Raw genomic sequence first — 144179 nt, 5'->3', positions numbered from 1 at the left:
CTGGAGACTGGCTAGGCCACTCCAGGACCTTGAAATGCTTCTTACGAAGCCACTCCTTCATTGCCCTGGCGGTGTGCTTTGGATCATTGTCATGTTGAAAGACCCAGCCACGTTTCATCTTCAATGCCCTTGCTGATGGAAGGAGGTTTGCACTCAAAATCTCACGATACATGGCCCCATTCATTCTTTCATGTACCCGGATCAGTCGTCCTGGCCCCTTTGCAGAGAAACAACCCGAAAGCATGATGTTTCCACCACCATGCTTTACAGTAGGTATGGTGTTTGATGGATGCAACTCAGTATTCTTTTTCCTCCAAACACGACAAGTTGTGTTTCTACCAAACAGTTCCAGTTTGGTTTCATCAGACCATAGGACATTCTCCCAAAACTCCTCTGGATCATCCAAATGCTCTCTAGCAAACTTCAGACGGGCCCGGACATGTACAGGCTTAAGCAGTGGGACACGTCTGGCACTGCAGGATCTGAGTCCATGGTGGCGTAGTGTGTTACTTATGGTAGGCCTTGTTACATTGGTCCCAGCTCTCTGCAGTTCATTCACTAGGTCCCCCCGCGTGGTTCTGGGATTTTTGCTCACCGTTCTTGTGATCATTCTGACCCCACGGGGTGGGATTTTGCGTGGAGCACCAGATCGAGGGAGATTATCAGTGGTCTTGTATGTCTTCCATTTTCTAATTATTGCTCCCACAGTTGATTTCTTCACTCCAAGCTGGCTGGCTATTGCAGATTCAGTCTTCCCAGCCTGGTGCAGGGCTACAATTTTGTTTCTGGTGTCCTTTGACAGCTCTTTGGTCTTCACCATAGTGGAGTTTGGAGTCAGACTGTTTGAGGGTGTGCACAGGTGTCTTTTTATACTGATAACAAGTTTAAACAGGTGCCATTACTACAGGTAATGAGTGGAGGAAAGAGGAGACTCTTAAAGAAGAAGTTACAGGTCTGTGAGAGCCAGAAATCTTGATTGCTTGTTTCTGACCAAATACTTATTTTCCACCATAATATGCAAATAAAATGAAAAAAAAAACAGACAATGTGATTTTCTGGATTTTTTTTTCTCAGTTTGTCTCCCATAGTTGAGGTCTACCTATGATGTAAATTACAGACGCCTCTCATCTTTTTAAGTGGTGGAACTTGCACTATTGCTGACTGACTAAATACTTTTTTTCCCCACTGTATAGTGATATGTAGCCATAATGTCACCCCAGATTTCTGTGCATTTCTCCATATGGGTGTGAATACTTATTGTCAAGCATTTGGTAAGTGACTGTGTCTATTGTGATTTATCCTCCAATTATGCCGCGACATCTCTGCCGGCAACAGCGAGGTGAGAATCTTCAAAATTGCATCTATTGTTCCCGTCTGCTGTTAAACATAAGCTGCCCCCACTGCGACTGATTTGGGATTTTAACAAGAGCTGTATTTTTTTTCAAGCTCCATTAATGTTTTAATATGTAAAATGGGGTCAGGGTAACGGAGAGATTCAGGAGCGGTGATTATCGACTTGCCCATATACCATTACTTAGCTGTTTTGTTATTATTTTGACCCTTTTTCAGAATCTCCATTCGGCTGTGAAGTGTGACTTCAGCAGTTTGACAAGATGCAGTTTATTCCGGGCCTGAATCAGCCAATCTTTTCCTTACGTAAATTTACAGGCGCTGATTCATAGGATGTCTCCCATTGACTTATGGGGGGGGGGAAGCTGCAAGGTGCAAGATAAGGAGCCTGACCTCGGCTTAAGGATATTGGATATTGTATATTTGCACTTACAGTGAGTTTTGGTTCTTCAGCTAATTAAAGGCACAGAGTCCAAAATACACAGATCCAAAGAAAGTAAGAGCCCAGGGGTTACTAAATTACAGCTTTTATGTGATCAGTGATTGCAAAAGGGAATGTGTCTGCTAAATGTAGCCTAAGGCTGTGTGCACACGCTGCGGATTAGGTGCGGATTCATCCGCGCGGATTTTGTAAAATCCGCAGGTGAAACCGCAGGTCAAAAGACCTGCAGTTTTACCTGCGGATTGCTCTGCGGTTTTGCCCTGCGGTTTATCATCTCCTCAATAGAGGAGATGGCAAACCGCAGGAGAATCCGCAGAAAGAATTGATATGTCAATTCTTTCTGCGGATTGAAAACCGCAGATAATCCGCGCAGAAAATTCCGCACCGTCTGCACTGCGGTTTTTGATTCCCATAGGGAATCATGGTACTGTACACCGCAGCAGAAACTGCTGCGGGTCCGCAGCGGCCAAAACCGCTGCGGAACCGCAGCAAAATCCGCAGCGTGTGCACACAGCCTTATAGGGGTATCGCCCTAATATAAATTGTATCTTTAGTGATCTGAGTACTGCCTCTCTTTTGCAAAACTGAAGTTTAATCAGAGGCCAGGAGGCCCGGTGCGGGCGGCCTTAGGCCAGGAGGCTCAGTGCGGGATGCCTAAGACCAGGAGGCTCAGTGCGGGCGGGGTCTGGCCAGTAGGCTCGGTGACGGTGGGCTGTGGCTAGGAGGCTTGTTGCGGGAGGCCTGTGGCCAGGAGTCTCAGTGCGGGTGGGGTGTAGCTAGGAGGTTCTGTGAGAGAGAGTTGAGGCTCGGTGCAGGCGGGCTGTGGTCAGGAGGCTTGGAGCAGGCAGGCTGTGGCCAGGAGGTTCGGTGGGTAGGGACTGAGGCCAGAAGACTCAGTGCACCATTCCACTGTCATGGGGCAGTAGGGGGAAAACAGGAGATGTGAAACTTGGGCCCCAGAACAGCCCCTCTGGCTAAGTGGGTGCCCTGACTCTCCTTAACTTGGGGGTACACTTGATGATAGTGAGGCCCAAGTCCCCGACCTGTCCCTATCTCCTGTTTAGCCCTGAGGAGGTGAGACAGGGAAAAGATGTATTGCACCAATAACACAAAGGAAAGATACAACAGATACCATGGGGTTAAAGCAACAGAACAGCAAAACTTATCTTCCTCTGCAGTCATGCACCCGACAGCAGAGTTAGGCACCAGAAAGGGAAATAGCTGGAGCTCCACTGTAATACAGCTTGCTCCTGACTCCAGCTTGGTTGACGAATAATATCACCAACAGTGAGTGCAGCACCTGATGACCCTTTATAGGAAGGACGGAGTGGCCACACCTGCTCACTGATTAAACATGTGGTAACACCAGCGGACACTGGTGGGAGGGGGGGAAACCCAGCAGCAGACTCACTAAACTTGTAGTAACACCAGCGGCCACAGGGGGCAATAATCCATATTAACCCCCGAGGGCCAGAAAGGAAAAAGGTTTATGTAAGAGAGTCCAGACCCTGACACAGATCCAAAAATGGATTGTGACATCCACCCACTGACTTGTCTGAACGTACTCTGCATACATTGCTCGCTACAAATAAGTCAGTGCTGTCAATCACCAGAGAGGGAGGAGGAGCAAGAAAAACTAGTGGGCAGAGCGGTGCACTGAGCCTCCTCGTCACATCCAGGCTGCACCGAGCATCCTAATTACACACGTATAATAAAACTTCAGTTTCTGTAAAACAGAGGCAGAGATTAGATCACAAAAGGTGCAATTTTTTGGGGGGGATTTATATTTATAAAGAGATAACATGCAAGGCTATGGGCTTAGTTTATACTGACACTCCCTATAATAAGTAGGGAATTAATATTTGTAATTAACACACTGGCGCTAGTCCACTTGGAGAAGGAAAGGTCCGGATAATCCCAGATGCGGCTGGTGATAAACAGACTCTGTGCCGGTGCCTGTTAAAAAAGGGTTAAGCTGATAAATAAAGAAAATCACCATGCTATACTGAGATATAAAGGAATCCGTTTACCGGATACTCACTTAATGGCGTGAGACGGATCTCGTTGACAGAGATATTTCTCGATGTCAGAGATTTTTCACACTGTTTGGAAATCCGTTTGCATAAAAAAGCTGCTGAATAAATAATTAAGGATTAGGTTTGAATTAAAACGAATTCCCAAACAGCGTGAAAAATCTCTGCCATCAAGAAATATCTCTGACAACGAGATCCTTCTCACACCACTAAGTGAGTATCCGGTAACTGGATTCCTATATATATCTCAGTATAGCACGGGAATTCATATTTGTTGTACATGGTGACAATAGTTTCTAACCATCGGACCCTTTCCTGGACACACGAAGGTGTATATATAAATTAACTGTTCGCAAACTTCAGTTTCTGGCAACGCGACTGATCATCCATGAGACTCTGCTGGATTACAGAAATTTATGTACCAACCCAAATATTCTGACCCTGACCAATGAGATTCACATCCAGGCTCACACAAACTACGGTAACATTGAGAAATTGACCTCCAATCCACATGCTGTGAAGTGAAGATAGTTAGTAATGCAGACATGTAGTATATAAGTTATATTCTTGTACATACGGAGCAGTATTATAGTAGTTATATTCTTGTACATACGGAGCAGTATTATAGTAGTTATATTCTTGTACATAGGAGCAGTATTATAGTAGTTATATTCTTGTACATAGGAGCAGTATTATAGTAGTTATATTCTTGTACATAGTGGCAGTATTATAGTAGTTATATTCTTGTACATAGGAGCAGTATTATAGTAGTTATATTCTTGTACATAGGGAGCAGTATTATAGTAATTATATTCTTGTACATAGGGGCTGTATTATAGTAGTTATATTCTTGTACATAGTGGCAGTATTATAGTAGTTATATTCTTGTACATGAGGCAGTATTATAGTGGTTATATTCTTGTACATAGGGGCAGTATTATAGTAGTTATATTCTTGTACATAGGGGCAGTATTATAGTAGTTATATTCTTGTACATACGGAGCAGTATTATAGTAGTTATATTCTTGTACATAGGAGCAGTATTATAGTAGTTATATTCTTGTACATAGTGGCAGTATTATAGTAGTTATATTCTTGTACATAGGAGCAGTATCATAGTAGTTATATTCTTGTACATAGGAGCAGTATTATAGTAGTTATATTCTTGTACATAGGGAGCAGTATTATAGTAATTATATTCTTGTACATAGGGGCTGTATTATAGTAGTTATATTCTTGTACATAGTGGCAGTATTATAGTAGTTATATTCTTGTACATGAGGCAGTATTATAGTGGTTATATTCTTGTACATAGGGGCAGTATTATAGTAGTTATATTCTTGTACATAGGGGCAGTAGTATAGTAGTTATATTCTTGTACATAGGGGCAGTATTATAGTAGTTATATTCTTGTACATAGTGGCAGTATTATAGTAGTTATATTCTTGTACATAGGGGCAGTATTATAGTAGTTATATTCTTGTACATAGGGGGCAGTATTATAGTAGTTATATTCTTGTACATAGGAGCAGTATTATAGTAGTTATATTCTTGTACATACGGAGCAGTATTATAGTAGTTATATTCTTGTACATAGGAGGTAGTATTATAGTAGTTATATTCTTGTACATAGGATCAGTATTATAGTAGCTATATTCCTGTAAATAGGAGCAGTATTATGGTAATGTTCTTGTACATAGGAGCAGTATTATAGTAGTTATATTCTTGTACATAGGGGCAGTATTATAGTAGTTATATTCTGGTACATAGGGGCAGTATTATAGTAGTTATATTCTTGTATATAGGAGCAGTATTATAGTAGTTTTATTCTTGTACATAGGGGGCAGTATTATAGTAGTTATATTCTTGTACATAGGGGGCAGTATTATAGTAGTTATATTCTTGTACATAGGGGCAATATAATACTAGATAAATTGTTGTACATAGTAGCAGTTTTATAGTAGTTATATTCTTGTACATAGGAGCAGTATTATAGTAGATAAATTCTTGTACATAGTAGCAGTATTATAGTAGTTATATTCTTGCATCTAGGAGCAGTATTATAGTAGATATATTGTACATAGGAGCAGTATTATAGTAGTTATATTCTTATATATAGGAGCAGTATTATAGTAGTTATATTGTTGTACATAGGAGCAGTATTATAGTAGTTATATTCTTGTACATATTATATTCCAATGAACTTTGACCTCTGCCGGCAGAGTTTTCAGATGGGAATTTTTTTAATCCGCAACAAGGGCCCTCTGGTACTGCACCATTTTAGTACACATGTCTGCCTCTGCAATAAGAGATAGAAAGCTTTCCTTGTAGCGTGGGTCTAGAAGTATCACCGACCAGTAATGACTGTCACCCAAAATTTTGAGAATGCAAGGGTCACGAGAAAGGCAGCGTAACATGCGTGCCAGACTGCTAACAGGAAAGACTTCCGTGACCTCACCAAGAGGATGACTGTCTATGGTCTCCTCCTCCTCCCTGTTCTTAGACCGTGCACGCTGAACAGATGGTATGACAGTTGTGCAGGTAGTGCGTCTATACCGCGTGAAACTAGCTCCTCTTTTTTCCTTCTCCTCATCTTCCTCATTGTCACCCAATCCACATTGGGATGAGATGAGGCTGGGCTGTGCATAATCACCCTGTATGGTTCCTTGCTCCATCTCATCGTGCTCCGCCTGCAATGCATCCTCTTTGATTGTGAGCAGAGAGCGTTTCAGTACACAGAGAAGCGGGATGGTGACGCTAATTATGCCGCTCACCATCTTGGTGGAGTCCTCAAAGTTTTGGAGGATGGTACATATGGCTGACATCCATGTCCACTCCTGAGGTCTTACAGTTGTGGCCAAAAGTATTGACACCCCTGCAATTCTGTCAGATAATACTCAGTTTCTTCCTGAAAATGATTGCAAACACAAATTCTTTGGTATTATTATCTTCATTTAATTTGTCTTAACTGAAAAAACACAAAAAGAATTGTCCTAAAGCCAAATTGGATATAATTCCACACCAAACATTAAAAAAGTGGCTAACCTCCCTAGATGTGGACGGAAAAGAAAAAAATAGTTAATTGTTACAGGCCAGCTATTTTAAACTCAGCCATTTGTAGTGACCGTGCAAAATATTGTCCTCCATTTAAAATGGGCAAGGGACGGGGAACTGGAAGTGATGGTGATGGTGCATGCAGAGGACGAGGCCATGGGCAAGCTGAAATTGTGCCACAACAAACTCCCATATCTTCTCGCCCGATCTTCCTGTCTCAATGACTAGGGGACTGCAGCAGCACACCACTATTGAACCCAGAGCAGTGTCAAAAGGTTGGTTGGATAGTGGATAATGCTTCCAGTCACTTTGCCGCCACCACCACCACCCGATCTTCCACACGGTCAAGTCTCAGTAGCCGTGAGTCTGGACCGCATATTCCTCACCCTGATCCTCCTTCCTTCCACCAGGCCGAGTGCCCGGATACAACTGATCCCACACTTGGACACTCCAAAGAGCTGTTCACTTTTCCATTTATAGACTCGGGACTCTCGCCTGGTCCACTTGAAGTAGGGCAGGAGGAGATGTCATGTAGCGATGCACAAATATTTGAGCAGCCACGGTCACACAAAGGCGACGGTGGGAACGTGTCACAAGAGGTGGACGGTGATGAGACACAATTGCCAGGAAGTCAATAGGAGGACCAGGTTCCGGAAGTGGAAGATGAGGTGGTAGATGATATAGTAACTGACCCAAGCTGGCAGGAGGACATGCAGAGCGAGGACAGCACACAGGGGGAGGGAGGCGTAGCACCTCAACAGGCAGGAAGAAGCAGTGTGGTGGCCGCAGACAGAAGGCAAGCAACCGTTCCTCGTAACACCAACATGACGGAAGTTGCCAGCACTACTGTTAGGTCTTCCCGAGTCTGGTTGTTTTTTAAAGACTCTGCCGATAATGCCATAATGATCACATCAGTCACAAGCTGGAAGCACCGCAGCACTGCCTCAGCCAAGCGGCAACAGGCTGTACTTAAGCTTATATGCTTAGGTGACAAACCGCACAATGCGGAAGAGTTGTGGACAGCTCTGAAAGAGCATGCAGATCTGTGGCTGACACCGCAGAACCTACAGCCAGGCATGGTCGTGTGTGACAATGGCTGAAAACTGGTGGTGGCTTTGAGGCGAAGCGAGCTCACACACATACCATGCCTGGCCCATGTGCTTATACTTGTTGTTTAACGGTTTCTCAAAACCTACCCAAAGCTGCCGGATCTGCTTGTCAAAGTAAGCTGCCTTTGTACCCATTTTAGAAAGTCAGCTACAGCTTCCACTGCCCTTGCTGTGCTTCAGCAGCGTTTGCAGCCTCTGTCTCACCGACTGTTGTGTGATGTCCCCACGTGTTGGAAATCTAGACTGTATATGTTGGAAATGATTTGTGAGCAGAAGAGGGCAGTTGTTGACTAACAGCATCAACAAGGCCATCGGTATTCAGGTCAGACTTCACATATACAGTTGTGGCCAAAAGTATTGACACCCCTGCAATTCTGTCAGATAATACTCAGTTTCTTCCTGAAAATGATTGCAAGCACAAATTCTTTGCTATTATTATCTTCATTTAATTTGTCTTAAATGAAAAACACAAAAAGAATTGTCCTAAAGCCAAATTGGATATAATTCCACACCAAACATAAAAAAGAGGGTGGACAAAAGTATTGACAAAAGTATGTGTTCGAAAAATCATGTGATGCTTCTCTAATTTGTGTAATTAACAGCACCTGTAACTTACCTGTGGCACCTAACAGGTGATGGCAATAACTAAATCACACTTGCAGCCAGTTGACATGGATTAAAGTTGACTCAACCTCTGTCCTGTGTCCTTGTGTGTACCACATTGAGCATGGAGAAAAGAAAGAAGACCAAAAAACTGTCTGAGGACTTGAGAAACCAAATTGTGAGGAAGCATGAGCAATCTCAAGGCTACAAGTCCATCTCCAAAGACCTGAATGTTCCTGTGTCTACCGTGCGCAGTGTCATCAAGAAGTTTAAAGCCCATGGCACTGTGGCTAACCTCCCTAGATGTGGACGGAAAAGAAAAATTGACTAGAGATTTCAATGCAAGATTGTGCGGATGTTGGATAAAGAACCTCGACTAACATCCAAACAAGTTCAAGCTGCCCTGCAGTCCGAGGGTACAACAGTGTCAACCCGTACTATCCGTCGGCATCTGAATGAAAAGGGACTGTATGGTAGGAGACCCAGGAAGACCCCACTTCTTACCCCGAGACATAAAAAAGCCAGGCTGGAGTTTGCCAAACTTACCTGAAAAAGCCTAAAACATTTTGGAAGAATGTTCTCTGGTCAGATGAGACAAAAGTAGAGCTTTTTGGGCAAAGGCATCAACATAGAGTTTACAGGAGAAAAAAAGAGGCATTCAAAGAAAAGAACACGGTCCCTACAGTCAAACATGGCAGAGGTTCACTGATGTTTTGGGGTTGTTTTGCTGCCTCTGGCACTGGACTGCTTGACCGTGTGCATGGCATTATGAAGTCTGAAGACTACCAACAAATTTTGCAGCATAATGTAGGGCCCAGTGTGAGAAAGCTGGGTCTCCCTCAGAGGTCATGGGTCTTCCCTCAGGACAATGACCCAAAACACACTTCAAAAAGCACCAGAAAATGGTTTGAGAGAAAGCACTGGAAACTTCTAAGGTGGCCAGCAATGAGTCCAGACGTGAATCCCATAGAACACCTGTGGAGAGATCTAAAAATGGCAGTTTGGAGAAGGCACCCTTCAAATATCAGGGACCTGGAGCAGTTTGCCAAAGAAGAATGGTCTAAGGGTATGTGCACACACTGCAGATTCACCTGCGGGGTTTTTCCCGCGGAACCGCAGGTAAAACAGCAGGTAAAGTGACCTGCGGTTTTGCTGCGGTTTGGCCTGCGGTTTTGCCCTGCAGTTTGACACCTGGACAATGGAATAGGTGGCAAACCGCAGCAGAATCCGCAGAAACAATTGACATGAGCATGAGCACTGTGGTTTTGAAAACCCATAGGCTAACATGGTAAAGTACCATGTCTGCGGAACTGCTGCAGTTCTGCAGGGCCAAAACCGCAGCAAAACCGCAGCATGTGCACATACCCTAAAATTCCAGCAGAGCATTGTAAGAAACTCATTGATGGTTACCGGAAGCGGTTGGTATCAGTTATTTGGCTAAAGGTTGTGCAACCAAGTATTAGGCTGAGGGTGCCAATACTTTTGTCTGGCCCATTTTTGGAGTTTTGTGTGAAATGATCAATGTTTTGCTTTTTGATTCATTCTCTTTTGTGTTTTTTCATTTAAGACAAATTAAATGAAGATAATCATACCAAAGAATTTGTGATTGCATTCATTTTCAGGAAGAAACTGAGTATTATCTGACAGAATTTCAGGGGTGTCAATACTTTTGGCCACAACTGTATGTAGTGCTGTGTTTATGTGAACTGGACATTAACTATGTACTTGTGTGAACTAAACATGAATTTTATGCACCTGTGTGAAATGGACATTTAATGTTGTGAAGTAACACATTAAAGAGACTTTTGTGTTTGAATTTTATGTGTCACTGCCTCCTCACTGCATAAGTGTGCTATTGCTGGACTACAGTGTGTTCTTTAGCAGTTTTTAACCTTTTGAATGCCATTTTAGTTTCCTGTTAGTGGCAATGAAGCAATATGATCTTTATGTTGCATATGGTCTGGCACCCATTGACTCCCCCACTATGCCGTTTTTGCATGTCCTTTGGTTGCATTGACAGCCAGGTGCATACTGAAGACCCCTTCATTGCCATCTTTATACCTCTATAAAGCCCTTCATATGGCTGTGATTCATAGGAGTGGGTTAATTTCCCTTCTGAAGCATGGCAGTATATAGTACACGCCTTCACAGGTTGAAGTTTCTTTAGAGACTAAGAAAAAAAAACAACAAATAAATGAAAAGTACGGTGGTTTTATCAAGTTTTCAAATATATTAAACTACTAAAAGTTATGTATCAGAAAAGAAGATAGAGAAAAAATGAGAGCGCAAAAATGAAAATTGTCTCAACTGTGAAAGGACTAAATGAGTTCTGATCCTGCAGGTGATGAGGATATTTCTCACTGTGTTAATGATGCTGAGGTGAATCATATGAGGCCAGGGAGCGATTGTCTGCAGCAGTCATGTGTGGACAGATTGTGACCACTACCATGAAGTAAAGTGAGACCAGTTGAAGACTTTGTAACTGAAATAATCTTTTCTTCATATCGTCCTTGTTCTCTCTTCATCTTCCATTGCTGTTTTATTTTAGATGAGACGTACATGATGAGGGTGGTAGTTTCAGAAGATCTTGCATTCGCTGCCTGAGGAAACACAAGTCAATCGTCTGAGGATGAAATTTTCATCTTCCACATGAAAGTCTTTATATTCCCGAGTAGCTAATTGAAATAAAGTGCCGCCGTTTATTGGGCGCCGCTGCCAAGAAAACATTTCATCTCCATCGCCATCATCATGGACCACTACTCAACGCACTTCGAGATGCCATTAATTTTTATGTGGTAAACACCATTAGATTAGTAGCGGGATGGCGCTGTGCATGTGAGTCATCCGTAAACTCCAGTAAAGAGGTGTGAGTCTACTGGAGGCGTTGCTTCTCATGGACAGATAAGCCCGGAGGAGCGGAGCCTCCACTGAGCATGTCCAATCACATGGAGGCCGGAGGCTGCGATGTGACTGGAAAGAAGCTAATGACTTGAGCATGCGAAGACGGCGCCACATTCTGCCGATAATTAAATCCTTACTTCTACCTGGATGTCACCGTTGGCTGTAAGGAGAAGAGGGAGGGAAGCTGGAGACAGCAGCGTCTTGTGAAGAAAGTGGGAGCTCGTTCCTGCATTATATTCACCAACAATGTCACAATCTATATTGTTACTTGTATCACTGGGAAAGCTGAGTGACAGTGACAACCACAATGCCCCTCATAATACACATAACAGGGACATTATTACTGGGAGGGGCTCAGGATGGGGCATTATAGCAGGATGGTGGGTAATATATTAAAGTAAGGGACCCATGGGGGACATTGTACCAGGAAGGGATCCAGGATGGAGAACATTATACCAGTAGGGGCCCAGGATGGGGGCATTATACCAGTAGGGGCCCAGGATGGAGGCATCATAGCAGGATGTTGGGCTATTTATTACAGTAAGAGGCCCATGGGGGGCATTATACCAGGATGGGGGCATCATAGCAGGATGGTGGGCTGTATATTACTGTAAAAGGCTTGTGGGGGGCATTATACTAGGGTAGGGAGACATTATACGAGGAAAGGGCCTAGGATGGGGGCATCATAGCAGGATGATCGGCTATTTATTACAGTTAGAGGCCCATGGGGGGCATTATACCAGGATGAGGGCATCATAGCAGGATGGTGGGCTATATATTACTGTAAGAGACCTATGGGGGACATTATACCAGGAGGGGCCCAGGATGGGGGCATCATAGCAGGATGGTGGGCTATATATTACTGTAAGAGACCTATGCGGGACTCTATACCAGGATGGGGGCATAATAGCAGGCTGGTTTGCTATATATTACTGTAAGAGGCCCATGGGGACATTATAGCAGGATGGGGGCATAATAGCAGGTTCGTTTGCTATATATTACTGTAAGAGGCCCATGGGGGACATTATACCAGAAAGGGGCTCAGGATGGGGCATTATAGCTGGATGGTGGGCAATATATTATTGTGAGAAGCCCATGGGGGACATTATGCCAGGAATTGGCCTAGGATGGGGGGCTATATATTACTGTAAGAGACCCATGAGGGTCATTATACCAGGAAGGGGCCCAGGATGGAGGACATTATACCAGGGAAGGGAGTCAAAACCAAAGGAATGAGCCAAAGCATAAGCTGCTATACCTGCAATGCGTGAGACCATGTTTACACAGTGGCCATTTCACAGACAAACCCCCCCAAAAAAACAACCAACCTATGCTACGGCTCATTTCTTTGGTTTTGCTGTAATCGCTTATACTCTGTACAAATAGGGGCAGGTCCCTTTCTAAGTAGGGAATGTCATCTACACAGATTCCCATGGACGGGTGTCTGAACAATCAGGCACCTCTCCTGTTCGGCCCTTACTCACACTGAGGTCCGCTGACACAAGCTGAGGCTTGTTAGCAACAGGTTAGGACCAACCCGATTGGGTACACCTTGGATGGATGGGATGGAGTTTACTCTTTTCTTTTTTTATCAAAATCGTCCCCAAATTTATTACATGTACTATTACTATTTACTTTCCATAGGGATATGGTCATTTTGTTTTTGTGGGTTTTTTTTAGCAGAAAGCAAGACATTATACCAGAAGGGGTCCAGGATGAGGGCATAATAGGAGGCTGGTGGGCTATTTATTACTGTAAGAGACCCATGGGTGACATTATACCAGGAAGGGGCCCAGGATGGGGGCATTATAGCAGGATGGTGGGCTTTATATTATTGTAAGAGACCCATTGGGGACATTATACTAGGAGGGGCCCAGGATGGGGGCACCATAGCAGAATAGTGGTCTATATATTACTATAAGAGACCCATGGGTGACATTATACCTAAAAGGGGCCCAGGATGGGGGCATCATAGCAGGATGGTGGGATATTAATTACTGTAAGAGACCCATGGATGACCTTATACCAGGATGGTGGCATAATAGCAGGCTGGTGGGCTATATATTACTGTATAAAATCCATGGAGGACTTTACACCAGGAGGGGCCCAGGATTGGGACATTATAGCAGGGAGAGGAGACATTATACGAGGATGGGGGTATCATATCAGGATGGTGGGCTATATGTTACTGTAAGAGACCGATGGGGGACTTTATACCACGAGGGGCCCAGGATGGGGGTATTTATAGCAGGATGGAGGGTTATATATTACTGTAAGAGACCCATGGGGGACTTTATACCAGGAAGGTCCCAGGATGGGGGCATCATAGAAGGATAGTGGCCTATGTATTACTGTAAGAGCCCCATGGAGGATATTATACCAGGAAGGGGCCCAGGATGAAGGACATACCAGGGTACCAGGGAGGGGAGACATTACACCAGGAAGGGGACCAGGAGAGAACATTATGCCAGGGAGGGAAGATATTATACCAGGAAGGAGCCCAGGATGGAGGACATTATACCAGGGAGGGAAGACATTATACCTGGAAAGGGGCAAAGATGGAGAACAGTATACCAGGGAGAGAAGACATTATACCAGGAAGAGGCCCAATATGGAGGACATTATTCCAGGGAGGGGAGACATTATACCAGGAAAGGGCCAAGGATGGAGAACATTATACCAGGGAGGGAAGATATTACACCAGGAAGGGGCCCAGGTTGGAGGACATTATACCAGAGAGGGAAGACATTACACCAGGAAGAGGCCAAGGATGGAGAACACTATACCAAGGAGAGGAGACATTATACCAGGAAGGAGCCCAGGATGGAGGACATTATACCAGGGAGGGAAGACATTATACCAGGAAGGGTCCCAGGATGGAGAACATTATACCAGGGACGGAAGATATTATAAAAGGAAGGGGCCCAGGATGGATGACATTATACCAGAGAGGGAAGGCATTACACCAGGAAGGGACCCAGGATGGAGTACATTATACAAAGGGAGGGAAGATATTATACCAGGAAAGGGCCCAGGATAGAGAACATTATACCAGGAAGTTGCCAAGGATGTAGAGCATTATACCAAGGAGGAATGATATTATACCAGGAAGGGACCCAGGATGGAGTACATTATACCAGGGAGGGAAAACTGTTGTGAATTCTCTCTCTGGCTTCCCTCGGGTGATTACTGAGGATAGTGGAGCTGGTCAGATTGAGCGTTCTCTTTCTGGGCTCCCTCTGGTGGTTACTGGAGGTAGTGGAGCTGATCTGATTGACAGAGGCTTGCCACCTGATAATGAGGAAGACGATTGGAGATCTGGGGTTTCTGATTTGGATTTAAGACAGCTGACTCCCTCTATCCCTGCTGGTGATTTTCTTCCTGTGCCTCCTGAGGTCTGATGTCTCCTGCTCTGTCCCTGCTCTGTCCCTGCATTTTCAGCTAAGTGATTTATTTGCTGCTCTGTTTGCATTTGATCTGGTTTTGTCTACCTCTGCTTTGTGCGGGTCAGTCAGCTCCGGCTAGGGCTGTGCTGAATCACCGCCCATATGTTACTGCTTGTGCCAGTTTGTTTTGTCCCCTGTTATATACAGTCATGGCCAAAAGTATTGACACCCCTGCAATTCTGTCAGATAATACTCAGTTTCTTCCTGAAAATGATTGCAAACACAAATTCTTTGGTATTATTATCTTCATTTAATTTGTCTTAAATGAAAAAACACAAAAAGAATTGTCCTAAAGCCAAATTGGATATAATTCCACACCGAACATAACAAAGAGGGTGGACAAAAGTATTGGCACTGTTTGAAAAATCATGTGATGCTTCTCTAATTTATGTAATTAACAGCACTTGTAACTTACCTGTGGCACCTAACAGGTGTTGGCAATAACTAAATCACACTTGCAGCCAGTTAACATGGATTAAAGTTGACTCAACCTCTGTCCTGTGTCCTTGTGTGTACCACATTGAGCATGGAGAAAAGAAAGAAGACCAAAGAACTGTCTGAGGACTTGAGAAACCAAATTGTGAGGAAGCATGAGCAATTTCAAGGCTACAAGTCCATCTCCAAAGACCTGAATGTTCCTGTGTCTACCGTGCACAGTGTCATCAAGAAGTTTAAAGCCCATGGCACTGTGGCTAACCTCCCTAGATGTGGCCGGAAAAGAAAAATTGACAAGAGATTTCAACGCAAGATTGTGCGGATGTTGGATAAAGAACCTCCACTAACATCCAAACAAGTTCAAGCTGCTCTGCAGTCCGAGGGTACAACGGTGTCAACCCGTACAATCCGTTGGCGTCTGAATGAAAAGGGACTGTATGGTAGGAGACCCAGGAAGACTCCACTTCTTACCCCGAGACATAAAAAAGCCAGGCTGGAGTTTGCCAAAACTTACCTGAAAAAGCCTAAAACATTTTGGAAGAATGTTCTCTGGTCAGATGAGACAAAAGTAGAGCTTTTAGGGCAAAAGCATCAACATAGAGTTTACAGGAGAAAAAAGAGGCATTCAAAGAAAAGTACACGGTCCCTACAGTCAAACATGGCGGAGGTTCCCTGATGTTTTGGGGTTCCTTTGCTGCCTCTGGCACTGGACTGCTTGACCGTGTGCATGGCATTATGAAGTCTGAAGACTACCAACAAATTTTGCAGCATAATGTAGGGTCCAGTGTGAGAAAGCTGGGTCTCCCTCAGAGGTCATGGGTCTTCCAGCAGGACAATGACCCAAAACACACTTCAAAAAGCACTAGAAAATGGTTTGAGAGAAAGCACTGGAGACATCTAAGGTGGCCAGCAATGAGTCCAGACCTGAATTCCATAGAACACCTGTGGAGAGATCTAAAAATGGCAGTTTGGAGAAGGCACCCTTCAAATATCAGGGACCTGGAGTAGTTTGCCAAAGAAGAATGGTCTAAAATTCCAGCAGAGCATTGTAAGAAACTCATTGATGGTTACCAGAAGCGGTTGGTCGCAGTTATTTTGGCTAAAGGTTGTGCAACCAAGTATTAGGCTGAGGGTGCCAATACTTTTGTCCGGCCCATTTTTGGAGTTTTGTGTGAAATGATCAATGTTTTGCTTTTTGCTTCATTCTCTTTTGTGTTTTTTCATTTAAGACAAATTAAATGAAGATAATAATACCAAAGAATTTGTGTTTGCAATCATTTTCAGGAAGAAACTGAATATTATCTGACAGAATTGCAGGGGTGTCAATACTTTTGGCCATGACTGTAGGTTCTTTTTGCTTTGCTTTCAGTATATACCAGAGTGCTGATATAGTGGGGGCAAAGTCGTGCGACTTCAGTGTTTTTTGTGCATCAGACATGTTGGACTTTTGCAGGGTTTTTTGCGTGATTGCAGACAGTGTCTTTCCTTTCCTGTCCTGTCTAGTCAGTGTGGGCCCGATCGTTTGCTCAGTCTATTTTTCTGCCTGCGTTTGTGTTTTCATCTTGTCTCACCGACAGTATATGTTTGGGGGCTATCTATTCCTTTGGGGTCTGCTTCGAGGCAGTTTAGATTTCCCCTTTCTTGCTTTAGGCTTAGTTAGTTCTCCGGCTGTGCCGAGGCATCTAGGGCATCGTAGGTACGCTCAACGGCTACTGCTAGTTGTGTGGACAGGATCAGGGGTCTGCAATCCGCTTAGTTACCAACCTCTCTGGTTTTCTGTGGCTTAGCCTGGGTCGGCTATCCTCCTCGGTGACCCATTCATAACAGAATCACCAACCTAACTGTAGACTCTAGGGTACTCTAAAGAAGGAAAGAATTTAAAAAAAAAAAAAGTGTCAGAATTTTTTTTATATATTTTTTCCTCTTTTTTTCCTCTGGGGCTGTAGGAGGATATTTTTTTGTCTAAATGGAGACAAAACAATTGTCTGATCGTGTTGAGCAGCTCGCTGCTGAAGTGTGGGGAATTTCTGCCTATCTCGCACAATCATCTGCTGTTGAACCAAAAATCCCTTCTCCTGATGTGTTTTTTGGGGATCAGTCTAAATTTTTGAATTTTAAGAATAATTGTAAACTATTTTTTGCTTTGAAACCTAACTCATCTGGGAGCTCTGTGCAGCAGGTTAAAATTGTCATCTCCTTGCTGTGCGGTGATCCCCAGGATTGGGCCTTTTCTTTAACACCCGGAGATCCTATTCTGGCTAATGTGGATGTATTTTTTCAAGCCTTGGGGTTGTTGGATGATGAACCTAATGCTATTGATCAAGCAGAGAAAACTTTATTGGCATTGAACCAGGATCAGGATTCTGCAGAGTTAGGCTAGCTTCACACTAGCGTTTTGGGCCGCAGCGCACGGCCATCGCTAAGCCCCGCCTTCTGCCCACCCCCTCCGGTCATCTCTGCCTATTATCGCACCCGGATGCTAAAGATAGGGTGTGCAGATCGCATGCAGCCGTGTGCGATACTAGGCGGAGATGACCGGAGGGGGCGGGCAGGGGGCAGGGCTTAGCGGCGGCAGTACGCTGCGGCCCAAAACGCTAGTGTGAAGCTAGCCTTATATTGTCAAAAATTCCGAAAGTGGGCGGTCCTTACTAAATGGAATGACGATGCCCTAGCAGCTCTCTTTCGGAAGGGTTTGGCAGAAACCGTAAAAGATGTTATGGTGGGATTTTCTGTCCCCTCTGGTCTTGATGATGTCATTGGTGTTGCACAATTTGCATGATACTATTGTTCTGGGTTTCCCTTGGTTGCAAACTCATAATCCTGTTTTGGATCGGAAATCTGTGTCTGTGGTGAGATGGGGTTGTCAATGTGTTCTTAGTGACACTCCTGTTTTCTCCACCTCTCCCCAGTCTCATGATATTCCTGACTATTTGGCTGATTTTTCTGATGTATTCAGTGAGAGTAAGTCTGCGTCTTTGCCTCCTCATAGGAGTTATGACTGTGCAATTGAGTTAATGCCCGGGTGTAAATTTCCCAAGGGTCGGCTTTTCAACTTATCTGTACCTGAACATGATGCTATGTGATCTTATATCAAGGTGTCATTGGAGAAGGGTCATATTAGACCATCCTCTTCACCTTTAGGTGCTGGGTTTTTTTTTGTGGCCAAAAAAGATGGCTCATTAAGGCTGGTTTCACATTTGCGTTTTTTAGCGCTGGAAAAAAACGCACACCTGCGCATGCGTTTTTTCCCCTATATTTAACATGGGTGCGCATACCTGCGCGCTGGTAAGCGCATGTATGCGATTTTCATGCGCTGCGTTTTTTTGGGGTGTGCGTTGGGATTTTCCAGACGCAGCATGTTGCATTTTTTGGCCCTGCAAAAAAGCGCATGCGCACATATGCGCACGTTTTGCGCTAAAAATGGCCATTATAGCCTATGGATGCGCATATGTGCGCACTGGCATGCTCATGTATGCGTTTTTTTGCATATGCGTTTTTTTTTTTAAACCATGGAATTTAGGGGTTTGGGTTAGAGTTAGGGTTAGTTAAGGGGGTTTAGGGTTAGGGTTATGGTCAGGGTCAGGGTTAGGGTTGGGGTTTGGGTCAGGGTTAGGGTTAAGTATGGTTTTGTTAAGGATTAGGGTCATGGTTAGGGTCAGGATTAGGGTTAAGTATGGTTTTGTTAAGGGTTAGGGTCAGGGTTAGGGTTAGGGTTAGGGTTAGGGTCAGGGTTAGGGTTAGGGTTAGGGTTAGGGTCAGGGTTAGGGTCAGGATTAGGGTTAAGTATGGTTTTGTTAAGGATTAGGGTCATGGTTAGGGTCAGGATTAGGGTTAAGTATGGTTTTGTTAAGGATTAGGGTCATGGTTAGGGTCAGGATTAGGGTTAAGTATGGTTTTGTTAAGGGTTAGGGTCAGGGTTAGGGTTAGGGTTAGGGTTAGGGTCAGGGTTAGGGTTAGGGTTAGGGTTAGGGTCAGGGTTAGGGTCAGGATTAGGGTTAAGTATGGTTTTGTTAAGGATTAGGGTCAGGGTTAGGGTCAGGATTAGGGTTAAGTATGGTTTTGTTAAGGGTTAGGGTCAGGGTTAGGGTTAGGGTTAGGGTTAGGGTTAGGGTCAGGGTTAGGGTCAGGATTAGGGTTAAGTATGGTTTGGTTAAGGGTTAGGGTCAGGGTTAGGGTTAGGGTTAGGGTTAGGGTCAGGGTTAGGGTTAAGTATGGTTTTGTTAAGGGTTAGGGTCAGGGTTAGGGTTAGGGTTAGGGTCAGGGTTAGGGTTAGGGTCAGGGTTAGGGTTAGGGTTAGGGTCAGGGTTAGGGTTAGGGTTAGGGTTAGTTAGGGTTTAGGGTTTGGGTTATGGTTAAGTATGATTTGGTTAAGGGTTAGGGTCAGGGTTAGGGTTAGGGTTAGGGTCAGGGTTAGGGTTAGGGTTAGGGTCAGGGTTAGGGTTAAAGTCATGGTTTGGGTAGTGTGAGGGGCCACCTAAAAATGTTGGAAAAAAACGCAAACGCGGTAAAAACGCGCTAAAAACGCATACAAACGCATAAAAACGCTGCGTTTTTTTCATGCATGCTCATAAAAATGCTTGAAAAAAACGCAGCAGTTGTATGCTTATGTATGCGTTTTTTCAATGCGTTTTTTTGCGGGAAAAACGCGCTGCAAAAAAAAGCAAGTGTGAAACTAGCCTAAGGCCATGTATTGACTATCGTTCCCTTAAAAAAATCACTGTTAAATATCAGTACCCGTTAACCCTGATTTCTGATTTATTTTCCAGAGTTAAAAGTGCCTGTTGGTTTACCAAACTTGACCTCAGGGGGCGTATAATCTTTTTCGCATCAAGCACGGGGATGAATGGAAGACGGCGGTTAATACCCCGGAGGGACATTTTGAGTACCCGGTGATGCCTTTTGGGCTCACTAATGCCCCTTCTGTCTTTCAGTCTTTTATGAACGATATTTTCCGGGACTTTGTGGATAAGTTTGTGATAATTTATCTGGATGATATTTTGATCTTTTCCAGTGATTGGGATTCTCATGTGGAACATGTCCGGACTGTGTTCCGGATTTTGAGGGAAAATTCTCTGTATGTTAAGGGATCGAAGTGCCTCTTTGGTGTACAGAGGATTTCATTTTTGGGATTCATTTTGTCCCCGTCGGCTATTGAAATGGACCCGGCCAAGATACAGGCCATTTATGATTGGGTTCAGCCCACTTCTTTGAAGGCTCTCCAGAAGTTTTTGGGTTTTGCTAATTTCTACCGTAAATTTATTAGTAATTTTTCTGGTATTGTTAAACCACTGACTGATTTGACCAAAAAGGGCGCTGATGTGGTGAGTTGGTCTCCAGAGGCAGTTTCGGAATTTCAGGAGCTTAAGCGAAGATTCACTTCTGCTACGATTCTACGGCAACCTGATGCCTCTCTTCCATTTCAGGTGGAGGTGGATGCTTCTGAGATTGCTGCAGGAGCCGTTTTGTCCCAAAGAGATCTGGTGACTACTAAGATGAATCCCTGTGCCTTCTTTTCTCGAAAATTCTCCCCATCTGAACGTAACTATGACGTGGGGAATCGGAAATTGTTGGCCATGAAATGGGCATTTGAAGAGTGGAGACATTGGTTGGAGGGAGCTATACATCAAGTAGTGGTCCTCACCGACCACAAGAATTTGATTTATCTTGAATCAGCCAAAAGCTTGAATCCTAGACAGGCTAGGTGGGCCTTGTTTTTCACGCGTTTTAGTTTTGTGCTCTCTTTTCTTCCGTGCACTAAGAATGTTAAGGCGGACGCCCTTTCTAGGAATTTCTTTGCGGATTCTCTTGATGTGACCGAGCCTACTACCATTCTAAATGAGGGTGTAGTTCTTTCCGCCATCTCACCCGATTTGAGACGTGCCCTGGAGGAATTTCAGGAGGACAAACCTGAATGTTGCCCTATGGGAAAATTGTATGTCCCTGACCAGTGGAGGAAAAGAGTAATGTCTGAAATTCATTGCTCCGCATTGGCTGGTCATCCAGGTATTTTTGGTACCAGAGATTTGGTGAGTCAGTCTTTTTGGTGGCCTGCCTTGTCCAAGCCCTGTTCTCGTTCTAGTGGGTTGTTGATGCCCCTGCCGGTGCCCAAGAGGTCATGGACCCATATCTCAATAGATTTTATTTCTGATCTTCCTGTCTCTCAGAGAATGACTGTTATCTGGGTGATCTGTGATAGATTTTCTAAGATGGTCCATCCTGTACCACTCCCAAAGTTGCCATCTTCTTCTGAGTTGGTGCCCTTATTTTTACAACAGGTGGTTCGGTTGCACGGGATTCCTGAGAACATTGTGTCGGACAGAGGAGTCCAGTTTTTTTCCAGATTTTGGAGAGCTTTTTGTTCCAAACTGGGAACTCAGTTATCTTTCTCCTCTGCATTTCATCCTCAGACCAATGGGCAGACTGAGAGAACAAACCAGACTTTGGAATCCTATTTGAGATGTTTCATACCTGTTGATCAGGATGACTGGGTCTCATTTTTGCCCTTGGCCGAATTTGCGCTAAACAATAGGGCTAGTTCTGCCACTTTGATGTCGCCCTTTTTCTGTAATTTTGGGTTTCATCTTCGATTTTCTTCAGGGCAGGTGGAATCTTCGGCCTGCCCAAATGTGGATTCTGTGGTAGAGAGAATGCAGCAGATTTGGGACCAAGTGGTGGATAAGTTGTCCCACTCTCAGGAAAAAGCCCAGCGGTTTTCCAACCAGCATAGGACCAATGGTCCCCGGTTTAAAGTGGGTGATATGGTTTGGTTGTCTTCCAAGAATATTTGTATGAAGGTTGCGTCTCCAAAATTCAAGCCAAGATTCATTAGACCTTATAAGATTTTGGAAATCCTTAATCCCGTTTCTTTCCGTTTGGCTCTTCCAGTTATGTTTAAGATTCATAATGTGTTCCATAAATCCTTGTTGAAGAGGTTTGTAGAGCCAGTAGTTCCCATGGCAATATACAAAATATAATGACACGTCACTCCTCAAATTATGGTGGTGCCCGGATAAGGGTAACCAATCCTTAATCAATGTAAAAAATTAATCCGGCACTCAAAAGATCAATGCTAATAATGATTATTTTATTTTATTTCAGAGGGCATAATCCAAAAAACATGATGTTTCTGTCTATGAAATCGGCTCCCACCCGTTACTGCACAGCGCTTCTGCATCAGATTGTCTCCTATGACCTATTCATGATTCTCCCGTGATTTCTCTCTTCTAATGGGCTTCAATCTTAAACCGTCTGATGAAGGTCAATGAATAGACCGAAACGTCATGCTTTTTGGATTATGCCCTCTGAAATAAAGTAAAATATTCATTATTAGCATTGATCTTTTGAGTGCCGGATTAATTTTTTACAGTAGTTCCCATGGCGGCGCCTCCTGACCCTGTATTGGTTAAAGGTAATTTGGAGCATGAGGTAGAGAAAATATTGGATTCTCGTTTGGCTAGACAGAGACTCCAGTACTTGGTCAAATGGAAAGGTTATGACCAGGAGGATAATTCTTGGGTCTCTGCTTCTGACATTCATGCCGAAAGATTGGTTCATGCTTTTCACCGGGCCCATCTTGACCGGCCTGGTGGCATGGATGAGGGTTTGGTGACCCCTCCTCAAGGGGGGTACTGTTGTGAATTCTCTCTCTGACTTCCCTCTGGTGATTACTGAAGATAGTGGAGCTGGTCAGATTGAGAGTTCTCTTTCTGGGCTCCCTCTGGTGGTTACTGGAGGTAGTGGAGCTGATCTGACAGAGGCTTGCCAGCTGATAATGAGGAAGACGATTGGAGATCTGGGGTTTCTGGGATTTAAGGCTAGTTTCACACTTGCTTTTTTTTGCAGCGCGTTTTTCCCGCAAAAAAACGCATTGAAAAAACGCATACAAAAGCATACAACTGCTGTGTTTTTTTCAAGCATTTTTATGAGCATGCATGAAAAAAACGCAGCGTTTTTATGCGTTTGTATGCGTTTTTAGTGCGTTTTTACCGCGTTTGCATTTTTTTCCAACATTAGGTGGCCCCTCACACTAACCCAAACCATGACTTTACTAACCCTAACCCTGACCCTAACCCTAACCCTAACCCTAACCCTGACCCTAACCCTAACCCTGACCCTAACCCTTAACCAAATCATACTTAACCCTAACCCAAACCCTAAACCCTAACTAACCCTAACCCTAACCCTAACCCTGACCCTAACCCTAACCCTGACCCTAACCCTAACCCTAACCCTAACCCTGACCCTGACCCTAACCCTAACCCTAACCCTGACCCTAACCCTTAACAAAACCATACTTAACCCTAACCCTGAACCTAACCCTAACCCTGACCCTAACCCTAACCCTAACCCTGACCCTAACCCTAACCCTAACCCTGACCCTAACCCTTAACCAAACCATACTTAACCCTAACCCTGACCCTAACCCTGACCCTAACCCTTAACCAAACCATACTTAACCCTAACCCTGACCCTAACCCTAACCCTGACCCTAACCCTAACCCTAACCCTGACCCTAACCCTAACCCTAACCCTAACCCTGACCCTAACCCTTAACCAAACCATACTTAACCCTAATCCTGACCCTAACCCTGACCCTAACCCTTAACAAAACCATACTTAACCCTTACCCTGACCCTAACCCTAACCCTGACCCTAACCCTAACCCTAACCCTGACCCTAACCCTAACCTTAACCCTAACCCTGACCCTAACCCTTAACCAAACCATACTTAACCCTAACCCTGACCCTAACCCTGACCCTAACCCTTAACCAAACCATACTTAACCCTAACCCTGACCCAAACCCCAACCCTAACCCTGACCCTGACCCTAACCCTAACCCTAAACCCCCTTAACTAACCCTAACTCTAACCCAAACCCCTAAATTCCATGGTTAAAAAAAAAAACGCATATGCAAAAAACGCATACATGAGCATGCCAGTGCGCACATATGCGCATCCATAGGCTATAATGGACATTTTTAGCGCAAAACGTGCGCATATGTGCGCATGCGCTTTTTTGCAGGGCCAAAAAATGCAACATGCTGCGTCTGGAAAATACAAACGCACACCCCAAAAAAACGCAGCGCATGAAAATCGCATACATGCGCTTACAAGCGCGCAGGTATGCGCACCCATGTTAAATATAGGGGAAAAAACGCATGCGCACATATGCGTTTTTTTCCAGCGCTAAAAAACGCAAATGTGAAACCAGCCTAAGACAGCTGACTCCCTCTATCCCCGCTGGTGATTTTCTTCCTGTGCCTCCTGAGGTCTGATATCTTCTGCTCTGTCCCTGCATGTTCAGCTAAGTGATTCATTTGCTACTCTCTTTGCATTTGATCTGGTTTTGACTTTCTCTGCTTGGTGCGGGTCAGCCAACTCCGGCTGGGGCTGTGCTGAATCACCGCCCATATGTTACTGCTTGTGCCAGTTTGTTTTGTCCCCTGTTACATTGGTCTCTTTTTGCTTTGCTTTCAGAATATACCAGAGTGCTGATATAGTGGGGGCAAAGTCTGTGACTTCAGTGTTTTTTGTGCATCGGACGTGCTGGACTTTTGCAGGGTTTTTTGTGTGATTGCGGACAGTGTCTTTCCTTTCCTATCCTGTCTAGTCAGTGTGGGCCCCATCATTTGCTCAGTCTATCTTTCTGCCTGCGTTTGTGTTTTCATCTTGTCTCACCGACAATATATGTTTGGGGGCTATCTATTCCTTTGGGGTCTGCTCCGGGGCAGTTTAGATTTCCCCTTTCTTGCTTTAGGTTTAGTTAGCTCTCCGGCTGTGCCGTGGCGTCTAGGGCATCATAGGTACGCTCCACGGCTACTGCTAGTTGTGTGGACAGGATCAGGGGTCTGCAATCCGCTTAGTTACCAACCTCTCTGGTTTTCTGTAGCTTAGCCTAGGCCTGCTATTCTCCTCAGTGACCCATTCATAACAGAAGACATTAAGCCATGAAAGGGCCCAGGATGGAGGACATTCTACCAAGGAGGTTAGACATTATACCAGGAATGGGCCCAGGATGGAGGACATTATACCAGGGTGGGCAGACATTATCCCAGGAAGGGGCCCCGAATGGAGACATTTATACATTTGACTTTTTTCTATTATGCTACTGAAATCCTGTGTTTAGGGGTGTAGCGATTGCTGTGACACCCTCTGCCTGTACCCATTCTGGAGGGGGATCCACTGATGCCAGAGCCAATTTCAGCTGGATGTGTGTCCAAGGATGCACATTCTTCTAAAATACATTAGAAGGACGTAGATCTGGGGATTTATTCTGATGGAATGTTGGCTAAACTGGATGGACAAATGTCTTTTATTGGCCTTGCTAGCTATGTTACGATGTTACATTGCAGTACAGAGACCTGTCTGGTTCCTGCACTCATTACATGCTGTCAGCCAATTAGAGATCAGCAGCTGGCATCATTGTGCCAATCACAGGACAGTGACGTCCAGTCACCTATTGGCCGCTGCGCCGGCGATACAAGAAGACTCTACATGTCAGGGGAGCCGAGGAAGGTTGGGAGAATTTTTTTTTAAATGTGTTAGAGGACAGCTGCATATGGAGAAGCATTGCAATATGTACCAAGGAAGTGAGACATTATACCAGGTAGGGACCCTGGATGGGGGACATATTTCTGGAAGGGGCACAGGAAAGGGGACATTATACCTGAATGGAAGACATTATTACTGAAAGTGGCTAGGATGGGGACATTACACCAGGAAGGGGCCCAGAATGGGGGACATTTTTACTAGAAAGGGCCCATGAAGGGTCACATTATGAAAGGAAGGAGCCAGGATGTTGTCTATTTAAATTGAAAGGGGCCCAAGATGGAGAACATTCTTACAGGAAGGAGCACAGGAGGTTGGACATTATTACATCAAGGCAATCAGATGGAGGACATTATATCAGGTAAGGGCCCAGGATGGAGGACATTATACCAGGAAGAGGCCCAGGATGGTTGACATGGGGGAAATTATTACATTATGGGGTGGACACGTATATCTTCAGAGGACTTAGAATGGCTAATACATCTGACCAACATGTAGGTGGGATCATAGATCCTGATTTTACATTAGGAGTACATCGGACTCTAGTTATGCCACTGCTAATAGAGGTTGTAAATGACTTTTCCAGACTCCTGAATGAAGGAGTTGTAATAGTAGAGGAGTGGAGGAATCACAGGGAAACTGGGTAAATTTACCCTTCAGGACACCAGTGGGTGTTGAATTGGCGTCCATATTGGTTGCCTCCAAGTGTCCAGAAGCTGAAGAATCCATATGTCTGAAGTGGCTTCATTCAGCAAGAGGCAGTGGAAAAGCTGGATGACACTAGCGCTCATAATGACCAGTCTGACAGCTTTCATAGGGAAGCATACAAAAACTTTTGGAGATACACGCTAAAGCGTTTCCCTTTTTCAAGCCATACACCCACAAAGTTGCATTTCACACTCCACTGATAGCACTATTGGATGTCGGGGTATCTGGTCATCAAGCAGTGGAAACCTTCCAGATGCGCTGGTTTCCGGGAGCTTTGTGGGGTGTAATCTGGAGTTCTGAGGTTTCCCTTTATCTTCCAGAAGCGGCCTTATTCCAGCAGAGGTATCACAGATGTGTGCAGGCTATCACTCACCTTTCTCACATTACTGAACATAAAATCTGCAGTTTTACACTTCAAGATTTTTTTTTGCTACAGAAAGAAGTAAGGACTCATTGCATCGCCAGGAAACGCACCATTCTGGGCTCTCGGAGAGCTGGGAGAGCTCTTACAGCAGCCGTATTGGTCGCCAGCCTTGCTGCAAACATTTAATAGACCTGACAAATTTGATCTTCTGCAATTTTCTTGAATTGCGCAGCTCATTACACGCAGCACTAACTTCTCCTCCATTTGCAGTGAAAGCAAAGGTGATGCAGAAGCAGAGATTAGTGATGAGCGAGTATGCTCATTACTTGAGATTTCCTGAGCATGCTCGGGTGTTCTCCAAGTAGTTTGGGTGTGCTCGGAGATTTAGTTTGTGTCGCTGCAGCTGCATGATTTGCGGCTGGTAGACAGCCTGAACACATGTGGGGATTTCCTAACAAACAGGCAATCTCCACATTTATTCAGGCTGTCTAGCAGCCGCAAATCATGCAGCTGCGGCAACACAAAGTATATCTCCGGGCACACCCAAGTTACTCGGAGAACACCCGAGCATGCTCGTAAATATCGAGTAACGAACATACTCGCTCATCACTAGCAGCAATAATTGGTAATTTGTTCTCCTGTGATTCAGACCAGTGATTCATCAATGCAAAGTGCAGATCAGATGCCATCATAAACATCTACTTGATCGAGGATCACAGCCTTGTAAGGAGGTTGACCGGACCGTGAGTACCAGCATGGATGGACGGCTATGGGAGGCGGGGCCCAGACACTACAGAGACATGATTGACGAAAGGGAGGCGGCTGCTTCAGGGGGACACACCATACCTATGGGACGCATTGCAGGTATGAAGTCATATTTATAAAAGTTAATATTTTGGCGTTACTGGGGGTCAGAAACAGAAGAGCCACCTTCACAGACTGCAGCCAAAGTGCTGCTGAAGGTAGCTCTTTTAGTTAAAAACGCCCAGGGGGGGGAGTGACAGGATCCATTTATTGTTTTAAGTAGGTGACATTGGGTGACTAGAAGAAATGGTGAAGGTGTTCCAGCTCCTTAAAGTCAGAAATTTTATTCATCCATTAAAAATATTAAAAAGATAAAAAATCGACTGATAGCATGGACATGTGCCAGGGGGAGTGTGTTCAGCGACGCTTTTTGATCTATAAAAAGATCTTTATCACAGCTCATGGTTACAATAGTGTGGCGCCCCTGAGGGTCAGTCGCCACAGAGGTACAGCACCTTCTCCTAAGGTGTAGTGCCCCACCATCCAGGTAGGGTGGGAACTCCCTGCCACACTCCAACACCTGCATCCCACACACAGGATAGTTCAGCAGGGAAACCAAGCAGCTTCAGGCTGGGGGTAGCAGAGCACCCTTCGTGGAACCCTGCTTCGTAACACGAGATATGCTGGGAGGTGGGTGGAGTTAGTATAAAAAGACTGGGAAAGATAGAATTACAAGTCAGTCTGACCGGAGGTCAGTCCCTGAGGAGGACAGGCTGACAGAAGGTCGGTCGGGACGGAAGCCACTCAGACAGGAGTGAGGGTCCCTGGAAGAAAGAAGGAGAGAGAGAGAGAGACGTAGAACTGTAACCTGCATTTCCATAAGAGAGAGAAAGACAAGTACGGAACGAAGTGGAAGGAGAACAGAGAGGAGGAGTGGGTTGGATAGGAACCCTGCCTATAGGTTCTCAGCGCACGGCCAGGGCCCGGTCCTCGAGGTGGTATGGACACTTATGGTTCTGCAGCAGACACCGGTGGAGTAGTTGGCTGTAAATGCACTACTGCCATCCAAGACTTGGGACACAACAGCGAAATGGATAGAGAGCCGGGATTCAGGAGAAGGGAGTCCCCGAAGCAGGCTACAGCTGTCTGTCATACAAGTGAGAGAGTTGTTAGGAACATCTGACAGGAGGAACTTCAGAGAACCACGGTGCTGGAGCTCTTCACACCAATAGGCGCTATAGAGGAGTCGTTCAGCAAAGGCACATGTTGGAGGGGTGCTGGCGGGGAGAGCCCTATCTTGCCTGGAGGTTGACTGGGCCTCTGTCCCGGAGGACACGGTACCGAAGCAGGCACTTGTGTGCACTACGAACTGTGAGTAAAGCTTTGAAACTGCAAGCCCTGGTGTCCTCCATTCATTCCCGCATCAGCACCGCTACATTGGGGGTATCAACATCTACACCATTCTGTGCCCCTACTCCTCCATCGCACCTATACACTGCCCTGGGACTACAGCTACACCTGTGGGGAGCTACATCATCTTAGCTGCATCACACCATCAGTCCCAGTGGATCTGCAACCAGCGTTGGCTTACCATCTTACTTGCCAAATACCATGGGTGGCGTCACGAACTTTACATTACAACCAAACACCACCGCCATTGATATTGGGGCCCAGGGCCACGGACTGGGTCACCGCTGCTGTGACACATCATCCCCCTGACACCGGCCCGGTACCAAGTACCCCACAGCCCTGGGTGAAGCCAGCGACGGGGCGACCCAATTTTGGCGTCACGAACAGGATAACGAAACCCGACACCATTGGGTCCTGTGTGCCTGAAATTTATTGAACTTTGACTTTTTGAAAATGTGTAGAAGACCTGATTTGATAGACTGTGAAATGGACATTAGAAATGGCCGATGGCACGGAGAAGAAGGGTGTGAAGAGATAGGAGGTCCTAAGAAAAGACCGCGAAGAGTATTGGGCCTGCCCTGCCTGAATTACTATGTGACAGATACATGGCCCACCCCCCGAGGGGTTCGCGTACTGGCTTGGTATGGAGGCGCTGGAAGAAGACGCCGCCCCCGGAAGGAGGGGTAGAAGAAGCCAGTGGTGGGAAAGGGGGCGAGGCAGGAAGAGAAACGCCAGAGCGCCATCTTGGAGAGCAAGGGAAGGAGGCCTGCGGAGCATGGGGAAGTGCATATCCCCGGCGCCATGGCTGACGGCTCCAACCCTGATTTTAGAATGGACTGCTGGCAGTTAGCTGAAGAAATCGTTGAACTGACCACCTGTCTGCAGCTGAGACAGGAGGCCTTAGAGAAGCTAGGATGACAGCGCGCCCCGGATGGGCCTACACCCGCGGTACCCGCTCCACCGGTACCCGCCGCTGTGGCACCGGACCTTTCCTGGACAGACCTTGCGGAGCTTGGAGCAGCTACCATGCCATCAGCGGCGTACTCCGTTACGTCGTTGCCGCTAATACGGGAGGAGTTGTACGCAGCCCAGGGAGCTGAAGCGGGAGGAGAGGAGCCCCCGCCCAAACCTGGCACGGCTGCGCAGGTCCCGCCAGCGACCCCTGCGGAACCGCAACCGCCGTTGGCTCCGCCACCGTCCCCGGTGTCTCACCGGGCAACGCCTTTTATCACCAATCCTGCACCGGAGCAGAGACCACCCCGCCGGGAACTCCCAGATGAGTATCCCAGCCTTCCTAATGGGCTGATGATGGGGAGGAGGAGGACCCTGCTGCTGGGGGTACGGTTGGAGCCAGCACGCCCGATCCGACATCTACAGGTCAGAGGGGGATCTGGATCGTTTTGGGACGGTGACTTTGGGATTCCCTCACCGCTTAGTCCCCAGGAAGTTGCCATCAAAGCCGACAAGCTGTAGAGGTCCTAGGAGCTAAGCCGCGCACCAGAGCAACAGAACCATCCATCACTGAGGAACAGTTGATGGGAATAGACATGCACCATGGGTTCCCTTTGCCACAGTTTCGAGGTTCCTTAGCAAGAAACCAGAATCAGGATGAAGACAGTTCGGTTTCCAGAACCCCAGGAGGGGACCACCATTAAAAGATTCTGCATTATTTTCCAAATCTCGTTACCCAGGAGGGTTTGTTGCACCAGTTGTGCCTTTTTGCTATTTTTCATTTTGTTGCCCAGTTTTGATTGGCAGCGTTATTTTTGAAATGGAACTAAGGAGATCATAGACGCTGATTGATCCGAACTCATATTGTAAATAGTTTGCACCTCTTTAGGTGCCCTTTCTTGGTTTTACATAAAGGAACACTTTGTGGAGATAGTGTTTTACAGATATAGACACTTTGTGAAGATGATGTTTTTGAATGGACACTTTTCGAAGAATGATGTCTACCTCAAAGGACACTGCAAGAGATCCCAGCTGGGAGCAGTGTCCAGCACTTACAAGAATGTTTATAATGTTTTATTGAAAAAGTATTTGATAATGTGTTTTATAAGAAAGTTGATATTTGAGAAATGGCTTTTATGTAGCTAGAATTAGGAATGTCTGATGTAGAGATGAGCAATGTAGATGAAGAATTGATAGAGACAGGTGACAGGCCAAGTATGTGAGGTCAGTGTCTTGCGTCTAGTAGAATGAGAAAGAAGAGAAAAAATGAAAATAAAGTGACGGAAAAGAGAGAAAAGTAATAAAGAAATGTGTTACAGAGAATAGCACTTTGAGAGTAAGAATTGCACTTAGATATTTGCACTGTTTAACATAGAACTTTTGATAGGAAGCTTAGTGTAAAAAAAGTTTATTATGCAATATAACATTTTTGTATGTTTCTCTGCTGTATGCTTTGTTTCCTTGCTGCCCGTGGATGTGCTGTGCTTAACGGGGGAGAGTGTGGCGCCCCGAGGCTCAGTCACCACAGAGGTACTGCACCTTCTTCTAAGGTGTAGTGCCCCACCATCCAGGTAGGGTGGGAACTCCCTGCCACACTCCAACACCTGCATCCCACAAACAGGATAGTTCAGCAGGGACACCTAGCAGCTTCAGGCTGGGGGTAGCAGAGCACCCTTTGTGGAACCCTGCTTCATAACACGAGATGTGCTGGGAGGTGGGTGGAGTTAGTATAAAAAGACTGGGAAAGATAGAATTACAAGTCAGTCTGACCGCAGGTCAGTCCCTGAGGAGGACAAGCTGACAGAAGGTCGGTCGGGACGGAAGCCACTCAGACAGGAGTGAGTGCATTTCCATAAGAGAGAGAAAGACAAGTACGGAACAAAGTGGAAGGAGAGCAGAGAGGAGGAGTGGGTTGGATAGGAACCCTGCCTATAGGTTCTCAGCGCACAGCCGGGGCCCGGTCCCCGAGGTGGTATGGACACTTATGGTTCTGCAGCAGACACCGGTGGAGTAGATGGCTGTAAATGCACTACTCCCATCCAAGACTTGGGACACAACAGCGAAAAGGATAGAGAGCCGGGATTCAGGAGAAGGGAGTCCACAAAGCAGGCTACAGCTGTCTGTCATACAAGTGAGAGAGTTGTTAGGAACATCTGACAGGAGGAACTTAAGAGAACCATGGTGCTGGAGCTCTTCACACCAAGAGGCGCTATAGAGGAGTCGCTCAGCAAAGGCACATGTTGGAGGGGTGCTGGCGGGGAGAGCCCTATCTTGCCTGAAGGTTGGCTGGGCCTCTGTCCCGGAGGACACGGTACCGAACCTGGCACTTGTGTGCACTACGAACTGTGAGTAAAGCTTTGAAACTGCAAGCCCTGGTGTCCTCCATTCATTCCCGCATCAGCACCGCTACATTGGGGGTATCAACATCTACACCATTCTGTGCCCCTACTCCTCCATTGCACCTATACACTGCCCTGGGACTACAGCTCCACCTGTGGGGATCTACACCAACTTAGCTGCATCACACCATCAGTCCCAGTGGATCTGCAAGCAGCGTTGGCTTACCATCTTACTTGCCAAATACCACAGGTGGCGTCACAAACTTTACATTACAACCAAACACCACCGCCATTGATATTGGGGCCCAGGGCCACGGACCGGGGCACCGCATCTACCCCTGTTTCCTCTGTGTCCACAGGTAAGCTGGTAACCACAAATCAGGTCTCCCATAGACATGCTGAAGTATAGTGGCACCGAAGTACAACCTCAAAGCTGTAACCACAAACACTATATCACAATATAAATGTAGGACTAATCTGCATGAAAGTTGCATCACAGTATAAATACATTACATTACTGATCCTGTACTGATCCTGAGTTACATCCTGTATTATACTCCAGAGCTGCACTCACTATTCTGCTGGTGCAGTCACTGTGTACATACATTACATTACTGATCCTGAGTTACATCCTGTATTATACCCCAGAGCTGCACTCACTATTCTGCTGGTGCAGTCACTGTGTACATACATTACTGATCCTGAGTTACATCCTGTATTATACTCCAGAGCTGCACTCACTATTCTGCTGGTGCAGTCACTGTGTACATACATTACATTACTGATCCTAAGCTACCTTCTGTATTATACCCCAGAGCTGCACTCAGTATTCTGCTGGTGCAGTCACTGTGTACATACATTACATTACTGATCCTGAGTTACATCCTGTATTATACCTCAGAGCTGCACTCACTATTCTGCTGGTGCAGTCACTGTGTACATATATTACATTACTGATCCTGAGTTACATCCTGTATTATACCTCAGAGCTGCACTCACTATTCTGCTAGTGCAGTCACTGTGTACATACATTACATTACTGATCCTGAGTTACATCCTGTATTATACTCCAGAGCTGCACTCACTATTCTGCTGGTGCAGTCACTGTATACATACATTACATTACTGATCCTGAGTTACATCCTGTATTATACCTCAGAGCTGCTCTCACTATTCTGCTGGTGCAGTCACTGTGTACATACATTACATTACTGATCCTGAGTTACCTCCTGCATTATACTCCAGAGCTGCTCTCACTATTCTGCTGGTGCAGTCACTGTGTACATACATTACATTACTGATCCTGAGTTACATTCTGTATTATACTCCAGCGCTGCTCTCACTATTCTGCTGGTGCAGTCACTGTGTACATACATTACATTACTGATCCTGAGTTACCTCCTGCATTATACTCCAGAGCTGCTCTCACTATTCTGCTGGTGCGGTCACTGTGTACATACCGGGTGAGTCATAAAGGACGGATGTATTTGAAGTGGCTATAACTCACCACCAGGTGGAGGTAGAGATGTGCGGGAGGCGGGGTTATGTTTGTGAGGTGAAAGCATTGTTTTTATTTTAGTTTCAGTTTAAGCTATGGTGCCGTGGACGATAGAACATCGCGTTTTTGCGTACGACAGTTTTGTCAAGAATAATGAGTGTATCACAGCCGTTCAGCGTGAGTTTCGGCGTCATTTCAATATTCACAGAAATCAAGCTGTTCCCGCTCGTAACACTATCCTACGTTGGGTTGAAGCACTCCGTACACGAGGTACACTAATGAACAAACGACCACCGGGGGCTCCACGAACGGCACGTACCCCTGAAAATGTGGAACGCGTCAGGCAAGCCATGCTGCGTAGTCCGAGTCGATCTGCTCGGAAACATTCTTTAGAACTTGCCCTCAGTAATCGTACAGTAAGGCGTATTTTGCATTTAGACCTGCATTTCCACCCCTATAAATTGGCCATTGTGCAACAGTTGGAGCGCGGGGATTACGCAGCGCGACTGAAGTTCGCACATGAGATGGAAGCAATTATTGAGCAAAACGACAACCTTATTTTATTCATGAGTGATGAAGCTCATTTCCATGTCAATGGCATGGTTAATCAGCAGAACTGCCGTTATTGGGCCTATGAAAATCCGAAAGAATTACATGAACGACCGCTGCACAGCCCTAAGGTAACGGTGTGGTGCGCTATGGGCAAATATGGCGTGATCGGTCCGTACTTTTTCGAAGGCGATAATGGCAATACTGTTACCGTGAACTCACAACGTTATATCGCCATGATAAATAACTTCTTTGTTCCTGAGTTACGACGGCAACATATCCCCATCTCTAGTGTGTGGTTTCAACAAGATGGGGCAACGGCCCACACAGCCGGAGCAACAATGAACGTTCTTCGCCCTCTCTTCCCTGGTCGCATCATTTCCAGGTTTGGCGATATTAATTGGCCTCCTAGGTCCCCAGACCTGTCCATGTGCGATTATTACTTATGGGGTCACCTCAAATCACGTGTATACAAGCTTAAGCCTCGATCATTACAAGAACTGAAGGAAGCTATTCGAGTGGAAGTTGCCCAAATCGACAGAGTTGTGTTGGAACGTGTTGATGCCAACTTCCAAGAACGCCTTTGGAAATGCATCACTGATAATGGCCACCACATGGCAGATGTTGTTTTCCACACTTGAATTTGTCAAATATTTGTCAGTATACGTAACCAAATCTGTGAATACATTTATATTTAATAAATATTTAACGATTTTATGATTAGTTTAAAAACGTCCGTCCTTTATGACTCACCCGGTACATTACATTACTGATCCTGAGTTACATCCTGTATTATACTCCAGAGCTGCACTCACTATTCTGCTGGTGCAGTCACTGTGTACATACATTACATTACTGATCCTGAGTTACATCCTGTATTATACTCCAGCGCTGCTCTCACTATTCTGCTGGTGCAGTCACTGTGTACATACATTACATTACTGATCCTGAGTTACATCCTGTATTATACTCCAGAGCTGCACTCACTATTCTGCTGATGCAGTCACTGTGTACATACATTACATTTACTGATCCTGAGTTACATCCTGTATTATACTCCAGAGCTGCACTCACTATTCTGCTGGTGCAGTCACTGTGTACATACATTACATTACTGATCCTGAGTTACATCCTGTATTATACTCCAGCGCTGCTCTCACTATTCTGCTGGTGCAGTCACTGTGTACATACATTACATTACTGATCCTGAGTTACCTCCTGCATTATACTCCAGAGCTGCACTCACTATTCTGCTGGTGCAGTCACTGTGTACATACATTACATTACTGATCCTGAGTTACATCCTGTATTATACTCCAGAGCTGCACTCACTATTCTGTTGGTGCAGTCACTGTGTACAAGGAGTTTGTAAAGAATCAGTAATGTAATGTACGTTATGTACATTACATTACTGATTCTTTACAAACTCCTTGAATTCTGCTCATTTTCTCCATCTCGGCACAGACTTTGCTTCCTTCATATTCCGGTCACTGGATTTTTGGGAGTTTGCACCTTTTTACCGTCTTATAGATGATTCCTGCCTCCTTCAAAGCTTAGAAAAAATAACAATCTCGATCTCTGCTTCTTCTGATTTATGCTGAGTTATGGAAACTCTGACTAGACACAACCTTCTCAATCTTGGGCACCAGTAAATCAGTCGCAGGATTTTATGCATCCTCTGTATTCCGCAAACTCGGGTTCTTTCATTTTTAACTTTGACATTGAAGAAAAGAAAGAGCCATAAATTTCTATTTAATGTCGATGACGACTTGTGTGATTTACAGACCGCACCACGACAAGGATTCCGGACACTCAGACGCTTCTAGAAAAACACCACGAGGAATATTGATTTATTGACGATACAAAAATAACAGCGTGATGTCTCCTGGGTAAAATTCAGAAAAGAAAAATGTCAAATGTATCGAGTGGTTACTGGCAATACACAATATAGGAATATTAGGTGACAACTTACAAAATCACATGTACAAGAATAAGAAAGATCAACTGTACGTCTTGTGTCCTCAGCACAGCACCATGGGCGTCCTTAAAGGGGAGCTCAAAAATGTTATCTCTGCAGTAAGACCCCTGAATATTGCAAAGGCGTAGTTTCCCCTACATTTAATGTTACAGTATAGTTACGACAGTGACTGTTCACTCTATGACAATTTTTTTCCAACTATAATTAGTTGCCAGAGTATAGTTTCCTATTTGGTCCATTTCTATATACAGTATCTTGAAAAAGTATTCATACCCAGTGAACTTTTTGCACTCTTTAATGTTACATCCACAAATGTAAATTTTAATGGGATTTTATTTGATACCAACAAAACGATTTGTGAAGTGTAAAGCAAATGATACATAGTTTTCTAAATAATCTAAAAATCTTACTCTGAAAATTGTGATGTGCATTTGTATTTAGCCCCCATGCTCACTGTGTCACTTACGTGGGATCTGAATGAAGGGGCTCTGGTCAGATGAGACTGAAGGAGAACTTTTTTGGTTAAATGCATAACATTATGTATGGTGGAAAACTAACACTACGGATCAGCCTGAAAACAGCAACCCACCGTCACATATAGGGGTGGTAGCATCCTGCTGGGGAGAGGCTTTTCTTCAGCAGGGGCAGGGAAGCTGGTCAGAGTTGACAGGAAGATGGATGGAGCTAAATACAGGACAATTCTGGAGGAAAACCTGTTAATAGCTGCAGAAAACATAAGACTGGGGTGTAGACTCACCCTCCAGTATGACAACGACCCTAAATTTTCTGCCAGAGCTACAATCAAGGGTTTAGATCAGAACATATTTATGTGTGTGAACAGCCCAGTCACCATCCAGACCCAAATCCCAGAGAATCTGTGACAAGACTTGAAAATTGCTGATCACAGATGTCGCCATCCAATGTCACTGAGTGAGAACGAGGGGGCAAAGAGGAAGGGGCAAAATGTCACCTAGATGTGCAAAGCTGGAGAGACAGACCCCCAAGACTGCAGCAGAGAAAGGTGGGAGAGACAGACCCCAAAAGACTGCAGCAGAGAAAGATGGGAGAGACAGACCCCAAAAGACTGCAGCAGAGAAAGATGGGAGAGACAGACCCCAAAAGACTGCAGCAGAGAAAGGTGGGAGAGACAGCAAAAGACTGCAGCAGAGAAAGGTGGAGAGATAAACCCCAAAAGACTGCAGAGAAAGGTGGGAGAGACAGACCCCAAAAGACTGCAGAAAAAGCTGGAGAGACAGACCCCAAAAAGACTTCAGCATTACTGATAGGTAAAGGTGGTCCTACAAAGTACTGACTCAGGAGGGTGGAATACAATTGCACCTCACAATTGTCAGATATATACACACGTGGTCAAAATTGTTGGTACCCGTCTTTTAATGACAGAAAAACCCACAATGGTCACAGAAATAACTTGAATCTGACAAAAGTAATAATAAATCAAAAATCTATGAAAATGCACAAATGAAAGTCAGACATTGCTTTTCAACCATGCTTCCACAGAATTTTTAAAAAACTAAAACTCTTGAAATAGGCCTGTACAGAAATTGTGGGTTTTTCTGTCATTAAACAAGGGGGTACCAACAATTTTGACCATGTGTGTATTTTCAAAAGAAATTAGAAAACCTTGTAACATTTCCTTAAGGGTATGTTCCCACGGTCAGTAAACGCTGCGGGTTGGACGCTGCATACATCGGCAGCGTTGAACCAGCAGCGGCCAGATGTTACAGCATAGTGGATGGGATGTCAAGAAATCCCATCTCCACTATGCGCTCAGAGACGCCCGTGACATCCCTGCATAAACGGACATGCGATGCGTCTTTCCAGACAGCAGCATGTCTATTTATGTTGTGGAGATGCTCAGTCTCCGCAGCATAAAATAGACTATCATTAGATGTGGTAAAACTGCATTAACTTCCTAATCACATGCGTATTAAGTGCGGGAATGCAGCTTACTATGCATGTGATTGAATTTAAATAATGTTTTACCTTGCGCCACAGTCGGAATTTCGCGTCCACTGCAGTTCTCACGATCAGCTGAGCTGATCGCGAAAACTGCCGTGCACGTGACCACCGGGGACGGGGTTATCTCCGGTCACTTACCAATTTCCCATGGTCAGCTGATCAGCTGATCATGAGAACTGCATTGCAGGCGACCTCCGGGGACCGAGTTATCTGGGTTTGTCATCTACAAGCTCCGCTGTGCCTGGATGTCAGGCGGGATGGTGGCATAATTCCATTGTTCAGCCAAAGGCATCCAGATGTAGCAGAGCTGGACTCGTCGTGGGACAGTATGTATATCTTCTTGGCAGACAGGTATGATATATTGCTTTTTTATTTTATTTCTCTTACCGGAGATTGAGGGCTTCGGTGGAATAGGCGATGCAGGTGTAGGGAAGGTGACCTGACGGACGGATGGACTAGTCAGAGTGAAGAAGGAAAGGTTTGCACAGTGTAGGTAGGTGTACAGTGGGGAAACAGCTAGGAAAGTGTAGTGGACGTGCAGTACCTTGGGTTGACCATTAGATGGCAGGGAGGAGTGTGAGCAAAGGACTTGACAACAGCTTAGGGCTGTAGAAACTGTTGGTCATGGGGGGCGGGGTTACAGTGACAGGGGACCGGGAGAGCTATAAATACTGAGGGAGGGTTCCAGAAGGTTCCAGTTCCCAGGGGGAGCTCCAGTGACAGGAGGACTGCGACAGTCTGTGTGCTGTGAGGAGAATCTAAACCAGGGGGACTGAGGAGAGAGAACATCAGGGGGGTGGTCCTGACAGGAAGAACCGCAGAAGGGACGAGGCACTGGGTGTTAGACACCGTATTTGACACGACGACTGATCAGTGGAAGCGCTGTTGGTTTACGGGCCTAAGGCGGCCACAGTGACGGACCTGTCAGGAGCGTCGACGAGTGAGGAGGGGACGGTGTGTGCAGACACGTCCCTAGTATAAAGTACGGTGTGAGAAGCGGCTCTGGAAACGGAGGGCCGACAAGGGAAGCGAAGTAAAGTTTATTGCTTTGAAGTGCGGTATACTGTGGAGGCTGTCAAGTGGACGGCCAGAGAATAAAGCTTGGACCTGTTGCACCCTGAACTTACCTCCATCTTGTCTCTGTTTCGTCTCTGCACGGTAAGAAGAGGGACCACCCCCCAGCTCGGCCCACCAACCCTACATTTGGCGTAGTCGGCAGGATCGCCGCCGCTAATACATCATCTTCTGCGGCAGGCCTGCCTTAAAGGATGGAGAAGGACTTGGACTGTGCTGCTTGGATTATAAATACCTGTGGATTACAACTGGCTTACCTGTGGATTACAAATTGGGAGCGCTGTGGTGACTCAGTGGTGCTGACAGAAGATCTGGGGCGGCATCAGGTGCTGCGCAAGATGGCGGCATTACTACAGCGCAGGGGAGAGGTCCGGGTGTTTGCAGTCGTGTTGAATGGACTGGGACCCCCTCCAACGTACCACCGTGGACAGCAGAATGTGCCCGGAGGCCGACGCTCCCATGTACTGGACCCTGGCAGATGGGTGGAAAGGCCTGCCGACGCCCCACCCCACAGAGGGAGTGACCCCAAGGGAAAGCTGGGGTGCGGCTGCTTGGCGCCATTTGATTGCTGCCCACCGGACGGTATGAGACGCTGCGGGTGTCGGGGCTTTGGCCGCCTGGAGTGGCGATGTCATCGGGTCCCTGGACAAGAAGCGGAGCTGGTGCGGAGCCCGTGCGGAGCCAGAAGGAGCGGCCGCCATTGATACCGGCGGAGAACTACCCCATGGAGCTCCTGAGCCTGGAGGCTAGGCCCGCTGAACACCGAGTTGGAGAGCGGAGACTGCGGGAGGAGCCGCGTGGTGACGTGATGCAGACCGCGGCGCCGGGGAAGGTGAGAATTCCCCCAGCTCTGCCGGAGGCTTCACAAGCGGCCCCTATCATTCTGCCACAGCAAGCAGTCTCCAGCGTACCGGAAGGTCTGGCTGCAGAGGGCCCTATGGTATATGCGGAGTTGAGCAAGGGCCCTGCCCCCGTCCCTGGGCCATGCCGCCCGGAGTCATCAGGCCGGAGCTCGTTTGCGGAAGACACGGCTGTGCTCCCTCGGCCGGAAAAAGTTCCATCACCAGAACTGGCCGTCACTCCGGCTCTGCTGGAAGATTTGGATGCGGCCTACCCTGTGGCCGTGGTTATGCCAGCGTTAGAACCGGCTGTGGCCTGTTTGACAGGCCCTGTAACTCCAGCCCTCAAGGACCCGGCTGTCCCCATCCGCCGGCTGTCCCCATCCGCCACCCGACCCCAGCGGCTGCTGGGCCGCAGATATCATCGGCCGCCTCTGCCCCACGCGCTTTTACAGCGAAGTCCCGCCCACCGGACTCTGGGACTGGCACGGCACCATCCGTTTGGGTCACGGAGGTGATCAAACAAAAGAAAGTTCGGGAGCAGGAGGTATGGAGCCTGCTCCACTCAAAGGGGGAGGCTGGCATGGCGGTGCAAAGATCACGGGGACGGCTGGTATACACTAACGTCGACAGGGGGTACGGCTTCATCCGTGACACGACCGGCCAGAAGGTATATGTGAATGTGGCCTCCATACGGCATGGTCGGGTGCTTAAGGAAGGGGACTTGGTTTCCTACTATAAAGAATACTGCCCCCGCGGGTATTATGCGGTGGCAGTGCTAGCGGAGCCCGAAGGAAGCGAACCCCCGTTAAGAGGACTTGAATGGACACCCTCAGTATTCCCAAAACTCTACGGCTGTGGGGTCCCTCACTACTGACCGCTAGAAGGCGGATTGAACTGTCAGGAGTTTGCAGCAGCGTTGTGCAGGTTATAAGGACAGTTGCGTTTGAAAAAAAAATGTTTTGTTGATGTTTATCTGATGCAACTATTTTTCTCTCTTTCTTTCTTCTTTCTATGTTCCTTGTATGGAAAGTATACGTAAATATGTTTGCCTGACAGAACGGGAATACGGAAAAGCGGAGGAGTGTCCTGGTCCAAGGAAGGGGGGAGGACGAAAGGGGATCTGCAATGTTATGTTGTATTATGTTGGTTTTAAAATGAGCAAAAGAAAACGAAAAAAAAATATAAAAATGGGTACTTGTGCTATTATAAAGTTGTTTAATGTATAATATGCCAAGGTAAAATGCAACAGGTCCGGGTAAGGGAAGGTCTGCGGTACCAAAGGAAAGTGTGAGATCCGGTAGGGATCTAAGAGTTGAGGAGGTCTGGGAGATCGGGACGCCGACCATGACATGAAATTGAAAGAAGGGAAAATGAGTTGGAAGACGTGAGAGAGACAGCCGTCCTAGGTCAGGTCCCCAACACCATGGACACCCCTGAAGGAGGAAGGCGGGCGCTGGTAATGATCTGGAAGGTATGAGACCTCGATCATGGCATACCGAATAGTGGAAGGTGGCAGTAGGGGAGCGTAGGGGAAGGTACACGCCATAGAGAGAATATGGGTGTACCTAGCCCAATTTGAAAGACGTTGTCATGTGGCATGCGCGCTGGTGAGTAGCAGTAGGCTGCTCAGAGCATGGTGCTCCCAGTATGGTTCGGCCCCCCCACAAGTAGTGGGTTTGGCCCTACAGCTGGTCCGACAACAGAGTGTAGGTGTAGCTGCAGAACGACGAAGGCAGGGATGACGATTGTCGAGGACGACAATGGACAAAGGAAGGGAGAGTGTAGGGAAGGTGACCTGACGGACGGACGGACTAGTCAGAGTGAAGAAGGAAAGGTTTGCACAGTGTAGGGAGGTGTACAGTGGGGAAACAGCTAGGAAAGTGTAGTGGACGTGCAGTACCTTGGGTTGACCATTAGATGGCAGGGAGGAGTGTGAGCAAAGGACTTGACAACAGCTTAGGGCTTTAGAAACCGTTGGTAATGGGGGGCGGGGTTACAGTGACAGGGGAATGGGAGAGCTATAAATACTGAGGGAGGGTTCCAGAAGATTCCAGTCCCCAGGGGGAGCTCCAGTGACAGGAGGACTGCGACAGTCTGTGCGCTGTGAGGAGAATCTAAACCAGGGGGACTGAGGAGAGAGAACGTCCAGGGGGGTGGTCCTGACAGGAAGAACCGCAGAAGGGACTAGGCACTGGGTGTTAGACACCGTATGTGACACGACGACTGATCAGTGGAAGCGCTGTTGGTTTACGGGCCTAAGGCGGCCACAGTGACGGGCCTGTCAGGAGCGTCGACGAGTGAGGAGGGGACGGTGTGTGCAGACACGTCCCTAGTATAAAGTACGGTGTGAGAAGCGGCTCTGGAAACGGAGGGCCGACAAGGGAAGCGAAGTAAAGTGTATTGCTTTGAAGTGCAGTATACTGTGGAGGCTGTCAAGTGGACGGCCAGAGGATAAAGCTTGGACCTGTTGCACCCTGAACTTGCCTCCATCTTGTCTCTGTTTCGTCTCTGTGTGGTAAGAAGAGGGACCACCCCCCAGCTCGGCCCACCGACCCTACACAGTAAGTATGGTTTAATTAAGATTATTAAAGGAGTCTGTGTCTTTATTTCAATTAAAGGGCTTTATTCTGGCTGCGTGTTTATTACAATATATACAACTATAGGATTAGTAATGGATAGGTTCTTATAGACGCTCCTCCATTACTAAGCCATGGGCTTGATGTCACCGGACAATACAAAGGTGATATCAACCCCACAAATATTACCCCACTTACCACCGCTACAGGGCAAGTGGGAAGAGCTGGGTAAAGTGCCACAATTGGCGCATCTTTGGATGTGCTAATTGTGGGGCGGCTGCGGGCTGCTATTTTTAGGCTGGTGAGGGCCAAATACATGGGCCTCACAAGCCTGAGAATACCAGGTCGCAGCTGTCTGCTTTTTCCTTGGCTGGTTGCCAAATATAGGGGGATCCCACAACATTTTCTTTCGAGGGAATCCCACTAATTTTGTTAACATCCAAGGTAAGCGAGACTGCAGCCACCTGGTATTATCAGGCTGGTAAGGTTCATGGATATTGGTTCCTTACCAGCCTGAAATACCAGTCCCCGTAGTCTGCTTTATTCAAGCAGGTTAACATATATAGGGGGATCCCATGCCATTTTTTAAAAATCATTATTTATTTATTAAAAAGGAGGGGACCTGTATATGTGCTTTCCTCCACTTCCTGTGTTGTGTATTTCTGGCTGTGTCATAAGACTCACCATTATGTAAATTAGTACACATGCGTAGTAAGCTGTGTTCCTGCACTTAATAGGCATGTGACTAGTGAAATAATGCGGTCTTACCGCATCTAAAGAAAGTCTATGGGTAATTCATGCATCGGAGACTGAGCGTCTCCACTACATATATTGACATGCTGTAGTCCGGAGAGATGCGCCGCATGTCTGTCTCTGCGGGTGAGCCAAGGGCATCGGTGCACGCATAGTGGGCATGGGATTTCTTGAAATCCCATCCACTATGCTGTACCAGCTAGACGCTGTGGGTTTGATGCTGCGGATGTACGGAGCGTCTAACCCCCAGCGTTTACTGACTGTGGGAAGATACCCCAATAAATCTGCAAAGAGGAAATCCCTTTTTTTCCTTCCCAGAAGCCAACTTTCAGGCTATGTGCCCACGTTAGCGTTTTTAAACGCTCAGAAAACCGGACTCCTTCCCATAAACCGCACGTTTTATTTCTGCGTGTTTTTTGCGTGATTTTTCCACAAAAAACATGCGTTTTTGATGCGTTTTTTCTGCATGGTTTCTGGGAACATTGGAAATGGCTAAAAACGCGGAGCTATGCGGAAATTAATGAGCATGCTGCGTTTTTAGCCGCTAAGCGTTTTCTGAGCGTTTAAAAACGCATGCATTGGCACAAAAAGCCAAAAATGCATTACATATCATTGGAAGCTTCTTTTAAGCATTTCTGCAGCATCTGATCCGGCTCAAACACTGCAGAAACGCTTACAAAAACGCAACGTGGGCACACTGCCTCAATAAGCTTTATTTCAAGTGACAAAACCCCCCGCATGCAATGAAAAAAAACGCACCAAAACGCATGTAAAAAATGCATCAAAAACGCAGGTGACCTGACAGTGTCCTCAGATGCAGATTTGGTGCCGATATCACCAGCGTCAAATCCTGAGCAAATACTAAGCCATTCCTGACCGTGCAAACATACCACGTCACAAATACTTGTTACTTTGTGTTGGTTTCACATAAAATCCTAATAAAGTATATGTAAGTTCCTGAGTATAGAGTGACAAAATGTGGAAAAACTCATGGGGTATCAAGACTTTTTGAAGGCACTGTATCCACACCGGATTATAAATAATACAGTTACGCATACTGAGAAAATATTGCAGTGTACACACACTACAAAGTGTTACACACTGTAACTGATAGGAGTAGTTCTGAGGCATAGCAAGAGTACAGAATGAGAGTTCTTACTTCACATCAAATGAATACATAGAATATAGAGCTCATGCCTTGTACTTTATACCCTGCCCAGCATACGGGCAACCCACCAATTACAGGGCATGATTATCCTGCAGATCACTCGCCCTGAGCCGTAACAGTAGGGATAGGGGTAGTAGCCCAGCAGGGGCTCACACACTCGCCGACAATATCTCTGTCCGCGGCGGCAGTGATGACAGCAGAAGCCTCGATGATCCCACATCGGATGGAACTCAAGACCAACTTCTCTCTAACAAAGGAAAAACAGAAAATCAAATTGTTTATTTCTGCCAACTTCTAAACCAGCCTCAAGAATAAACCTTCACCAAATTCTTGTACATAGGAGCAGTATTATAGGAGTTATATGATTGTACAGAGGAGTAGGATTATAGTAGTTATATTCTTGTACATAGGGGTCAGTATTATAGTAGTTATATTCTTGTACATAGGATCAGTATTATAGTAGTTATATTCTTGTACATAGGTGCTTTATTATAGTAGTTATATTCTTGTACATAGGGGCAGTATTATAGTAGTTATATTCTTGTACATAGGAGGTAGTATTATAGTAGTTATATTCTTGTACATAGGAGTAGTATTATAGTAGTTATATTCTTGTACATAGGAGCAGTATTATAGTAGTTATATTCTTATACATAGGGAGCAGTATTATAGTAGTTATATTCTTGTACATAGGGGGCAGTATTATAGTAGTTATATTCTTGTACATAGGGGCAGTATTATAGTAGTTATATTCTTGTACATAGGAGGTAGTATTATAGTAGTTATATTCTTGCACATAGGGGACAGTATTATAGTAGTTATATTCTTGTACATAGGAGCAGTATTATAGTAGTTATATTCTTGTACATAGGGGACAGTATTATAGTAGTTATATTCTTGTATATAGGAGCAGTATTATAGTAGTTATATTCTTGTACATAGGGGGTAGTATTATAGTAGTTATATTCTTATACATAGGGGCAGTATTATAGTAGTTATATTCTTGTCCATAGGATCAGTATTATAGTAGTTATATTCTTGTACATAGGGGCAGTATTATAGTAGTTATATTCTTGTCCATAGGAGCAGTATTATAGTAGTTATATTCCTGTACATAGGAGCAGTATTATAGTAGTTATATTCCTGTACATAGGAGCAGTATTATAGTAGTTATATTCTTGTACATAGGAGCAGTATTATAGTAGTTATATTCTTGTACATAGGGGACAGAATTATAGTAGTTATATTCTTGCATATAGGAGCAGTATTATAGTAGTTATATTCTTTATATAGGAGCAGTATTATAGTAGTTATATTCTTATACATAGGGGCAGTATTATAGTAGTTATATTCTTGTATATAGGGGCAGTATTATAGGAGTTATACTCTTGCACATAGGGGGCAGTATTATAGTAGTTATACTCTTGTACATAGGGGCAGTATTATAGTAGTTATATTCTTGTACATAGGAGCAGTATTATAGTAGTTATATTCTTGTACATAGGAGCAGTATTAAAGTAGATACAGTGGGGAAAAAAAGTATTTAGTCAGTCAGCAATAGTGCAAGTTCCACCACTTAAAAAGATGAGAGGCGTCTGTAATTTACATCATAGGTAGACCTCAACTATGGGAGACAAACTGAGAAAAAAAAATCCAGAAAATCACATTGTCTGTTTTTTTTTTCATTTTATTTGCATATTATGGTGGAAAATAAGTATTTGGTCAGAAACAAAATTTCATCTCAATACTTTGTGATACAGTATATCTTTGTTGGCAATGACAGAGGTCAAACGTTTTCTGTAAGTCTTCACAAGGTTGCCACACACTGTTGTTGGTATGTTGGCCCATTCCTCCATGCAGATCTCCTCTAGAGCAGTGATGTTTTTGGCTTTTCGCTTGGCAACACGGACTTTCAACTCCCTCCAAAGGTTTTCTATAGGGTTGAGATCTGGAGACTGGCTAGGCCACTCCAGGACCTTGAAATGCTTCTTACGAAGCCACTCCTTCGTTGCCCTGGCGGTGTGCTTTGGATCATTGTCATGTTGAAAGACCCAGCCACGTTTCATCTTCAATGCCCTTGCTGATGGAAGGAGGTTTGCACTCAAAATCTCACGATACATGGCCCCATTCATTCTTTCATGTACCCGGATCAGTCGTCCTGGCCCCTTTGCAGAGAAACAGCCCCAAAGCATGATGTTTCCACCACCATGCTTTACAGTAGGTATGGTGTTTGATGGATGCAACTCAGTATTCTTTTTCCTCCAAACACGACAAGTTGTGTTTCTACCAAACAGTTCCAGTTTGGTTTCATCAGACCATAGGACATTCTCCCAAAACTCCTCTGGATCATCCAAATGCTCTCTAGCAAACTTCAGACGGGCCCGGACATGTACAGGCTTAAGCAGTGGGACACGTCTGGCACTGCAGGATCTGAGTCCATGGTGGCGTAGTGTGTTACTTATGGTAGGCCTTGTTACATTGGTCCCAGCTCTCTGCAGTTCATTCACTAGGTCCCCCCGCGTGGTTCTGGGATTTTTGCTCACCGTTCTTGTGATCATTCTGACCCCACGGGGTGGGATTTTGCGTGGAGCACCAGATCGAGGGAGATTATATCAGTGGTCTTGTATGTCTTCCATTTTCTAATTATTGCTCCCACAGTTGATTTCTTCACTCCAAGCTGGTTGGCTATTGCAGATTCAGTCTTCCCAGCCTGGTGCAGGGCTACAATTTTGTTTCTGGTGTCCTTTGACAGCTCTATGGTCTTCACCATAGTGGAGTTTGGAGTCAGACTGTTTGAGGGTGTGCACAGGTGTCTTTTTATACTGATAACAAGTTTAAACAGGTGCCATTACTACAGGTAATGAGTGGAGGAAAGAGGAGACTCTTAAAGAAGAAGTTACAGGTCTGTGAGAGCCAGAAATCTTGATTGCTTGTGTCTGACCAAATACTTATTTTCCACCATAATATGCAAATAAAATGAAAAAAAAAACAATGTGATTTTCTATAACCCTATAGAAAACCTTTGGAGGGAGTTGAAAGTCCGTGTTGCCAAGCGAAAAGCCAAAAACATCACTGCTCTAGAGGAGATCTGCATGGAGGAATGGGCCAACATACCAACAACAGTGTGTGGCAACCTTGTGAAGACTTACAGAAAACGTTTGACCTCTGTCATTGCCAACAAAGGATATATCACAAAGTATTGAGATGAAATTTTGTTTCTGACCAAATACTTATTTTCCACCATAATATGCAAATAAAATGAAGAAAAAAACAGACAATGTGATTTTCTGGATTTCTTTTTCTCAGTTTGTCTCCCATAGTTGAGGTCTACCTATGATGTAAATTACAGACGCCTCTCATCTTTTTAAGTGGTGGAACTTGCACTATTGCTGACTGACTAAATACTTTTTTCCCCACTGTATATTCTTGTACATAGGGGCAGTATTATAGTAGTTATATTTTTGTACATAGGGGCAGTATTATAGTAGATATATTCTTGTACTTAGGGGCAGTACTAAAGTAGATATATTCTTGTCCATAGGGTCAGTATTAAAGTAGATATATTCTTGTACATAGGGGCAGTATTATTGCAGTTATATTTTTGTACATAGGGGCAGTATTATAGTAGTTATATTCTTGTACATAGGGGCAGTATTATAGTAGTTATATTCTTGTACATAGGGGCAGTATTATTGTAGTTATATTTTTGTACATAGGGGCAGTATTATAGGAGTTATAATCTTGTACATAAGGGGCAGTATTATAGTAGTTATATTCTTGTACATAGGAGCAGTATTATATTAGTTATATTCTTGTACATAGGGTCAGTCTTACAGCAGTTATTTAGGGGCAGTATTATTGTATTTCCATTCTTAGGGGCAGTATTTTGGTGCAGTTAATTGCTGGAGTAATATATTACTTAATTACAGTGTGGTATTACATTCTTTATTAGATTAGTCCCTATATATTATCACAAGGTATCCATAAAGTGGAGTTATTATAAGGTCTCTTTCTGGATTTGTACAGTCTTGTGTTTTCACAGTGGCAACTTTTTTCTTATCAAATTGTCTGTAATTAATTCCCGTTGAGTCTACAATGAAGTGTCGGTGATAGCGCTGCTCCTATTTGGTGTGTGGATAGGACTATAATGTGGGTCAGGACCATTGTGGGAATTCTCTTCCTTCTAGCGGGTCCTGAGATCATTAACCTTCCCGTCCGTATAGTAGGCGCCATCTGTGGTGGTCAGAGGCTCAGCCCATTTATCATAACCAACATAATATATGTAATGTATCCGAGCCCGTAATGAATTGTCTGGGAATAATCATTCCCCACCGAAGCTTTCAGTTTTATCGGAATTTGTTTTCTCGCATGAAATATCGGGATCTCTGATTGCTGTGAACGGCAGTGACAATTATTTAGATAGAAATGATTTATACTGGAAGTTGTTAATGTGGCGTTTTATGCCTTCAGGTACAATTGCAATCGTCTCAATAAAATCTCTCATTTGCATGTATAATTGGCAGCTCATTAATGCCTCATTAGAAACGCAGAGAGCGAGCGCCAAGAACAGAAGACTGGACAGCGGGACGGCGGAATGTGTGCAGAGACGGCAGAGTGTCAGACATTGTGCTGCGGCTTATAAACGTTGAATAAAGCAACAGCACGTGGCTATCGCCCCATAAATAAGCATCAGCCTATAACACATGGTCCTCCAAAACCCCCTGTGTCCCACATTGTCACCAACCACGGGGGTATGCCACTTACATCCATGGGGTGCACAAGCAGAGCGAAAAATACACTGTTATCTCTGTAGAGAAGTACAACGAAACTGAAGGTGGCCGCGCTTATACCGCTGTGTAATGAATGTATCACCCAAACTGAAAGTAGCAGTCAAACTAAAAACAGGCACTACTCACTGTTGCGAAGACTAGTTATAGCTGATCATGTCGATCTTGTATTCACAATGATTGGAAAGGAAAAATTCCTGAACTGAAGCAAAAACAGGGAGCGTCCTCCCGTTTGCTCTGTAGAGAAGTGTCTAAGCTTATCATGTGTGATACTGTCTGCTGGACCATGTACCTAAGCCTTTCATGTGGCTCCACCTCCAATTCTGCCTCTACCCCAGATCTGTCTCCACCCCTTGAACCTTCCACAGTCTCACCTTGGACTCTTGGAAAAACTCTACTTCTGCACCATGTCCTCACCAATCACATAACACCATATCACATACATAGCCATCAGCTTTTATTTTGACCAAAAGATTTTTAAGCCTGCCACCACGACAAGGTAGACTCTTTTGGCAGGTCTCTACTTTACTCTACGTGATCCTGCAGCGACCAGCATGGAGCTCCAGGATCACAGGGAGTAAATCACTGCTGAATGAGCCTTAAAGGGGTTGTCAGGTCTAAATTCACAAGCCTGCAGTCACTCTATGGGTCACTATGCAACTTAAGACCTGCAGATCCTCGCATCATACACACTGCGCCCTGTGAAGAGTTGCCAGTCTAAGAGCTAGGAACGGCAGTCACATGGCTGCAAGGGTGTGAAATGCGGACTCCCAGCCAGAATCTGACTAGGGGAACTGTTAGTGAATACCGGTCTGCAGTTGGACCGGGGTGCAGGGACTGGCCACTGGTCTCCTGACATGAACTCAGTAGCCTCACAGCATGTATGAGGATGCGGGTCAGATGATGGACGCCCAGTCCGTGCACTGCTGTGCAAGCGCAGACCGATTTCTCCTTTCAAAAATTACACTGCCATAATAATAAAGATGTTTCCCAATCATATATACCCCCTCTTTCAACCCCCAACCAAAACTTATAAGCTACTGGATGATCCTGAGCACTGCTGCCTGATATTATAATTGGGCAATTGTTTTTGCAGCAGGTCGGGATCATCCAGTAGCTTATACATTGTTGTTGGGGAGTGGAAGGGGGACGGAATGATTGTATCATACAATTACATACTGAAATGGTGAACAAACAAATACATGGACTTGTTAGTTACTCACACAGCCAGTGTTGCCGCTGCACCCACTACCCAGTCAAGAATCTAATGGTTGTCTTAACCTGCTCACCACCAATGCCACCTCAGCCTGCCCACCAAATAAATGGAAACAGTGTATATTATCTAATATATACTTACCTTGTAATTAGTGATGGGCGAGTCCTAAATTACTCGGAATCGCTTGACTCTAGCGAGTCCGAGCCTGGGACTCGCTACTCGTTGCGAGTCTAGCGAGTCCAATGTTAATGAATGGGGAAGCGAGTCTTAGCGAGTAATGTGCGATTTACAAATTACAAAGGAACATAACAGATTCTATATTTGCGAGTCCCGAATCCAGTATACAGGACTCGGGATTCGTAGACTCGCTCAGACTCGCTCACAATCGCTGTGTGTTGACATAGGCTGTCTTGGAAACTTGTAGGAACATAACAGATTCTGTATAAGCGAGTCCCGAATCCAGTATACAGGACTCGGAATCGTAGACTCGCTCAGACTCGCTGTTGACAGCGATGTGATATAGCGAGTCTAGCGAGTGAGAAAAAAAAACTCTGACAAAACTAGGATTGCCATTAACTTGCATTGGACTCGTTACTGTGCGAGTAATCACTGGGAGACTCGCCGAGTAACGAGTCCAGCGAGTCCCTTACTATTCGCCGAGTAACGAGTCCTAGCGAGTAGACTCGCCCATCCCTACTTGTAATGTCTTCACATCCTGTTCCGTCCAGATGTGTTTGTATCCCAGAATTCCAAATGGCGGAAGTTCACCGACCGCCATATTGGGACACCCAAGTGATGGGTGTCTCAATATGGAAACTGCTGGTAGTACCAGCCTCTTGCGCGGTACCACCAGCGGAACACCGTCGCACCACACACACACACGCACACTGTATACACCGTACACACCACACACACACACTGTATATGCCGTACGCACCATACACATACGCTGTATACGCTGTATGCAGCCTCTTGCATGGTGCCACCAGCGGAACACTGTCGCGAGCATGCCGCGGCCGCGATCAGTTGAATGATTCACTGACCATCGCCATCTTTGTACAGGAGGAGCACCTGCACCATTTTAATGTGACCGCCGCTATCTGTCTGCACAAAGATGGCAGCGGTCTGATTTACTGCGCCTGCGCAAATTCCGCACAGGCACAGTGAATCATTCTGCTGATCTTGGTGGCAGATGCGCGACATGTCAACAGGCAGAGGAAGCCGGTCACATTAAAGGGGTTTTCCCAAGAGCAAAAGTTCATTTTAAAAATTGACTGTGTCTGACCGTGTACGGAGCATATCACGTCTCCTCGGCAAGGGAGGAAGCCAAAGACAATACTGACATTACAGTAGGGGATAATAGAGGATTCATTTTGTGAGGTAAAATATTTCACTGACTGTTTTTAATCAATATTTTACCTCACAAAATGTATCCTCTGTGATCTCCTGCTGTACGGTCAGTATTGTCTTTTGCTTCCTCCCCTTCCCAGGAGCTGTGATATGTTCTGTACACGGTCAGACACAGAAAAATGAACTTTCGTTCTTGGGAAAACCCCTTTAAAAAGTAAATATCATCGCCAACATGGCTCCTCCTAAAATGTACGCGAATGGCAATGAAAGAAAAGCAGCAAAGGCACAACGTCGAAGACAACAACGGGCAAATGAGACTCTTAAAGAGCAACAGCATCGCTGGTACAAAAACAATGCATATAAGTGTAGGTGTCAAGCACGAGTCCCATGATGCAAAAGTCATTAGATTATCACAGGATGCCATTAGGCAACAACAGCGCCGCAAACAGAAATCTGCAGTCTTAACAGAAATACCATGCTCATAAGATGACCCATTGGAACCAGCACACCATACTGCCGAGTCTACAACTTCAAAGTGTATGAGGTTAACTAAGAAGGCATTTTCCCAATGCAAGCCACTTCAGGAACAATGTCCATTGGCCACAGCAAGAAGACTGTCACACGATGCAGAAGCACACCATCTACAGCAACAAGCTGAAACGCAAAGCCAGAGGGAAGTGCGACTACAACAGCTACGACAAATCAACATCCGCGGGCAAATAAGTCACATACAAAAAGAAAGACATGAACTTCAACTACAAGCAAAAAAAATGTAGCCCATGATGAAAACACAATTCAGGAACACAGCTGCGATCCCATGAACCATTTATGTCAAAGTTGTCAATCTTTGAATTTTGGAGCTGAGATGCCTTCCGATGGAAAGTTTACTCAGTTCTGTCAGAAGGGGAAAGTCCATCTACTCCAGTATCCAGTAGAATTCAAAAAGTTTTCAAAAAGTTGATGACAAGAGAAAGTGAATTCAGCAAAAATTTCATGAACAATACTCACAGTATCAACAGTTCTTTTGCTTTTGCCTCCATGGGAGAAAGTATTTCACCACCACCTGGATATGGCCCATACTGTTTTCACATACATGGACAGATCTATCATCGAACAGGTACACTATATCCAACAGACGAAGACCAACCAAAATTTGCTCAACTTTATATACTGGATACCGCCGATGCAAATGAACTCAGAATCAAATAAATGAAAATGAAAAATGTCATCCTACATAGATGAACATTATCGCTGTGCAACTGAATGCTATCAATCCATTCACTGCTGCCCATCAAATGCTACGTGACGTTGAACAACAAGAACAGATCAAAGCTCATCAAAATGGAACTGTCATGCCAACCATCATAATGGCTATTAAGCAAGATATACAGCAACCCAACAGTGAGTGAAGTTGCAGTTGTCTTTCACAATGAAGATAGTGAGCCTCCCTTCAATAGAGTCATATTAGTTCATTTAAAACCTGATCCACGCAACCCTCTGCCTCCAAAAACACAACACATCCACATTCTCCATAGCAATTTGGATGCTCTGCTGTATCCACATTGTAGAAGGATCAACTTTATTCTCATTTGCACAAGGAAAGACTAGAAGCAATGGGATGAAGCTGAATGGGAGGAGACACAGATTAGATATTAGAAAAAACTTTTTGACAGTTAGAGTGATCAATGAGTGGAACAGGCTGCCACGAGAAGTGGTGAGCTCTCCTTCAATGGAAGTCTTCAAACAGAGGCTGGACAGACATCTAACTGGGATGATTTAGCGAATCCTGCTTTGAGCAGGGGGTTGGACCAGATGGCCCAGGAGGTCCCTTCCAACTCTACCATTCTATGATTCTATGATTCTATGATTCTATGATTCTATGATCCTGTATTTTCCACTTATGGAGACCAAGGTTGGCATGACGGTCTAAAACAACAGGGAAATAGTGCTTGAAGAATAACTCAACTTCACTACTACTGTATAGCATAGATAGATAGACTTAGATTATAGAATAAAATGTGTTTTTCTGTCCTTATGTGGATACAATGTAAATTAAAGTACCTTTGTCATAAATGTTTCCATGTTAATAAAATGTTAATGTAAATGTTTACCTACTTTGCTTTCATTTTAACACAGGGAGAGGGGTGAGTGCACATAGGAAAGAGGACACACAGGGGGGTGACAGCTCAAATGAGAGAACACATGAGGGAAGAAGACAGCACAGTGGTGGAAAGAGAGCAGACAAGGTGAAGAGCACATGGGGTACACAGGTCAAAGAAGAGATGACATGAGAGGAGAAGACAGCAGATGGGGAGAGAAAGCGCACAGGGGTGAGAGCGAGAGCACAAGTGGGAGACAGCTCAAATGGGACAGCACATGAGGGGAGAACACAGCACAGGAAGGAGAGAGACAGCAGACAAGGGGGATAGTACATGGGGTAGACAGGTCAAAGAAGAGATGACATGAGAGGAGAAGAGAGCAGATGGGGAGAGAGAAAGCGCACAGGGGTGAGAGAGAGCACAAGGGGGAGACAGCTCATATGGGACATGAGATGAGAACACAGCACAGGAAGAAGAGAGACAGCAGACAAGAGGGGTAGCGCATGGGGTAGACAGGTCAAAGAACAGAGCACAGACGGGAGAAGTCAGCACAAGGGGAAAGAGAGAGAGGATAGGTGGGTGAGCACATGGGGGGAGAGATTCTCAATGCTGCAAAGCCTGCCCCCACCGCGACATTACCGCGCTCCCGATGTGATCTTATTCGGCCTCCATCTAGCTGCATATATAATCACCAATTATGCACCACTAAAAATCTTTATTGTTATTTATTAACCCCTTCACCCCCAAGGGTGGTTTGCACGTTCATGACCGGGCCAATTTTTACAATTCTGACCACTGTACTTTTATGAGGTCATAACTCTGGAACGCTTCCATGGATCCCGGTGATTCTGACATTGTTTTCTCGTGACATATTGTACTTCATGTTAGTGGTAAAATTTCATTCAAATAACTTGCGTTTATTTGTGAGAAAAACGGATATTTGGCGAAAATTTTGAAAATTTCGCAATTTTCCAACTTTGAATTTTTATGCCCTTAAATCACAGAGATATAGCACACAAAAAACTTGATAACTAACATTTCCCACATGTTTACTTTACATCAGCACAATTTTGGAACCAAAATTTTTTTTTGTTAGGAAGTTATAAGGGTTAAAAGTTGATCAGCGATTTCTCATTTTTACAACACCATTTTATTTTTAGGACCACATCACATTTGAGGTCACTTTGAGAGGTCTATATGATAGAAAATACCCAAAAGTGACACCATTCTAAAAACTGCACCCCTTAAGGTGCTCAAAACCACATTCTAGAAGTTTATTCACCCTTTAGGTGCGTCACAGGAATTTTTTTGAATATTTAAAAAAAATGAACATCTAACTTTTTTTCACAAAAAAAATACTTCAGGTTCAATTTTTTTTATTTTACCAAGGGTAACAGGAGAAATTGGACTGCAAAAGTTATTCTGCAATTTGTCCTGAGTACGCTGATACCTGATATGTGGGGGGGAACGACTGTTTCGGCGCATGGCAGAGCTCAGAATGGAAGGAGCGTCGTTTGACTTTTTCAATGCAAAATTGGCTGGAATTCAGATCGGACGCCATGTCACGTTTGGAGAGTCCCTGATGTACCTAAACAGTGGAAACCCCCTACAAGTGACCCCAATTTTGGAAACTAGACCCCCCAAGGAACTTATCTAGATATGTGGTGAGAACTTTGAACCCACAAGGGCTTTACAGAAGTTTATAACGTACAGCGGTACAATTAAAAAAATCATATTTTTTCCACAAAAATGATTTTTTCACCCCAATTTTTATTTTCCCAAGGGTAACAGGACCCTAAAAGTTATTGTGCAATTTGTCCTGAGTACGCTGATACCCCACATGTGGGGGTAAACCACTATTTGGGCGCATGGCAGAGCTCGGAAGGGAAGCAGCGCCATTTGACGTTTTTGGCTGGAATTGAGATCGGACATCATGTCGCGATTGGAAAACCCCTGATGTACCAAAACAGTGGAAACCCCCCACAAATGACACCATTTTGGAAACTAGACCCCCTAAGGAACTTATCTAGATGTGTGGTGAGAACTTTGAACCTCCAAGGGCTTCACAGAAGTTTATAACATACAGCCGTACAATTAAAAAATCATATTTTTTCCACAAAAATGATCTTTTCACCCTCAATTCTTATTTTTCCAAGGGTAACAGGTCCCTAAAAGTTATTGTGCAATTTGTCCTGAGAACGCTGATACCCCACATGTGGGGGTAAACCACTATTTGGGCGCATGGCAGAGCTCGGAAGGGAAGCAGCGCCATTTGACGTTTTTAGCTGGAATTGAGATCGGACACCATGTCGCGATTGGAAAACCCCTGATGTACCTAAACAGTGGAAACCCCCACAAATGACACCATTTTGTAAACTAGACCCCCCAAGGAACTTATCTAGATGTGTGGTGAGCACTTTGAACCCCCCAGTGCTTCATAGAAATTTATAACGCCCGGGCGTGAAAATAAAAAATTCGTATTTTTTCCACAAACATGATATTTTAGTCACCATTTTTTTATTTTCCCAAGGGTACCAGGAGAAATTGGACCCCAAAAGTTGTTGTCCAATTTGTCCTGAGTATGCTAATACCCCATATGTGGGGGAAAACTACTGTATGGGCACACGTCGGGGCTCGGAAGGGAAGTAGTGACGTTTTGGAATGCAGACTTTGATGGAATGGTCTGCGGGTGTCATGTTGCCTTTGGAGAGCCCCTAATGTACCTAAACAGTGGAAACCCCCCACAAATGACCCCATTTTGAAAACAAGACCCCCTAAGGAACTTATCCAGATGTGAGGTGAGCACTTTGAACCCCCAAAGGCTTCACAGAAGTTTATAATGCCAGGGCATGAAAATAAAAAAATCTTATTTTTTCCACGAACATGGTCAATTAGTCCCCAATTTTTTTATTTTCCCAAGGGTAACAGGAGAAATTGAACCCCAAAAGTTGTTGTCCAATTTGTCCTGAGTACGCTGACACCCCATATGTGGGAGAAAACTACTGTATGGACACACGTCAGGGCTCGGAAGGGAAGTAGTGACGTTTTGGAATGCAGACTTTGATGGAATGGTCTGCGGGTGTCATGTTGTCTTTGGAGAGCCCCTAATGTACCTAAACAGTGGAAACCCCCACAAATGACCCCATTTTGGAAACGAGACCCCCTAAGGAACTTATCTAGATGTGTGGTGAGCACTTTGAACCCCCAAGGGCTTCACAGAAGTTTATAATGCCCGGGCATGAAAATAAAAAAATCGTATTTTTTCCACAAACATGATCAATTAGTCCACAATTTTTTTATTTTCCCAAGGGTAACAGGAGAAATTGGACCCCAAAAGTTGTTGTCCAATTTGTCATGAGTACGCTGACACCCCATATGTGGGAGAAAACTACTGTATGGACACACGTCGGGGCTCGGAAGGGAAGCAGTGACATTTTTTGAATGCAGACTTTGATGGAATGGTCTGCGGGTGTCATGTGCGTTTGGAGAGCCCCTGATGTACCTAAACTATTGAAACTCCCCACAAGTGACCCCATTTTGGACACTAGACCCCCCACGGAACTTATCTAGATGTGTGGTAAGCACTTTGAACCCCCAAGTGCTTCACAGAAGTTTATAACACTCGGACGTGAAAATAAAAAAATCATTTTTTTCCACAAAAATGATATTTTTGCCCCCAATTTTTTATTTTCCTAAGGGTAACAGGAGAAATTGGACCCTCAAAAATTGTTTTGCAATTTGACCTGAGTAGGCTGATGCCCTACATGTGGGGGTAAAACACTGTTTGGGCGCATGGCAGAGCTTGGAAGGGAAGGAGCACCATTTGACTTTTTCAACTCAGAATTGGCTGGAATTGAGATCAGACGCCATGTTGCATTTGGAGAGCCCCTGATGTGCCCAAACAGTGGAAACCCCCAATTCTAACTCCAACCCGAACCCCAACACACCCCTAACCCTAATCTCAGCCCTAACCCTAACCCTAACCCTAGCCCTAGCCCTAACCCTAACCCTAGCCCTAACCCTAGCCCTAACCCTAATGGAAAAATATCAGAAAGGCAGAGAAGAAGAATGGTGAGAACAGTCAAGGACAATCCACAGACCACCTCCAAAGACCTGCAGCATCATCTTGCTGCAGATGGTGTCACTGTGCATCGGTCAACAATACAACGCACTTTGCACAAGGAGAAGCTGTGTGGGAGAGTGATGCGAAAGAAGCCATTTCTGCAAGCACGCCACAAACAGAGTCGCCTGAGGTATGCAAAAGCACATTTGGACAAGCCAGTTATATTTTGGAAGAAGGTCCTGTGGACTGATGAAACAAAGATTGAGTTGTTTGGTCATACAAAAAGGCGTTATGCATGCGCTGTATTGTTGACCGATGCACAGTGACACCATCTGCAGCAAGATGATGCTGCAGGTCTTTGGAGGTGGTCTGTGGATTGTCCTTGACTGTTCTCACCATTCTTCTTCTCTGCCTTTCTGATAGTTTTCTTGGCCTGCCACTTCTGAGCTTAACAAGAACTGTACCTGTGTTCTTCCATTTCCTTACTATGTTCCTCACAGTGGAAACTGACAGGTTAAATCTCTGAGACAACTTTTTGTATCCTTCCCCTGAAAAGCTATGCTGAATAATCTTTGTTTTCAGATCATTTGAGAGTTGTTTTGAGGAGCCCATGATGCCACTCTTCATAGGAGAATCAAATAGGAGAACTACTTGCAAGTGGCCACCTTAAATACCTTTTCTCATGATTTGATACACCTGGCTATGAAGTTCAAAGCTCAATGAGGTTACAAAACCAATTTAGTGCTTCAGGAAGTCAGTAAAAAGTAGTTAGGAGTGTTCAAATCAAGAAAATGATAAGGGTGCCCATACTTTTGCACTGGTCAAATTTTGTTTAAATGCAGATTGCACATTTTCTGTTAGTACAATAAACCTCATTTGAATCCAGAAATATAACTGAGTCCATCAGTTATTAGATATATGAAACTGAAATAGCTGTTGCAAAAACCAAAACTGTTATAAAGAAAAAAGGTTAACATTAATAGGGGTGCCCAAACTTTTACATATGACTGTATATATATATAGTAGTCAATAGTAAAGGGTGATCACCCCATTTACTTATTTTACCCAAATTTATAGCGCCATTAATTCCACAACTCTTTACATATGCCAACTATTCTTGTTCCTACCTGTTGGCACCCTCTTGAAATGCATCAACTAGCCCTGGTTGTCCTCGCCACCTCCTCAGCCTCCCCGCAGCAGATTCCTGCTGCAGGACGCAGACTCACTCTAGCAGCCTCCACCTGCTGGATGCAGACTCCACCCCCCACAGCACCCTTCCTCTCACTAGCCTCCCCTCACTACACTAAGCAGCTTCCCCTCACTCCACTCAGCACCCCCCTCACTCCACTCAGCAGCCTCCTCTCACTAGCCTTCCCTCACTCCACTCAGCAGCCTCCCCTCACTCCACTCAGCAGCCTCCCTTCACTGGCCTCAGCAGCCTCCTCTCACTTTTCTCAGCAGTTTCCCCTCACTCACATCAGCAGCTTACCCTCTCCCAGTTGGATGCAGCCCCCCAATCCCCACTAGCCTCCCCTTGGGCCCTGTTGCACATAGCCCCCCCAGTCCCCACTACCCTCCCCCTGGGCCCTGTTGGACGCAGCCTCCTAGTCCCCACTAGCCTCCCTCTGGGTCCTGTTGCACACAGCCCCACAGTCCCCACTAACCTCCCCCTGAGCCCTGTTGGACGCAACCCCCCAGTCCCCACTAGCTTTCCCCTGGGCCTTGTTGGACGTAGCCCCCCAGTCCCAATTAGCCTCCCCCTGGGCCCTGTTTTACGCAGCTCTCCAGTCCCCACTAGCCTCCCCCTGGGTCCTGTTGGATGCAGCCCCACAGTCCCCACGAGCCTCCCCCTTGGCCCTGTTTGACACAGCCCCCCCAGTCCCCACTAGTCTCCCCGTGGGCCCTCTTGGATGCAGCCCCCTAGTCCCCACTAGTCTCCCACTGGGCCCTGTTGGAGGTGCAGCCCCCCAGCCCCCACTAGCCTTCCTTCATCAGCCATACGCTGCCATAAGCTGCCACCCAAAGCCTCTTTTCACCGGATGCAGTCTCCTCACTATCTGCTGCCCGCAGCCTCAGCCTGCTAGCCCAACCACTGCCTCAGTCAGCCTGAGCCTCCGATCTATTCAGTTCAGCACTGAAGCGTCTACATTGGAGTGGCTATGGTGAGATCCTCAAAATATCACTTCCGATCTAGTCAATTTACTAGTGAGCCATCTAAGAAGGAGGCTACAGCTGTCTGCCATACGAGGGGGTTCTAAAAGAGAGCAAGCAAGGGGAACTTCAGTGTAACTCAGTACTGCATGTACCTCAGATAAGCGCTAGAAAGGAGACTACACAACCCATCTGCATAGAGAGATTCCTGAGTTGCTTCCAGGCTGGCCAACTCCTGTTCCATCTGGATCCTGGACTGCACTTACAAAGCAAAGTAAAGGTAAAGGAAACTGCACCCTGTTGTATCATTGCCTTCTTCCTGCAACCCCTTCAGCACTGCTACATCTCTGTGCCTAACACTGCACCCTCTTCCTCAACACCTATTCCCACTACCCTGGGACTACAGCTCTACCTGTGGGGAGATATTACATCTTGCTGCCTTATACCATCTGTCCCAGAGGATCTGCCTGCAGCGTCGGCTTAACCCCTTCATTGCCAAGCATCACAGGTGGCGTCACGTATCATCCATCTATAAACTTTATTCAGCCATGTTTTTCCCCTTTTGCATGGACGCCCAGGGCCACGGACCGGGTCACCGCTACTGTGACACATCCCTCTGAGATACCGGCCTGGTACCGAGTAACCCCACTGCCCTGGCGGGCGATCCACAAGCATCATGTCATATGACGTTAGGACCAAGATGCTCCTGGGTTGGCTGCAACTTAAAGTTACAGTGCCCATTTCCATCCACCGGATGCATTAACAACACTGTAGGTGTATCTTTAAATCACCACAGTGTTGTTATGCATCTGGCGTGCGGTAACAAACAAAATGTCCCTTGGGCCCCGTGATCACAAATAAAGAGAGGGGGGGCCCGCCCGGAGTGGGCTGCCAGCGTGATCGTGCCCCCTTTTTTGCTTCTGATCACCGGGCCCCATACAGTAGTAAGGGCAATAATGCCCTGATGGCGGCCCTGCACCTGGACGAGCAAGCATGGACAGGGGAGTTACAGCTAGATGACTGGGCACTGGCTGACTCTGGTGGCTGTAGGGGCAATTGTGGAAGGGTCTGCTCCACAAGTCTTGCAATCCCCAAGGTAGGGCGCTTGGGGATGGAGAAATATTCCACTACACACCATAAGATGGATAACTAAACTAGTAGACAACAGGAGTCGGAGAACTAAACTACTAAACAGCTATGATTGCAGAACTAAACAAATACACACCAGAAAATGGAGAACTAAATTACTAGACAACAGGGGTTAGAAAACTAAATTACTAAACAGCTTGACTTGAAGAGCAAAACTAAAACACACCAGGGGATGGAGACTTTAAGCACTAGACAGCAAGGTGTTACTAAACAGCAAGTATTTTAATCCCCAGTTCTTGTGGACTTGAAGAGCAAAACTAAAACACACCAGGGGATGGAGACTTTAAGCACTAGACAGCAAGGTGTCACTAAACACCAAGTATTTTAATCCCCAGTTCTTGTGGACTTGAAGAGCAAAACTAAAACACACCAGGGGATGGAGACTTTAAGCACTAGACAGCAAGGTGTTACTAAACACCAAGAATTTTAATCCCCAGTTCTTGTGGAACAAACCTCTGTATGTAATGCTTACTCCAGTGCTTCTGGCGCCATCACATCCTGTATGGCCTCCACCTGTGCCTTCAACTTCTGCCTTAATGAAACCAACGTTACAACACTGCAGAAGGAATCCCCCACCTCCGAACTGCGCAGCCACAGCTCACCGCAATCAGGCAGCTTTTAAATTAATATGCCTTGGAGATCACAGTCATACAGATCAACAGTTGTGGATAGCTATCCATGCTGAGTTTGACCAATGGCTGCCTACACTCAACCTGTTGCCAGAGAAGGTCATGTGCGATAATGGTGCAGCAAACCTGGTGGCAGCCCTACACAGGGCCAACCTTACACACATGCTTTTTATGGCTCGCACCCTTAACCTGATGGTACAGCAATTCCTACACCACTGTCAGAGCATGGATGCGCTGCTGTAGAAAACACTGTCGTGTGTTCAATTTCACCCTTCCACTTAAGTGGGTATAGAGATCTTGCAGACTACCGGTTAACCGATTGATATGCGAAGTGATGACACAGTGGAATTCAACTCTGCACATGTTGCAGCGACTGTGGCAGCAGCACAGAGACCTGATGCAGTATGACATTTTGCATAGCCAGGGACATCGCAGTACGGATGTGGTGCAATTCACACTTGCGTAAAAGACACAGATGAAGGACCTCTGCACCCTTCTGCATGTTTTTGAAATGGCTGATAAGATGTTTAGCGGTAACGATGCCATAATCAGCATCACTATTACTGTCATCTAAACGCTTGACCACACTTTAAGTAGTCTGGGTGACAAGGTTCTGGTGGTCCCTGGGAATACAAGGAAACAGAGAATGCCTTTAGGGTTAACAAGTTCCGGTCTGTCATCTCACAGGCAGTTGCCATGGGAGGAACAAGTGGAGGAGGAACAAATGGAGAAGGACAATGAGAAGGACGAGAAGGAAGAGGTGATGGACACGAGCCAGTTAGGGGATGAACAGGATAATGATTCCCTCTCTGTTGTCCATGGTTGCCACAAGGGGATGGATGAAGAAAGCTTGAGTGTTATCCTACCACCAACACACTGTGGAGTTGGACCTCAAGAAAGAGACCGACCCATGTGCACCTTCTTGCAGTACTATCTGCAGCATAATTGTTACCCGTATTTGATTTGAAATAGTGCTGACTTCTGGGTGCCAGTGTGTTCTACCCATGATACAAAAGTACATTTTGACAGTTGCCTCCCCACCTGAAAAAGGGACGCCCCCATTCTGGAGTATCAAAATATGCTTGAATTCAATCTTGACAGTGGTTTTCCCAGTCAGCAGTGATGCACACAGTTTGCATCACAGTGATGGGCTTCCAAACACAGAAACGTTGAGTCGTCAATGCAAAAACATTAGCAGCCTTGCAGCGCTGGAATCCTGTGTTCCAACCCCACCAAGGACAGCATCTACAAAAAGTATGCATGTTCTCACCATGTATGCAAGGGTTTCCTGCCAGTACTTATTTTTTTACCCACACTCCAAAGACATACAGATATTAACTTTTGATTGTGAGTCCCAATGGTGACAGTAGTAGCAATTTCTGTGAAGCAAATATTGAATTATTGCCGCTATATAAGTGATAAAAAAATTTGAATTTGATGCTCAGTCACACTCAGATGGCACAAATATCAGTTTCGTTGATTACTATTGTCATAAAATTGTAAGAATAGTAACACGGGTAGTTGACTTAATGGGACTGGAGAACTGCCGGTCTCGATGGCCAACTGCTACAGGCAACACACATGAAGGAGACTCAACCAGGAGTCTACACATTTCCAAAAATGTATTGGCAGACACCAACAAAGTGACATCAATTCTACCAAAGGATAAATAGCATAATAGGGACTGACAAATCTTCCACTACAGCCAACCCAGCAAATGGACACCCAACTAAGAATGTTCACATTTCCAAAATTTAATGGCAGACACCAACAAAGTGGCATCAATTTCACCACAGTATAAATAGTATAATAGGGACTGACAGGTCTTCCACTACACTCAACTCAGCAGTTGGACACCCAACCAGGACTGCTCACATTTCAAACAATTAGTGGCTGCCACTACCAAAGTGGCATCAATATCACAAGAGTAAAAATAGTAAAATGGGGAGCGACATCTCTTCCACTACAGCCAACCAAGCAGATGTACACCCAACTACGAGTGCACACATTTCCAAAAATTTGTTGGCGTTAACAACAAAGTGGTATCAATTTCAAGAGCGTAGAAATAGTATAATAGGGAATGGTGCATCACTACAGCTAACCCAGCAAATGGACACCCAACAAAGAATGTGCACATTTCCAAAAATTAGTGCCAGACACCAATAAAGTGGCATCAATTTCACCACCTATCTCATTTAGACCTACACTGAGCCTAATCCCCCCCTCCACCACGACCTCGCTTTTTCCCATTCATGTTGCTCAGATAATGTGCTATGAGTATTAGCAAATACAAATAAGATTTTTTCATTCTGCACCACCTTGGCACAGCTGAATTTCACTGGCACTAAATGATAAAGTGAAATATGGCATTCTGAATCATGTTAGCCACAGGAAAAATAATTTTTTTCAGTGTAGATGAGGCTGGTATGACAAAGAACAGGTACTCCAAATAATTTAAAAGTGACATGTTCCCTACTGTATGATGTTAGTAACAAACAAATTTATATGGGCCTGTCGAAAAGGCCTGTATAAGATTCAGTGGATGCTCAAAACAGTTTAAAAGTGACTACAATTATTCCTCTTCTACCCAACACCAGTTACCAGAGACCGTTTGATGCTCGTCAGAAGATAGGTGTAACAGATGCGTGTCTCAAGCTCTAGGTATAAAAGATGCCCATGAGAAATTGGATGCCAAAGAACAACATAATCTAGAAGGTAGACACAAAACAATTTCAAACTCAGATCTCACCTGATGTATCATATTTGTAAAAAAACAAACAAAAAAATTTTTACGTGCATCAACTCTGCATACGGAAGAATTTCAACAGCACTAAATGAAAAGGTTGGATATAGCAGGCTGTATCACATTTATCCAATTATCAACATAAAAAATTATACATTTTTTTAATGCGCGTTGTGTCTGCAGACAGGTTCATATCACCGCCACAACATGACAATGGGTGATATGGCGGGCTGTTTCACATTCCGCAAGAGAAAAAGTTAGATTTTTTTTCTAATGGGCGTTAGGTCTGCAGACAGGTTTATATCACCACCACAACATGGTAATGAGGGATATGGGGGGCTGTATCACATTCAGCAACAGAAAAAAATATTTTTTGTAATGTGCCTTAGGTCTGAAGACATTTTCATATCACAACAATAAAAGACAAGGTGGGACACAGCAGGCTTTATCATATTTAGCTAAAGAATATTATTTAGAATGGTATGCTCATGCATGGAGCACAATAGAAGCAGTGCACAACAGACTTGTAGGACATGTGCCCTGCTGGCTTTGTCTGTGGACCTCAGTAACGGCCAAAAAAAAGTGCTGGAAGCTAAATGTTACAGCCACACTGGACACTACCTAGCTACACTATCTGACTGATATACAACCGCCTAAGGGTACCGTCACATTTAGCGCTGCACCAGCGATCCCGACAACGATACGACCCGGTCAGGATCGCTGGTGCATCGCTAAATGGTCACTAGTGAGCTGCCAAACAGGCAGATCTCACCAGCGATGCAGCACCGGTCGGCGGTCGTTACTTACCTGTCAGACGCGGCGATGAAGACGTCCATGCGTCGCTCATTGGCGCCAGCAGGAAACCCAGCAGGAAGTGGCCGACGAGAAACGGCCCAGGATGATCAGCGATAACCAGCGGGGGAGCCGGTCGGAGGTAAGTATGACACTTAGCGATATCGCTAGCAATATCGCTGCTGCGTCACAAAATCGGTGACGCTTAAGCGATATCGCTAGCGATCTCGCTTAGTGTGACGGGGCCTTTACTAACTAGCTAAAATCTTACTAGCAACAGTGGCAGCGTCAGGAGCAGCCTCACTGCACTGTTACAGTGTCAAAATGGCGCTAAAACAAGATGTCCGCTATTTATATGCAGAGAGGCATGTGATTTCAGCAGCTAATGACACAAGCCGTTGAGTCAGGACATTGTGGGTGTTTCCTGCACCCTGATTGGCTAGCCGCAATGTGCATGTAGATAACAGCAGGTTCGCAGGATGCAGTGACGAGACGCGAGACTCGTTGAACTTTGAAAAGCAAACTTTAATAATTTGAAGCCGCTAGGGCTATACTAAGCAACTAAAAAGGGGTACCAACAGTTGTCCTCGCAGGGACTCAGTACAACCAAACACTACTTGAAAAGAACACGACTAACCTGGCCGAGGCCGGTTACTATGGGGCCACGGTATGGCCGTCTACGGGTCCTTATACTCTGTAATGTCACTTATCCATCCTGACGTCCCTTGGCGGCTCTGTGGAAGCTTTGTTGCTGATGAAGCTGCTTTGGTGTCTTAGTTAAGGCTGCTCTGGCGTCTTTGATAAGGCTGCTGTGTCATCTTTGATGAGGCTGCCTTGGCGTCGCAGCCACTGGGCCCAGCTGCTGAAGGTTTGGAATAGTCTTCGGGTGTTCCAGCGCCCAGGAGGAGTTGGGGCACAACAGGCCCTGATGGAGTCCTGAGATGAAGTTACCCCCTTGTTAGCGAGTTCAATGGGACTCCTGTCCCCAAGCAGGGTTGTGTCGCAGTGCTCAAGAGTGGCGGTTTACTGGCCATGCTCACAGCCTGAGGCTGTGTGCAGAGTGTCTCTGTTGACGAGGAACAGGCCCCAACTGCCGACTGCAGCGGGGTGAACGTGGCTGTGTGCGGTGATAGACAGGCCGCAACCACGGGCTGAAGCGAAACAGCAGCATCCACGGGAGGCAGCGGGCAGGCCGAAACCGCGGGCTGAAGGGGGATGGCAGCATCCGGGAGAGGGAGCGGACAGGCCGCGGAGAGCTCGAACTCAGCGGTAACGGCCGAGGATGACTGGGGGCAGATCGTAACCCGGGATTGGGGTGAAGAGGCAGTCCCCTGTCGGTAAGCTTGGCGCCTCTTTCCTGAGGGCCACTGCGTATCTACCCTCTGCTGCTGGTCTCTTCTCTCAACTGTCAGTGTCCTTCCCGTTCTCTCACGCCCCTCCGTCTCCTGCTCTGTGTCTGACGTATCACCAACTGACTCCTCTGCGCGCTCCCTGTCCCTTTTATACTCGCCCCTCCCCTTGCTGTCCTATCACTCTCGACAGTCTACTCTCCTCCTCTGCTCCCCGGGTACTGTTTTCTTAGGAACTCAGATGGCGGTCCCCTTGGTTCCGGCCCGGACACTCTGTGGGGTCCTCCTCCCTACATGCACACATAAAGTTAGGGAAAAAAATTGACTGCTGTACTTACAAGAACGCCGCAAATCTGAGCTCTGCAAACCACCTCCCCTCATCAAACACGTGCCAAACGCCCATTATCATTGCTAAAGTGCTGAAAATATTTTTCTGGCAACGCAAATATTGTCCCGCACTTTTACCGAATGTTACCAATTTTTATCTGTTTTATAAAATTTTGCTCGGATTTCCAACCATGAATCCGAATGTGCCATATTCATGCCGAATTTATGTTTGGCCATCGTTTTGAGATTTCCGCTATGGGACAGAGCTCTGCATACATATAAATATAATATAAGGCCAGTTATATTGTGACAACTGCTGGAATAAAAAAGGACCCTAATTATATGTACAGATTCTGCCTCTGCTGGAGACATTGATGGAGTAAATGAACTCCCAGCAGCTAATGTAATAAATTAATTATCGGAAAAATGCAGCAATGCTCTTAGCTCTGAAGTTAATTTCAGGCCAATTTCCCCCAGTAGATGTTTATTAGATTAAAATCAACTGTCAGAAAAAATAGAGAAACCCGAAATAATCTCTGCACCCACGACAGCGGCATCATGACTGGGCCGATCATACTGTATCTCATGGAGTGCGAGGAGTTTTATTATTATACTTTCAATCATTATTGTAATCAACATCTGACTTATTAAATGTAAATTATGCTTTCAGAAATATCCCAGAACCTGACAATTAGACAGAGATGAGAGGTGCTGATATCTCCCTCTGCAGTCACTGGGGCAGCCGACACTCAATCTCAGGGAGAGCAATGCGATCTACAGTCTGAAGTAGTGGGGCTAGTAGTGGGCCTAATGGTGCTACTAGCCCCTCAACTAAGTCCACAACTAGGTCCACTATTAGGCTTACTACTAGCCCCACTACTAACCCCATTACTAGGCCCAGTACTAGCCTAGTAATGGGCCTAGTAGTGGGGCTAGTAGTGGAGCTGGTAGTGGGGCTACTAATGAGCATAGTAGTGGACCTAGTAGTGAGCCTAGTAGTGGGTATAGTAATGGGGCTAGTAGTGAGCCTAATAGGGAGCCTAGTAGTGGGGCTAGTAGTGAGCCTAGTAGTGGACCTAGTAATGAGGATAGTAGTGATCATAGAAGTGGACCTAGTAGTGGAGCTAGTAGTGAGCCTAGTAGTGGGGCTAGTAGTGGACCTAGTAGTGGGCCTAGTTGTGGGGCTACTAGTGAGCATAGTAGTGGGCCTAGTAGTTGGCCTAGTAGTGGGGCTAGTAGTGGGCCTAATGGTGCTACTAGCCCCTCAACTAAGTCCACAACTAGGTCCACTATTAGGCTTACTACTAGCCCCACTACTAACCCCATTACTAGGCCCAGTACTAGCCTAGTAATGGGCCTAGTAGTGGGGCTAGTAGTGGAGCTGGTAGTGGGGCTACTAATGAGCATAGTAGTGGACCTAGTAGTGAGCCTAGTAGTGGGTATAGTAATGGGGCTAGTAGTGAGCCTAATAGGGAGCCTAGTAGTGGGGCTAGTAGTGAGCCTAGTAGTGGACCTAGTAATGAGGATAGTAGTGATCATAGAAGTGGACCTAGTAGTGGAGCTAGTAGTGAGCCTAGTAGTGGGGCTAGTAGTGGACCTAGTAGTGGGCCTAGTTGTGGGGCTACTAGTGAGCATAGTAGTGGGCCTAGTAGTTGGCCTAGTAGTGGGGATAGTAGTGGGCCTAGTAGTGGGGCTAGTAGGGGGACTAGTAGTGAGCCTAGTAGTGGGGCTAGTAATTGGCCTAGTACTGGACCTAGTAGTGGAGTTAGTAGTGAGCCTAGTAATGGGGCTAGTAGTGGGGCTAGTAGTGAGCATAGTAGTGGGTCTAGTAGTGGGTCTAGTAGTGGGACTAGTAGTGGGGCTAGTAGGGGGACTAGTAGTGAGCCTAGTAGTGGGGCTAGTAATTGGCCTAGTACTGGACCTAGTAGTGGAGCTAGTAGTGAGCCTAGTAATGGGGCTAGTAGTGAGCCTAGTAGTGGGGCTAGTAGTGGGCCTAGTAGTGGGGATAGTAGTGAGCCTAGTGGTGAGGCTAGTAGTGAGCATAGTAGTGGGGCTAGTAGTGGCCTAGTAGTTGGCCTAGTTGTGGGGATAGTAGTGGGCCTAGTAGTGGGACTAGTAGTGGGGCTAGTAGGGGGACTAGTAGTGGGGCTAGTAATTGGCCTAGTACTGGACCTAGTAGTGGAGCTAGTAGTGGGGCTAGTAGTGGGTCTAGTAGTGAGAATAGTAGTGAGCCTAGTAGTGGGGCTAATTGTGGAGCTAGTAGTGAGCCTAGTAGTGGGCCAAGTAGTGGGGCTAGTAGTGGGCCTAGTAGTGGACCTACTAGTGGGGCTAGTAGGGGGCCTAGTAGTGGGGCTAGTAGTGGGGCTAGTAGTGGGCCTAGTAGTGGGGCTAGTACTGTGGCTAGTAGTGGGCCTAGTATTGGGGCTAGTAGTGGCCTAGTAGTGGGCCTAGTAGTGGGTCTAGCTGCCGCTGTGTGCAATCAGAAGTGCTGCTGTGAATGAAAGTACTGTGAAAAGGCCAAAGGGTACTTTCAGTGGTACAATGCCTATCTTTACAGGATCAATGATGGGCCCCAGAGATTGGATACTGTTTGCCATCTATTTAGCAGATGGAAATAGCACTTTTAGGCCACGTTCACACTTTCAGTATTTGGTCAGTATTTTACATCAGTATTTGTAACCAGGAGGGTGATAATACAGAAGTGGGGACGTGTTTCTATTAGACTTTCCTCTGATTGTTCCACTCCTGGTTTTGGCTACAAATACTGATGGAAAATACTGACCCCATACTTATAGTGTGAAAGTGGCCTAAATATATATTTTTTTTACATATAAGCAACAACATTCAGTAAACAGGTGAAGTGGAATTGTTTTTATGTTGTGGCAATGTTCCAGGGTCACTGTCACTGAACATGATTTCTGCAGTGAAGGACGAGGTCGCTGCTCAGCTCTTCACTTGTTCACTGTAGTCCAGCAATCGTCAGTGCAGAGGACTTCCCCCAGACTCCGAGCATTGCATTGGACGTCCCCCGAACTCTGAGCATTGCAGAGGACTTCCCCTGGACTCCGAACACTGCAACAGATATCCCTCAGACTCCGAGCATTGCAATAGACGTCCCCCGGACTCCGAGAATTGCAACAGACTTCCCCTGGACTCCTTTTATTGCAACGGACGTCCATCAGACTCCAAGCATTGCAATGGACTTCCCCTGGACTCCGAACATTGCAACGACATCCCTCAGACTCCGAGCATTGCAATAGACATCCCCCGGACTCCGAGCATTGCAACGGACTTCCCCTGGACTCTTTTTATTGCAACAGACGTCCATCAGACTCCAAGCATTGCAATGGACTTCCCCTGGACTCCGAACATTGCAACAACATCCCTCAGACTCCGAGCATTGCAATAGACGTCCCCCGGACTCCGAGCATTGCAACAGACTTCCCCTGGACTCCTTTTATTGCAACGGACGTCCATCAGACTCCAAGCATTGCAATGAACTTCTCTCGGACTCCGAGCATTACAGTAGACTTCCCCCAGACTCCGGGCATTGCAATGGACTTCTCTCGAACTCCGAGCATTGCAATGGACTTACAGGGACTTCTGCGGTATATGATTCACTACAGACCACACTGAATCTCTTTTAACAACACTTACTAAATGTGTATCTGTTAAGATGTTGCCTCATGTTCACACCCAGAAGGATCGGTCGGAGCATCATTTGGCTTTTTCTCAGATTCTGCCCATACAGGCGGCTGCAAGGTCTCAATGATGGCAATGCTCTGTGAGCTAAACACAGCAGCACAGAGAAGGAAAGCATATTAGTGAGAAGGTCTCAGAGCCAGGACTGAGCACAGCTCCTCTCCACCTGGAGCTGCTGAGCCGCTGCTTGATTGCTCCCATGTGATCTCTGGGATTTCTCAGCACCCTTCGCTGTAGGACCTGTAGAGAGGGCTTTCCAAGCTTTGCATGGGCCCAATACAGAATACATGGCACATCCTTCCTCTGGGCTGACACACTGTAACAAATCCATCTGCTGTCAGCAAAACTAGATGTGTACCGGATGAAAACAAGAATTGTTATATCTACTGCCAGCAAGCAGAGATCTTGTAAATTGTGAGACAATAATGACTGTATATAAATTAGGAAGTTCCAGGTCTATTTGTGACGCAATCAAAATTTGGGGACCACCAAAAGCACGTTGTGAAAAAGTTAGTGCACCTTGTGTGTGCTGCGAAGCGACTCCATCACATACTGACAGCGGCTTATTTTTCTGCGGGTTTGTGTTAATTGCACTGATACATCCTATTATTTTCTTCCCTAGATTATCTGAAAATATCATCAGAGTGGCGGTGGCAGCTTTGTTGTGTGATAACGGCGTTTTAATTAGATTAACACTTTCTGCGATAAACTGAAATGAACAAACGAGGCTCGTCTCATCTGCTTTTTTGTGGTTCTGGAGGCTGAGATGTAAAAGCAGATGCATCAAAGTCATAAAGTATTGAAGTCCTAAAGTACTGAAGTCTCAAAGTCCTAAAGTCCCAAAGTCTTAGGCTATGTGCACACGCTGCGGATTCACCCGCAGATTTGTATCTGCGGATCCGCAGGTAAAACTGCAGGTAAAATGACCTGCGGTTTTACCTGCGGATTGACCTGCGGTTTTCCCCTGCAGTTTGCCACCTGGACAATGGAACAGGTGGCAAACCACAGTGGAATCCACAGAAAGAATTGACATGTCAATTCTTTCTGTGGATTCAAAACTGCAGCATGTGCACAGCGGATTGTAAGTCACATAGACTTACATTGTACTGTACACTGCAGAACTGCTGCGGATCCGCAGAGGCCAAATCCACAGCGGATTTGCAGCAGAATCCGCAGCGTGTGCACATATCCTTAATGTCCTATCTGTCACAGCCATAAAGGTGGCAGAGGTTGCACAGAAATGACAGGCTCTGCCTCCGAGCAAGACAAAAGCCAACGGAGGCGCTGGTGTCATCACACATGACGAAAATCAGAACATGACATAACCCGCGCACCGCAGTCATCCTGTTACAGTATAACCTGGGTTCTGTCTAACACATAGTAATATGGAGCAAGCTTCTATAACCTGGGCACTGTCTAACATATAATACAACCCCTGGCACAAATTATGGAATCACCGGCCTTGAAGGATGTTCATTCAGTTGTTTAATTTTGTAGAAAAAAAGCAGATCACAGACATGGCACAAAACTAAAGTCATTTCAAATGCCAACTTTCTGGCTTTAAGAAACACTAAAAGAAATCAAGAACAAAAAATGTGGTAGTCAGTAATGGTTACTTTTTTAAACCAAGCACAGGGGGAAAATTATGGAATCACTCAATTCTGAGGAAAAAATTATGGAATCACCCTGTAAATTTTCATTCCCATAACTAACACCTGCATCAAATTAGATCTGCCCGTTAGTCTGCATCTAAAAAGGAGTGATCACACCCTGGAGAGCTGTTGCACCAAGTGGACTGACATGAATCATGGCTCCAACATGAGAGATGTCAATTAAAACAAAGGAGAGTATTATCAAACTCTTAAAAGAGGGTAAATCATCACGCAATGTTGCAAAAGATGTTGGTTGTTCACAGTCAGCTGTGTCTAAAATCTGGACCAAATACAAACAACATGGGAAGGTTGTTAAAGGCAAACATATTGGTAGACCATGGAAGACATCAAAGCGTCAAGACCGGAAACTTAAAGCAATATGTCTCCAAAACAGGAAACGCACAACAAAACAAATGAACGAATGGGAGGAAACTGGAGACAACGTCTGTGACCGAACTGTAAGAAACTGCCTAAAGGAAAAGGGATTTACATACAGAAAAGCTAAAGGAAAGCCATCATTAACACCTAAACAGAAAAAAACAAGGTTACAATGGGCTAAGGAAAAGCAATTGTGGACTGTGGATGACTGGATGAAAGTCATATTCAGTGATGAATCGCGAATCTGCATTGGGCAAGGTGATGATGCTGGAACTTTCGTTTGGTGCCATTACAATGAGATTTATAAAGATGACTGCCTGAAGAGAACATGCAAATTTTCACAGTCATTGATGATATGGGGCTGCATGTCAGGTAAAGGCACTGGGGCTGGGGCTGTCATTACATCTTCAATAAATGCACAAGTTTATGTTGATATTTTGGACACTTTTCTTACCCCATCAATTGAAAGGATGTTTGGGGATGATGAAATCATTTTCCAAGATGATAATGCATCCTGCCATAGAGCAAAAACTGTGAAAACATTCCTTGAAAAAAGACACATAAGGTCAATGTCATGGCCTGCAAATAGTCCGGATCTCAATCCAACTGAAAATCTTTGGTGGAAGTTGAAGAAAATGGTCCATGACAAGGCTCCAACCTGCAAAGCTGATCAGGCAACAGCAATCAGAGAAAGTTGGAGCCAGATTGATGAAGAGTACTGTCTGACACTCCTTAATTCCATGCCTCAGAGACTGCAAGCTGTTATAAAAGCCAGAGATGGTACAACAAAATACTAGTGATGTGTTGGAGTGTTTTTTTGTGTTAGGCGTCGGGTTCCTGCAGCGGTTCAACAGGAATCCAGAGCCTCACATTCTGCAGTCTCCCATTGTCTTTAGACCACAGAGGAGATTGCTCAGCAATCCCAGCTTCCCAGACACTGTGCCCAGACCTGCTCTGTGGGGCTGGCTATTGCTGCCACCTTTGGGTCAGCAATGGCAATGCAGGCTGCTCAGCAGCAAATCGCTCCAGAGACTGTCCTTCTGTCGGTCAACTGAGCATGCTCACGAGGCGATCTCCCATTGGAGATCGGGAGCCACATGTCCAGGTCCTTCTCCAGATCTGATTGGTCTATCTCAGGGATCTGGAAGCTTCCGGAAGGTCCTGGCTATAAAAGGTTCGCATGGCCGCACTAGCATCCGACAGTGCACCTGCTTCCGGGCATTTTCGACTAGCGGCAGTGTCTGTCACCGCGCTGCAGTCTGCAGCTCCTCTTCGTGTCTGCAGTTGCGATGCCGCACGCACGGTAGGTCTAGACGGACGCAGACCCTCTGCCTAGGGCCCAGCTCCTGTGATCATATACCGTGTGTGCACTTCTCTGAGACCTGTGAAGCTAACAGGCTCAGCCTTTTTGTGTTTTTCACTTAAGGCATCTCTGTGAGTAAACAGAGATCGCTCAGTGCACCTGGGTGACGTTCAACCCGCGTGTGTAATAAAGCCATATTGTACGTCCGCCATTAGCTAGCAGCAGTGTTAACACCTTCTGCACGGTGGACCCGGGCGGCGAACGCACTTTACATTATTTTATATTTAGTGCGTTCTGCTGTCCCTAACAGTTTGTTTATCATGATTCCATATTTTTTTCCCTCAGAATTGAGTGACTCCATAATTTTTCCCCTATGCTTGGTTTAAAAAAGTAACCATTACTTACTACCACATTTTTTGTTCTTGATTTCTTTTAGTGTTTCTTAAAGCCAGAAAGTTGCCATTTGAAATTACTTTAGTTTTGTGCCATGTCTGTGATCTGCTTTTTTACTACGAAATTAAACAACTGAATGAACATCCTACAATTATGATTCCATAATTTTTGCCAAGGGTTGTAATATGGGAGCTCCTATAACCTGGGCACTGTCTAAAATAGTAGTAATGTGGAGCGAGCCGCTATATCCTGAGCACTGTCTAACGTATAGTACTATCGAGCGAGCTGCTATAATTTTGGCACTGTCTAACATATATTAATATACAATGAGCTCCTATAACCTGGGCACTGTCTAACATATAATAATATGGAGCAAGCTGCTATAACCTGGGCACTGTCTAACATATATTAATATCGAGTGAGCTGCTATAACTTGGGCACTGTCTAACATATATTAATATCGAGTGAGCTGCTATAACTTGGGCACTGTCTAACATATATTAATATCGAGTGAGCTGCTATAACTTGGGCACTGTCTAACATATATTAATATCGAGTGAGCTGCTATAACTTGGGCACTGTCTAACATATATTAATATCGAGTGAGCTGCTATAACTTGGGCACTGTCTAACATATATTAATATCGAGTGAGCTGCTATAACTTGGGCACTGTCTAACATATATTAATATCGAGTGAGCTGCTATAACTTGGGCACTGCCTAACATATAGTAATATTGAGTGAATTGCTATAACCTGGGCACTGTCTAGCATATAGTAATATCAAGCGAAATGCTATAACTTGGGCACTGTCTAACATATATTAATATCCAGTGAACTGCTCTAAGCTGGGCACTGTCTAACATACATGTACAGCTGGTATAATCTGGCTATCTAATGTATATAATTGCTGCAATCACCTGGGTTCATTTTCCTTAATCAGGCTTCTACTTAAGCATGCTAGTTCCTCCCCCCAGTGTCAATCGTACACTTGCTGTTGCCTGTGGAAAATTGATGTCTCTGTGCCTGACCCTGCTTGACTTGATTCTCTTTCCGCACTCAGAAACTTTGCTTGTGACTTGACGTTGCCTGTGCCTGCTCCCTGTAAACTGTTTTGTCTCTCTGGCTTTCCTGACCTCGGCTCCTGTATTGGACTTTGTCTCTGACTTCCCTTTGTCGTACTGCGCCATTTCCTGGACCTGACCTCGACCTCCCTTTAATTACTGTAAGTAGTGTATATATTAACTGCCGTGACTCTGTAAGAGGGTGAAGCACCGAAGGAGCCAAGGGGGAGTTGCCTTCCCAGCTCCGTGCCCGAAACCATTGAGCAGGGCATTAGGTTCCCTGGGGGACGCTTTAGAGGACTGGACTGAAGCCAGGAACAGGAAGAGGGCGGACTGGGAGCGGGAAAACTGCGTGTGCTTTCTGGAGAGCAGTCCCTATGACTGTGCAATTAATCTCAATCCTAATGCCAAATTACCCAAGGCTCGCTTCTATAGTTTGTCTGGCCCTGAGCGGTCAGCCATGAAAGTGTATATTAGTGAGAGTTTACGAAAAGGTCATATTCGTCCTTCCTCAGCTGCCGGATTCTTTTTTGTTAAAAAGAAAGATGGAGGTCTTCGTCCCTGCCTCGATTTCCGAGAATTAAACTAAATAACGGTTAAAAATACTTATTCACTTCCACTTATTCCCAATCTATATAATCAACTTTCTGGGGTCAAATGGTTTTCCAAACTGGATCTTAGAGGTGCATATAATCTTATACAGATTTGTGAGGTTGATGAGTGGAAGACAGCATTTTTAACGTCTGAAGGTCTCTTTGAAAATCTTATCATGCTTTTGGTCTAACAAATGCACCTGTAGTTTTTCAAAATTTTATGAATTATATTTTTTCTGATTTATATTGGGAGATTTATTGTGGTTTATTTGGATGACATTCTGATTTTCTCACCTGACCTGGATTCACATCATAAACACGTCCATTTGGTTTTGCAAAGGTTGAGGGATAATTGGCTGTTCGCTGAAATTGAAAAATGTACCTTTTCTGTTCAAGAAATGCCATTTTGGGTTTCATTGTGTCAGCCTCCAAGTTTAAGATGGATCCTGGGAAAGTTCAGGCCATCATTGATTGGGTTCAACCCACTGACCTTAAGCCTCTGCAGCACTTTTTGGGGTTCGCAAATTATTACAGAAAATTTATAAGAGGATTTTCTCAGATCGTCAAGCCTCTTACGGACCTCACTCGTAAAGGGGCAGAGCTAAAGGTTTGGTCGCCGGAAGCAGTTGGGGCTTTTGAAAATTTGAAGAAATGTTTTATGTCTGCTCCTGTTATTGTGCAACCAGACATCCAGAGGCCTTTATTGTGGAGGTAGATGCTTCTGAGGTCGGGGTGGGGGCTGTATTGTCTCAAGGTCTTGAGACTTTAACTAACCTGTGACCATGTGCCTTCTTCTCTAAAAAATTTTCTGAGAGAAACTATGATGTGGGTAATTGAGAGTTGCTTGTGGTCAAGTTGGCCCTTGAAGAGTGGAGGCATTTTTTGTAGGGATCGGTTCATCCAGTCACCATGGTGACGGATCACAAAAATCTTGCTTATATTGAATCTGCCATTGACAAGCGATTGACACCTAGACAGGCCCGATGGTCTTTGTTTTTTTCACGGTTCAATTTTTCTATTACGTTCAGACCAGGGTCTAAGAAAATGAAGGCGGATGCCATGTCTCGTAGTCTTGATTCTGTGTCTCCTCCAGAACTTCCTTCCTCCATTCTTCCTCAGGGTGTTGTTGTGGCCATGGTTTACTCTGAGCTGGAAGCTGGGATCCATACTGCTCAGTCCTTAGCTCCTTCCAATACCCTTGAATGCAAGCTGTTTGTCCCTGTGTATCTCAGATTATGCCTCTTGCAGGAATTCCATGATTTTGTGCTGAGTGGTCATCTTGGGGTCACTGTCACCCAGAAGGCAGTTGCTAGACTCTTTTGGTTGTCCGCTATGCATAAGGATATTAGAGATTTTGTGTCTGCTTGTGAAACTTGTGCACGCGCCAAAGTACAGCATTGCCGGCCGGCTGAGGAATTGGATCCTTTGCCAATTCCAGAAAGACCATGGACTCATTTGTCCATGGATTTCAATTCAGATTTACCATGGTCTGGGGGGATGACTGCTAATTGGGTGGTAGTCGATTGCTTCAGCAAACAAGCTCACTTTGTCCCATTATCTGGATTACCCAATGCTGAAACTCTCTCCAACCTGTTTATTATTCATGTGGTATGATTGCATGATTCTTCTAAATATTATATCTGATAGGGGTGTACAATTTGTCTCTCGATTTTAGAATGCTTTCTGCATAAAACTGGGGATTGATATGTCCTTTTCCTCTGCTTATCATCCTGAGACTAACGGTCAGACAGAGAGGACAAATCAGTCTTTGGAGCAAATTTTAAGATGTTTTGCCATCGATCAACAGGAGAATTGGTCATCGTTTCTTCCGCTGGCTGAGTTTGTCTTTAACAGTCGGGTTAATCAGTCCACGGGGACCGCGCCTTTTTTCTGTAATTACGGGTTTCATCCTCATTTTGGTGAGTTTTCCAGGATAAGTTCTGGGTGTCCTTGGGTGGATGTCACCAAAAATCATATAAAAAAAACCCTAAAACTTTAATACTTTATTGTTAAAAGAACCCAAAAAACGGTCACACCACAAGGTAAACACAACAAAAACAGCAAAAAAGTGCCCAAAAAAATATATAAAAATGAGATGAGGATTTCCTAGGAGTCCCTGATGCAATCTAGTACTCACACCTTCCTTGCCGCGGAGGTTGGCACCCTAGGGGGGACGTTGTGGCGCCCCCGCTCAAGGATGACTCTCCCTAGGGACCCTATTCCACCCTGCAGCCACTAGGCAATCCCTTTCCCAACGCTAAAGGGACCCCTATCACTATACAGAGGTGATCCTGTGATAAGGAGGACCCTATACCCCAAAGAGATTTAAAAACATATAGGAACACATCGGCAGTATTATGGCGTATAGTGGTGAGAAATCGATACAGGGATGCCAAACCCTCCTTTCAAAAAGATACACAGAGGGTATGGTGTCAGTTAAATCACCACTAAAAATGTAGATAAATGAAGAGAAATATGACATTTCAATTCTAGATTTAAAGTTGTTACCATATGCATCAGCTCAGATAGTTTAGGCACAAAAAACAGACAGTGTGGGGGATCACCCTCAGACATACAATATATTTTGTCCCATCAAGGGTCAATACCTCTGATTAGATAGTTTTTGGCACAAACTAGACAGCATAGGGAGTTACCCACAGATATATAGTGCATTTCGTCCCATCAGGGACCGATATCCACTGAGCCTGTGCCCACTGTATTAGACACTGGACCCCACCGGAGGTCAGACATAGATGTAAAGATACAACCAGTGGACTGTTGAAATATGTATGTTTCAAATACTCATCGTATCACCCGCTGTCTGCCACATAGCTTATAGCGCCTCAAGACGTTTCGCCCCGTCTGGGCTCATCAGGAAGCCCGATGTCAACATGACTTGTGTCCTGATGGGGTACATGTCACCATTCAAGAGCTGGGGGATGTTTGGAGCAACGTTAAAAAGAACATTGGGGTGGCTCAGCATTGGCAGAATTGGAAGGCCACTAGGAGGTGCTCTTCAGCGATCGCCTTCAAAGTGGGAGATAAGGTATGGCTTTCCTCTAAGAATATTAAGTTGAAGGTGCCCTCGCTAAAGTTGGGTCCTAGATTCATTGGTCCATATGAAATTCTGGAGGTGGTCAATCCAATTGCCTTCCGGTTAAAGCTTCCTCGGTCTTTCGATATTTCTAATGTGTTCCACAAGTCGTTGTGGAAGGAATTTATTCCCCCTGTTCTGTATTCATCTCCCCCGCCTCCTCTGGTTTCTATTGAGGGAAGCGTGGAATATGAGGTACAAAGGTTCATTGATTCCCAAATGGTCCAGAATTCCCTTCAATACCTGGTACATTGATAGGGGTATGGACCTGAGGAACGATCCTGGGTTCCAGCTTATTCTGTAAGGGCTGATCGGTTGGTCCAGGCCTTTCATCCGAGGTTTCCTGGGAAACCTGGGGGTCTGGTGGCCCCCTCCTTGAAGAGGGGGTATTGTCAAGATTTCCACTCTGTTTCTGTCTTTTTGTTACTTTGTGTTGGGGCTGTCAGTCTGTGCTGGGTTGGTGCATCAATCACCTGGGTTAATTTTCCTTGATCAGGCTTCTACTTAAGCATGCTAATTCCTCCCCCCCCCAGTGTCAATCGTACGCTTGCTGTGGCCTGTGGAACATTGATCTCTCTGTGCCTGACCCTGCTTGACTTGATTCTCTTCCAAGACTCAGACCCTTTGCTTGTGACCTGACTTAGCTTGCGCCTGCTCCCAGTAAACTGTTTTGTCTCTCTGGCTTTCCTGACCTCAGCTTGTGTATTGGACTTCGTCTCTGACTTCCTTTTGTCGTACTGCGTCATTTCCTGGACCTGACCTCGGATTGTTTGACCTCCCTTTACTTACAGTAAGTAGTGTATATATTTACTGCTGTGACTCGCGTCACAGGCATCTTCTATACATAATTATATATGTACAGCTGCTATAACCTGGGTATCTCCTGTATATAATTATATATGTACAGCCGATATAACCTGGGCATCTCCTGTATATATTTATATATGTACAGCTGGTATAATCAGGGCATCTCCTTTATATAATTATATATGTACAGCAGGTATAACCTGGGCATCTCTTGTATATAATTATATATGAACAGCAGGTATAACCTGGGCATCTCCTGTGTCTATATACAGCTGGTATAACCTGGGTATCTCCTGTATATAATAATACATGTACAGCTGGTCTAACCTGGGCATCTACTGAATATAGTTATACAGTTGTGGCCAAAAGTATTGACACCCCTGCAATTCTGTCAGATAATACTCAGTTTCTTCCTGAAAATGATTGCAAACACAAATTCTTTGGTATTATTATCTTCATTTAATTTGTCTTAAATGAAAAAACACAAAAGAGAATGAAGCAAAAAGCAAAACATTGATCACTTTACACAAAACTCCAAAAATGGGCCAAACAAAAGTATTGGCACCTTCAGCCTAATACTTGGTTGCACAACCTTTAGCCAAAATAACTGCGACCAACCACTTCCGGTAACCATCAATGAGTTTCTTACAATGCTCTGCTGGAATTTTAGACCATTCTTCTTTGGCAAACTGCTCCAGGTCCCTGATATTTGAAGGGTGCCTTCTCCAAACTGCCATTTTTAGATCTCTCCACAGATGTTCTATGGGATTCAGGTCTGGACTCATTGCTGGCCACTTTAGAAGTCTCCAGTGCTTTCTCTCAAACCATTTTCTAGTGCTTTTTGAAGTGTGTTTTGGGTCATTGTCCTGCTGGAAGACCCATGACCTCTGAGGGAGACCCAGCTTTCTCACACTGGGCCCTACATTATGCTGCAAAATTTGTTGGTAGTCTTCAGACTTCATAAGCCATGCACACGGTCAAGCAGTCCAGTGCCAGAGGCAGCAAAGCAACCCCAAAACATCAGGGAACCTCCACCATGTTTGACTGTAGGGACCGTGTTCTTTTCTTTCAATGCCTCTTTTTTTCTCCTGTAAACTCTATGTTGATGCCTTTGCCCCAAAAGCTCTAATTTTGTCTCATCTGACCAGAGAACATTCTTCCAAAACGTTTTAGGCTTTTTCAGGTAAGTTTTGGTAAACTCCAGCCTGGCTTTTTTATGTCTCGGGGTAAGAAGTGGGGTCTTCCTGGGTCTCCTACCATACAGTCCCTTTTCATTCAGATGCCGACGGATAGTACGGGTTGACACTGTTGTACCCTCGGACTGCAAGGCAGCTTGAACTTGTTTGGATGTTAGTCGAGGTTCTTTATCCAAAATCGCACAATCTTGCGTTGAAATCCCTTGTAAATTTTTCTTTTCCGTCCACATCTAGGGAGGTTAGCCACAGTGCCATGGGCTTTAAACTTCTTGATGACACTGCGCACGGTAGACACAGTAACATTCAGGTCTTTGGAGATGGACTTGTAGCCTTGAGATTGCTCATGCTTCCTCACAATTTGGTTTCTCAAGTACTCAGACAGTTCTTTGGTCTTCTTTCTTTTCTCCATGCTTAATGTGGTACACACAAGGACACAGGACAGAGGTTGAGTCAACTTTAATCCATGTCAACTGGCTGCAAGTGTGATTTAGTTATTGTCAACACCTGTTAGGTGCCACAGGTAAGTTACAGGTGCTGGTAATTACACAAATTAGAGAAGCATCACATGATTTTTCGAACAGTGCCAATACTTTTGTCCACCCTCTTTTTTATGTTTGGTGTGGAATTATATCCAATTTGGCTTTAGGACAATTCTTTTTGTGTTTTTTCATTTAAGGCAAATTAAATGAAGATAATAATACCAAAGAATTTGTGTTTGCAATCATTTTCAGGAAGAAACTGAGTATTATCTGACAGAATTACAGGGGTGTCAATACTTTTGGCCACAACTGTATATGTACAGCTGGTATAACCTGGGTATCTAATGTATATAATCATATATGTATAGGGGGTATAACCTGGCCATGTCTTGTATAAATTTATATATATACACCTGACATAACCTGGGCATCCTCTATATATAATTGTATATGTACAGCTGGTATAACCTGGGCATCTCCTGTATATAATTATATTTGTACAGTTGGTATAACCTGGGCATCTCCTGTATATAAATATATGTGTACATCAGGTATTACCTGGGCATCTCCTGTATATAATTAAATATTTACCGCTGGTATAACCTGAGGAGAAAAACAAGATTCCACATCTGGGCACGAAAAAAGAAGATTACATCTATAGATTAGGAGGAATAGAACTAAGCAACAGCACGTGTGAAAAAGCCTTGGGTATACTAATAGATAACAGACTGCACATGAGTCAACAGTGTGATGCAGCAGCAAAAAAAGCAAACACAGTTCTAGGATGTATTAAGAGAAGCATAGAGTCTAGATCACGTGAAGTAATTATCCCCCTCTACTCCTCCTTGGTCAGGCCTCATCTGGATACTGTGTCCAGTTCTTGGCACATTGTAAAAAAGACATTGAAAAACTAGAGAAAGTTCAGAGAATAGCGAACAGGATGGTGAGGAATGGTTAAAGGATCTGGAAATATTTAGCTGAAAAAAAAGCCTAAGAGGAGGCTTAATAGCTGTCTACAAATATCTCAAGGGCTGTCACAGTGTAGCCGGATAGTCATTATTCTCATTTACACATGGAAACATGAGATGCAATGGAATGAATATGAAAGGGATAAGATACACATTAGATATTAGAAAAAACTTTTTAACAGTGAGGGTGATCAATGAGTGGAACAGGCGGCCACGAGAGGTAGTGAGTTCTCCTTCAATGGAAGTCTTCACACAGAGGCCGGACAGACATCTGTCTGAGATGGTTTAGATGACTTCTGAATTGAGCAGGGGGTTGGACATGATGACCCTGGAGGTCCCGATGACCCTGGAGGTCCCTTCCGATCTAACAGTCTAGGATTCTATGACTCTATATACAGTGAGTGAAATAAGGATTGAACACGTCACCAATTTTCTAAGTAAATTCTCCCAGATGACGGTACGACCCACCCAATCTGCACAGGCAGAGAATTCATCCATAGATATCTGTAAATGATGTGTAATAAAAAAAGTGCCACGTTCCTCATGCCATAACCGGGGGGGGCTTGCAGATTGAGGCCGGTGAATATTGGAAAGTTGATGAAGTCATTGGATGTTTCCAGCTCTTTGTCCCGCATGTGTCATAGAAGATGTATCTTCTGATGACGTCACCTTGTGAGTTCACGTGATGTTGGTCAGCTCTTTCATACATGGGGCGACATCTCTCCATTCGACTATCTGAGACTTCTTCCAGGATCAGTAAAGTGGAGCCAAGATGGATATGATGGCAGTGACACATATATGATGAATATTGATGACCCATCTGTCGCGCTGTTGGCGCTTGATGTACGGCGCCGAGCGGAGAATGAAAGCCGAGCGCGGGACTTTATCATCAGCGTTCGCGTTTTATCTCTAACTTTCCCTTTTAACACCTTGTGGTTTATCAAGTAAAGACATGAAGGGCTGATGAAAGCGCAGAGCTGACGATTACTTATCGCCACATTAAAGGCTCGGTCCTTTGTCACGGATCTGTAACAGTCTGGATACATCAGTTCATTATTCTCCTTCTCCCTTTTTAATCCATTTACCAGCCGCTACTGTTGCCTAATTATCCAGGTTGTAAATCAGTCCTGTTTGCATTTTTCCTAGATGTTCTGACTCCAAAGGCCTCAGATCTCCTCAATAAAACTATTAGAGGAGACCCGCATTCATTATTTACATTGATGTTCAGAGGAACGTCTGCTGCACACATCTGTGCGTGGCTCCGCGGAGCTCTGTGTGCAGAACAGCGCAGAGCCCGGACAGGCACGCCGCACTGCATAGGTGACATTTACATTCTATACCTGCGTTGTCAGGACCACAGCCGGAGTAGCAATGGACCAGACAGTATGCGGCGAGGTGCTTGGTTAAAGGGGGTTTCCACTTTCAGAAAAGTGGTCTCCAAATGCTCTAAAATACCTAAAATAACAAACAGACAACACTCGCCCTCCCGGATCCATCTCTAGCTCCCTCCACTGCTCAGGTCTTGGTGTTTTGACGGCAGCAGTGACGTCACATCGACAACATACATGCAAGGCTACATCCAATCACTGCAGCGTCCAATCAGTGCAGCCATCCAGTCTCTGCAGCCGTCCAATCACTGCAGCTGTCCAATCACTGCAGCCATCCGTCCAGTCACTGCAGCCGTCCAATCACTGCAGCTGTCCAATCACTGCAGCCATCCAGTCACTGCAGCTGTCCAATCTCTGCAGCCAGGCTCCGCATAATTCACATGATTTACTCTGTACAGAAAAAAGCTGCATCTCATCATTCATTAACCAAATTATCTAGTTTATTATTATATAGAGATATAGGTAAATTTGGGAACAAGGGTATTGTAATATATGTATACAGGTGAAAAGTGGCCCCCCAACATTAATGTTACCGGTGGGTCTTTGGCAACCCAGTCCGACAGTGACTGTAGCCACTGCAGCCGTCCAGTCAGTAAAATTGGCATTTTGCCTTGAATTTAGGGAAACTATTTTCTATGATAGTTGTGCTTATCTATATATTATATAACTATCTATCTATCTATCTTATGTGATGTAGTGATCACTGTGTCCGCTAGGGGGCGCTGTGTGGATGTCCTAGGAGGGAGGATGAATGGCAGAGTCATGAATGACCATTATGTATCTCAAGGTGGGTGGCCTTGAGATGGAGACTTATGTGTGTTGATCAGCAGTGATACTGCTGGCGTGTTGTTTCAATGTGTCAGAGAGAAGTCTCCAGGTAGCTGGGGAGACGGGCGAGCCCAGTTACCTACAAACCCACCCAGGTGGTGTGTTTAAGAACGCTATTGCAAAGTGTGTGTGAAGGGTTCAAGGACCTGTGATGAGGTCATAGCCATGTGACCCGGTGGGCGTGGCTACGGACCATGTAAGGTGGCCAGGGTAGGTCACATGGAGTGAATGCAGGGACCCGGTTGGTCCGTTGTGGAAGGTCCCGCTGGAAGATGTGTCTCCTTTCCTAACAGCATGTGAAGTGACTGTCTTGAATGGCTGCACGTGCCTGATGATTCCCTGGAGGGAATGGACGTCTGCAGCATGATAAAGGAACGATGAGGAAACCCTGCCGTGGGTGCCGAATCTGGTTTTGTGGCTGCCGAATCTGGATTTGTGGCTGCTAAGCGAGTATCACCTACTTGAATAACAGTGCTATCTTACACTATCTATCTATCTATTATCTATCTATCATCTATCTATTATCTTTCTATTATCTGTCTATTATCTATCTATCCATCGATCTGTATCTATCTATCAACTATTATCTATCTATTATCGATCTCTTATTTATCTGTCTATTGTAAGACTGTGACCAGCATTGTGGTGAATAGCCGGTATGTGTCGCAGAGGAGGAGGTCCTCTGCGCAGTAAGCATGAAATGTTGCTCTGGGACCTGTAGTTCTACGAGCTTTGTTTAGCTTATAAGGGGCTGGGCTTACAGGGTTGGCTGGAGAGCTGGGCGGGTCTGGCCAACCATCTACCTCCCATCAAGGGGGTGTGTCTCATACATTATAATGAGACTGTGGTTTGGTCACATGGTCTCTGTGTGTTGGAAGGTCCTGTAAGAGGACAGGTTTCCTGAATAGCACATGGTGAGGCCACGTACGTGCAGCGACTATGACGGCTGCTGCATTGGGGGAAGCTATCATCCTTCTGAGGGTCTGAAACTGTCGGGGTTTGACCTGTTGAGCAAGTCATCGGCCGGGAGAGTGATCCCAGTAAGGCAGGCAGCTTCCCTCAAGGCCAGGACTGACAAGAAGTCAGCATGTGGAGCGGAGCTTCTGGAAGGTAGCCTCAGAAAAGGGGGTTGCAAGAAGGCAGTGGTCTATCTGCTACATGAACAGACTGGTGTTTTATTATGTTCTTGGATGTAACGGTACGGACTGTACTCTCTCCGGTTTATGCTGCGTTTAAATAAACCGGATGGTCTGTTTAAGTGAGAAATCATTCCTGTGTGTTTATTCCCGTTGTCAAGCGAGTGACTCCAACACATACAGTGAGTGCTATCTTACACTATCTATTATCTATCTTTCATCTATGTATCTATTATCTATCTATCTTCTATCTATTATATATCTATCATCTATTTATCCATTATTTATCTGCTATCTATTTATCTGTCTCTTATTTCTCTATTATCTATCATCCATCTATTATCTATGTATTATCCATCTTTCTATTATCTATCTATATATTCTAAATCTTTCTATCTATCTATCTATCTATCTATCTATCTATCTATCTATTTTCTGTCTCTTATTTATCTATTATCTATCTATATATTATCAATCTATTTATCTATTATATATATCTATCTATTATCTATTTCTTATTTATCTATTATCTATCTATTATCTATCTATCTATTTATCTATTTATCTATCTATCTATCCATACATGCATCCTATATTCTTCCGGTAGGTTGTGGACACTTAGATGTATGGAGGTGGCAGATAACAGAGGTGTCCTTAGCAGTATACAGCGTTGCATGCTGTATCCCTGGTGGAATATGCAGCCTCCCCTCCCCCGCCACATCATTATGTGCATTATGCACATTACTTGCACTCACGTAGTCATTGACGGGTTGATCTTCCTCGGTCAGAGATCTGGACTGACGTTTGCCGCTCCGCTTGTCTACTCTTTGATCTTTAGGTACAAGCGTTTGTTCTGCTGCCGACTCCTCATCTTCCCCATCATCAAAATCTTCAAATTCAGAAGCTTTAAAGAAAAAAATGGTCAATTACAGAGAATGAAAAATTATTCATAAAAATTAAAAATGTCCAGATTTAAAAAAAAAGCCTGGGAAATCTGAGTGACAGCTGGAATGATTTCTGGACAAGTGACGCCTCCACTCAGGGTGTAAGTCCCAAAAAGTGGAAGCAGGCAGCTGTTCAGGGGCCCGTGCAGAAGGGCCCAAGCTATTTTCTGGGGCTTTGGCATATGGGTCTTGCCATGTACATCACCTGTGTGGAGGTCTCTGATCATTTCCCTAATTGCACCTCCTGTGATGTGATAATTATGAAATTAATCGCCGCTTCTAATAAACAATAGTTTGTATTTTCTATAAAGGAGACGTGAGTGGATTGTCGACATCAGCAGAACGTGCGGTTTGAGGATTGTAATAATTATCTGTAATTACTAATCCGGTGGAGAGTCGCTTCTTGTAGATGATTATTCTGTAACGTCGCAGCTCGGATCAACGTTTCCATTCATTATATCCAGTCCGTACAAAGGACACAATCAACATTTATATCAAAACAAGAAGAAACGAGAGAATAAAAAGTCACCCCCTTCTTCCAGGTCAGGGGGGTTCAGCTTTAATCTGGAGACAATGTCAATTATCATTTATCATTATCATTTAAGGGTTTGATTTATTGCTGCATTTGCTCCTGTTTTATGTGTAGTTTTTTGTGTTTCTTGCCTGGTTTTTATTTGCACCAATTTCTTGTTTTTATTTCTGCCTTTTTTTGGACTGTACTTTATGTGTTTGCCTCTTTTTTTCCACAATTCGCCATTGTGGGTATGCTTTTTGCAGCAAATGTTTGCAGTCAGTTTATCAATTGAGACATTTAAAAAGTCACTAAGTGTTTCAGCAAATGTATTCTAGTTCCCTCCGAAGTGATTTCTTCGCACAGCAGTAATTCTTGTACAAATATTACAGCTGCTTGCAACACATTTTAATGGAACTTACAACTTTTTGCTATAAAAAGGCACAAAAAAGTTAATGACAATCGTAAAAATTTTTTCATTTTACACAAAATTCATGAAGGACGTCTGCAATTTTGAAGAATTTGGAGCAATAAACATCAACAAATAGCACAAGATAAAAATAAAGGGTCTTAATAATAAAATACAATTGATGAATTGGGATTTTATGTTTTAATAAAGCAGCTACCAAAGGGGATGTACAATCCACTTACCCCACCCTATAAAATATCACATCAGACTAGTACTATAGGAGCAATGGCTGAGTGGTGACATAAATGGAAGTGAAAGATTTGCTGTATTGACCGGTAAATTGGATGACACCTCCTGTAAGTGTCATGGCGGCCATAGTGGTAATGACCCAGCCTTCCACAATCATGGGTCTGCTGTTCTGCGCTACATACATAATGTTATTGTGCCCACACTGCAGATTTCATACTAATCCTGGGTAACATATAGACAGCAAAACAAAGGAAAATGTTCAGCATTCCCGATTTGCCTTCATTCATTCATTTCTCCTCAAAAGCCTACCAGTTTGGCATCTTACAAAGACTCGGATAGCAAACATTTCCGTGACAGGTTTTTTTTTTTGCTCCTGAATGTTGGCGCGGTCTGGCCCACATTGTCATATATTCAGCCTGTTTTCAGACAAATCATATTTTGCCAATGTTGAAGTCCACACACTTATGTAAATCTGGCCACAACATCTTCTAAAATGACCCCTTCTGTTACCTGCTGGAGAAGCAGGAAAGATCCAGTGCACGGACTTATTGTGACAAAGCTCCAGGATTCTGGAATTCTTCAGGAAATCTTTGTCCCCTATGGGATTCTCGGAGGGGATCCAGAACATGAACTGTTCATAGATTGTGGTGATGTCCCCATCCTAACGTGGGGGAGAGAAAAGAGAAAGAAGAGGAGAAAACTATTCAAAACACTGTTTTACAGCAAGGTACTGTATATCTTTCCTTCCATCTTTTATCCCTGCCTCCTTCATTTAATGCCTTCCTTTCTTTTTTCTTCCTTCCTGCCTTTATTTCTTCCTTCCTCCCTTTCCCTTGCTTCCTTCCTTTTTCCTCGCTTCTTTCATACCATTCTTTCCTTCCTTTGTTTGTTCCATTCTCCATCCATCCATCCATCCATCCATCCATCCATCCATCCATCCATCGATCATTCCTTCCTTTCTCCTCCCCTCTTTCCTTCCTTCCGTCATCCCAATCCTTCTTGTTTTCCCCATTTATTCCTCCTTCCTTCCTTCATCCTATTCATCCTGATCAGATTCCCATATCTTCCTGAAGAGGATTTCCAAAATTTGACAACTGTGAAGGAAGCGAAAGGATTGTGACTGCACAGAAGCTTCTCATCTCTATACAATGTATCTTCTCATTTCCTTTATTTGTTCTTCAAATGCTACGCTGTAATGGAAACGACAATACAGCTGTTTCCGCAACTGTTTTGCTTGTGAACGTTTCATCTGGGAAATTTGTACAGAAACAAAATGTTTCACAATAAAATATAATCAAAAAATGGAAAGTTTCTCATAAATCCAGAGGAGGAAATGTAATTATCCCCACATGTGCGAGGATCCCGCGCTGACGTCCAATGATGGATTGTTCTCAAGCTTTTGTTCTGTTTATTGTTAGTTGGTGAAAGTTTGTGAATTATTGTCTTTGTGTATGGAAGATATAATGTACAATAATGGATTTTCTGATAACTATTGAGCATGGGACACATCTGTAGATGGGAGACCCCCGTATAGAGTCCATTCAATTTTCTGCAATTCTTTTTCTAATAATGCAAAACTATTATGTCTTTTTGTCAGTCTCTCTCAACTATCATCAAAAGAACTGATCCCAGCACAGAGGCTTAGTGGTTACCCCTATACAGTGGCTCAGTGGTTACATGAATACAGACACTCAATGGCTACTCCAGCACAGTGCACAAGTTGTGTGACATCTGCACAGTGGCTTAGTGGCTATTACAATGGCTCAGGGGTTACTCCAGCACAGTGGTCCAGTGGTGACCTCAGAACAATGAAAAGGTGGAACCTCAGCAGGGTGGCTAAGTGGATTTTCCATAACATTGTACAGTTGTAAGGGAGGGACAGGACTGTAGTCGTGACCTGAATAACTGCAATATCTATGTCCAGTCCTTCCCCTACAGAAAACTGTACTCTTCTGTCCAGCATACCTGTATCTCCAGATTCATCTTCCTCTGGGCATTTCCCAGGCGACACCGGTCCCTCTTTCAGGTGACCCCCAGCAACGGAGACACAGTCCAAGTTAACTTCAAATCTTTCTTTACTGAGTACTTCACACTTACATCCACAGTTGGGACATCGTGACATTTACTGGTTTCCACATCCAGGCGATAAGTCTCCACATCTCTTCTTTCCTGCACTGGCCCACTGCTATGACACACAGTGGCTGTGGGTAACGTGGGCTCCAGCACTTGAACGTTGCGTGGCTGCCAAGCTGTCCAGGCCTAGAGCCCATGTGGACCCTAGGGCTCCCTGGTCACGCCTCACCTAACTTCCCAACAAGCTTCCCTCTTACTACCTGGCAGCCACTCCTACAATTAAACCCTAAAGAACATCCTATCAGTAATACCTATAGGACAGTTGTTACATCGTGACATTTACTTGTTTCCTCATCTTTCCCTTTCTGGCTGTCGCTTCTGTGCAGTACATGCCCGAACTCGACCGTCCTAGACTGCTCCCAGTTTCTTCCTGGCCTGACCTCGCCATGATGACAATTCCTTCTGCCAGTTTCGCCCCAGACTCGAAATCATCAGTCACCCGGTTTGGTTGCCTCTGGTAAAGCATCTAGCCCGTCTGTACCGATCTCGTCGAAGTTCCAACTTCCTTCATCTCATCAGTCCTACTGATTCCTGCCCTAAAAGCATTGGTCCAGGCAATAAGTCTCCACTTATCTTCTTTCCTGTACTGGCCCACTGCTATGACACACAGTGGCCGTGGGTAACGTGGGCTGCAGCAATTGAACGCTGCGTGGCTGCCAAGCTGTCCAGGCCTACAGCCCATGTGGACCCTAGGGCACCCTGGCCCCGTCTGACTTAACTTCCCAACAAGCTTCCCTCTTACCTGGCAGCCACTCTTACAATTAACCCTCTAAAAAACATCCTATCAGCTATACCAGTAATGCCCACTAGTATGCCCCCATCTAGTGGCCCACAACAGAACTACACTTACCCGTATCTATAACTATATGCTAAAGTGCCCTCCTCTAATGTCCCCAGAGAACGATGCACTAACTTACCCTAACTGCACATGAACATTAGTCACATATATTATGCAGTACTATATTAAAGGAACACAAGACAGTAGAATACAGTTCTCAACAGAATGGTAACATATGGTAACATATATGTACCGCTGACATTTATCAAAGACATGATCAATTAACAATCGAAGGGCAATCTGAAGGAAGGGAAGCAAGAAATACATTATATCTCACCCCCTTACACAGTATCAATCTCAACACCAAGATGCAGTGGCTTCTCCAGCCCAGTGGCCCAGTGGTTACCTTAGAATAGTGGCACAGTTATGATTACAGCACAGTGGTTCAAAAGTTACTCCAGCAGAGCAACTCACTGATTACCCTAGCAATTTGGCTCTGTGAGCACGCTAGCCAAGTGCTGAGTTCAGCATGGTGACTGAGTGGTTACTCTACCATGGTGGCTTAATAACTAAGAGTACCACAGTGACCACACGGATATCCCAGCATAGTGACTCAGTGGTTATCCTAAAAGGGTGGCTTAATAAGTAAGGCTAGCATAGTGTCCCCCATGGATATCCCAGCATAACTCAGCAGTTACCACAGCATAGTGACACAGTGGTTACACCATAAGTGACTAGGTGGCCACTGCAGTACAATGGCACAGCGGTTACCTTAGTACATTATTTTCTGCAAAACAATGTGTCACTGGTTACACTAGCAGACTGGCTCAGTGGTTAACCCAGCAAAGTGGCTCATTGGTTATCCTACCAAGGTGGATAATAACTAATACTACCACACTGAATCCATGGATATCTCAGTATAGTGACTCAGTGGTTGCACCATAAAAATGACAAAATGACTAGGTGGCTACTGCAGCACAAGGGCATAGTGGTTATCAGTACATTACTTACTGCAAATAATGTGTCATTGGTTACAACAGGAGAGTGGCTCAGTGGTTATCCTACCATGGTGGCTTAATAGCTAAGACTACCACATTGACCCCATGGATATCCCAGCATGACACAGTGGCTATTCCAGCATAGTGAATCAGTGGTTACACCATAACAGTGACTAGGTGGCTACTGCAGCACAAGGGCATTACTTATTGCAAAACAATGTGTCACTGGTAACCCCAGCATAGTGACTCAGTGGTTACACCAGCAGAGTGGCTCAGTGGTTACACCAGCAGAGTGGCTCAGTGGTTACCCCAGCAGAGTAGCTTAGTGGTTACCCTGCTGTAGTGGCTATATTATCACGGTGACTCAGTGGTTATCCTGCCATGGTGGCTTAATAACTAAGACTACCACAGTGACCACATGGATATCTCAGTATAGTGACTCAGTGGTTACACCAGCAGAGTGGCTCAGTGGTTACCCTGCTGTAGAGGCTATATCACCATAGTGACTTAGTAACTTAGTAGTTCTCAGGATATCCTCAGCTGTTACTCCAGCTTAGTGGCTCAGTAGCTAATCTTGTGGAATTGCTCAGTGATTAGTACTTTTGCCTTGCAGCACTGTATCAAGTGCATGGAGTTTGCATGTTCTTCTGTTCTCTTGTGCAATGCCTCCAGCTTCTCCCATTTCTCAGCATATTATAGGGAAACTGTCTCTCTGTGAAACTGTCCCTTGTGTATGAGAAACATAATGGAAAGGCCTAAAGGAAAAGGTAAATGCCGTTCCTCCACCATGTCTAGTACCCGGGCAGCAGCAGATTCTTTCCATGTCATCGGTCTACTCCATTACATAAAACACTCGGGGCGCAATGTTAATGGGATATGGAGAAAAGACGTTCATGGCGATTTGCAGGCGAATAAAGGAATATTGCTCTTCTGAATATTCCGTGAGGGCAATGTTCTCCCTCCTGTCAGCCTGGCAGGTCACTACTGGCACATTGCTGGTGAGAAGTGACCTACAAGATCATTTCTAGACATAAAGAACCCTCACATTGCTGGTTCCACCTGTGGCCATAAGAAAACAATCTGTATAGGGGAAAAAGACATAGATCGTACCTCAAATTGCAACTCTGATTCTTCAACTACTGGGATTTCTTTGCTCTGAGTCTTGATGAAACATTTTTCAAGTCCAGCAAAGTAGATGGCAGTAATTCCCTAAAAATAAACCCAAGGCATTAAGGTGTGAAGCTGATGTGATTCAACCACTGTGCAAGAATTCAGATCTGTCCCTCACATCTCCAGGACAAAGTGATGTGAGTAATGTGAGAACAGAGGGCAAAACATTGTGTCTACAGTATACAAGCTATCAAAGGAGAATATCAGAAGTCACCAAAGAATTCGACTCAATCTATGATGCAAAACTTCTAGACATAAGCAAATAGATTAGATGAAAATTTGATGTGTTTCATTTATTTGAAAATCTGCTGGACCCAAATAATTGGAACAATTTGTGTGTCATCTTGTGTAAATCAGCAAAGAGCATGATCGTCGCCATTTTTCACATAGCAGAAGGTTGCACAGGCAACCACAGGGGAATGATCATAGCCAGTATAAAAGCAGAAGCATGGAAAGCAGCAGCAATTTATGGTGAATCTGGAAAGTGAAAGGAAGTCAGAGCTCAGCAACAGAGATAGGAAGAGAAAGCCATAAAACACTGAAGAGACTGTACAGATAGTGTGTGACAGCAAAGCAGTGATAGCGCTGCCATCTATAACCAGATATACTAAGGCTTGTCCAGTAATGATCTGTTAGAAATAGACGACCGACAGTTATTAACACATTAACGGATCCTTTGCCTATTATCTACAATGTTAAAAAACAGACCTGGCAGAGATCAATTAGTGAATAACAGACTAAAAAGTTACTTCAGCAATACATTTTACCAACAAGATTCCTACTGGATCCATTATAAAGATCATTACTGGACATGTGAGCAAAGCCTTAGGAGTCATCTCTATATATAAAACTGAATGTGTGTATGTGTGTGTGTATCACCAACCAATCACGAAGCATCATTCATTTCACCGGAGCTGTTCAAAAGAAGCTGAGCTGTGATTGGATGTTATGAGCAACAGTTTTCCTTTCAACCAATCACTAAGCATCTCTCATTTCACCAGAGCTGGTTAAAAGAAGCTGAGCTGTGATTGGTTGCTATGAGCAAGTTTTCCCACTTGCCAACACTTCAGCAGACACTGACATGGTGGGAGAAATCTAGCATCCCTGGGAACATAAGCTTCCAGCCATTGTCTGCCCCGCAAAAAGGAGCAGAGAGCACATGACAGAAATGAATCCCCCCTCCCGTGCCCATATACCCATCACACATATTTTTTATAGGCACATCTTCCCTCTTAAAGGGATCATTGGTATGGAACTCAGAGCAAATCCATCCAGCACTTTGGTTTTGACCCCAGGCCTCTCTTAAAGAGATCCTCGGTATGGAAGTTAAGGCAAATCCACTCTGCGCATTGATACTGATCCCAGGCCTTTCTTAAAGGGATCCCCGATATGGAAGTCAGGGCAATTGCCTTCAAATGCTCTGGTACTGACTCCTGGCTCTCTTAAAGGGATCTCCTGTATGGATGTTAGGGAAAATCCCTCAGCACTCTGATTCTGACCCCAGGGTTCTATTAAAAGGAATCATTGGTATGGAAGTCAGGGCAAATCCACTCAGCGCACTGGTTCTGATCCCAGGCTCTCTTAAAGGAATCCCTGGTATGGAAGTGAGGGCAAATCCACTCTGTGCTTTGGTACTGACCCCAGGTCTCTCTTAAAGGGATGCCCGGTATGGAAGTTAGGGTAAATCCCTCAGCTCTCTGGTTCTCACCCCAGGCTTCTATTAAAGGGATCTCTGGTATAGAAGTCAGGGCAAATCCACTCAGCGCTCTGATTCTGACGCCAGGCCTCTCTTAAAGGGATCCCTGGTATGGAAGTGAGGGCAAATCCACTCTGTGCTTTGGTACTGACCCCAGGCCTCTCTTAAAGGGATGCCCGGTATGGAAGTTAGGGTAAATCCCTCAGCACTCTGGTTCTCACCCCAGGCTTCTATTAAAGGGATCCCTGGTATGGAAGTTACGACCGTTCCACTCAGCGTTCTGGTTCGGACCCCAGGCTGATGGGACGATGTGGAATATTAGGAGTAGTTGTCTTGTGGCTCTGGCTGACGGGATGATGTGGAATATTAGAGGTAGTAGTCTGGTGGCTATGGCTGACAGGATGATGTGGGATATTAGGGGTTGTAGTCCGGCGACTGTGACGGGATGATGTGGGATATTAGTGGTAGTTGTCCAGTAGCTCTGGCTGATGGGATGATGTGGGATATTAGGGGTAATAGTCTGGTGGCTCTGGTTGACGGGATGATGTGGAATATTAGGGGTAGTAGTCCGGTGGCTCTGGCTGATGGGATGATGTGGGATATTAGGAGTAGTAGTCCGGTAGCTCTGGCTGACGGGATGATGTGGGATATTATAGTGAATGTAGCTATGCTTAGTGGGCAGGGCTATACACTCAGCTTTATATATATATATATATATATATATATATGTATATAATCATCATAATTTGTTATAAATAACCACAGTTAGTTACTATGCCCGGGCAGCACCGGGCTCTTCAGCTAGTTTACATTATAAAGCTTTAAAATATTTTAATACTCAGAAAAACAAGTATAATACACATGTTATTAGTGCAGTTAGAGACTTTGTCACACTTAAGATTTTTTGGGAAAAATATTAAGCAGCTAGTCAACTTAAATTCATAAACATTCCCTCATCTCCAATACCTTCTCTAAGATCTACTATGAAATGTGATATACAGTGGGTATGAAAAGTATTCAGACCCCTTTTAAATTTTTCACTCTTTTTTTCATTGCAACCATTTGGTAAATTCAAAAAAGTTAATTTTTTTCTCATTAATGTACACTCTGCATCCCATCTTGACTGAAAAAAAAACAGAAATGTAGAAATTTTTGCAAATTTATTAAAAAATAAAAACCAAAATATCACATGGTCATAAGTTTTCAGACCCTTTCCTCAGTATTGAGTAGAAGCACCCTTTTGAGCTAGTACAGTCATGAGTCTTCTTGCGAGTGATGCAACAAGTATTTCACACCTGGATTTGGGGATCCTCTGCCATTCTTCCTTGCAGATCCTCTCCAGTTCCATCAGGTTGGATGGTGAACATTGGTGGACCGCCATTTTAAGGTCTCTCCAGAGATGCTCAATTGGGTTTAGGTCAGGGCTCTGGCTGGGCCAGTCAAGAATGGTCAACAGAGTTGTTCTGAAGCCACTCCTTTGTAATTTTAGCTGTGTGCTTAGGGTCAATATCTTGCTGGAAGGTGAACCTTTGGATCAAGTCTGAGGATCAGAGCACTCTGGAAGAGGTTTTCATCCAGAATATCTCTCCACTTGGCCGCATTCATGTTTCCTTCAATTGCAACCAGTCGTCCTGTCCCTGCAGCTGAAAAACCACCCCTATAGCATGATGCTGCCACCACCATGTTTCACTGTTGGGATTGTATTAGGGAGGTGATGAGCAGTGCCTGGTTTTCTCCATACATACTGCTTAGAATTATCACCAAAAAGTTCTATCTTCATCTCATCTGACCAGAGAATCTTATTTCTCATAGTCTTGGAGTCCTTCATGTGTTTTTTTAGGAAACTCTATGTGGGATTTCATATGTCTTGCACTGATGAGAGTCTTCTGTCAGGCCACTGTGCCATAAAGGCCCGACTGGTGGAGGGCTGCAATGATAGTTGACTTTGTGGAACTTTCTCCCATCTCCCTACTGCATCTGTGGAGATCAGCCACAGTGATCTTGCGGTTTTTCTTTACCTCTCTCACCAAGGATCTTCTCCCACGATTGCTCAGTTTGGCTGGACGGCGAGGTCTATGAAGACTTCTGGTGGTCCTAAACTTCTTCCATTTTAAGGATTATGGCGGCCACTGTGCTTTTAGGTATCTTGTGTACTGCAGAAATTCTTTTGTAACTTTGACCAGATCTGTGCATTGCCACAATTCTATCTCTGAGCTCATTGGCCAGTTTCTTTGACCTCATGATTCTCATTTGGTCTGATATGCACTGTGAGCTGTGAGATCTTATATAGACTGGTGTGTGCCTTTACAAATCAAGTCCAATCAGTTTAATTAAACACAGCTGGACTCCAATGAAGGAGTAGAACCATCTCAAGGAGGATCACAAGGAAATGGACAACATGCAAGTGACTTAAATGTGAATGTCTAAGCAAAGGGTTTGAATACTTATGACTGTGATATTTCAATTTTTCTTTTTTAATAAATTTGCTAAACTTTCTACATTTCTGGTTTTTGTCAGTCAAGCTGGGGTGCAGAGTGTATATTAATGAGAAAAAAATGAGCTTTATTGAATTTACCAAATGGCTGCAATGAAACAAAGAGTGAAAATTTTAGAGGGGTCTGTATACTTTCTGAACCCACTGTAATACTGTCCTCTATGTGGAAGAATAAAACTAATATAACACTGCCCCCTATGTACAAGAATATAACTATTATAATACTGCCCCCTATGTATAAGAATATAACTACTACAATACTCCTTCCACGTACTAGAATATAACTACTATAATACTGCCCCCTATGTACAAGCATATAACTGCTATAATACTACTCCTATGTACAAGAATATAACTACTATAATCCTGCCTCCTAAGTACAAGAATATAACTACTATAATACTGCCCCTATGTACAAGAATATAACTACTTTAATACTGCCTCCTAAGTACAAGAATATGACTACTATAATACTGCCCCTATGTACAAGAATATAACTACTATAATACTGCCACCTAAGTACAGGAATATAACTACTATAATACTGCCCCTCTGTACAAGAATATAACTACTATAATACTGCCTCCTAAGTACAAGAATATAACTACTATAATACTGCCTCCTAAATACAAGAATATAACTACTATAATACTGCTCCTATATACAAGAATATAACTACTATAATACCGCCTCCTAAGTACAAGAATATAACTATTATAATACTGCTCCTATGTACAAGAATATAACTACTATAATACTGCTCCTATGTACAAGAATATAACTACTATAATACTGCCCCCTATGTACAAGAATATAACTACTATAATACTGCCCCCTATGTACAAGAATATAACTACTATAATACTGCCCCCTATGTACAAGAATACAACTACTATAATACTGCTCCTATATGCAAGAATATAACTACTATAATACTGCTTTTATGTGCAAGAATATAACTACTATAATACTGCTCCTATGTACAAGAATATAACTTCTATAATACTGCTCCTATGTACAAGAATATAACTACTATAATACTGCCCCCTATGTACAAGAATATAACTACTATAATACTGCTCCTATATACAAGAATATAACTACTATAATACTGCCACCTATGTATAAGAATATAACTACTATAATACTGCTCCTATGTACAAGAATATAGCTACTATAATACAGCCCCTATGTACAAGAATATAACTATTATAATACTGCTCCTATGTACAAGAATATAACTACTATAATACTGCCACCTATGTATAAGAATATAACTACTATAATACTGCTCCTATGTACAAGAATATAACTACTATAATACAGCCCCTATGTACAAGAATATAACTTCTATAATACTGCTCCTATGTACAAGAATATAACTACTATAATACTGCTCCTATGTACAAGAATATAACTACTATAATACTGCCCCCTTTGTACAAGAATATAACTACTATAATACCGCGGATAAACAGTAGTCTTGGAATATGAGCAAGCAATTGATTGCTCCTGTGTTATTTAAACTGGTCTTTAATTGGCCAGTTACAGGTAATTTTGTCTCCTGTCCTATCATAAAAGGTAATGCCCTTATTATCTGGTTTACATGTCTAAACAATCCTTTTTTAATTTGAGAATGAAGATCTGCCTGCGTTTATGGGGTAGGTTTAGGCTATGATTGTAGTGAACAGATGGTGCAGAGACCGCGTCCGGGGGTCAGAGCCGGCTATAACATTTGGATATTAAACAAAATGAAGAGTGTAATGAGCCGCTGAATGAGAGCAAATATGGCCTGACCTGAAATTAGTCTGAAGACAGCGGGAGACCAGGACTACACTGAATGAAAAGTCTGGGAGTTTGTTGCAATGTATCATACTAGCTAAGAGCTGTCACCCTGGAAAATTATACAGAAGGGATATTTATGCTGCTGTCAAGGTCTTTGAAGATTGATACAGTATTGTGTATGTTTATGGCATCAATGTATGTTTATTTTCTTTGCAGTGTCCTTTATCTGACTGTGATTTCTGATTAGTCTGTCTCCTGCCGCCTCTAGGGGCGCTACCGGTTTATGAGTGCTTCACTTTACATAAATGTGTGTAATTAGCTTCCACCAATAATGACTTTAGTTAAAAATAATCTTATTCTGTGCCCCTTCTCACCTTGGTCACCTCAGACCCTGAAGCTAATTAATAGACTATATGGCAGGTACATCCCTACCTCTCGGCACATGCAAAAGGGTAAAACTCCTGCAACCATTCCAGCAATGGCTGTAAAGAGTTTATTTCTAGATGTATCAAAAGCACATTTCACAGCGATTATCATCCGCCGGGCTTATTATTCTGCAGATCTTTATGTTGTTATGTGAAATATTTGCTCTTGGGAGATTTTACACTGCATCAATGTCTTCATCATCAATAAAACAGGGAAATTGGAATGAGAAATTCAATCATAACTAATCGTTAACTTGTCGGCAAAAGTCGACTTTTAAACCATTTCAAATTGTCGGTGCATTTTTCTAAACAAGTCCATTATTTTTGCTTTGCCTTTTTACAATAATTTTAGTGTTTTTTATAGGTTAGAAAAATCTATGCAAAGAAGATGAGCAGAAGTTTTGTCAGGACGCACATGTTTAAAGTCATGAATCTCCACCGCGTTTTCTGTGCCGTTCTCTGTCCGAAAAGTTTCCATCTGTTTTACGGGATCGATCTCCATCAGGACCGTCGTCTGCTCGCCGTCAATGAAGAATTTGTATTCTACATCATAGACCTGTGGGGAGACAAAAGGGGAGAAAGACGGGAATAATAATGGAGGACAATATTGTTTTATGGAGCCATTTTGAAATGCAATTTCAGCCGCGGTAATAAAAGCTGTGAGGACTTTTATATTGCAAATCAAATGTTTTCTGCTGCTTCAGTGGCTCATCAGAAGCAAGAGATATTCATGAGCGCTCCTATAGCTGGTAATGGCCCCAGAAAGCAGGAGCCTTGTGGAAACAGGGGACCCGTTAGGATGGGACCGAGCCTGATCAGGACCATCACCTTCACAACTGCAAATGTCACATGCAAGACAGACTGCCGAAAACTCCAATATAATATTCTGTGGAAATGTTTTTGGAAGCTGAGACATGTGGAGCTGCTTGGAGGAGGCCTCACCTTGTAGAAAAGATGTCATTGTGGACTTTTTATCTAAGATTTACAGTTTTCCTGCTCTGCTGGGTTAAGCAATCTTAAGAGCAATGTATACCTGTGGTAATTTCCTGAGGAAGAAGTAATTACATACTATGAAATGCATATTTTGAATATGGTATCTTTGTATAAAGAGCACTATACTCTTTTCATCAAAATCTCTTCTTGCACCCATACATTTGTACATCCCTTTCATGTAGATCACATTTGTCACATACTTCACTTTCAGCTTTTCTTATCATTTTCTGTTTCCTTTTCTTTGTTTATACTTACCCCATTTGAAATCCTCAGTACACTGAAGCCTAGCATTTTCCATGCTCCGATACTTAGCCCAGAGCGCATGCGCGGTCTGCATCTCATCGGCGTTCGGGTGAATGGCCCACAGGAGCTCTAGCGCACACTCCATCTCCATGACGGTGCTCTGTGCTTGCGTTTGAGGGGCCGCGAACCGGAACACTATCACAGATGGGAAAGATCAACAGCGCATGCGCCACATGAAGGGACACGTCTTTTCCAAGTCACACAGCTTTCCGATATTAGTAGCGCGCACGTGAAATTTATAGTGATTCTGACTGGCTGACACGCCCTAAATAATATGATCACTCCTACCCCAACACAAGCCTCCTGAAGAAGCTGCCACAAAACGTGCCTTGGGGCGGCAGGGATCATTACACTAATATACTAGTAAGTTTATCTTCTTACTCTACTTCCCATAAAATGCCAGTACAGATTAATTTTAGGAGTAGTTCAGCACCCTGTAATTGTTAATTGAGGCACTTTCTACTACGTGTAGTATTACTTTTCTTTGATCTCTGCACCATTGGTATACCTATGACTAAGGGTGCTTTTAGCACACCAGAAACGCTTCAGGCTGATTCTACATTTTAACATGGCTTAAATAGCCAAATAAAATTTTGTATTTTTTTATGGGTTGGAGTGCCGATTTTTTCTTTTCTTTTCTTTGGATCCATGCTGTGCTCACCAGCGAAACGTGCACCCACCTGTGCTAGATTGGACCCAGCCCAAAGTGGTTTTCATGCAGATACGATGCAAGCTCCCAGTCCTCTCTCTCCTCTACTGTTAATATAGTATTGTGAAGTTTAATATGTATAGTGCATGGTAGTGATATAAGACATATGATAAGATACAATTAATGCGTGGGACTAGCCCACAGTGGGGTGAGTGATATAGTTATTATTATTTATTTATATAGCACCATTGATTTCATGGTGCTATACATGAGAAGGGGTTACATATAAATTACAGATATCACTTACAGTAAACAAGCTAACAATGACAGACTGATACAGAGGGGAGAGGACCCTGCCCTTTTGGGCTTACATGCTACAGGATGGTGGGGAAGGAGACAGTAGGTTGGTGGGTTGTAGCAGTTCCAGTGTTGGTTGAGGTGATATCTCTGGTAGTGGTGAGAGAGAAGGAGGTAGCGGGGTCATTGCAGGCTGTAGGCTTTCTTGAAGAGGTGGTTTTCAGGTTCCATCTGAAGGATCCAAATGTGGTTGATAGTCGGACTTGTTGGGGCAAAGAATTCCAGAGGTAGGGGCAATTCGGGAGAAGTCTTGGAGGAGGTTGGATGAGGAGCGAGTAAGTGTGGAGGAGAGAAGGAGGTCTTCGGAGGACCGGAGATTACGTGAGGGAAGGTATCAGGAGATTAGTTCAGAGACATATGGGGGAGACAGGTTACAGATGGCCTTGTAGGTCAGTATTAGTAAATTGAACTGGATACGCTGAGGGAATGGGAGCCAGTGAAGAGATTTGCAGAGGGGAGAAGCAGAGGAGTAACGAGGAGAGTGATGAATTAGTCGGGCACCAGAGTTAAGGCTGGACTGGAGAGGTGTGAGGTTGTAAGCAGGGAAACCACAGAAAAGGATGTTGCAGTAGTCGAGGTGGGAGATGATGAGGGCATGCACAAGCATTTTAGCAGATTGAGGGTTGAGGAAAGGACGGTTCTGGAAATATTTTTGAGCTGGAGGCGACAGGAGGTAGAAAGAGCTTGGATGTGTGGTTTGAAAGACAGGGCAGAGTCAAAGGTTACTCTGAGGCAGCGGACTTCCAGTACTGTGGAAAGCGTGATGTCATTAATTGTTATAGCTAGGTTGGGTAAGGAAGATCTGTGAGATGGAGGAAAGTATAGTTAGAAAAAGGACTCACTTTCTGATGGTTGGGTCAAGTTCAAGTGCAGTGGGTTGCTGAGGCTGGCATGTACCTATCGATCAAGGCATTGGCAGGCAGTACTAGAAAACTGTGAGGACAATACGGCAATGTCAGGAGCTTAAGACCCAACATAGGGGCCAAAGGACACATCATGTACTCTGACGAACAGGGAAAGAGGGACGTGGTACAGTGTGAACAGAAGGTGATGGATTCTGGGTGCACTGCGAGACTGGACAGGAAATCCCCAGGGCTGATGGAGTCAGTGGGCATAGGGATAGTCCAGGAGGAACAGATGGTAGGACTGAAGATGCGTTGTGCTAAGGAAGTAAGGAACAAGAAGTGTTGTGCTTGTTCCCACATGTTACAATCTGATGAACTTTTACTCTCCAGTAAACTTGTTTGTTGAAATGAACTTTGTGTCCCCTGAGTTGAGGCGCCTGAAGACGGAGGCCTGGAGACAGCGGGGGGCCTGGAGGCAGCATAGGCAGCGGAAGCAGCAGAGGCCTGCAGACAGCGGACACCCGCAGCCTGCAATTGAGTGTGCTGCAACCCATACCCGAAAGCACACTGGACAGCAGCTTGGTCATGGCTTCTGAGTACAGTACACAGTATATTAGTGCGGCCACTCTGGTGACTTGTGTGGAGGAAAACTATGTTCTTGTCACTGCCTTTTTAACTTCATCCCACTATATTCTTAGCCTTGGCAGCAGCTGCCTGACGTTGCTCACTATAGTTGAGTTTGTCGTTCAACATACACCCAAGTCTGTTTCAGTGACAGATATACCCAGTGTTTTACTATTTTGTACATAATTATACATTTTGCTTCTTTACTGTGGCACAAGTCCTGTTATTGCACCGACCTGGTGGACACGTAGACTTATCTGTAGTATCGTATCATATTATCTCGTATCAGAGTATCGCAGCTTACATGTGGCTGTCATACAGCTGCGTGTGAACCCAACATATAAAAGAAGCACTGGTGACTGGACCAGCTCTGCAGCGTGCATATGTTGTGGGGTGCACCCATGATTTGGCTTATATTAATATCTCAGATCTTGTATCTACACAGATATTTGGGGTCAGTAGCTTGGAATGTATGAACCATGGTCCAAGGCAAACTCGACATTGTCAAAGTAGAAATGGACAGAACAGGACTCGAAATTAGCTCAGTAAGACTCAATCTGGACATTTCCAGTAAAATGAATATTGGGTCTACTATTCTGCCAATGATAACCAATGAAGAAACTGTGTTGCTTAAACTCTCAACTGAAGCTTAGCCAGCACTGTCCTAAAATACAATGCAGTCAGTCATAGTCATCTCGATACAACGACAAGGAGCACAATTCATGTCACAGTTATTCCAGCCTGCTCATCAACAACAAATGCCGAGGAGGAGGACGTTGAACAATTCTATGAGCAAGTTCAAGAAGAAAGTGGTAAACACGGAACCGTTGTTGGAAACTTTGGACTTCGTGAACAAAATGAGGCTGAAGGAAGATTCATTGACTTTTGTTCAACAAATCAACTGTTCATCATGAACACCTTCTTCAAAAATCATAAATGGAGACTTTACACATGGACATCACCGATTAGGCCTATAAAAATCAGATTGACTACATATGTGCCAAGGAAGGATGTCGTCAATTATTACCACGAAAACAAAGCCTGGAGCTGACTGTGGAACCGATCATGAACATTTGACAGAAAAGATTAGAATCAAACTCCAACAACAGATGGGACACCAGGTCACTTACAACTTCAATTTGACCAACATACCTGAAGTTTTTTGGAATAGTTTGCACAGTCGATTTATATCACTGGACACGGATGTAAGAAAGCCTGAGGAATTATGGACATATATAAAGACTATTTTTACTGAAAAAGACAGAAAGACAATAAGCAAGAGGCAGAAGAGACCTCTGCGACCAGGGTTAACAGAAGAGACCCTAGAAATCATCAAAGAAAGACGAATGGCAAAAGATAACAAGCAAAAGTAAAAGTAAAAGACTAAAGACAGCCATTCAAGCAGACAAAGAACTTTATTACCAGAGCACGCTAGGGTTGTAAATCCAAAAGTTAGGAAAGAAAAATTAAAAGAGGTAGGAAGTAACCGACTTTAACGACCTTCTGACAAAAGATGAAAAACAAAAGCAATATGTCCTGCAAGTTGTAAGCAAATGCAGAGCATTATATTCTGACGTTTCAAAAACTACTTTAACAAAAGCTCTAGAATAGATTAGATAACTATGTAAAATTATCAACTCATGTAGGTTAGCGTGCTCTGATGGTTCATCTGTGCTACTGAGCAATTTATTAGCCATTAACAACTTTTCATTGTCTGTAATGGTGGGATCAAAAAACGATAATCCCACCAACTCTGCATTCAAATATCACAAATGGTTCAAAAATTTGGTCAGGGCTATTTCTGCAATGTTGTTGTCACATTCTTTATAGTCTAACAGACTATGCAAAATACCTAAATCTTAAAATACCTCAATTTGGATTTCTTCAAACTTTGAGCGACGAGCGGCACGGGTTAACGTCGTTTGATCGAGCTCAAATTTTGGCTCTCTCAATATCTGGAAAGGGGAATCGTTTTGTGGGGTCCAGACGAACAAGATTCTGACATTTCCCCCCCCCCATATGAGATCCGGTCACCCTAGTGGACATATACGAAGAGAGCAATCACTGGACAAGGACATCATGGTCGGAGGAATAGAAGGAACAAGGCAAAGAGGAAGACCAGCAACCCGATGGCTTGATACAATTAAGATAAAGGTGAAGGCCCTGGTGACTTCTCTAGGCTGCACAAGATCGATCTTCCTACAGATTGTTCCTCCATCGAGATGGAGCTGAAGGCCGTTAACAGCGATCATTTGAAAAGTGTTGTGCTGCTGCCCCAACCCGTGGTTTCTCTCCTCACATAATCCTCCTATTTTCCCTGTGGTGATGCAGTGTTAAGCCTGTGTATGGCTATCCCCCGTGTATACTCCGTGCGGCAGGTGCCTGCCTTTCCTGAACAGATGATTGACAGTCGTCAGGGCTCTCGCACATCTGTCCTCCTTGATTGCTCATCTATCCTCCGTCTCTGCGGCACAGACAGAGAGTGTACTCAGGATGATTTGGGAGTTTGCACATCTCCCCCGGCCGGGTCCGCATCTCCTAATGTAATTACAGTCTCTAAACAGGTTTTGATTTTGCAATATGCCTTAATTAGAAGTAGATTAGGAATTAATTCGACAAATAAAAACAGCTTGTTCAGAGCCCCGTGCGATGGCTGAAGGGGAGAAATCAGATGCATCTCCTTGTCTTACAATCTCCTTATCAGGATCTGCACACAGAGACGTCATTGTAAAGCACATAATGGCCCCACTTCGGGGTGATGGGGAGGCTGCGCCATTGTCAGGGCTCCATCTCCGCACAGCCGCCATATGCTGGAAGTGTTCAAGAGTTTCATGTTAATTGTCGGGATGAGGCTTCATAATATGGATATATCCCCGCTGAGGACAAAGGGATATGGTAATCTGCCGGCAAAACGTATAGGGTGAGCATACAGATGTAGGAGAGCTGAGTTTGTCATACGCTACCCATTGTACATAGGATGGGCACTCAAAAGGGCTCTGGTACATGGCAGTGCTCTTATAATAAGTGACGAACCCAGGAGGGGAATTCATTCTGCAGTAGAAATAATTGGACATTTTGCCGCAATCCTCCTTAGTGCAAAATTCTTTTTTTTTTGTAATTTTCCACAATTTTTGTAGAAATTACTTGGGCTTAGCATGGAGTGACAATTACCACCGGACAAATTCACTATTATTCAAATCAGAAATTGAAGAAAATTGTGGCACAAAATTACATCAGCTCTTAGTTGGCTTTTTGCCGCACAGACTTTGAGATTTGCACCTATTTATTATAATAAATTTGCCCCAATTTACATGAGTTCCCTCCCAGACTGCAGCAAAATCAAGCGCTATCATCACCCAAATAGAAGCAGACACCGGCTCCTTCCACCATCAGAAAGGTCACCATACCCTGTAACCTCGCATGATGTATACTGAAGCAGGAAGCAGACATGGTGTATAAGAGGTGACGGAGAAGGTGGTGTCACCAGGAATTACTAATGGTGATGCCTGTCTGAGTGACCGGGTGATGGGGCAGGCAACCCACGAGAGCCAAGATGTCAGACATCAACTTTCCACTGTAGAAACTCAGGTCAGGTGAAGTCTGGAGTACACATGAGCGAACCTTTTTAAGGTTCGGTTTCGGTCGATTCGCCGATCATTTTCACTGAACGGTTCAATAAGCGTATCTGAACCCCATCAGATTCAATGGGAGGCCAATCCAAATGTATACACATACAAATATATTGTGATGCTGATGATGGCATCGTCAGCACTAACCATCTTAGTGTCGGGTTGATCTCTTAAAATGAGATCTAATTGATTGCCTGTACCTGAAAAAAGAATCTTGTAACAGACGGGAAAAGGGCGTCACACAATCTTCTGAACAGCCAGTGTCAGCCATGATAGGTCAATGCCAACTCCACTCCATATATGGTGTCTTAAGTGTGTCTTAACGTTCACATTCCAAAGATTCCTTCCAGGGTATTGTCCCAGGACACAGACACCATGTTGGTACACTATATCTGAACTGGCTTATAAGGTTTATTAATTGATTTCATTAGCCATTCTCTCCTTCACATTAGTAGCCATTTCAAAACTGTGCAGAAGGGTGCAGAGGTCCTTCACCTCTGCCCACTCCGCAAGCGTGACTTGTACCATGTCCAGACCGCGTTGGCCCAGGCTGTGCAAAAGGACATAGTGCCCCATGGCTCGTCGCTACTGCCACAATCGCTGCAACATGTGCCGAGTGGAATTCCACCGTGTCTTATCTTCGTATATCAAATGGTTAACTGAAGTGAAGATACAGTGACTGTGGTTTCTGCAGCAACGCATCTAGGCCGGGATACTGACGGAGATATTGTTGTACCACCAGGATGAGGACGTGAGCCATGCAAGGCTCGTGTGTGAGGTTGCCTTGGCGTAGAGCTGCCACCAGGTTTGCACCATTATAGTCCAGGATTAGTAGAGATGGCCATTGCGCAAACTCGGCCTGGATAGCTGTGAATGACTCTTGATCTGTGTGACTGCGATCTCCAAGGCATATTAACTTTAACACTGTCTGATTGCAGTGAGCCCTGGCTGCGCAGTATGGAGGTGGTGGAGATTCACGCTGCACTTTTAGAATGTGTGTCTCATTAAGGGCGATTGAGGGTGCAGGTGTAGGCCCTAGAGGAAGTGGAGGAGGCCGAAGCAATGGAGGAAGTGTTAGATACAGAGGTTTTTCCCACAAGCCTTGGGGATTCCAAGATTTGTGGAGCAATGTCTAATCATCTTAGAGTCACCCAGTGACCAGTCAGCGAGATGTAACGCCCCTGCCCATGTTTGCTCGTCCAGGTGTCAGTGGTGAAATGCACCCTGGCAGACATAGATTTAGTCAAGGAATGGGTAATGTTGTCTGCGACATGCTGGTTAAGTGCAGGCGCAGCTTTCTTAGAAATGTAATGGCGACTGAGCAACTGGTACTGGGGGACTGCGATGGGAATCAGCTTTGGGAAACCATCTGTATCCACCAGGTGGAAAGGCAGCATTTCTGTGGCCAACAGTTTGGAGATGGTGGATTTCAAGCTCTTAGCTTTGGCATGTGTTGGAGGAAACATTCTTTTATGTGACCACAACTGCGGGACTGAGGGCTGACTGCTGTGCTGAGAGAGGACAGAGTACAGAGAATAGGACAAACTGCTGAACCGTGAGAGAGGTGCAGGCGGAGATGTTATGGTGGATTGAGAAAGATGTGTTTTTCTAGGTGACACAAAAACACCAGGCCTGTCCACTTACCTAACAGCTGATGGGCTCTAACTCACCCCGACTGTAGGGGGTAAACAAGTGGAGTTCTGCAGCCAAAGACCTGTGTGAGAAGACTTGTCATGGTGATGGAGGAGGAAGAAGCAGCAGATTTGGTTGATGGGATGGCCGGTGGTTGGTGAGGTCCACTAGTTTGCATTTTAGCGTAATGAGATTCCCAGACTAAGGCATGTTGATTGCGCAAGCGCCAGTTCATGCATGTAGTAGTCGAATTTGCATCACTGTTGGTAATACAGGTAATTTGGTAGCCAACCGTTCTGAAGAGACAAGCTACCTTGAGCAGTCATGTTTACAGCAAATCTGGAGCAGTGGTTTTCCTGCTGGAAGCTGTGTTGGGGTACCTTACTCTGCGGTCCAGTGCATGACTGCAGAGGAAGCTAAGTGTTGTTTGTTTTTCCCTGACTGTTATTTTCCTTGGTGCTTTATTAGTACAGCGGTGGGTCCAGTGTCCGCACTTGCCAGTTCCCTAGTAAGGGATAGGTGCAGGGCAAGTGAGGGACTGAGGTATCCTGGTCGGCGACAGGTTGAAAGAACGTGAGGAGAGTTCAGGGCACTTCCTTAGGAGAGTGCAGGAGGTGTCCATTTCCCCGTTCCCTATTTGCAGGGCCCACTGTTGTAATTGTATCCCCGGTGTCCCCTTGTTTGTCTTTGCTGGTTTTGTGACCGACCTATCGTCGGGTCGCATCACGCAGGGCCAGTTGCCCCGTGACAGGAACATCTGAAGGGAATCCTGATAAAGAGATCACCAGACTACTTGACAGCTGGCTGGACCACAGACCTGGAGGACACAGCACCACAGCTGGGGACTGTAACATCAGAACTGTGAGTAAAGTGTGAAGACTGCACTCTGCTGTGTCCTCAGTTTATTTGCTGCGTCATTTGCCCTGCACTACAACCACCATCATCTTCCACACCATAATCTGCCCTGGGGAATAGCTCTGCCTGTGGAGAGCTGAACCAACTCTGCTGCATCAACAACTACCCCAGTGGACTGAATCTGCAGCGTCGGCTAACACCTCGCTTGCCGAGTACCATAGGTGGCATCACGAATCTCTTTTAAACTTTATTTCCCCTTTTTATAATTTTTCATTGGATGCCCAGGGCTACGGACCGGGCCACTGCTGCCGTGACATCCTCTTTAATAACTGACCGGCCCGGTATCGAGTATCCCAACGGCTCTGGTGGGCGCTCCAGAACTACTTAGGAATATAAAGTTGCACCAAACGCAGCAACATTGTGCAACTTGATTTGTTCTTAATCAAGGATAAAAAGTTGCAATCTGTCTTGTGAGTGCACAAAACTTTCCAGTTGTATTTTTTATGATAGTTGCACAGTTGTCTACAACCACAAACACTGTACCACAAGTCGAGGCAGATCACTGGCATATTTATTAACCATGTGTAATTCTTAGGCACTGGAAACCGGCAGTCTTAAAAAGTGCTTGATTTATCACTGTGGTTCACAATGTCTGATAAGTCTGACATGTTTTACAAATGTCTAGTTTAAGTTTCACCTATTAGTTGCTACTTGCTAGCAATTGACTTCACATTTAGTTGCATGGTGCATGTTGCGTCTTGTCTGTCTGCCGATGAATAAAACCATATTCAGTAAGTGCACAGTCCTTGGCGGGCAAGGCAAAGAAGAGAGAAAAACACAATATCAATATAGTGCAAGTCACAGTTTTTGAGCAAATTATTCCGGCATTGTAGCGCATTCAGATGAATAGTTTTGCCCCAAAATTAATGACGTTTTCAAAAAAGTATTAACTGAAAGTTAGTTTTTGGCTCAGATCTGCACCTGCTAATAGGAATGTTGCTCTTAATTTATTTGGCACTGTGAATTAAAAGGAATCTGAAGGAATTTCAACCTAAAACTAAAGCTTTGACTGTTTGTACTGACTTTAAAGTTATATGCAAATGAGCATCAAGTGCATTGGGGCGTGGCCAACCATTTCCAGCTCTCCGGCCCTCACTCCTGTGTTTAATTGACAGGTAAGTCTCATGCTTGAGCAAGATCACGGTAAGGGACAGAGGCCAGAATTACCTGTCAATAAAGTGCAGGGACCGATCGATGATTATGAAGTGAGGGCTAGAAAGCTGGATGTGCTTTGCCACGCCCCAATGCACCTGCACCTCATTTGCATATAACTTCAAAGATGGGTTTTTCAGCAATGGCAATGAGCATTTCTCCACCAGAAGAACCGATTTTCTCAGTGTGTTAGCAAATAACATAGATAGTAAAATGTGTTGTGATGTATTTATCCCAACAAACAGAAAACTACACTTAAATTTGTAGAACAATCCCACATTTTCCAAAACATATTTGAAAATAAGAAACTCTTAGTTTTTTGCATTTATGAACCTTTTTGTAATTTCTTATTTTTCTGGTTCTATTAACTGATTGGCGACGACTAGAAATGACCGTCCTGGAGGCTCGGAGGCAACTCGTGTGATTTAGATCCTCTTCTCCGACTCTTAGTGAAATTATCCGCTAATCACTTTGCATTTCTGAGCTCTTTCCATCACATCTTTTCCCTTTTGAAGCCTGGTCCCTGCACAGCCGACTTCATGATGTAAGTGACCTTGCCGCTGACCTATGGGTCCATGCAGATGGCTGATATCCACTTGTCAGAAAGCCATCATATCCTCACAATCAGCGAGGCGCAGGTGAGACGCAATTACAGGACAAAGACAAGGAGCCCGAAGAGCCGTTCAATGAGAGAATGGCGGGATAATTACCCAAAGTTGCTTCTTGTTACTATTATTCTCTTTTTAGAGGAGAAGATATATTTAGGGATAATGGAAAAAAAATCTAATTTAATTTTCTTAACTGGCGAGAAATGAAACCTGACTAGATTGACTTTTGGAGCTGGAGACATCTAGGAGGTTGACGCCTGCAGACGTTGCGCTCCTGCTACATTAATGCCTTCTATATACTCATTTCAGAAGTGAAGTAGATCAGCTTGTGTTATACCCAACACTCAGTCATAGTACAAGACCATGATCCGATGCAGAATGTGCTGCAGGATCACTCAGCACACAAATATACCCGCCATACTGTGCTCTACTAGAAGCACCACACAGTGTGCTGACCCAGTAACATTTCCACACATTTGCCTACATGACAACACTATAAAATGGGAAAAATATTCCAGCTCCTGTGAAACATTGAGAAAAAACGTAATCCATTGTTTTTGGGGTTTAGTTTTTGCAGCATTCACCGTGTGGTTAAAATGACTCAAGGTGATTTTCCAGGTGAGTACGATTACAGCAATGCCAAACTTACAAGGTTAAGTTTTATATTTTTCAGTGGTTAAAAAATGATAACTTTGTGAAAACTATTTGGTTTGTGTCGCCATTTTCTGAGTCCCATAACTTTTGTATATTTCAGCTGATGGAGAAGTGAGGATCTGTTTTTGTGTGAAGAGCTGACAGTTTTATTGATTCAACTTTAGGGGACAAACAACATTTTATTAATTTTTTTTCTATTTTTTGGGGAAGTGTAAAAATCTTAATTTCTGGCTTTTTCATTTTTTTTCCTTTTTGGTGTTTCTTGTGTGAGATAAATATTTTGTATTTTATTAGTTTATTCAATCTCTCATGTGGCATTCCCAGTGATAACATCAGTGATAATACCGGCAGTCTCATGGTGGTCACTGGAACTGTTGAAGAGCTGATTCTTTACAATGTGTATACAGTTGTGGCCAAAAGTATTGACACCCCTGCAATTCTGTCAGATAATACTCAGTTTCTTCCTGAAAATGATTGCAAACACAAATTCTTTGGTATTATTATCTTCATTTAATTTGTCTTAAATGAAAAAACACAAAAAGAATTGGTCCTAAAGCCAACTTGGATATAATTCCACACCAAACATAAAAAAGAGGGTGGACAAAAGTATTGGCACTGTTCAAAAAATCATGTGATGCTTCTCTAATTTGTGTAATTAACAGCACCTGTAACTTACCTGTGGCACCTAACAGGTGTTGGTAATAGCTAAATCACACTTGCAGCCAGTTGACATGGATTAAAGTTGACTCAACCTCTGTCCTGTGTCCTTGTGTGTACCACATTGAGCATGGAGAAAAGAAAGAAGACCAAAGAACTGTCTGAGGACTTGAGAAACCAAATTGCGAGGAAGCATGAGCAATCTCAAGGCTACAAGTCCATTTCCAAAGACCTGAATGTTCCTGTGTCTACCGTGTGCAGTGTCATCAAGAAGTTTAAAGCCCATGACACTGTGGCTAACCTCCCTAGATGTGGACAGAAAAGAAAAATTGACAAGAGATTTCAACGCAAGATTGTGCGGATGTTGGATAAAGAACCTCGACTAACATCCAAACAAGTTCAAGCTGCTCTGCAGTCCGAAGGTACAACAGTGTCAACCCGTACTATCCGTCGGCGTCTGAATGAAAAGGGACTGTATGGTAGGAGACCCAGGAAGACCCCACTTCTTACCCTGAGACATAAAAAAGCCAGGCTGGAGTTTGCCAAAACTTACCTGAAAAAGCCTACAACGTTTTGGAAGAATGTTCTCTGGTCAGATGAGTCAAAAGTAGAGCTTTTTGGGCAAAGGCATCAACATAGAGTTAACAGGAGAAAAAAAGAGGCATTCAAAGAAAAAAACACGGTCCCTACAGTCAAGCATGGCGGAGGTTCCCTGATGTTTTGGGGTTGCTTTGCTGCCTCTGGCACTGGACTGCTTGACCGTGTGCATGGCTTATGAAGTCTGAAGACTACCAACAAATTTTGCAGCATAATGTAGGGCCCAGTGTGAGAAAGCTGGGTCTCCCTCAGAGGTCATGGGTCTTCCAGCAGGACAATGACCCAAAACACACTTCAAAAAGCACTAGAAAATGGTTTGAGAGAAAGCACTGGAGACTTCTAAGGTGGCCAGCAATGACCCAAGACCTGAATCCCATAGAACACCTGTGGAGAGATCTAAAAATGGCAGTTTGGAGAAGGCACCCTTCAAATATCAGGGACCTGGAGCAGTTTGCCAAAGAAGAATGGTCTAAAATTCCAGCAGAGCATTGTAAGAAACTCATTGATGGTTACCGGAAGCGGTTGGTCGCAGTTATTTTGGCTAAGGCTGTGTTCACACACAGCGTTTTTTTAGCGGTTTTTACCGCGGTTTTCGCTATAAAACCGCTATAAAACCGCTAAAAATAAGCTGCACAGTCATTTCTATGCAGTTTGCACTTTTTGTGCACATTGATGCGTTTTTTACCGCGAAAAAAACGCATCGCGGTAAAAACCGCAGCATGCTCATTAATTTTGCGGATTTTCCCCGTTTTAGGCCTCTTCCATGCGGTTTTAAACCACTGCGGAAAAAAAACGCATCAAAAACGCATCAAAACTGCGCAAAAAAAAGCGCGCGGAATAATAGGTGCGGTTTCTGGGAAGGGATTCAGGTTTTTGAGCAGAAAATTTCTGCAACGTGTGCACTTAGCCTTAAGGTTGTGCAACCAAGTATTAGGCTTAGGGTGCCAATACTTTTGTCTGGCTCATTTTTGGAGTTTTGTGTGAAATGATCAATGTTTTGCTTTTTGCTTCATTCTCTTTTGTGTTTTTTCATTTAAGACAAATTAAATGAAGATAATAATATCAAAGAATTTGTGATTGCAATCATTTTCAGGAAGAAACTGAGTATTAACTGACAGAATTGCAGGGGTGTCAATACTTTTGGCCACAACTGTATTAGGGTATGTGCACACGTTGCAGATTTGTTTTTTCCACTACGGATCCGCAAGTAATCCGCAAGTGTGTATCAAAACAATGTTAACCTATGTAAAAAAAAAATGCTGTGCAAATGCTGAGGAAAAAACGCGCGGAATCGCAGCTTTTTTTCCCCCAGCATGTCAATTCTTTGTGCAGATCTGCAGCGTTTCTGCACCCATTGACTTGCATTGAGTCAGGAACATCCGCAGCAAAACCGCAGATGTAAATATATCTACGGTTTTGCTGCGGATGAAGTGCTGTAGATCAGGAGGAGGGAAGTGTGTGGGCGGAGTGTGGGTGGAGACTGTGTGCGTGTATAGTGTGTTCCGGGCTATGTGTGTGTGTGTGTATAGTGTGTGCTGGGGTCTGCGGGGCTGTGCGGGGATTGCTGGGGCTGTGCAGGAATTGCCGTGGCTATCCGGCGGTCTGCGGGGCTGCTCAGGGGTTGCCGGGGGTCTGCGGGGGTTGCCGGAGTTCTGCAGGGCTATCCGAGGGCTGTGTTGGTGTGTATGCCTGCTACAGTGACAGTGAGTGACACATTATCCAATGATGGGATAGAAGTAGTCCCATCATCCAGCTAATGTGTTGAATGTAAAAAAAACATACAGAACATACAATACATATACACATACATTACAGACAGTACATACAACATATAACATAGAGTACATACTCACCATATACACCTAATTCCTCGAAGCCCTTGATCTCCTGTAGTAAAAATAAAAATAATAAACCAACCTATATTTACCTTTCCGCTGTAGTCCAGATATTAACGAGTGTCCCACGACGATCTCCCATGGAGAACACTGACATCGGGTGATGTCAGTGCTCTACAGGGGCTCTACAGGGGCTCCCGCGATGAAATGACAGGCAGAGGTAATCCTCCGCTGTGTATCCCTCCACCGCCGAGAAAGAGGTCCCGTAACCCTAACTCTAATTCTCATGCAGCATTGCTGTAAAGTGAGAGCCTGAACTCAGGTAACCTCACTGATGCACTGCAGGAGCCATTACCTCAAGTCAGTGTGTCACTGGAGGCCCTGTAGAGAGGTCACATCTTCTGATGTGACTTCTCTATAGGGGAGAATGTCATGGGACATTCGTTATTAAATGGATTACGTCAGAACAGGGAGTATTTGTTTGTTTATTATTTTTCTTTTTTTTTCAGGAGATCGAGGGTGTCGCATGGATTTCATTAAAACGCTTTTTTCTGACAGTGTGTGTGTTTATTTAACCCTTAATAACTATAGGATTACTAATGGATAGGTGTCTTATTGACACCTCTGCATTACTAATCGAACTTAATGCCACCTTACAATACAAAAGTGACATTAACACCTTATTACACCATATGCCGCCACTACATGGCAGTGGGAAGAGAGAGGCTAAGTGCCGGAATTGGCACATCTTATGGCGTTTGTAGCCAGGGCGCAATATCCATGGCCCCTTCCTAGGCTATGAATATCAGCCCACAGCTGTCTGCATAGCCTTTCTGGCTATTAATTATAGAGGGACCCCATGTTATTTTCTTTTTGGGGTCCCCCCTATTTTAATAGCCAGTAAAGGCTACGCAGACAGCTGACAGCTGCGGGCTGATATTCATAGCCTTGGAAGATCCATGGGTATTACCCACTTCCCAGGCTATAAACACCAGCCCCCAGTCGCCGGCTTTTTCACTCTGGACTTGAAAATTGCACGGGAGCCCAGGCAATTTTTTTCCATTTTTTAAAAAAATTAATCAGATATTGCATTTAAGGCCGGGGTCACACTTGCGAGAAACTCGCACTAGTCTCGCACCTCAATACTCGACACTGCCGCCGGCAGTCAGGATCGGAGTGTGCAGCTGCATGTATTTCTATGCAGCTGAACGCTCCGGTCGGAGTGCCGGCGGCAGTTCCGGGTATTGAGGTGCGAGACTCGTGCGAGTTTCTCGTAACGTGTGACCCCGGCCTAACACAGATTTTTTTTCTATCTACAGATAGGTCTATCTATCTATAGATATATGTATCTATTGATAGATACATATATCTATCGATAGATACATATATCTATCGATAGATATATAGATAGATAGATTTATAGATATATCTATAGATAGACAGATAGATGGAATTAGATAGATAGATGGAATGAGATAGACAGATCTATAGATAGATATGGGATAGATAGATAGATAGATAGATAGATCCATAGACAGATAGATCGACAGAAAGATAATATCTGACTATCTATCTATCTATCTATCTATCTGTGTTGGTAATGGAGTGTGGGTTGGACAAATGTTAAACAGGAGGTTGGACAGAAATGACATCACAAATCTTTTTTTTGTTTGTTAAGTAACATATCTTTATTTAGGCTATGAGCATACGCTGCGGATTTGCTGCGGTTCCGCAGCGTTTTTGGCCCTGCGGAACAGCAGCAGTTCTGCTGACATGGTACAGTACCATGTTAGCCTATAGGTTTTAAAAACCGCTGTGCCAACACTGCATTTTTTTCCGCGCGGTTTTGCTGCGGTTTACAAAAGCGCAGCATGTCAATTCTTTGTGCGGATTCTGCTGCGGTTTCACACCTTCTCCATTGTAGAGGTGTGAAACCGCAGGTCTTTTTGACCTGCGTTTTTTCCAAAATCTGTGCTGAAAAATCCGCACCACCGAAAACTACATGTGCACATAGCCTTAGCTTACAAAAACGCATACAATCCGCATGAAAAACGCATAAAAAATGCGCTGATTTTAACCTGTGTTTTCTGCCAAGAAGTGCAGATTCTGTGCAGAAAATTCTGCAGGCAAATCTGCAACGTGTGCACACACCCTTGCTGTTGACCTAAAATATACTTAGGGCTGTACAGCCCATTTAAAGATCAGATTGGCAGCATTATTCTGTGTGTGGTATTATGTGTCATAGTACGGTGGTGTTATTTAGTGTTATATAGCTGTATTATTGGTAATATTGTTCTTACATTAAGTATTGATTTTCTCTAACTTCAGTCAGGGTCATAGAGACCCTCATCTGGGGAAAAACCCAATATTACCCATAATAAATAAACATGGGTAAGGCTATGTGCCCACGTAAGCAGAAAATTTCTGCTTCAAAACCGGACTCCTTCCCAGAAAACGCGTGTTTTATTTCCGTGCGCTTTTTGCGCGATTTCCATGCGTTTTTTGTGGAAAAACGGCATGTTTTTGATGCTTTTTTTTCCATGCGTCTTCTGACTCATAGAAAATAGCTAAAACCACGGACTTTTCCGCAAAATTAATGAGCATGCTGTGTTTTTTACCGCAAAGCATTTTTTTGCGCAGAAAAAAACACATCAATGTGCACAAAAAGTGCGGAATTCATTTAAAATGAATGGGATGCTTCGTGTATGCATTTCTGAAGCGTTTTGACCAGGACAAGCGCTTCAAAAACGCTTACGTGGGCACACAGCCTAAATGATAGCAAATGTAACAGCAGAAGAAGACTTTGTGACAAGCCCAGCAGCTGTATGAATGGTACCAGGACGGTACTAACAATACAATAGATGATGACATTGTAACCAGTCTAGGAACTGTGTGAGTGAAGCCTTGACAATCCGAACAATAGGGAAACACATTGTAACAAGCTCAGCACCTGTGTGAGCAGGAAGAGAGAAACAGGGCTGTAGTAACAAGGTAAGCTGTATGAGCAACAAGAGGGGAACAAGGCTGTACTAACAGGTAAGCTGTGTGAGCAGGACCAGGACTGCAACAGCAATACAGGAAAACATTGTAACAAGCCCAACAACTGTGTGAGAAGGAATTTGGCAATATGGCTGTAGTAACAAGGTAAACTGTATGAGCAGGACCAGGACACTGTAACAAGCTCAGCAACTGTGTGAATGGGCCCAGGACTATACAATTCAGAGATGACACATTGTAAAAATTTCAACATTTGTGCTAATGGGACTGTAAGAAGATGAGTCGAGACGGATTCAGTGGTGAGCGGTGCCCTTTAAGGCCAGAACTATCGGGGCTGTCACCACTGTTGGCGGGGAGGATTTCCTCTGAAAGTGAGACACCTTTCTGTCAGACAGCAGGGGGCACGGGGTACGTAAGGAGACCTGGGAACGGGTCAGACTTGGTGGGAAGATGACAGGAGACGGTTGACCCCCTCTCCGCTGCTCCAGCTGACGACTCCACTTTTCCCAGACCTCCGTGTGCTGACCTCTCGTGACTCTATTAAGTTACTGTCTGTTCCCGCACTGTTGGATACCCCTGTTTCACCTGAGATACAGGGCAAGCTGCTTAGAGATTACTCCAAAAGACCGCTGGCTGTTGCGGCCTGTACATGTGCTCATGACTAGTGTTGAGCAATACTTTCCGATATTGAGAAATATCGGATTGGATTGGATCGGACCGATACCCAAAAAGTATCGGGTATTGCCAATTCCGATACCGGAAGTCCCATGCAAGTCAACGGGACAGAAATATCGGAATTTAAAAAACCCTTTTCTTGCATATCCAGTTCGGGAGGGGGGAAGAGTGTGGGTGGTGCATGGGTGGACACTGTGCATGTCTGTGTGTGCGGGCGGGTCTGTACGGGCCTCTCGGGGGTCTGTGCGGGCCTGCCGGGGGTCTTTACGGGCCTGCCGGGGGTCTGTGCGGGCCTGCCGGGGGTCTGTACGGGCCTGCCGGGGGTCTGTGCGGGCCTGCCGGGGGTCTGTGCGGGCCTGCCGGGGGTCTGTACGGGCCTGCCGGGGGTCTGTGCGGGCTGCCGGGGGTCTGTGCGGGCCTGCCGGGGGGGTGTGTGTGTGTGTGTGTGTGTGTGTGTGTGTGTGTGTGTGTGTGTGTGTGTGTGTGTGTGTGTGTGTGTGTGTGTGTGTGCGCGCGCGCGCGCAGGCATTGTCCGATGGGACTACAAGTCCCATCGCGCGATGCCTGCTACAATGACAGTGATTGACACATTAGCCAATGATGGGACAGTAGTAGTCCCATCATCCGGCTAATGTGTTGAATGTAGAAAAAAAAAAAAGAAAAAAAAATACATACTACATATATACTACATTCATACAACATACATACATACTTCATATATACTACATTCATACAACATACATACATACATACTACATATATACTACATTCATACAACATACATAATTCATACTACATACATACAACATATATAAAACATGCTACAGACATACAACATACATACTACATACAATACAGTCATACATTCATACTATACATACATATAGACATACAGTACATATAACATAGAGTACATATTCACCATCACTTGTCACTCTGATCCCCGAAGCCAGTGTCATTTTTAAAAAATATTAAAATAACAAACAACCGATATACTCCCTGATCCGCAGAAATCCACGAGTGTCCCACGACGATCTCCCGTGGAGAACAGCAGCATCAGCTGATACCACCGCTCTCTAGGGGCCCCAGGAATACAATGACGGGAGGTAGGTATCCTTCCGCAATGTATTCCTCCGCCACTGTAAAAAAATTGTCCCTAGTCTCACTTTTGGCATTGCTGTGTGAGAAAGTTCCCACGCAGCTTTTGCCATAAAGTGAGACCAGTGAACCATAGTAACCTCTCAGTGATGCAGTGCAGGAGATCGTCGTGGGACACTCGTGGATTTCTGCGGATCAGGGAGTATATCGGTTGTTTATTATTTTAATATTTTTTTAAAGATGACACTGGCTTCGGGGATCAAAGTGACAAGTGATGGTGAGTATGTACTCTATGTTATATGTACTGTATGTCTATATGTATGTATTGTATGAATGTATTGTATGTAGTATGTATGTTGCATGTATATAGCATGTTGTATGTATGTAGTATGTAGTATGTATGTTGTATGTATGTAGCATGTTGTATGTATGTTGTATGAATGTAGTATGTATGTAGCATGTAGTATGTATGTTGTATGAATGTAGTATATATATATATATATATATATATATATATGTAGTATTTATGTAGTAAGTATGTATGTTGTATGAATGCAGTATGCATGTTGTATGTATTTTTTTTTTTTTTTACATTCAACACATTAGCCGGATGATGGGACTACTACTGTCTCATCATGGGCTAATGTGTCAATCACTGTCATTGTAGCAGGCATAGCCCGATGGGACTTGTAGTCCCATTGGACGATGCCTGCACACACACACAACCCCCGGCAGGCCCGCACAGACCCCCAGCAGCCCGTACACCCCCCCGGCAGGCCCGTACACCCCCCGGCAGGCCCGTACACCCCCCCGGCAGGCCCGCACACACCCCCGGCAGGCCCGCACAGAACCCCGGAAGCCCGCACAGACCCCCGGCAGCCCTCACACACCCCCGGCAGGCCCGCACAGACCGCGCATCATGATGAGCACAGACAGCGCATCATGATGACATCATTTCAGCAGCCAATCACAGCCACAACAGCTCATTGCATTATGGGAACTTCCGATTCCAGTATCCGATATTGTAAAAATATTGGTACTCGGTATCGGAATTCCGATACAGCGAACATCGGCTGATACCCGATATTTGCAGTATCGGAATGCTCAACACTACTCATGACCCGTGTCCAGCGCCATTTCTGAGGAATCCATATAAAGGACTGTTTCCACGTTCTGGCGCACCCAAGTCAAGCAAGACTGAATACATCAGCACTGTCAGGCGGCAGTGCTACTCGTTTCTCAGTAGCAGAGCCAGAGACTTTGTGCATCAGTTGAGATGCCGCCAGGAGATTTTCCAGCCTTCCCCCTCCTAGAACTGCAACCGATAAGTTGTCTAGTTTTTTATTTGTATACTCTTTCCCTGATTGTCTCTATCTCCCTGTGTGAAGTACTACTTGTTATTGATTGTTCAATAAATCTTTGTTAATCCCTTCTCTGTCTCTGGTTAAGGCCCCGTCACACATAGCGACTCACCAGCGATCCTGACAACGATATGAACTTGTCAGGATCGCTGGTGTGTCGCTACATGATCGCTGGTGAGCTGCGAAACAGGCAGCTTCACCAGCGATCAGCACCAGCGACGACGAGCGCGTGCGTCACTGTGTACCTTAGATACCAGCGCGCTGGTGCAGGGAGCTGGTAACCAAGGTAAACAGCGGGTTTCTAAGCACCACGCGGCACTTAGAAACCCGCTGTTTACCTTAGTTACCAGCTCCCTGCACCAGCACGCTGGTATCTAAGGTACACAGAGGGTTTCTAAGCGCAACGCAGCGCTTAGAAACCCGCTGTTTACCTTGCATATGAGCTGGGAGCTCGCTGATCGTTGCTCTCCCGCCTGCCACACGCAGCGATGCGTGCTGGCCAGTGGGAGACAAACAATCAAAAAAAAGTCCAGGGCTTTTGAGCACGATCAGCGATACCCGGCAGGGGGGTCGGTCGCTGATAGGTGTCACACACAGTGATATCGCTGGTGAGATCGCTGTTGCGTCACAAAACTTGTGACTCAGCAGCGATCTCGCTGTGTGTGACGGGGGCTTTACTCACTGCATCACTGCACTGTTTGTTCCTTACAGGACCAGATCTGCACTAACAAAATAAGATAATCTGTAACAAGCTCAGCAGCTGTGTAGGTAACACCAGGACTGTATTACCTATAGAAAATGACAGTGTAACAACCCCCATACCTGTTTGTGCAGGACTTAAAAACAATAAAAAGCACATTATAACAAATAGAGCAGCTGTGTGAGCGGGACAAAGATTGCTCTAATAACAGAAGAGGACAATATAAGGACAGTCTTACATCAATTCAGTGCACTCCACTGGGCTTTAAATCGCTAAAATAAAAATATTTTACCTGAGACTCAGCAGATCACTGACGGAGCCGTTCATTGTATTGAAGCTGACAGAATGACTGTGGAAACAGTTGACAGAAAACCTGATGTAGTGCTCTATGGAGACCACGGTATTAATGTGAACCTAGCCTTGCAAGCACAGAGGCTTTCAGTTAATAATACAATGTTCCTACTATGATACAGTAATTGATAAAAATATACAAAGTGAAGATTTCATGTAGCTACAGATATATGTGTGCAAAATATAAATCATCATCACCCTTGCGAGAGTTGCAACATATTCCTCCAGGCCAGAATTGACATTTCTTCTCAAATTGTACCAAATTTAATCTCTGCATAAATTGGAAATGTGACAATTTTCATGTATAATTTCTCTTTTCAGACCTCGGTGTCTCATACGTTGTAATATGGAGCTGCTTTCATAAAGCATGTACACCTGCTAGACCATAATGGAAAAAGCAAAAGCAACGCAGCGTCCAGCGAGGTTGGTGAAGACACAACTGTGGCACTTCAGCGCCAAGAAGAAATTTTCAAAATGTCAAAACAATCCAAGAAGAAAATAGATTCCAGCTGCAGAATGGGCACAACACTGTTCCCAGACTTAAATACAATGAATACAATGTATCACAACCTCTATTCATTAAGAAAGTTTCCAAAACAATTTACCATACAATTTTTGAAACTGGATACTTGGTCAGATGCAGCAGAGCTTAGTGGAAAAGCAGAGGGTTGTGAAGTGTATATGTATTACACTGTATTGTGATTGTCAGGATGTCGGGTGTAGTGTATATCAGTGTGTTGCGTGTAGTGTAGATCGGTGTGTTGCGTGTAGTGTAGACTACTCTGTTGGGTGTAGATTACTTTGTTGTGTGTAGTGTAGATTACTGTGTTGTGTGTAGTGTAGGTTACTTTGTTGGGTGTAGTGTAGATTACTGTGTTGTGTGTAGTGTAGATTACTTTGTTGTGTGCAGTGCAGATTACTGTGTTGTGTGTAGTGTAGATTACTTTGTTGGGTGTAGTGTATGTTAGTGCAGAGGAATAGATATATGCAGATAATAGGTAGAGATGGGCGAACCCGAACGGTAAAGTTCTGAGTCTGTACCGGACACTTAGTGTCCATGTACGGACCCCGAATACAAAATTCCCCCAGAAGACTGTTACTGTTCAGATTCAGCAGCCCAAACAAAGCTTGTTGAAAGGCTGCAGCACAGCCAATCAGCAAGCTTTTCTTGTTTTGGCACTTCTGGCCCCATCACAGCTATATCAAGTATTGGCATGACTGTGAATGGCCGGTAAACCGTGTAAAAAAAAATTATTCCAAAAAAGATGTGGGGTCTCTTCTATTTTTTATAACAATTGCAAGTAAGACAGACAACTGCGGGCTGAAGTCCTCAGTGGTCTGGTTTATCTTGGCTGGTTATCAAAAATAGAGGTGTCCCCAAGAGAGATTTTTTAATTATTTAAATAAATACTTTAAAAAATGGTATGGGTTCCCTACCATTTTTTGTTAACCAGCCAAGACAAAAGCAGACAGCTGGGGACTGATATTCCCAGGCTGGGAAGGCCCATGGAAATTTAGCCCTCCCCAGTCTAAAATAGCAGCCCACAGCCACTCCAGAAAAGGTACAATCATTAGATGTGCCAATTTTGGTACTTTGCATAGCTCATACCACTCTCACTGAGGTCCCCCTTATTTCTAAGAACCAACCATGGGAAAGCAGACAGTTGGGGCTGGTGTTATTAGTCTGGGAAGGTGCCTATATCCATAAAGGTTCCCAGCCTATTAATATCAGCTCACAGATGTGTGCTTAGCCTTTACTCGTTAATAAAAAGGAGGGACCCCCAAAAAATGACTTGCGGTCCCCCCTATTTTCAATAGCAAGCAAAGACTAAACAGACAGTTGCAGACTGATCTTAATAGACTGGGAAGTGTCCATGGATATTGGCCACTCTCAGACTAGTAAGACTAGCCCGGAGTCACCCTAGAAATGGCACATTTATTAGATGCACCAATTCTTGTTCTTTGCCTCAGCTCTCACTACTTTCTCTGGTGCGTTGATATCAAGTCTAGGGGATAGTAAAGGCGAGGCATCTATCAGATACCCCCATTACTAACCCCACAGTCAAACGTAATAAAGACACGCACAGAGATAAGTCTTTTCATGGAAAATATCACTCCCCGAAAATTCCCCTCCTTTACCCATTTATTAAAATAAAAATAAAAAATCTAAATAATCTTCACCTATCCACCGTTAATCCATAATGATGATGTCCCACTACGATACCTGACTCTGCTACATCCAGATGCAATGCTGAACGCTGACATCAGTAATGTGACCGCTCAGCATGTCAGCCAGAACACACTGAAAGTAGCGTGTGAATCCAGCTGCTGTGAAGAGCATTGACTTCGCTAAGATTATCGCAGTTCATAGCCGATGAACTGCGGTAACCTTACTGATGCCACAGCTCGCAATGAGAAATTTCTCATGTCTTGTTTTGGCTGCCATGCAGAGCGGTCACATTACTGATGTCATCGCTCAGCATTGCATCTGGATGTAGCAGAGTCGGTGATCATCGTGGGACCTCATCATTATGGATTATTGGTAAATAGGTGAAGATTGTTTTGAATTTTTATTTTGAATTTTATCTTAATAAGTGGGCAAAAGATGGGATTTGTCAGGGAGTGTTTTGTTCAATTACAGGACTTTTGTCACAGCTCCCGGGTGTATCTGCTGCGGTGAGGGCTGCGCTCCGAAGCAAGGGAGCTGAGAGCAGAGCGGCGGAGAACTCACCGGGTAGCAAACAGGACCTGAACCAAGTGACAGAGTGGGAGGTGGCCGAGGGTGGCACCAGGCGCCGGGGTGCTGAGGAGACGATCGACGCCGGAGAGTAGTCAGACATGCTAAGGTCAAAACCAGGAGATAACGAAGTACCGGAGGGGTGAGACAGAGGGATAGCCAAAAGGAAGCCGGAGGTCAGAAAGCCAAGAGAGTAAATGGACTGAGTCAAGCACGGAGAGCAAAACAAACAGATATAAACAGAACACACACACCAGGGGGTTAGGCACACAGACTAAGCAAAAGTATAGCTGACAGAGAATCCTAGTCCAGAGTGTGTATAAATACCCCTCCCAGATCCAAAGGGAGGCCACCACAATTAACCCTGAGAGGGCAGGACAAGGACCCTGTCCAATACCATGACAGTACCCCCCTATCGGCACCCTTTGTGCCCTCCACCCTATGTGCCCTCCACCCTATGTGCCCTCCACCCTATGTGCCCTCCACACTGTATGCCCTCCAGCATCTTTTCATCTTTACCCACCATTCCCATCTTAGTCTTTTAGTACGATAAGTGTGTGACAATTAACATATCAGGCTTCTTTGAGGGGATGCCAAAATTAAAAAAAAGTATTGTTTTTTAAGAAGAAGAAACCGCACCACATCTGTCCACAGTTTGTGTCCGGTTATGCAGCACATCCTTGCTCAAAATAACAAGCGCTTGCCTGAAATATCATATTTGTCCCATACACCAGTGTGGCGCTGTTCATATGAAGAAAAAATAGTAGTTCTTCATTCTAATCCTGGAAATTCCTTCAATTATGCACACCCTATGCCCAGAGAATGCCAGTCCTACAACCAAAGCACCATAAAGACTGTTCTTCCCTTAGCAGTCTAGACACTTTGGTATCTATGTAATGCATCTTCTGCCAGCCCAGTAACTTCAGCCACAAGTATTTGTATTAAATTCAGAATTAAGAGAATGAAAGCAACCGAGCTGAACATTTGGAGAAATACTTGGCACAAAGATGAACCCACAAATGTTCTCAGGCCCTCAGGTCTGCCTTGAGAACATTGGATTTCATATTGGTAGTGGTTTGAAGTATACACCCCACCTGGCACCTGCTCTGTAGAAAGGTGAAACCCCCATATACAGGGGGAGAGCGAGACGAGGTGCATATGTTGCATTGTAGAATAAGTCCAAGATTGTCGGTTATTATGAGCTGAGTTTGTAATTTGCCATGAAGACCTGATGATGTGCCAACCGGGAGCTCCCCGAATATTGTGTTGTAGGCATGAATATACTCTACTCCTCTCCAGATGAAAGAGTAGAGCCACCTACCACCAGGTACCTGCCCTGTAACCCAACATCCCACCTGTTAAAGAAGGCACTGGAGATACAGATCTCGTTCTTCTGGATGAGAGCTCATTTACACACTTTTTCCCCTCATGGAAAAGTTAAAATCTCCCATCACATTTCCCTGGATTTTCATAAGGAGGACCTGTACATTTCAAGATCTGCAAAAACTTGGAACAGGTGTCTACAGATGATTGTTTCTGGTTTGCCTGATGTCCTAGTCCTTTCTAAAGTATTTTTAAAATAAGATTTCTTTTCTATGTCTCTCCCGGAGCACACTGCTCCTCTACCTCCCAGCTCCCTGCTTGCCAAGGGGCAGTGTGCTGCTGCTGAGAGACAGTGCGGACCAGCGGCATTGTCTTCTGCTGTCTAGAAATGTACACTTTATAACTCTGCAAACAAAGGGATCATTGGTATGCAAGTCAGGGCAAATCCACTCAGCGCTCTGGTTCTGACCCAAGGCCCCTCTTAAGGGGATCATTGGTATGGAAGTTAGGGCAAATCCACTCTGCACTTTGGTAATGACCCTAGACCTCTCTTAAAGGCATCTCTGGTATGGAAGTTAGGATAAATCCCTCAGCGCTCTGATTCTCACTCCAGGCTTCTATTAAAGGGATCATTGGTGTGGAAGTCAGGGAAAATCCACTCAGCACTCTGGTTCTGACGCCAGGCCTCTCTTAAAGGGATCCCCTGTATGGAGGTTAGGACCGTTCCACTCAGCTCTCTGGTTCTGACCCCAGGCTGATGGGATGAAGTGGGATATTAGGGGTAGTAGTCCGGTGGCTCTGGCTGACGGGATGATGGGGGATATTAGGGGGAGTAGTCCGGTGGCTCTGGCTGACGGGATGATGGGGGATATTAGGGGGAGTAGTCCGGTGGCTCTGGCTGACGGGATGATGTGGGATATTAGTGGTAGTAGTCCGGTGGCTCTGGCTGATGGGATGAAGTGGGATATTAGGGGTAGTAGTCTGGTGGCTCTGGCTGACGGAATGATGTGGGATATTAGTGGTAGTGGTCCGGTGGCTTTGACAGGATGATGTGGGATATTAGGGGTAGTAGTCCGGTGGCTCTGGCTGATGGGATGATGTGGGATATTATAGCGAATGTGGCTATGCGTAGTGGGTGGGGCTCTACACTCAGCTTTATATATATAGATATAATCATTATAATTTGTTATAACTAAACATAGTTAGTTACTATGCCCGGGCAACACCGGGCTCTTCAGCTAGTAAACTATAAAGCTCAGCACAAGTTCTGCTGCAACACTTTCAGCTCTCAGTGCTTTATACTGAGTCTATACTGATATAGTTGGATTTACATACAGCGATAACAGGGCATTTCATCAAACACACGCTTCAGGGAGAGCTGTGATTAGGAGACTTGCTCTGGAAGCAGTGGCTGCTGGGGCTGACTATTTTGCAAAATTTATAGCAAAAGCTTGTCAGGAGCTAAGAGGGAGGGAGGCGAGCAGCTGTATATAATAAATAAGTTAGAGAGAACTGACTGGAATATTATGAGTTACCCATTTCCAGGAATGTAACTAATGTGCACTATTGGCCATGGTCTGGTGACCGGTCTCCATGGAAACAAGCTGTACACTATGTAAGATAAAAACTCCCATTGCAGGAGCATGACACCTGATAGAAAAGTCAATTCAAATGAAAATGTTCTTATTTTCATGCTGTTTTATATCTAAAGCAATTTAATTGCATAAGACTTTCTCTATAAGCGTTCATATGTTGACTTTTATGATATATAATGTAAAATGGCTACTGGACAGGACATTTAGGGGAGATATATATCATTGAGGTTGGTAGCTTCAGTGATGTAAGCCCGGAAAGCATGCTCCAGAACATATAGTGCTGATGGTGTTAATGGAGCGTATCAGGGCTGGGTTTACCAGCAACGAGATGAGTGGGGCTAGCGGCTCACCTACCCTCACCCAAGGGGCTTGGTTCCAAGTGTCTCATTCAGTGTCTGTGACTGGAGGTGTGCAGACCTCTTGTGTTGCTCATCTTTGCTATGGGCTGAGGAGCTGGACACTCACCCAGGTGGGTGAACCTGCACCCCTGTATGGACTATTTACTTTGTGTTTTCACATTGTACTTGGAAAAGTATGTTTTTGTTTTGCTATCCAGAGTGGATTTTGGAGGTCTTAATAAACCAGCCTGGACATTTTATTGAGACCATTTCCTGTGCCGACCTCAAACCACAACCGAGTGAGTGAGTAGAAACCCTACACTACATATAAGTGGCACTACAGATATTGATCTCTTCCTTCTGGAGAAGAGTTTCTTTGCATACTTATTCCTCAGGACTCATTGCCTGTAAGACCCGCTACAACACCATAAGGACAACCATTGCCTGTGGATGTGAGTGCAGAACTTATACTATGCAGATATGTCAAAACAGAAGACACAACATCTTATATAATAAATCCTATCTTTATGTAATTGTTGAGATCTCTTACAGCTGATAGAAGATCTAAAAAATGCAAGACTGCAAGAAAAAAATATATAACATGACATAGTTTAGGAAACTTGCTTTGTTGGTAATTTAGTGAAGTGCAAATCTCGGATCTTTATCCTCCAGAGAAGCCAATCTCCTCATTGCAGATCCGTCTTTACAGATTTCATTGTTTCAATTCACTGGCGGCAAATTCAGTAATTTTATTCTTAAATCAGCAAATCTATTCTCATCTTTCATCAGCAAACTGTAGATGGCTGAAGAAATTCACAGTTGGAATGCTCCCAGAAACCAGTAGACATTCATCATTCCTGTAGCAGAATGGGGCTATTCCAAAAAAATCACAGTGAAAGACGATGTGCAATTGAAGCATTTCCATTTGTTGTGCACTAATTTAAATTTAGGGTTTTATTAGATCCACTGTAAAGCTGCTACAAATATAAGTCTAATCGCATGCCACTGCCGGCAACCACTAGAGGGAGCTCACCAGCTAGTTAGATACATTTATACATAAGTGAATTGCTCAGTGTGCGCCCCCTTGTGATGAACTCCATTCAGTGCTGATCCTGCACTTGATATTTTCTGTAATCAGTGCAGTAACGCTAATTTGTCATTATTTAATATAGTGCATGTGGTGGGGACAGGTAGACTATGCTGACTTACGTGGCACTTCACGTTCATTTTTCCACAAGCTCCTGGCGGGATAGTGGAGACGTCTGGTAAAGACATTGATGACACTGGAGACAGCAGCTAATGTGATCTCCCTGCAGAACTTTGCGAGCCATAAAACTTTACGGAGTCATTTTACTGGAACATTTCTCACCAGCTTAAACTTCTCTTCATTTTTTTACGACATTTGGAGAATTTTACATGTCAGGCTTGTAATTTTTTAAATGTTTCAGTAGGAGAAAGCAAAAAAATCTGTCCATTTATCCATGTGTCACAGGCAACTGGTGGAGAAGAGCTATAGGGTGGAGAGATGGCAGAGACCCCCCAGACTGTGGAGCTGAGGGGCCCAACGGTCCCTCCTGCCTCATAGAAAGACTCCGTATTGGTGGAGGACAGGTTTTGCATCAATGCCCTAGAGGTTCAACTGGAAACTATCCCAAGAAGAAAGATTCATGAGCTTGTGTAATTGATGATTAAAAAAATTGAAAAAAAATCATTATCCATTGTGTATTTAGAATGATATGTGACTTGTGGTGCAGATTTCCACCATTTACGGTTAATTGTTGCAACTAGATTGTATAGAATTAGAAAACCATGGCTGCTTTCTGCCAAAATAGCGCCATATCTGTCCTCAGGATGTATGTTGTATAGCGGCTAAGTCCCATTCCCTCAAATGAAGCTGAGCTGCAACACCAGATATAACCCATAAACAAGAATGGCGTGATGATCCGAAGATCTACTCAATCACTACTAATTGCTATTTTACTACATACTACAGAACTATAAGCTCTTCATGTGCCGCCATATCGTGTTTCTGTACAGCTCCAGATAAGTTATTTGTTAAGATCATGCAACATTTTTTTTTATACTTGGTCAGACAAAAAAGGAAAAATCCAGAGAGCCCCAAAGATTTCACACCCTGATATTACATACATGCTGCTGCGTAAACATTTACCAAATAGTGACAATAACAATAATAATAATAATGATAATAGTAATAATAATAGTAGTAATAATAATAGTAATACTAATCATAACAATAATAGTAATAATCTGATGCATAAAAATAAACACACCCCGTACCATGCAATCTCCTATGTTCCTTCACTCATCCACCCCAAATCATCTTTTACCTTTTCTGGCATTCGCTTCCAGAGGTCTTTCACAAAAAATAGCAGCACAAGGAGTGATACGATGATGAGTAAGCACACAGATGTTGCCAGAACTGCACATTTCTTGAAATGCCATTTTTTGGGTTTTGAGTTTTCTCCCTTTAAAAAATAAATAAATAAATCATGATGAAATAAAACTTTACAAATACAAAAAGAGACAAGTTATCCGCCTCTGCTAATGTTGAGATATTGAAACAATATTGTTCCATAAATGAAAGTAATGAATATAATAAATTTAAAATAAAGATGCAAAATTTTTAGTAAAAAAAAAAAGCACTTAATTATAAAAAGTAATTATTATTGCACTCCACTTACATTTTGCAGTCCGCTCTCCCCCAGATTTTCGTCTTTCTTCATATTTACTATGAAATTTGCAGGGCAGAAATAAATGGGACAGCAGTAGCTGCTATTGTGAAATTGAGTCTGAGCTGGCTGGTCCGGTACCACAGGAGGGGAATAGTATTTCAGTTATTTCAGTGACTTAATGATCTGCCATTCCAGACTTTTTTTTCTAGGGGTGTATTTTTCTTCAGCATAGGAAAATTCAGGAATTTATAACACATGTATAGACTGGGGGGACAGATACCAAATACACAATAGACATTTTTGGACAAAATCATAAAACACATGCAAACAATTTCAGAATTCCTGTATAGATTTTTCATTGTTGTATTGTTTGTTGTAAGCTGCAAACATTTCTGAGTTGTTTTTTTAGTTCAAATTCTTGGTATTTTTAATGGTCAAAATGACATAAAACTAGAACTAATCACCTCCCTTATCCTCAGTCGCTCCCATGCCGCTCCCATGCCGCTGCTGTCCAATTTCCCACCAGTCTCTACCTCCTTCTAGGACATCTGCGCACAGATTCATGGGACAATCTTCAGCCAATCAATGGCTGAATCGAGGTCACTGCTGCGGTCTGTGCTGAGAATATAAGAGGGGGCCAGGATGGTAGTCGCAGCCGAGGACATCGGGGCTCTGGTGTCCTGGCCTCCTCCCACAGAAAAACCATCAACTTCTACCGGCGTACCTGTTCTGAGAGCTGGTCCACGGTCAGGGATTCCACTGCGGTGCTACCCAGCTCCTGCACACTTGGCTCCAGTGTTCAGGGTTGAAATAACGGACACAGATACCGGTTCTGATGCTAAATTGACGATTTTACTTTCTTCTTCAACAGTCCTGGACACATCAGTTACATTACAGTCCACACAGCATTCCTCCTGCACTTTCCCTTGCTTACTTTCTGTATCCTCACGCACAGTCCGGGGTAGTAGCGCCCTTGGCGGTGCCACAGCATCACTCCTGTAGGACCTCAAGACATAGGGGATCCCATTCATCCACTTTGCCTCAGACTTGCAGACTTCAGTCCTATTTAAGATCTGCCACATGGTGAATGCTCTACGCCCTGCACGACTCTTGGATAACTTCTTCATTTATGTTCCTGCTTCTGTCATAAACTGCAATTTCCCCGGGTGCTCCAGTCTTATCCAGCACCCGTCTGACTGTGCCCGTGCTTTTCTGCTTTTCCACAACGTTGCATAGCTGCTATGGCATCCTGGGCTTAGAGCCCTTGTGGACTTGTTGGGCATGCTGTCTTTTTGACTTATTCCTATGACCTACACTTGCTTAACCTATAGTAGCTTCTCCTACAGTTAACCCTTATGTGAACTACCTATCAACTATACCTAACAAAACCCACTAGTATACCCCCATCTAGTGGCCCACAGCAAAACTACGCTTACCCAGTCTATGGAACTATATACTAGCAGTGCCCTCCACTATTGAACCCAAAGGATGCACTGGCCTACCCCAATCTTATACATCAATATGTGGCATACAATACGATATAATACATCATGGTAACACATAATGTGGCAGTATCAATGAACAGAAGGTAATACTCTGTAGTGTAGCAGTACCGAAACATCATAAGATCTGTACATTATTTACAATATATATTGCTATTAGAACTCCTTAAAGGGGAGGTGGCATTAAAGGGATATTCTGCTCAATCCCTTACAAGAAGACCCACAAAGCACTGAAAGGTGAGCGCTGCAATATCAGTGAGATGAGGATCACGTCTATATTTTATTCTACACTTATGTTTTTATTAAAGTTCCTAAGTAGACCACCCCTTTAAGGTGACATTACTATAAAATGATTGGACAATTGGGAGGGACTATCACAGGTGTAATTACTATAGAGCTGCTATGCTTGCAGTTGTGGTCGGCCCTTTCCACTTCGCTACAAGTTGGCAAGAAGCTACGGATTCCTTCACTCTTCAGAAGAACTTCTATTAAAGTTTGTAAGTAGTTGCCCATAAAAGGGGCATTGAGGGGAATCTATTGACCCCCCTGTCCTGGGTGCAAATCTCAGCATCATAGTTTTGGATCCACTATAATGTAAAAACGAAATTCTACTCCCGACGCTCGATGATTCTAGATTTTGGGCCGCTATGATCTTGCAAGCGACCAAATAATTTATGAAATTTCAAAATTCCAGAATAAAAACTAAATTGTAATGTCGGCTTTAAGTCAGTTTCCTGAAATTATTTTTTGGTTGCTTTGTGCTGGGACCTTGGCAATGATGTGAACACAAAGGTGACACTGGAAACCTTCTCCAATCTGTTAGATCTGGCACAATCCGTCTTCTGCGGCACTTTGAACGCCAAAATATAAAATGATTTCAAGTGTTTCAGAATTTAATTAAATGTTTACATGCGGCTGCTCATTTTGGGAATCCTATACACAGAACAGGTCTCCAAGATGCTTATCTATGAAATGTCAAAATAATATATCTTTCGTCACAGGTTTCTAATCTTACGCTTGGTAGTGAAGATGAAAAATAATAAAATTTTTAACATGGAAAGTTAAGAATTTTTGTGTCTGAAGTCAACTTGGAACTAAGATTATAATTAGGGATGAGTGAACCCAAAGCAGAAAATTCGGGGTTTATACTAGGTGTCTGGAACGGAACACCAAACATGGACATTTTACTGTATAAAGGGTTTCCTGTTTGTGTTTGCCATTCTAATAATGTTTGTCGAAAGGCTGCAGCGCATGCAATCAACAAGTTTTTACACTGTAGGCACCAGATTGGCCGGCGCAGCACGTGACGCAGTTTGTGTAACGGCCGGATCACGAGTGCCGCCACCATCGTGCTCTCATTAGTTAAGGCAGAGGACACATCTCAGGGAGTACTGTTCTTTAATCCGCTGTGTGTACTCTGCATGCCCCTCTCCTCTGGGAGTACTGTCCTTTAATCTGCTGTGTGTGTTCTGCACCCCCTGCCTGTGGGAGTACTGTCCTTTAAGCTGGCGTGTGTATTCATTCTGCCCCTCCCCTCCTGTGAGAGTACTGTCCTTTAATATGCTGTGTGTATTCTGCACCCCTTCCTGTGGGAGTTCTGTCCTTTAAGTCGCTGTGTGTATTCTGCACCTCCCACCTGTGGGAGTATTGTCCTTTAATCTGTTTCTATTCTGCACCCCTCTCCTGTGGGAGTACTATCCTTTAATCCGATGTGTGTACTCTGCACCCCCGCGTGCAAGAGTACTATCCTTTAATCTGCTGTATGTTTTCTGCACCCCCCTCCCATGGGAGTTCTGTACTTTAAGCTGCTGTGTGTACTCTGCACCTCCTGCCTGTGAAAATACTATCCTTTAAAGGGAATCTGTCACCGGAAGTTGCAGGCCTATGTAAATTGCCTGGGTCCGGTCCGATGGGCGGTGTTTCTTCTTTTTTCTCCACCCCATCTGTGTCCCCCCATCCGCGCTCTTCTTCGGTATTCTTCTCCATCGTTCGCGCATGTGCAAAGCAGTACCTGTGGGAGTACGGTCCTTTAAGCCACTGTGTGTACTCTGCACCCCCTCCTGTGGGAGTACTGTCCTTTAAGCTGCTGTGTTTACTCTGCACCCCCCTCCTGTGAGAGTACTGTCCTTTAAGCTGATATGTGTACTCTGCACACACCACCTGTGGGAGTACTGTCCTTTTAAGCCACTGTGTGTACTTTGCACAACCCACCTGTGAGAATACTGTCCTTTAAGCCATTGTGTGTACTCTGCACCATCCAGCCTATGGGAGTCCTGTCCTTTAAGCCACTGTGTGTACTATGCACCCCCGCCTGTGGGAGTACTGTACTTTTAGCTGCCATGTGTACTCTGCACCCCCTGCATGTGAGAGTACTTTCCTTCAAGCATCTGTGTGTACTCTGCACCCCCCGCCTGTGGGAGTACTGTTTTATAAGCTTCTGTCTGTACTTTGCACCCCTCATCTGTGGGAGTACTGTATTTTAATCAATCGTGTGCACTCTGCACTTTCTCCTGGAGGCTCTAAAGAAGGGGGAGCGATTACTAATGGTAGAGGGTTGAGAGGTTGATCTATCCTTCTGGATAGAGAGGCATGGCCTCGGGGCCTTCTGAGAGCAAAGAGGGGGGATACAGTGTGGTCCCTCCCAACAGCCGGGCCAGGTAGTATGCGTAGGAATTTGGTCTGTCTTCGGTGGAGGGGTAGTGATGTGTGTCCTCCAAGGTCTATGGTTGTGGAGCTCCTGCATAGGATGGGCTTCAATGCTGTTGACATCTGCGCCTGGATACATCCTTATTCCATGCCTGAGTTTGATGTCGGCTTTGTTTGGCCAGAGGGGCTTGAGCTCTTCTGGTCGAACTATGAGTTGGCAAAAAATGAGCCTGGCTGGAAAGACATTGCCACTCAGACGGTGTCTCGCCAAAACCAAGTCAAGAAAGTGACCGTGATGACCTGTATTAGTCGCTTTCTTGTTATGATATCATGAAGTGGCCTGGCTGATATGGACAGGATTTTGAGATGCCAAAGTAAAACCGTAATGAGTTTGGTATCTGGTCAGGGGCCTGGACGTTTATGGTAAAACTTAAGGATTCAGGTGGTACGGTTGCCACATACCATCATCTGCCTTCCTGGGTAGGGATCGTATCCTGGTCTTCTACCAGGGGCAACCAAATCTCTGTCACAGGTGCATTGTGTGGGCATATCGCCATCTTGCCGCATCTTGTGTGGAGATTAGGTGCCACCTGTGTGGTGAGTTAGGTCACCCATTTAGCCATCATCCTCGCTCCTTCACTAATGCAGTCGTGACCCCGGTGGGAGAAAGCCATGAGGCAGATTCTGCTGGAGAAGGGACTAGCAGGGGTGAGGGAGTTGAGGGGCCAAGGAGTAAAAGCAATAAAAAGATGCCTGCCCAGCTAGGGCATCTAGACAAGCGCAGACAGAAGAGGGAGATGGGCAAGCCCTGGGCTACTGGGACGGCCCCTGTCCTGGACGCCAGTCTTGCTGCTGAGGCCCCAAGGGATGATGAATTGGATGAGGAGGTCAGGAGGATCCACAGGGAGGAAATCACCACTGCCTCCGAATCCTCCCATTATGAAAGTATGGATGAGGATAATAGGCAATGGCTAGAGGACAAGTGTAAGCTCGGCACCAAAAGAAGAGAAAGAAGGGAGATAAAATAACTCCTGCTGAGACCAAGATACCTACAGTATGGAAGGAAAAACTGACTCCCTCTTATTGATCTTTCTAACTGGTCCCAAGCCCTTGAGAACATCTCTTCCTCTTAGGAGGAAGCTGAGGGTGAGGTTCCAGCTTCGGCAAGGCTTACATGGGGTGCCGAGTCTCCTTCTTCTGGGCATGTAAGGTCCTTGGATGGAGGGACTGGCCCAGAGTCTGGAGACGAGGACAATAAAAAGAAAAAACACCTAGGAATGGACACCTCGGTGTCGTTAAAGAGGGGAAAGGATTCCTCCTCTGAGGCAGAGGATTAGCGGAGTGGGAAGAAGAAAGCCACCTAAATCAATTACCAATGATGGCGGTACCCACTCCGTTGACGCTGGCATCCATTAATGTCACCAGAATAAAGTCAAATACAGCCAGATTTGCGGCCTTTGATTTTCTCAGCCGGGTTGAAGCTGACATTTTCTTTTAGAAAGAGACCAGGCTGCCAAGCATGGCAGACGTGTTTAAAGCTAAGAGGGAGTGGAGAATCAAGCCCTCCTACTAATCTCTTGCAGTTGAGCCGTATAGAAGAGTGGCAGTCCTTTTTACTGCACCGGTGGGATGCCCGCATTATTGAGTTAGAAATGGGGTGGTGCTTGATCTTAGATGTCCTCATGAAGGGACAAGAGCTCCAGCTCATTAACATCTATGGTCCCCAATCTAAGTGGGACTGGAAGTGTCTCTTTATGAGGATCAAGCCCTACCTTTTTACAAGTTGGCAGGTTGTCTTTGGAGGGGACTTCAATACTGTAACGAGGCCCGGAGATAGAGGAGGTTCCAGAGACAAGCTGACTTATGATAGTACCGCCCTTAATAGTATAGCTAGTGAGGCTCGCCTGGTGGATGTCCACATTCGGCCCACCCCAGGCCACAAGGGGTTCACCTATCATAGAGGTAACTGTAGGTCAAGAACAGATAGGTTTTATTTAAAGGAGGAAGCTCTCTCTTCAGCAGTGTCTGTTGTTGAGGTGGAGTTCTTCGACCACTGTTTATTATTTTCTCTGAATGTTACAGAGACCCTCCGGATGGGAATAGGCTTTTGGAGGCTCAATTCGTCTCTCTTGGAAGAAGCGGAGATAAGACAGTCCTTTGAGGATTTTCTTCAGAGCCAGGTACCCTTACTGGATCTTTGTAGTAGTAAGTCGGAGTGGTGGGAGATGTTCAAGAAAAGGGTGGCGAGATTCTTCCACCAGCTCTCGAGCCTCAGGAGTCTGAGCAGGTACCACCTGTATCAGGGTCTGAGGAAGAAACTTGAGAATCTTTTCTCAACTGGAGGTACTTGTGAGGTGATCTCCAGAGTGAAATCTTTGCTTATGATGTGTCAGTACGATAGACACGCATCTTTGGTTTTTGAGAGGGATAACGGGAAGTACCGCTCGCCCGACCCTTACAGAAACTGCAAGATGTCAGTGAATAGAAAAGTGGTTACAGGACTGGTTGACACTGTGGGGTCCCTGAGGCGATCCAGATCAGGGATCCTGGAGGTTGTCAGGTCCTTTTACTTGCACCTCTTGGGCAAGAGGGATCTTGATTGGGATGAGATGTCGGCTTTCCTGGCTGAAACCGTACCCAAACCAGGGGTAGACCCCTCGCTTGATGATTTGACAGAGATGATCAGGGAAGAGGAAGTTAAGTTGGTGATTGAAGGGCTTGCCCAAAAAAAAAATCGCCTGGTCCAGATGGCTTAACATCTGAATTCTATAAGACTTTTAAGGACGCTTTTGACTGAGGTATTCAACGAATTTCTTCCCTCGGGTACTCTGCCAAAGTCCATGAGGAGGTCATCCCTGATCATCTTGTCAAAGGGTAAAGACCCATCTTGTATTGAGAATTGGCATCCCATAGCGCTTCTCAATGCAGACAGGAATGTTCTGGCAAGGTGCTGTTTAATCGGGTGGTGAAATTTGCACCCCGTCTCCTTTCAAAGGCCCAGCATTGCTCTGTTCCAGACTGCAGCACATTTAGTGCTGTGCTCAGTGTCCGGGAGGCAGTGGAGCAGGGTAAGGCTGGTCACTGGAAGGGTACATGCTGTCACTGGACAAGGCAAAAGAGTTTGATTTGGTTAATCATGAGTACCTCTGGTTTTTCCTTCTGAGATATGGCCTGCCGGGGGGGTTTGTTGATTGGCTTAAGACCTTGTACGGTGGGGCAGAGAGTTTCCCGCTTGTGAATGTTTGGATTGGCAGCTCTTTTGAGGTTGGATCTGATGTTCACCTGGGTTGTCCCTTGAGCCCGCTGCTGTACTTGTTTGCGATTGACCCACTTCTTAGGCGGGTGGAGCGTGGACCGTTGGCCAGGATTGGGATGGGCCGGGCAGTACCGGAAGCCACTCTGAGGGTGGTGGCGTATGGCGATGATATCACTGTTTTTGCTTCCTCTCACGAGGAGGCAGAGTGTCTAATGTCAGAGGTAGATCGCTACTCGGAAGCATCCGGGTCCAAGATCAACTGGGATAAGTGTGAGAGTCTCTTGGCTGGGAGGAGGAGATCCTGGTTTTGATCTCCCAGACACCCTTCCAGGACCCAAAGTCTCTGCAAAAGTCCTTGGCATCAAATTTGGCCAGGGGGATTACCCCAAACAAAATTGGAACAGCAGGCTAGAGATCGCCACTCAGAAAATGAACCAATGGAAAGGTTGGTCTTTGACCCTAAAGGAAAGGGTAAACCTGATCAAAACTTACCTGCTCCCTTTATTGATTTATCTGGACAGTGTGTGCATCTTGCTGGAGTCTCTCTTGACTCGAGTCTACAGTTTGTTCTTCCAACTGTTGTGGGGGTATAGACTGAACCTGGTCCTCCATGGGTATTCTCCTGTAGGGGATGGTTTCAGCCATTCTTCCATGAATGGGAGACAGGAGAGCAAGTGAAGGATCTTCGTACACCGCATGGACATCTTCCGGCTTACGCTACTTTGGTTCTGAAGGTAATTCGCCAGTGGGGTCTGGGAATGGGGGAGATCAGGAATCTGCCAAGGACACTCCTTGACAATAGGGTTCTGTTGACCCATTTCCAGAGGCCTTTGGTGCTCAGGGATTGCCCAAGTCGGGATCTTGGGGTGGGTTTGCATCTTTTGAATTCTATCAGGATCCCCTCTAAGTTTTGGGACTTGGCTTGGTGCTGGTTCCATGGGAAATTGTGTGTGAGGGACAATCTGAAATGTAGGAGTTCTGAGGTCAGGAACTGTACTCGGGAGCATTGTGGTACAGTGCTGGAAACCATGGACCACTTCCTGTTTCCTTGTCCCTTCAACACAACAGGGTGGGCGTCTCCATTGGCTGGTCTCGGAGTGGCGGTCTCTCATATGCGAAATGGGCCTATGGAATGTTCGGAGACCTTGGTGGTCGGTACCGCTGCACCTTATTTCTAGTTAGTGCAGTGGCTAGGTATCACACATGGAACACACAGTGCTTAGTATAGACGCAACGGAAAATCCTCCCAGTTGACGATGTGTTTAGGACCATACTCGGTGACCTGGTGAAGGTGCTCTCTGTAGTATGAGAGACTGGGCACACGTAGGGCCTCTCTTCTCTGGAGGGGATTTTCTTTTAGTGTGCCCTAGACTGGTCATCTCCTTTCCTGGTGGTGGGCTGCTGCTGACACTGTAGATTTTTGCTTTGTTTGATCATTATACAGTGATGTTGGGCTGCAGGCGCCAAACTTGGGCTTTGTGATTTGTAGTTATTGTAGCGTTTGTTTATGTATATATTGTATATATGGATATAGATTTGGGTGTAGGTGTTAGGCTGGGTTGTGGGAAAAGGGGCAGATGGGTTCATCTTGTGGGACTATGGGTCACTGGGGTGTTTGAGGGGAAAACTGGCACTGCCTGATCTGGCCTATGGATGTTGGACATGGACTAAGGTATAAGAAGCAGGACCAGCTCTCAGGTCAGTGCAGGGGTTGGGAATGATGGGCTTGAGTGTGGGGTGTTTAGCTTAGTCTTGTATATATTTGTTTATTTTGTGGTTATTATATGTACAGTATATATTTAAAAAATATTTATGTATATATTTACAGTATGTCGGCTTTTGTTTTTTTTATTGTTTGTTATTATTTTGTTTGGTGACCGGACCAGAAGGTGTAAATTATTATTAGTTATATTTCTGAATATATGTATAATATATGTGTGAGGAGAGAATGAGTGGCTGGACCAGTGTTCAATATACTGATTATTTTCTGGCTGACATTTTGTTATGTTTCTGTCATTATTATTGTTATGTTTTTTATTTTTATAATAAAAGATCTACAGGATGTAACTCAGGATCAGTAATGTAATGTATGTACACAGTGACTTCTCCAGCAGAATAGTGAGTGCAGCTCTGGGTTGCATTATACTGTGTGTGGGCGGCTGCATTATAATGTGTGGGGGGCTGCATTATACTGTGAGGGGGGCTACATTATACTGTGTGTGTATGTGTACGTGTGGGCTGCATTATATGTGTAAGGGCTACATTATATTGTGTGTGTGTGGGGGCTGCATTATATTGTGTGTGGGGAGGCTGTATTATAATGTATGTGGGGGAACTGCACTATACTGTGTTTATGGAGGCTGCATTATACTGTGTGGAGGCTGAATTATACTGTGTTTGTGGGGGATACATTATACTGTGTGAGTGGTGGGCTGCATTATACTGTGTGTGTGGGGGCTGCATTATACTGTGTGTTTGTGGGCTGCATTTTACTGTGTGTGTGGGGCTGAATTATACTCTGGGAGACTGCATTATACTGTGTGTGTGGGGCTACATTATACTCTGGGGGACTGCATTATACTGTGTGTGGGACTGCATTATACTCTGAGGAGGCTGCATTATACTTTGATAGGGCTACATTATACTCTGAGGGGGCTGCAGTATACTCTGAGGGGGCTGCATTAAACTCTGAGGTGGGCTGCATTATACCTGAAGGAGGATGCATTACACTCTATCAAGGACCATAGTCAGTGCATTATGCTCTATGAGGGGGGCCATAGTATACTCTATGAGAGGGGCTGCAGTATACTCTGAAGGAGGCTGCGTTATACTCTATCATGCACCATGGGGAGTGCATTATACTGTATGGGACCTGCATTATACTGTATCGAGGACCATCTCTCCCCATCATTCTTCCTCAGCCGGAGTAAAGAGACCGTGAAACAAGTGTTAAACAACTTCAATATTGTTGATCGCGTGCGTTTAGTGGCCTGAACTCAGCGCATGTAAATACAGCCGAAATGTGTCTGTGTGATGGAGCAATATGTGAGCATACTTTTGCCCAGGGCCCCACTTTGTATAAAAACAGCCCTGGTGTTGCTCATAGTAGAAAACGTGTCAGTGAATTTTCTGAACACTGTTCATAGAGAGCAGCAGACACTCAGGTTGTATGGATTGATTTTCGGATGCCGACTGACTGATGTGACTAATGGGGTCTGTATTTATACTGGTGAGCCAGGTATTGTGGAGCATTTATTGGTGGTTTTTGTTTTTTGCTTTTGGGTGCAGGATTTATAATGCACTGGATACTTGTTTTTTTCTTGCTGTGCAGCTCTGATCTATGTAGTCGCCAGATAAAGAGTAAAACACCATGAGCCTTCTGTGCGACAGTAAATTGTAAAGTTTCAGCAGACCCAAACTATAAACCCCTTTTATTTGGATCACAGACAAGATTTCTCTGGAGTTCTCGGGTTTGCGGTGGCTGGTACAATGAGTCAGCACCTGCCATTCATTAATCGGAGACCTCGTCACTCCCATCCTATAATTCTCTGGCTACTTTTGGTTCTTCGTATTTTCTATTCATTGTTTTCCAGTGACGGCAGCGATTGCTGGGATAAAAGTCTCAGCACAAATTCCAGAAAAATAGTAATAATCCTCTTCGTCTGAGCATCTGAGGCTTCTAATTCACAGGCACAAAGTAACGCCATCGTTTGGGTAACTATCCCACGCTTATTGCTCGGAGTCTGGATCACGCTCCTGTTGAGATTTCACATTTAACTGTTAAAACAAATAGAAAATCTAAGAAAGTAAAGAATTTAATGACATTAGTGTGACATTTACTCTGACAATATTCTGGTTGTCCCTTCTCCAGTGTGGACTATGACATTGATTAGTTTTGGGGAGAAGCGGAGCTTGGCCGCTTTGTTCTCCTCCAATGCCCGGATTATAGCCACCACCAAGCAGGTCTAATCCCCGGCGTTTGGTGAAGCCCCTCATCTCTATCAGACTCCGATGACTTTGTCTCCCTTGTGATCACTGGGCCGCATCCAGTCATCTTGACTCCAGTAAATTTCCCATCTTTTGCTAATAATCCTGTTCTTGTGCTTTGCCAGATTTATATAATTCTTATTTCTAGGATTTTTGTCCTCTCGGCACTTTGTACGTCTGCGGCGCTCACGTATGGCAATGAGATCCGTTATCAAAAACTCTAATGAAGTGGACGATGGGTCACTTGCTGCTTCTTTATGGCAAGACGCATGTAAACTTATTGCTCTGTGATCGAGTCTGCGAAAATCCTCACCGGATGTCAGTGAAGAGAAACAGATGAATTTACAGTGATGGTAAACGCACTGTGAGGCAGTGAGGGGGATCATATACGAGGGCCAGTATGTGTCCCCCAGAATGTGTATAGAGACATATTAAACCCACAACAAACATCTGTGATTACAAGGCAGAATTAAAGAGAGTGTGGATTTGATCAAAGTAGTTGACCAAGTCAGATTTTAGGAAAACCCAACATGGGCTTTTATGTTTGGAGAGATATGTAGGTTTGGTATTGGGACAAATCCCTCCCTCCACTTCGGGTTTTGGGAGTGGTCCATGTCCATGATATTCATTTAAACTTTCAGTTTTGTCTTGGGTGTGTCAGTGTTTTGTTTGGAAGCTGCAGAGCAGGAGGCTGTGTGTGATACTGGCCTGTGAGAGACTGAACACAGAGCTCGGGACAGCAAAGCTGCTGATGTACCCAAAAAGATACAGCGGTGCAAGTGCCCACAACAACGGTTTGGACACTGACTATTTTGAGGACCCGGTTGCAAACCGGAGGATATCGCTTACCTGTTTTTGTGAGTTTTCTGGAATAAAAACATTTTATGTTGAACTTTCTGGGGTCCCTGCCTATCTGTCGCATTGTGTGAACACCACCGCACTACAGCACCCAGAGCTCGAAAAGTATCTCCATATGAAAAATAAAACCTGGGGTCACGGGAAGCGCCAGCGCCAGATCTTCCATGGTTGGAGCTAGTTCTGATCACAGCTGTTTAAACCCTTAGATGTGGTTTTCAATTGTGAAGTTGGAAATTTGTTTCAATGTCATTAACATGGCAAGAAGGGCCCTGCTGAAGTCCCCCTGTATGAAAAGAGAAATGGAAATCCCATCAGTTTCTGGTGGCCGTCTGTTGCTTCTATCATCAGTATCTGGTGACAGCCCGTCGCCTCCATCATCAGTACCCAGTAAGTTGTAACTGCCCATTGCCTCCCTCATCAGTATCTGATGACCATCCGTTGCCTCCATCATCAGTATCTAGTGACAGTCTGTAGCCTCCTTCATCAGTGTCTGATGACCGTCTTTCTCCTCCATCATCAGTATCTGGTG

General features: G+C 44.6%; 1 protein-coding gene and 2 long non-coding RNA genes across 4 annotated transcripts; 2 read left to right on the top strand and 1 right to left on the bottom strand.

Moving 5' to 3' along the window:
• Positions 1 to 36222: 36222 nt before the first annotated feature.
• On the bottom strand, positions 36223 to 131528 carry TNMD (tenomodulin). Its single transcript, XM_073589853.1, has 7 exons — positions 131411 to 131528; positions 131057 to 131194; positions 100499 to 100639; positions 93624 to 93722; positions 89115 to 89265; positions 87247 to 87395; positions 36223 to 45103 (listed from the first exon to the last, which is right to left on the bottom strand). Exons 1-7 carry the CDS (start codon positions 131450 to 131452, stop codon positions 44894 to 44896), a joined length of 930 nt encoding a protein of 309 aa, XP_073445954.1. The 5' UTR covers positions 131453 to 131528; the 3' UTR covers positions 36223 to 44893.
• LOC141101050 (uncharacterized) lies at positions 74412 to 101985 on the top strand. Its single transcript, XR_012234870.1, has 2 exons — positions 74412 to 74546; positions 100448 to 101985. It is a non-coding gene; the product is annotated as an uncharacterized lncRNA (long non-coding RNA).
• On the top strand, positions 118431 to 123327 carry LOC141101051 (uncharacterized). Of its 2 annotated transcripts, none has more exons than XR_012234871.1 (2): positions 118431 to 118524; positions 123037 to 123327. It is a non-coding gene; the product is annotated as an uncharacterized lncRNA (long non-coding RNA). The 2 variants fall into 2 exon arrangements; XR_012234872.1 differs by lacking the exon at positions 118431 to 118524 and adding an exon at positions 118584 to 118677.
• Positions 131529 to 144179: the final 12651 nt, after the last annotated feature.

This window comes from Dendrobates tinctorius, unplaced genomic scaffold, assembly GCF_039654945.1.
Source record: "Dendrobates tinctorius isolate UK_male_01 unplaced genomic scaffold, ASM3965494v1 ptg000114l, whole genome shotgun sequence".
Taxonomy (NCBI): Eukaryota; Metazoa; Chordata; class Amphibia; order Anura; family Dendrobatidae; genus Dendrobates; species Dendrobates tinctorius.
Note: the sequence above shows the minus strand (reverse complement) of the source record. Positions and strands in the feature narration are given on the sequence as shown.

Coding starts and splice junctions, on each gene's coding strand:
- TNMD (XM_073589853.1), bottom strand. CDS start 131,452: ATGAAGAAAGACGAAAATCTGGGGGAGAGCGGACTGCAAAAT. Junction 93,723..100,498: donor AGATTCATGACTTTAAACAT/GTGCGTCCTGAC, acceptor GTTTATTTTTAG/GGAATTACTGCCATCTACTT. Junction 45,104..87,246: donor ATCAACCCGTCAATGACTAC/GTGAGTGCAAGT, acceptor TTCCTTTGTTAG/AGAGAAGTTGGTCTTGAGTT.